We start from the raw sequence: 144,179 nt of genomic DNA, 5'->3' as shown, positions 1-144,179 counted from the left end.
ATTTGTTTTGAAGGGGAACACTTTCATTTAGAACTAGTCACACAATGTAAGAATTAATTACTAAAAATTTTTAAATGGAAGCACTCATATTGAGTAAAACAAAATCAAAACTAGTATCAATTCTACCTTCATGTGGTTTCAATGAAATGCCTTCATAAGTCATCGAGCACGTCCATTGCCCACCTTCCTGTCGTGGTCTTCTTCCTGCAGGGTCACAGGGTGGTATGCAGACTTTGGGAGGTTCCTGCAGGGAGCCCTGAGTGATGTGAGCTGTCTTGTTTCTCCACCCCCATCTAATTTATAGTCCTTCATTCCATTTTCAGCCTGTGTTGTGTTTTTAATGCAGCTGAGAGCAGGGACTGCGAATTTTTAAATGAAGGTCATTCCAAAATTATTTTTATCTCATTTTTTAAAATATTAACAAACTCCATCAATACTTTAAAAACCCATACCCTTTCATTGTTTGCATAATTTTCAAGTATGCTGAACTAATATGACAGCATTGCAGCTGTGCAGAAGGAAGGTGGTTAAAAATAGCTCTAGTGCTACATCTGCAAATAACAACCATTCGCTCATCACCTCCACGTCCAGCATGACAGCGCCAGGCCATCCGCATCATTTCAATGCCAGATGCCTTATGCGAGCGCATGCTCGTGCTGACTGAGGAATGGAGTCCCGGAGGAAAGGGAATCCCGCAGATGAGGGTGGGAATTGCACTGCGGGAAGATGAAAGGAGTGATTTCGTGCGGGGAAGGTGCCAGCGGGAAAGCAGAGATCGGTGCTTGGCAGAGACCAAAGACAAGACACGCAGAGATGGGGAAGAATTTCAACTACCGCAGGCAAGGTCTGACTGGGAAAAGGACGGCCAGAGCTTAGGTGCTGGGGTTTTGGTGCCTGTTCCCATGATAGATCCCCTCATGTGCCTCAGGCCTTAGACAACTTCGGGACGTAAAGCTCCCAGTTGAGGTGGCTCAGTGTCTCACAAGTCTGTGACAGGGGAGGGACATGAAATTGTCCGTCCCTAGGATGAGTCTGGCATCAAAAACCACCAGACCATCCTCCCTGTCTACAACAAGGGCTAACAGCCCTTGCTTGCTTCACAGCACTGTTAAGTAATTGAATTTTGTAGCAGATGTTCACACGCTAGCATCAAGAATGTTCACGTACAAGTAGAAACATATACAGATAACAGAATTGTGTTCTTTACATTGCTCGGATATTACACCCTTTTGATGGGCAAATTATTTGGCTTGAGTTTTGTTTTCATGTTTCCTGCCCTTGCTGCTCACAGTTCAGGGCATGCCAAAGCTACCACGCTGTTTAAAATACTAAAACTTTGAGAGCTGTATGCCTTATATCTGATAATCTAGCTAACAATCTAACAAGCAGATCATTAAAAAACCCTATTGTACTCATTTGTGTTAAGGAGATGGACATTGCAAGCAGAATTATTTGCATTTTTTATTTTGTCTGAGTTGAAAGTATCCCCCCTCCTCCTCTTAAAACGCCAGAGAAAAAAACACATATCATTGTCCAGATATCAGAGAGTAAGGGAAGTTAGCTTCTGGTCAAAACCTGCTTAAAAGATTTATGTCATCAAATACATAAAGACAGAGCTTGGGGCAAGAAAATGATGAGTTGTAGGAAAGGGTTGGTTGTAAGAAAGTGTTAACACATTTATTATAGCTCTAGGGAAAGGTGTATTTTACATTCTTATCAGACCAGCTGTTAAACTATAAAGGCACTAAATTTTGCATCTGGTTTTGAAAACCCAGACAGAGTCACATGATTGACGCAATACTGAGTTGATCAGATCTATTTTTTTAACTATAAAATGCTTTGTTACATTAGACATAAAACTGAAGAGTCTGGTCATTATGGCCTACGCACAAGAGTGGTATTTCGGCTTGTATTAATTTTGTTGTCAAAGATACAGCTGTTGTAGGAAATATTTTGAATTTTTAGTACCATCTGGTGTGCTGAAAGAAGAAGTGCTTTAAACTTTGGCATAAATCCATTTTCTAAGTGGGTAATATTGGTGCTTTGAGAAAGGGGCTGTCAGAGCAGGAGATGAGAGGAGCTGTTAATCGTTTTCATCGTTCCGTCGCACTACAAGCCCTACCCTACCTCGATTAAAACAAACATGTTTATGACTCTTGCAGGGTCCTCAGAATGGCTTGTCATTACTAAATACGTCTACATTACCAAACTTTTCTTTTTGCAGGGTTCGACATTTAGCTCTGCTGGGAAATGACAGGCTCGGGCATTGCGCAAGGTGGGGAGCGGAGGAAGCCAAGGCCTGAGGCTGAGGCAGTTATAGGAGCCCCCCTTGGGGGTGAGGACCTGCTTGATGGCCCCTCTGGAGTGCTTGTATCATCCACACCGCCGACGCAAGCAAAAATTTTACTGCTTCAGCCTGCTTTTGTTGTGCGGATGACTGATAGTGAGATCAACCTTCGTCATACAATTGGCTCAGAGAGAAATAACTGAGCTTCTGTAGGGATGTTAGATGAGTGTCTATAGTTTATATATAATTTCTCCTACCCAGGAGTCATTTCCTATCGTGGCTACTTGGGTTAGAGGAGAAGCAGCAACTCTGATGAAATACTGCACTTCCACATGGGAGTCCTGAGATCTTCTTTCCCGAAGTCTCCGGCATAACTATGAGCATTAAGAAAATCTAAAAACCAACGAAATTGAAGATGACAAAAATTGAGCAATTTGTTCCAGGGCAAAAAATGAGATGAAAAGTCCCACACGCAGTCACCAAAAGTCCTTTTGGAGGCAAAACACGGACCTGGGTACTTGGGTGCTTAAATCCGTAAAGTTGATGTTCCAAGTGTCTTTTCAGTATGGGAGATTTTGCAATTGCAGGCCATCAATGTTGCTCAAATCCTACAGAGTTTTGGGGAAAAGCTGCCATAAACCCATGGCGGCCAGGAACCATGTGTGTGGAGACTGTAGGTCCACTGTGGGCTGCACGTCCATCGGTCCTGGGGGATGCTCAGAAGCACTGAGTTACTGAGTTACAAGAGTTACTGAGAGCCAGCTGCTTTTCTGTCAAAAAAATCAATCTACATTTTTTTGAGAATTATGCAAAAAGTAATTTTTCCTTCTTTCCATAAACTAATGGATTTGTACAACATGACCTTGTTGCACCATTAATCTCGACAAATTGTTATATTATTTTTTCCTGAAATACTACTAAAACCTGTTAACATCATCTCTGGCTATTCCCCAAACAATTCTTTGTGCAGACAACTGGTTTCCTGAGAGACATCGACTTATATCCTGCCTCTCTGTGGGATACTTTCTCCTTCACCAGTACTGGGCTGTAAGTTAACTTTATTGAGTCTACGGGACTGAAGACCTTCAAAGCTTAATGGTGAACATATATTTTATTTTTTCCCTTCTATTCCCCTCCTTTACAAAGCCATATTTTGGGTACACGTCCTTCTTCTCATGCAAATCACTATGGCGGGGGCAGAGGAGATATTTTGAATACCGCTTTTAATATACATTAGAACGGGATGCTTTGCTCTCAGTGCTCAGTACAATTTAAAGTCTGTCCAAAATAGAGCTGTATCACTATGCCATAGGGTGGAAATCAAGTCCAGGATCTGAAAACAGGGCTGAGACTCATCGTAATTATCTCCCCTTGGAAAAGTACTTGGTTTTGCTCTGGCATTTTGTAGCAGCAGGAGACCATCCTGTGATGATATGCCCTTCCACCAACATTATCACTTAATTCCCTTCTTTTTGAAGGTTTTTATGGGGATTGGGTGCAGCTGTTTTTCATCAGTCCCTTCTTATTAGAGTTTCTAAGAATCCTGATTAATTTAGAGCCTGTTTCAGCTGCTGCTTAAGGAGATTGAACGTTTTGCCCTCACCCTTCTCAGCCTGCTTTCCCAATAGCTTTTAAAACATTATGTGCAGTATTATGAATTTCCGTTGTTTATGGGCAAATATATGCATAAATTTCTCTCTATTGGAGGCATTTGTCTTATTCTCAGGGGCTTAGTTGTTTCTTTCTTCCTCCCCATCTTTTAATTTCTTAAAATGTGTCTAATTTGTAGGATAGTACAAAAATGCGTGGGAGTAAATTTAAGCTCTGAGGACTCTGTTACATAGCCCAGTGCTGGAAGGGGTTGAGTAATGCTAAGCTCTGCCTGAAAGCAGGTCACTCAGTACCTCACAGGACTTCCCATGGTTATTCCTCAGTTGGCTGCCTGTGAGTTTTCAGGGATTTAGCATGAAACAGTTCTTAGGGAAAAGGGCGTCTCCTTTCCCAAAGAGTCATTTAGCTATCCTTTAAAGGATTTCAGACACCTTTTTGTGTAAGTTCCCTGCTGGACAGTTTTGATCTCCCTCTTCTTGGAGAGTACTGTGGTTCTGATTGTTGCTGCAGTCAAAACCAAGTCTGGGGGCTCCCGGTCACAGGGCTACCACCTCCCAGGGCTTGGGCTTGGGCACGTTCATGATATTCTCTTACTCTTGAAGCAAAGGGCAGAAGTGAGGGCAAAGCACAGGGAGAGACAGGTTGAAGAAGCGGAGAGCCACGAGGGAATGAGAGCATGGCTACATTGGGTGACTGCTGTGCTGCATCTGCACTTCTGGTAGCTTCCAAGCCTACACTGATAGACTCTGGGCAAACCAGAGGGTTTGTGAGGTTGAAAACATAGGTCCTGTGTTATGGGGTTAGAAGAGCAGATGATGGTGCCTTGAAGACCAAGCGGGCTGTATCCAAGTCAAAATGTAAAAGGAAAATCTTTGCAAATGTTGAAGGGAGGATCTTAGAAAGCTGGTTGCCTGCAACCAGGGACATAAATCCTAGATGATTCCTCTCTGTAGGCTATGAGGATTTCTAAAGCCTCTCTGCTTTAAATGTCAACTAGCTGTCCTAAAAAAAAAAAAAAAAGTAATTATTTTGTTGATTTCCTGCAGGTAATTATACAGATAAGGAAAGTTATTTCAGTCTGATGGACTTAAGACTTCTGGTTTGGTCCTGTTCTGGTTTCTTAACCTCATCCCTTACATATGTTTCAGCAAATGTGATTTCTTTTTTCCAGAAAGAGCCTCCTGATTGCTTAGCATGGTATGGCCTTGTTCTCAGCATCTTTTACAGATCAGACTGATGCCTCAGAGTTAGCCGTCCCATAAAGCCTTTTGAAGCATTCTGTCCAGACCTTAAGCTGATGGTCTGAGAGCTAGTCGGCTCCTGGATTGGCTGAATTTTCTATGAATCCAGGAGCAAGTTCACTTTTAAAATGCCTGAATAATTAATTCACCAATAAATTTCAAATGTTGTTTCCTTGTAATAAAGTAAACAATATTTCTGCTATTGTTTACTCTGCTTTTGGCCAATGGGAGTTTACAACAATGAACGTGAAGGCAGCACAAAACTGTTAGAGTTTGGATAAACAGCCTAACTATAAATGATGTGGTGTGATGGAGCCTATAGCCCTCAACCCAGTTGTCTTCTACTATATAAATGCTGTATATTGCATAACGCTTCTACCAGCTTATTGGAAAAAGGGTGAATTAAGGAGAGAACAGTTTTCTTCTTAGACTGTTGAAAAGGCTATGCGGAACCATTACAAGATTCTTATTTTATATACTGTTTATGGTTTCCTCAAGTGATCCATATAGTTAGTAATATCCTAGGTTTATACAGGGTACATAATCAGTCTTACACAACAAATGTGTTATACAGAGAATATACATTGCCTCTAAACTAGGGGATAGGATCATGGAGCTTCAGGTTCTGTAACCTTTCAGACCACATTTGGAGTTTGTAACTCTCAGTAACCTAATTTCAGCCTGCCTTTTCTCCCCAGACAGGAGTTTACCTCTTTTTTGAAGTGAATGCCCTAAACATCTCAGTGTTACTGCAATGCTTTCATTTTATCATTGGATTGCTCCTCCCACTTTCACATTCCTGTGGAGTTTCGCTAAAAGTTGTGGAAACTGAGTGATACTCAATTTAGTTACATTCCCAAACCCATCTCATCAAAATAGGTCAGAAATTTGCCAAAGCAAGCCTGATATTTTCCCTTTTCCAAAGGGAAAATATGACCCTTGAGGACATTAATGCATTTGTGGCTAGGATGTTCTAGGGAAAACTCTGAGGTAGGACTTTCTTTTCAGCAATAGAGTAGTTCAATGAAAAATCCATTTACATAGGGCGATTAATTTAAAAAAATCAGACCTATATTGCTATCACATCTATGCTGCACAATACTACCTTGTCTTATCTAATTTCATCCTCAGGTAGTGATTTGGTGCAAGGCGTCTGAAGTGATTCACAAAACTCACTTGCTTAGAAAATCCCCGTCTTCATTTTCATGAACAGTCTACAGAGCTGTGGTGGGGAACTGATGGTTTTCAGAAGTTGTTTACAATTCAGGTTTCCTTGTGAAGAAGGTACACTTCACAAACTAGCATCCACGAGCACATACTGATCTCAGCCAACTACCTTATTTTTGTTTCACTCATTTAGTTGTAGCGTCAGAAGTTCTTCATCCGTGCAGCAGAGTAAACCTCTTGAAGGGCCTCAGATGACGATGAGACCAATGAGGGAAGCCTGCAAGTGATAAAAAAGGCATAATAATAGTTCGTTTTATTGGTACAAAAAGAAAACCTTGAGGAGAGCCTGATGGTGAGCAAAGGGAAGAGAAGGGAAGCTTACTGAGCAAGGCAGAGGTTTTGATTGACTGATGTTTCGCTTCACTGAGCAAATGAATGTAGTTTTTAATAAAAGAATTAGTTATGTTTCTGATACTATCACTACCCGGTAATTTAGTCAAATCGTGTTAGTTAAAAGTTAATTCGCAGTTAATTGACTCTGCTGTTTGCAGCAGGAACATGGCTCAGTTGCAGTCAGGGCGCCCACAGAGAAACGGGGGCAGCAAAAGGGCCTGGCAGCAACCACGGCGAGGTTTGTACTTAGCTGCCATAACACGCTTTCTGCTCCTTACAGCCTTTTGCAGCTAAGGTTGTTGGATGATACTTAGAAGGCACAACAAACTTTATTTTTCTGTCCGAGTAGCTTTGCATTTTCTGCTGCTGAAAACAAAGAACATAGATGCAGGACTAATTTACTAACTGGATGTTTATCCTCCCTCCATTTTGTTTTACTTTGCTATCAAAACATATTTTGTTTCCACCAATCTAGAGAATTAAGCCATAGTAATCTAAGGCTATTTACCCTGAATGAAACTATTCACGCAGAGCTTTAATATGCTATAACTTATATAAATTGATTTCACACCTTTAGCTGATTGATTTATTTAACTTTCCTGAGTGACCCTGTGCAGGCAGCCCAAACTGTTTCATTAGTAAAATGAGGACTGCCCTTGAAGCTGTATCTCTTACAGCTACTCTCAGTCCCTACCCTGCCCTTTTTCACTACTCTGAAAATTTAGAAGCTTGCAAGGGGCCTGAGGCCAGCTTCGGCTCGCTGCTGTGGACTATACTTTAGACCCAGCCTTTCTTTCACCCCCATGGGAGCTTGGCTTCCACCTCTGCTCCTGCGACACCGTGTCCTCCCACCAAAGCAGATCTGCAGAGCCAGGCGTCCCAGCGCGGGGCACCAGGATGTCTTCTGACATTACCCACGCGTCTCCATTTTTCCTCTTTCCCTTTCTGACAAATTTTCTGCTTCTTTATGGTGTTAACGTTCATTTGGTATTTTTCCTGCAACCTTTTTCAACAAGGACTCTCTCAGATACATTTCCTACCAGCCAACATAGCGTAAATCAAAGGCCCTCATGTAGGAAATGCATGAGTGCCCCCTCTTGCCTGCTCTCAAGTAAAACAGCTCCATCACCTTTTCCATGGAGGGAGAGTAGAAGAAAGTCATTTTGCTTAATCAGTCCATCTGCATTTCTTTACAGACTGAAATGGAATAAAATAGAGACATTCGCAGCCTGATAAATGTAGATGTGTGCACACGCTTGGAGACTGAAAGGTTGGGCTGTTCTTTTTTTGGTGGGGAGAAGGGGAGGGTCAGAAGTACAGGCACACTTATTTTTGAAAGAGCATTCAGTTTTCTGCCTACTCCACATTCCTCATTGTTTTCTCTGCAGACAGAGAAATGCTTTTGGTACTGCTTTGATCAGAGAGATCATAGATAATAAAATATTCTCTTTTTTCTCAGCCCTGCTTGAACCTTGGGATTCACTTTTCCTTGAAACAGTATCTTCAAAATGGTTATGCCGTGATACGAAGAAGTCTGATTTCCTAGCTAGCCAGACCCATAAATATTAACATTCTTACAGTCCCTCTAGAATAAGTTAGGAAAAGAAAATATGCCTGTCCTTTTGAAACGTCCTCGGTGATGAGCATGGAAGTGGCAAATGGAGGCCACACAAAAGAACTAGCGGGAGGACGGATCCAGCTGCGGTTACCTTGACTGTGCTGTCATCTTCAGGATGCCTGCAGAGCTGGCAGGGCTGCCGTCAGGGTGGGTCTGGATGGAGAAGGCTGTGGGGTAGAATCCATTGGGAAGTGGATCCATGCAACGATCTGTATGTTCAGGGACAGGCCCCCTGCCAGGAAACCATCAGCTCCTCGTGGTTAGACGAACATGGAGGGCTTGAACATAAAAATCCTTATCTGTGGGTTTATGTATTTCCCCATAAAAGGCCCTGAAAGGTTTTCATATCTTAAATTGGAGGTCTGCAACACAGCCTGATTTTTTTTTTTTTTCTCTCCTTGCCTTGTTTTTGTTCTCCTGCACAGCTTTTCGTTTGCTGGCTGGAAAGTGACCCCTGGAGACAAAGTTAATCTTATTTCAGGAACTGTGCCCACAAAACAGGGAGATGACTGTTGAGTTCTGTGTAATATTAAAGAAAAACAAAACACAATGCAGCACTAAGGTCCGTGTGAAGGCAGCATTTGCGAGCAGCGCCATGCTGACAGTTTCAGAGAATAAAGGCTCTGATTTATCCGGGTAACACGCAAGCCAAGTGCTATGTTGTCCCCGCTAGCATGTCTAGATGTCAGGGCTGTGTCTCTACCATCTAATCAATGTGGCACTGTGCCTGGCCTAATTATCTCCATTTCTTTAATTAGGCCAGGCAGGACGCTATGCTGATGTGGCCAGCATGTCCCTGGAGGACATGGCATTGCTCCGCAAGGACCTGTCAGCTTGCTGGGGCTGGAGATCCCACCCCATGCCGGGTGGGACACAGTGGGTGTACTCGGGGTGTTTGTTCAATGTTCAGCCCTTGCCGAACCCCCAGAGCTGGTCAATGACAGAGGAGCCTGTGTGCTTTGCTCCTGCTGGAGTCCTCTCCTGGGGAAACAAATGATCCTGTAGCAATTGGTGGGCCCTGCTCTGCGGAAAGCACGTCTCAGGGCTTTGCCTTATTAATCTCCAAATAATTGACTCCTCGGTCGCGGTTTCTCTCTCCTGGGCGGATTCCACCGAGGAGAGAGTTCATGCCTCACTTGTATTATAATTGAGTTAAAAAGTCAGTCAGCCACGAAACACGAGTCCACCAGAAAGGGGGCTTGATGAGTCCCAGCGGCTGGGGAAGGGATGCCTCTCCCAGGCCTGCCAGCGCGTGGGGCGGGCTGACCCCCATCCTCCGCTTCGTCCGTGTTGCGTAAGCCACCGTGTGAGGAGATTCACTTATCTCTGATCTAGTCCGGTTTTTCATTCAAGCCCTTCAATGCTAACTTTTTTTTTTTAATTATTATTATTTTCTTTACAGCTTCGGGATATTTTTGCTTTCCTAGGATACCGTTCCCAGATGAGACTACACTGTATCGCCTCGGATCTCTGCCAGAAAGAATTACAGATGTTTCAAAGGAAATGTGCAGAAACCATGCGGCTGAAACAGAATAAATTATGCTTAAAATCAGGGAAATGTCCTAATAAGTGAGAAATGCACCAATTTCTCTGAGAGCTTTTTTTTCCCTGCCTCTACCACCTGTGTTTATTTTTGTTTTTTACTTTACTATGTGGTACAACAGCTGTTTCTTCCACATGAAAAGGTCTACAGTAAAGCCAAAGTTTTAAAGGATTGTTAGAATTTCTGAAATTTTCTAACTTCAGAGTACTTTGCTAAAATGTGCAGGTGTATTTCTTTGTCTGCACGACAAAAAAAAAAAAATGGTTCTGGGGTGGCTGTTTGAATTGCAAGCCCTCCCTGACAAAGTACATATCAAACATTTCACCCCATCACCAAGCAGAGCCCCAAGTGTTGGCAGAAGTGGTCCCAGCTTGAAGCAGTGGAGTGAAATGAGTCCCTGCACTCAGCTGGGTGCCGTGTCTCCTTTTCCATCTGCAACATACTGTATTCAGAGAGGAGCATTTCTAATTTTTTGTCTCCCCATAGCTATATCCCAAGTGAATCGGCAGACTTTTGGGGGCAGACGGTAAGTGGTGTGCCTTGGCTCCTGGCTTTCCAATGAGCTTTTCCCTTCCTTAGCAATGCCCGTTGCCTGCACATACAGGTACCCCAGCAATATAAAATGTTCCTGGTCTGCTAATTTTAGGCTATTCTTTTTTTACCTGCTCCCCCTTAGAAACACTCAGAAAAAAGCCCTACTCAAAAAGCCTGGCACAAATTCTCAGAAAACCTGGGCCAACAGAAGGTACCTGATTTTTACACCTTTCTTGCCAAACCACAGTTTTTAATCCAAAATCTGATGGGATCTTCACATAGTCAAGTCACCTGCTTCAACGCTTGCTCGTTCCCTTCAAGTTCTCCTGGAGAAAAGGCATTTCCACCAATTTCATGCAGGAAATATGTCTTAGGTTAACATTTATCTGAAGAGGCGGAAGGTATTTTTCTACACAGTTGTAGCGTTTGCTGGATTTTTCTTTTCTGTGTTTGGTTTCTTTAATTTACCATATGCTCATAGTATCTAACCATACCTGAAGCTCACTGTGTCTTCTGAACTTCCCTGGAGAACTGTGGTAGTCACAGTAATAACATTCATGAGATGAGATCATCTGGCCTGTTACAGAAGAAATATGTAATTCCACAGGAATTTTATTGTAATTTAGCGTGCATTTATGTCTGCTTATTTGAAAGTTTATCTGGATAATGAATTGTATCCCTTAGGCATTCCATAGTAGTTCTTATTTTAGTAATAGTATATCTTCAGTGCATTTCTAATACCAAAAAGTCCTTGTCAAGCAAAGCGACCAAAACTGAACGTAGTTTCCTGGGTGTAATTTTAGCCCAAAATTTGAATTCCTTTCTAGCTACGTATTTTAATTATGCAAATTAGGGACTCAAAAAAATTTTCCAGTGTTAATGGAAAGCACAACAGGTTTTCCCAATGCTGAAAAAGGCAAATCTCCTCAGCCTTTGCTCAGCTCCCAGACTTACTGTATTTCGATGCATCTTTGTCCTTAAAGCTCTGCCATACCGCGTCCATAGCATCATCTCTCACAAAACCAGGACCTCACTGTCCTGAGTTTGGTTTCTAAATATGTAGTTTGTTTTTTTGTAGTTCATGGGTAAGCTATAGCTACTCTATTGTACTGTGTGATCCCTGGTAGTCTGCTCTGTTTAGGAAGAGGTTGAACTTTCCGTGAGAAATCATGGAAGACTAATGCCTTTGAAACCACCATGAGAAATCACGGAAGACTAATGCCTTTGAAACCACTGAGTCAAAACAAATCATGAGCCTGTTCTCAGTGCTCCCAGTCTATAGCGTATCACCAACCAGTGTGCCCAGTTAGGGCTCTTACATCACCGAGATCCACATGTGCCCAATGTTATCCCGTGTCGCTTCACACACTGCAACCTATTGTCTCCCCGTATTGTCCCCCCACAGCAGCCGCAATCACGTCTTCCCTGGCTGTGCTGTCATGGCCACATGGATTGTTTTCCTTTGGACTCCAATAATAAGTCAATTAGAGCAGGATTAGCCCCTGGGAAATGAAACCAGTTACTCCCTCTCTCCCAGGATGAGGATCTTAAATGATCTGCCTGAACATTTTGATTACCTTCCTTTGTTTTTCCTGCAATCCAGTGAATCCCTTCTCTTCTAATTAGCCTGCCAGTAGGTAAGTATTAAATGTTTCTCTCATTAACTTGCTGCCAGATGAGTGCTTTGTAGCATCTTGTCAGGGTACAGCCAAAGTTGGCATCTGGTAGAAACCAACCCCTCCTGCCCCCAAGAAAACTCTGCCTGACTCCGTGCTGAGTTTCCACATGGGAACGGGCTCATTTTCCTCCCTGGCTGAAGCTCTCCTTTCACTCTGCAGGCAGTTGGGAAGAATCGTGGTGGAGTCCTTTTTTCTAAACACCAGCGTGCCAGTGTTTAGACAAGGGGACTACACTTCTGGTCACGGTTTTCATTTCCTGGATTAAGACAGGCAAAAAATGTGATTTGCCAATATAAATGAGTTTTGACCTTGTTCTGTGTTAAAAGGTAAGCAGATGCAAAATATCAGCCAGAATGCTGTGCCTAGATTTTAAAGGATCACCACCCAGTCCTTGCCATCCCATCCAACCCTTGCCCCTCCCATTGTCCAGGCTGCACTTGATGGCTGTTTTCCCAACGGAGCATCATTTGTGCAGGAAGGCCCTTGGGGTTATGGATTGCCCAATTGAAGTTTCCCACGAGCTTCCATCCACCCAGGAGCAGCAGCTGAGGCTGGGAGCAGCATCCACAAGAAAGGCATGGAAAGACCCAGGGAGCCACTCCAGCTGTGAGCACAGCTGTACAAGGTCTCCCTGCATCTCCTGAAGCCACACATTGGCTTTTCTGTGTCGTTTGGGACTTCTACACTCGCATTACACATGAGATGCAGGATGCAGGTTTTGCTGCAGGGCCACAACCACCAGTAAGCAAGAAGAGAAGGCAGAGCATGGCAGCAAAATCTGCTGGCAGATGAGTTTGTGAGGAGCTGTACGAAAAAACCTGGAAAGACCCTGGGCGCTTGCTGTGGACCCCTTTTAGGTCATTCCTCTGGGCCCTAGAAAATGCACATCTTGTTTCCAAACAAACCACTGTAATGGTAGTGCTATAAAAGCCTGGCTGTAATGTGGGCCTCGATTTATGCACAGAGCATAGCAGAAAGAGTTTTAGATCAAAAGAATCGCAGCATGGACTTTTGCAAGCAAGGCTGTTGAGAAAAGCTCTTGGTTCTCAAGTCTGGAAACGCAGCTTCTGCTTTTAGCTTTTCTACCTGCCGTCTGCTGCCGGCGAGGAGCCTGCAGATTTAGCCGAGTGCTCTGGGTGCTTTGCCTGGTACCTTGCCCTGGGTTACACACTCATGAATCTTCATCTTCTGAACACCAAAACGCGTCCTGTATTTTAAAGTCAATAAAGCAAATAGCCACTGACAGGGAATGAGAGGTTCGTGTCCAGGTGGAGCCAGTAAGAGAGACAAATGTAGATGTGCAGGCAGAAAAGAGCCAGGCGGTCGCCAAGCACCGCTTAATCGACTCTGACGATGGCTTTGTGCGTGGCGTTCTGCAGCACTAGTGCCCAGCACGGCTGTCCCCGACGAGGAGCTCACAACCGTCCAGGCTGGACTCGCCGTCCATCAGGCTCTTCTCGGCATCCTCCTCCTGGCAGCGGGGACGTGATTAACAGCCCGGCCAGGCTGGACCGGGGGCCTCTTGATAAATTCAGTGCTTTAGAACAAAGCCATCATTCTCCTGAGCAGTTGAATGTGCCGTAATGAACTGAAATAAGGCAGAATGTAAAGGCAGGGAGATACAGGCACTCTGCTGGAAAGCAAAGTCATTAAAAATAATGAGCAGTCTTTCACTTCCTTCTTTTTATTAACTTTCTGCAGAGGACAACCTGGCACTTTATTTTTAACACAGCCTCCACTTTACTAATATCCGTTAGACAGATGGCTAAAATTTTTCCACAACATGCCCCACGATATTTAGAAAAACAGTAAAAATAAAAAAAAAGCACAACTGAGACCCCTCTCCACAATCATTCTTCTCTATATTCCTCAGCCGATTATTTTTTCAATAACCTCTCTGAATTCAGCAGCTCCTGCCACGCTCTGTGGCAATCACATGAAAAGCGGCGCACAAAGGTGCCACGTCCAGCAGAGACTGAAGCATGTGTATACCAAGCATCAGTAACAATTAGTGGAAATTTGAATGAATGGAGTTTTGCAAGCTCTTCCTTGGGAAGGAGTTGTGTCCGGAGCCACCAGCAGAGTCCCAGCATCCTGATTCGGGCTGGGTAAATCAGTCCTGCCCTGCAGAGCAGGGGTGACACAGGTGACAGGACCTATCGAGCATTGCACAGCTGGGGCTGCTTTCGAAATGGCTGCTCAGGCACAGCCCCCCAGCCCTTAGAAAGGTCCGCTCACCAGAAACCAGGCTGTTAATTGCTCTAGCGGCTCTTCCTTCCCCTATAACCGCAGAAACCTTCAGGTCCTGCTCAGAACCAGAAGGTCTGATCCTGCCCCCAGTCCCTGGGTCAATGCCGCCCTCAGGCTCCTCTGGCCACACCAGCTGCCCAGGCTTGTGATGCAGTGATTGCCCTTTGTAGACACTGAGGTACCGAGTATGGTGAAGATTAAGCTTAGTTACAAGCAACGTTAAAATATGCCATTACTATAATCAGACATGTGGCTCAAATCATTGCCCCAGATCTTAAGAGCTGTCGAGTAGGATTTAGGCTTCTAATTTACACTCATAACTTGTCTTCGTTGCAGCTTTAAACGGAATTTTTTATTTATTACTGCGATTCCACCACCCGGGTCGGGGCCTCCTGGGCTTCTCAAACCCAAAGCAGCTCCCCAGACCCCCTTGGTTGAGATGGGTCCCTGCTGTCCCCCGAGCAGGGCTCTCAGTTTCTGCTGCTCCCCACCCTGCACTAACGCACAGCATCTCTGCACTTGGATCACACAAGCCGGCAACGAGGCCAGAAATGAAACTTTAAGAAGGGTATGAGATAAACTGACTGTAACACCAAAATAAATAAGTAGCGCATTCGCGTCAGGCTTGAGAAGGGGGTGGGAGGGGAGGGGGAGGAGACTGGCTGGAGATGGAGAGCAATATCGCAGAGCCCTGCACTACCTGCTGGCTACAGCCCAAAGTGCCGGGAAAGCCTCAGAGTTTTGGGTATGGTGGGCAAATGGAGCAATGAGCGACACGTTAGTGCTCTCCAGGTCTGCTCAGGCATTTCTGCAGCCCCAGCTGAATTTAGCATCAGCAGACTGCACCAGCCCTGCAGCCTTGGGGGCCCCAAAGACACCCAAAGAGCATCCTTTACAAGCACCTTCACAAGCACCTTCACAAGCGCTTGCAGAGTGATTTGGGGACTGCGGTATGATGGCCTAAGAAGTTTGTACAACTTGCACAGTCTTTGTGATTTCTCTGGTGCAAGTGTTCAGAGAAGTGACTGAAATACTGTGCCTGCCCTCGGACTTTGGCCTAAAAGCTGAAGTGGAGTAATTGATGGTAACGCTTATCCAGAGGATTTCAAATATTTTTTACGCCACTTTGACATGTCGTTTCCTCTGTACCTCACAAGCCCTGGGTTGTATCTCACATCAGTTAACTCATGATGAATCACTGGCTACTCTTAGTCTCCCTCTTCTGACACGTTTTTGAGCGGACTGTGATTTCTGCTCACTCAAAGCCCTTGCCGGCGCTCAGCAGGAGCAAACCATAACGCAGGAGGAAACAATTTCAAACCCATGGGCTGAGGATGCATCTGCCATGCGCCTTTCTCTGAGGTGCGTTCGAGGGGCTGCTCGGATGTCCCTGTGACTGGGAGGTCTGGTCTAAGCAACTCTCTGCCCAGGCCACATCCCTGACCCAGGACGCCTCGCACACACCTGTTGGCACCACCAGAAGGTGATGCCAGCTGGGAGTACACACTACTGCTTCCCAGTAGAGCAGCACACAGGAGATGCCAAGACCCGCATCCCCCTAACAACAGCCCACGACATTTCTCAACCTGCCCTGTGGACCCAGGGCATCTATTTGGTGTTTATAGTCCTTTTGATCTGTTGAACTAAACCCAGTCCCAAAGGAGACTGAGGTTGTTGGTGGTGGGAGCCTGCGGGACAGGGCTTTTACAGTCACAGCTCAGCTCCTCACAAACCCAAAGCATGTGCTGGATGAGGACAGCTCTCAAATACTGCTTTTCAGCCCCGCTTGTTTTCAATCCTTCTCCAAGATTAAATGCACTTATTCCTGCAGAAAAATTCCCATACTTGTCCCAATATTTTGTATAACCAAATCAAGTCTCCTCGGTGTTCTCCGACACGACTGCAGTGCAGCTCCCCATCCTTCATGTTGGACATGTTAGTCTGGATTTACACGGCTGTCACGACGACCTAGCACTGATTGCCTGATAAGAGAACAAATATTTAAGTCTGGGTTGGTTGCAAATATTTGCACTTGAGCTTGTGTTTCTTGGTTGTAACTGATAACATGCATGCTGTCGTTTCTGTCAAGGAAGGTCTGGGGACTTTTTCAGGTTACCTTCCAGTGGGATTTCTCTCCGAGTTTGCTATCCATACTCTGGTTGCTTTTACAGCAGAATGGACAAGACCATACGCAGTCAGTAGGTCTGCATTTCATACCAGATATTCAGTTTTCCATGTTAAATATTTTTAGAATTTCCTATTCATATCTGCATTTATGCATACAGCTGTCTGTAAAGATTATGTCTGTCCTGGTTGGGACTGAGTCAAATTTCCAAAAATCTTGAACTTTTCATGAACAGCAAGAAACAGCAGAGCCTTTGTTTCAGTCAGTTCACTACAGAAGGCCAAAGGAAATTCAATTAAGAGAAGAATATTCATTGTGCTTGCATATCACCGTATATTAGTCTTCTTCCTGCTGTTCTACAAATTGCTGTGGGCTATACTGGTATACAAGGTACACACCAGCTGAGGATTTGTTTCTGTAAATCCCTTTTGGGTTTGCACTCCAGCAGGGCCCGTGCCAGTGACTATCTCTGACAGCCCAGAAGAGATACGAACTGTAATTGATTGTGCCCCTGAGAGCTTTTCTTCCTGTTTGTCTGTGTGTGTGTGTGTGTGAGAGAGAGAGAGAGAAAGAGAGAGAGATCGTCTTTTATCTTTTGCCAAAAGTGGCTTTAATCCAGCACTGAGCTTTTCTTCTTCTTCATGCATGTTCCCAAATGCTGCAGCATTTTGTGTTCTTAGGGTGGGATCAGCAAAAGGCAGCTTTCAGAGAACATCTTGCTCCAGAAATTTCAGAAAGCAGCCTTTTTTCTTCAGAAGAGAGGCGAGGGAGGCGGCAGAAGTGATGACAGAGCTCAGTTTTGAAGACACGGAGGGAATGGCACTGCTTCATTGCGCCAGGCCCTCTGCTGTGCTGAAAGGCTCTGGCAACAAAGGTTCACCAGATCCTGCTGAGGCAGTCAGAAATGTCACAGCTTCTCCCCTTTCTGTCCCTGACCTTCCTTTCCTCTGCCAGAGGTCTCCGTCCTGGTATGGGGTGTTGTGGAGCAGAGGGGGCTGCATTTCACACCCAGCCTGCCAGCTGGTGAGGAGAAGGCTGGTCTCTTCACCAGGCTGCAAAGCACAGTGAAAGGATGTGAACCACTTTTCCCGCTGCTACATCTCCCACAGAAACCATGGGGTCTGGAGAGATGCTTCTCAGCCCATGCCTGCTCCCCTCCCCATCCCTCCCTGGTGCTTGGGGGCTGCAGTTGCATGTTGGCTTGCAAAGACGGCTCATATGCCCCCACCCCAGACTGTGGTTGTCCTCCACTTCTGCTCTAATTAGCAAATTTCCAGCTTGAGCAGACCTGTGCTGATAGAAACTGATATCAGGAATAACATCCACTGGAAGCAAACAGACTATGTAGCATGCTGTCCACGAGGGGGAAAGGAACAATGGTCAAAAAATATTTGTCCACATTTTTGGATCAAGCAGTGACACACAACTCAGGACATTCATGTCTTTTCCTGATTCTGGTCCAATCTTATGCTATAGTTGTCTTAAAAACTCATAAACTGAGTAACTACAAATCACACACTCTCTTAGTGCCTGTAAATTAGAATCATGGAATCACAGGACAGCCCAGGTTGGAAGGAACCTCGAAAGATCACGTTTCGGTCTTTCCCTTTTGTGGGAATGGGAGAGTAGATGAGATTATCATCTAGCATCCTGTCCAATTGCATCTTGAAAACCTCCAGTGACAGGGATTCTACCTTGTCCTGGAGAGGTTTTTCCAGTGAATGATTGTCCTCACTGTACAAAATTTCTTCCTTATGTGAAGATGAAACCTTTCCTGGTGCAAATCGTAGCTGTTGTCTCTTGTTGTGTCTGTGTGGCTCCTTGTGAAGAAAGAGCCTCCATCCTCTTTGTAGGTGCCCTTTAGGTCTTAAGAGAGAAGAGGTGGCAGGGGGGATGATGACAGATGGGCCTCATCTCGGTATTCTCTTCTTAAAGAAGAGACTTAACTCCTTCAGTCTTTCTGAGGACAGGTTCTACAGCCCTTTGATCATCTTTGTGGCTCTCCTTTGGACCCTGTCCAGTCTGTCTGCATCTTTTCTGAATTTTGGGGACCAGAACTGGATGCAGTACTCCAGGTGTGGCCTGATAAGCACTGAGTAGAGTGGGACGATCATGTCTCTATCTGCTAGTAATGCCCCTGTGGATGCAGCCCAGGCTCCATCACTGCTTGTTGTTCACCAGAACCCCCAGGCCCTTTTCAGCAAGGCTGCTCCCCAGCCACACAGATCCTAGCCTACACTGGACTCTTTGGTTACTTAGTCCCAGGTGCAGGACCCTGTACTTGTCTTTGCTAAACTTCATACTGTTCTTGCTAGCCCACTCTTTCAGACTGTACAGGGCTGCCTGTAAGATTGTTCTCCCTTTTGACATGTCCACCTCACCACCCAGTTTAGTGTCATCAGCAAACTTGATAAGCATGCTTTCAATCCCATCATCCAGACCACTTATGAAGAGGTTGAACAGGAGAATTAGGAGTTGTTTCCAATGTAAAGAAATATTTGGACTTTCATTTTATTCTGAGGCTAAAGAGACCATTTTGCCTCAGTGTCAGGAAGTTTATGGAGTAGATCCTCTTGGAAGCCATTTCCAAGGACATGAAAGATGGGAAAGTGCTTGGGAACAGCCAGAGTGAGTTTGCCAGAGGTGATGACCAATCTGATAGCCCTCTGAGATTAGGTGGCTGGCAGTTGGACAAGGGGAGAGCAGGACATATTGTTTACTTTGACTTCAGTAAGGCTTTCTACAGTATCCTTATAGCCAAACTGGTGAGACATGGTCAAGAGACTTGGACTATAGGATAGGTGGAAATTGGCTAGCTGGATGGTGACCAGCAAGACTAAGGATGGTGAGCAGCACAGCAAAGTCCATCTGGCATCTGGTTAATAGTGGTGTCCTCAGCGATCAACACGGAAGCTAATACAATTCAACATCTTTATTAAAAATATGGACAACAAGATGAGGTATACTCTCAGTGGTTTTGCAGATATCAAATTTCCTTATATTCAGCACTCATGAAAGCAGGTTTGGTGTACTTTGTTCAGTTTTGGTCCTCTCCAGTACAAGAAAGACACTGACGAAGTGGAGCAAGTGCAACGGAGGGCCACCAAGCTGGTCAGGGGCTGAAGCAAAAGGCATATAAGGAGATGCCGGGAGAGCTCGGCTTGTTCAGGCCAGGGAAGAAATGGCTTTGGGGAAACCGTATTGCTGTCTACAAAAATTTAATGGGGGTATAGAGAAGAAGAAATCATACTCTTTTTGGAAGTGCATAAGGGAGCAGACACAAATTGCAACACGGAAAATTCCAATTAGACAGTATGATATAATTTTTCCCCCCACTATGAGGGTGGTCCAACACTGGAAGAGGGTGCCCAGAGACTGTGGAATTTACATTGTTGGAGATGTTCAAAACTCAACTATACGAGGAGATCCTGAGCAACCTGATCTAGTTGGCCTTCTAGTTGGAAAGCCAACTAGGAATGGAGGGGCAAGGCTCTGCATTTTCTGTGACATTTTTCATTCATAACTTAATGATTTTTTCCCCCTCATAGCTGTATAGGGCCAAGAACCAGTCCTTCTGGGGCCTGACTAGGAAAACAGTCATCTGAAGATGTTTTCTCTTCTACTGTTACATTTTTGTTGCTTCTGCTAATGAAAAAAAACATGATTGCGTTAAATGCCCTGCAGAAGCCTAAATAAATTTTATGAGTCTTAAAACCTTTATCAACCAACCTTATTTTGTTAAAACTTCCGTGTTAAAATAGCTTGAAAAACAATACTAGGTGAGTCTGATGAGCTGCGTTTCATAAAACCATATTAACTGGCACGACTGATAGCATTCTACTGCAAAGAGAACTCTGTCGGTAACTGATGTTTTGACGAGGATTGATGGTCAGCCCAAAAGCCTGCTGTCAGACCACTGTATTTTATGCCTTTAAAATAACGGCACACAAATGAGCTTTCTAACAGGCCTCTGGAAACATAAGCCAAAACTTTCACAGTTGGGTGCCAAAGACTGCACATTTGAGTAATATCTGCAAAGGCATTGAATGGCAGATGCTTAAAATTAGGTCACGTTTATTTATATGTTGAACATGGGTTTAGGCATCTAGCCTCTATATGAAAATTATGCAAGCGTGAATAGCCCACTTCCAGACAAGCACGGTTGTGCTTCCGATCATTCGCTTTGCTTATATGTAAAAATCTTCTAGAAGTGGGTGTAGACAACAGGAACTCTTTCAGTGTGGCCCTGCCGGCAGGGGAGGGCAGGGTTTCCTCCCCTGCCAGGTGTCAAAAGCAACATCAGATAATAGCAGAGGTGTGGAACAATGTACAACACGAAGATACACCTGTGTGGGAGTTTGCCACAGAGCAGGTCTGGGATGGAGATTACATGGCATTTGAAGAAAGAGACACAGAGAGGGAGAGAGAGATGGAGAGAGGGAGAAGAACCCTTAAAATTAGAATTAAAGTGGGAAACTTACAAATCCCACCAAGTCCTTCTAAGCTACTGCTGCTGAGGACAAGGCTGTTCCTGAGTTCAAACCATCTCACCTGCTGCTGCCTACACCACCATCAAAATGTGCTTTTCCAACCGGCTACATCCCGTCTCCCAGGGTAGGAGCTGAACACTGCCACAGTAAAGCCAACTGAATCTATTATATATAGTATTAAAAAATCACAAGCGCATTGAAATCAGCCTGGCCAAAATCCATAGGGAAGCAATTCACAGCAAATGCCTTTGCGGTGCTGCGGGCAGGAAGTGAGATTTTTGAAGAGGATCTGAGTACGTGCCTCAGCAGGGCTGATTTTCCTGGGCGGGCTGCCGTGCTCGTGTGGGTGCACCTCTTCTGATAGCCAAACAAGCTCGTTCAGAACGAGCTGGGCGTCTCTGCACAGCCCTGCTTTATCACACAGGCTTTGCATTTAATGTCGGCTCCCGAATGCATAAGTCATTTTCAAGTGGTATTTCTGGCCAGAAATGGAACATCTTTAGACACCAAATTCATATGCAGATCGTCGGGAATTATATGTCTAAAGACCTTTGAAAATCTGGTTCTATGGCTTTCAAGTCACTGAAATGCGTGTGTAAGTCTTAGCCAGAGGACTAGTCTGATCTTGCCATCTATTGATAGAAACCCACAGCTACAGCTGGGAATGCATTTCCTTTACGACCTTCTTCAGGCACCTGAACGGCTGGAGTCATTCAGCCTGTGAAAATCAGCTCCTGCCTTCACTGAAACGAAGAGCTAGAGTTTAGAGAGCATTTCTATTGTCCTTAAAAGACAGGCTAAAAAAAAAGGGCTTTGTTTCCTTTATTGTTTCTAAAACAATAGGACCCAGGGAAGCAACTGTTTCTAATATTGGACAATACATTTTCCCCCAGAAGACCAGCAGTTTGTAGTGTGGGATGCCTGCTCCATCTCCAGCGCCCAGTTTGAGGACACCATTTCCAAAAGGCAAATTCTGCAGTTCAGCCCCCTTTCAGGTTTCTCAACTTGGTTGCTCAAGAAGGAAATAGCCCAAACTGATCATAGTTTTAAAATATTTAAAAAAAAAAACCCAACAACAACAAAAAAAAACAACCCAAGAAAAAAGTCTAATAAAGTATTTGGCGACTAAGGGGAGAGGAGATGATTTCCAGCCCTCCTGTGCTTCTGGAGCCTCAATTCTTCCTCACCATGTTTGTTCCCAGCCTTTTCTCTGGAGACCATGTACCTGCTCTACAACGGCCACCTTTCTTATGCCTACCGAGCCACTTTTTTCATGCTTAATTCAGAAAGGAAAGAATTTATGGACCATAAGACCTCACACAAAAAATCACAGAGGGAGGGAGGGGAAGCAGTCTGGCAAAGAGATGGATGAGAAGCAATAAAAGTGTTTTTCCTTCTCCTGCATCTAGGGAACTTGTGACTCCTAATGTGGGAGGACTGAAACTTGCTATGTAGTCCTGAAGTTAATTTAAAATATAATCAACAAAGTACTTAAAAGAATGAACGTCTGCCAAATGAGTAATCCATTAAAATATGCCCAAAGTATGTTATATAAGCAGAGTTTAATGCAATTGATGGTAAGAAAATATTTGGAGTCGCTAAGTCTGTATGTACCACAAATCAAAGTGTGGTGTAATTAGAATTATTTTGTCACCATCTTGTGGGACATTAGGGTAACATCTGGCATGCTCCTGATTGCAGCTTGTGGGTTCAATATGTGCTGAAGAAAATGGTTAGGAAGTGACTGCTCTAAATATTACGCTGGTGTCAGCGCACACGATACTGTAAAACGAGCATTTTAGAGCTCCTGCAGTTTTACTGCGCTGCTGAGCAAACTTTCCCGTTTGCGGGCCAAATATTTCTCCCAAAGGCTGTGTGCAGATTCTTATAAGAGTTGGCCCAACAAAGGGGGAAGAGAAGTCAGATTGCTAACATAAACAGTTATGTCTTCTCAGAGAATGTCCCTGTTTCAGCCATCTGATTTCAAATGGTTTCCCTAAGCCCTAATTTATTACTTCAAGTTCAGAAACTGCACTTAGGCTGAAGATGCTTGAGAAATACACTCCCTCTCTCCGTCGGCCCAGGCAGTTGGTGTCTGATGCAAACTTTTCCGGATAAATGTGAACCAGATGTTCCCCAGCCCTGACTCGTGAACTTCTGTCCCAGGTTTCTACCTTGAGCCAGTGCGAGTCAGTGGGAGAGCTGCCACCTCCACCAAAACACCCAGCACCCTCTTTCCAGGGCCACCCTGCAGCACCCAGCAAGGCAAAACAGGTTTGTAGCCAACAAACACATCCTGCTGTGAGCTTCTAAGCGAGGTGCCACAGCATCCCCGCTGTGCCAGCTCTGCCCACGGACGCCTCACAGCCAGCCCTCCGACTACTGCTGCGTTAGCCGAGGACGCCGTATCTGAGAGGTCCGCGATAGAAAGAAATCTGGAGTCAGATTGTATTTCCCAACTGTTAATAAAATTTCTCCTGGAATAAAAGTAGTGGAGCTGGCGCCACTTTGTGTTATTCAAAACCACAAATTTCCTCTCCCTCGCAATCTGCCAGGGTTACAGACTCTTTTGCAACTTCTTGAAAATTCAAGATGTTTTCCTCAATGAGCATCCCCCCCTCCTTCAAAATGCACACAGGGAAAATTAGTGATCCGGTTCAGCATTGCTGCTAATGAGGAGAGGGAAGGATGATACTGAAGCAGCACAACAGCCCCATGCTCGGGGACACATTAGCGAGTGTTTCATCCCTGCATCCTCCCTGCCTGGGGATGCTAAAGGTTTCTGCAGCTAAAGGAATTGTTGTTATGAACGCTGCTCCTGTCTTACTGTTTCCAATAGGCTGAAAGACAGGTGGCTGCTGAACTTCAGCAGGACAGGAGATCTCTCCTGAGCGGGACACAGCAGACAGCCCAGCGCCAAGCCTCAGAGGTGCCCTGCCATGGCGTGTGAGCCACGGCTGCACACGGGACACCCAGACTCCTTGGTGGCACCTAAGGGAAAAATAGGGCTCAGTTATGAGATTGACAGAAGGCATTCCTGGGGAAACCATCTACCCACATTGCCTCCAGATCATAGAATCACAGAATGGTTTAGAAGGGACCTTAAAGATCACCTAGTTCTAACCCCCTGCCCTGGGCAGGGATATCTCCCACTAGACCAGGCTGCTCAAAGCCCCAGCCAGCGTGGAGATGCTAAGGCATGAGCTCTGTGCTGACCACTGAAGTCCACACTGGAGGGAAGCAGCTCCCTCCTTCATGGCTCACGGACAAACCCTTTCCTGATGACAAAGGCCTGGCACACTGTCACTGGAGCAAGGACTGGGTCAGCCAGGTGAGAGTGGAAAACTAAATCACTTCCCAGCCGAACAAGCAGGGCTTTTATATATGCAAGGGAGATTCTTTGGGATGCTCTGTAATTCAGCAATTAGGGGCATCCTTTTTTGGGGAAGAAGATGCAGGTTTGAGACTATCATCTGCTAGTTGCAGTTATGTAGGGAGGACAGCCTGTCTCCTGCATGCCAAGAGATCATTTTGATTTTCTCATATCTAATATTCAGATAATTTTAGCTCATACTTGTCATGGCACTGATCACATCATTTAGCTTTGGCTCACATGGTAAAGGCAGTGTCAATTAACAGCACAAAGTACAACAAAATAGACCTTTAAGGCAAAACATGCCCTCAGCTTTGCATGAAATTTCTGCTTTCAGAGCAAGTGATTCTTGTGTAGCTATGTGTAGCTATGGGGAATTTAACTGGCAACATTTCTAGTAAGACAGAAATTTTGAACAGCAACTCCTGAGTGAAAAATAAACCCACAAGACTTACTGTGTTACACCATTTCTCCTGTATTCGTATCACTAATAGTATATTTTGAGGAATAACCACATGGTTTGTCCTGGACAAAATGCTAGAGGAAGACACATGGCCAGGAACAAACACCCAAAAAACCCCACAGCCTGAGGTCTCACAGCATGGGGAACTGGATCCCTGCACTAGATCCGTGCACCAGTGCGGAATTACATGCGTATTACTGGGATTCAGTGAAGGGCTAGAAATACAGCCTGCTACGGTGACTTGTGGGATCAGAGCCAGAAGTCTTTTATTGCACTGAACAGTGGTCACCCCAACTCACATACATTTTTTGTAATGTACCACATTACAGAAAAAAACCACAACCGAAACACTTTGCCAAGTTGCTTCTTATGCGTGTGCCAACTCCTGCCTTCTGACATGGAAAATGCCACAGGCTCGATGAGGAGTGCGTAAGGGGGAGGGGGGGTGGTGGTGGTGGTGGTGGTAGAAATATTTAAATACACGGTTGTTTGAATGTGTGTTTCCAGGGCAATAACATTAAAATATGCTACCTCACTTTTTTTCAACGAGTAAAGCAGAAAGAAAAAAACGTCGAAGAACTAATTTCTCCAAAAGAAGGTTGTTTCGGTTAGAAAAGTCAGGCTGATCCAAAAAGGTCTGACACAACGTTTGTGGTGCATGGAAGAAAACACACACAGAGAAAAAGGCACCGCACAGCATAGAATTGCCCGTAGATATATTTTTTATTAAAATTTCATGATTCTTACAGCTTATATATAATTTATTATGGCAATAACAACACAGCGCTGATAACGCTGGTGGGGGTTTTGTTTGATTATGGGCTAGGGAAGATTTTCAGGTAGCCCGAAGCTTGTTTCCATTTTAAAGATAAAGCCCTCCCCGTCCCTCTGCTCCGACAGGGCTGTAAGTCACTGCTGGAAACAGTTCGCTTCCTTCGCTGCTTTGAAAATATCCTGAACAGCGAATTTCACATGAAGCAATGCTGTCGACAGCTGGCCAGGCAAACACATTGCAGGAAGGTGCGCTCCCGATCCAGAGAAAAATCTCCCCGTTTCACGCCTGCCTACCTGCATTTGCCATAGAGCCCTCTCAAAATAATCCCTCTGAGTAAACATTTGGCAGTATAATGCCAAAAATATACCCCGCCACGTAAGAAAGAGCAGCAATAAATCTCTGATCCTGGCATCTGGTATGGAAGAGAGGACTCTAGAAGTAAAATAATCTTTTTTTTTTCTTTTTTTTTTTTCCTGTGCACTTTCGAGTACTGCCTTTATGTTAGCACACAGGTTGTGCCTTTTCCCTTTGAGGTAACAGCCACAAATTTACTCCCGTTTTTCCCTCTTCTCTCGGAAGTTGCAAGCAGGAATTTAGTTAAGGAACTGGGGACAGTGTCAATTTCCTGGCAACAGCAGTAATAAACCTGAGACAGAAAAGAATAATTGCGGGGCAAAAGAATTCTTAGCTAAATACCTTGTAAACCCTGATGAAAGGGGCTACTGGTGGCAGCGTTCTTTGCCCTGAGTTGCAGACCTTCCAGGGACACAAATACTAGCAGGGCTGCTGTTTTCTTTGCTGAGGTGTTAAATAAATATTTTTACAACAAGCCTCTTCTGCGAGACATTTTAAACACAAAGCATTAAGAAGAAACTTTCTGCCTCCTGATTTTACAAGCACAAATTTCGATTTGTTTTCTGTGCAACCACATTTTTAATTATTCCGGCTTCCAAAGGAAAATAATAAAAAAAAAAACCTCACTGAGAACGATGAACTGACCATGAATGTCACTGCCACGATCAATGAATGATGCCGGAGATGACCGAAGTGCAAAGAAGGATTTCACCCCACCAGGCGTAAATGTATGCTGCTGCTATGAATCACTCCTGCCTTTTGCGTATAGAAAATTCATGAGCTCTCCTTGAATGTTGCTTGCTTCTGTAAATCAGACTGCAAAATAAGACCATACAGTGATTTCAAAAAGAGTCTTTCAGTATTCATAAATGCGGGGTTTTGCTTTCCAAAACAAAACAGTAATGGTGTGCAAGACAGAAATAGCTTGTTTTATTTCAGGCACTTTGAGAGGGGGTAGTTCTCTACCGGTTACAGCGTGGGTTCTCCCTGTCGCATGCTTTGTTTAATTATACAAATAAGATTTGAAAAACATATGCGGACAAGAAAATTTTGTTGCAGGAACAGAGATAAAACACACACACAGATTAAAGAAGGAAACATTTGTTTATTAAGAAGGAAAAGGTTCTGGATGGCAGCAGAGTGAGACATGAGACAGATGAATGTATGCACAGCTGTTCATGCTTAAAGGCAGAATATAGACATAAATACAGTTAGATCTTTGCTCTGCTCTGCTGCTACAGTATTTTTATACAGCAGATTCAAAGGAATATCTGTCATAACTGAACACAAGGAGAAATTTATCAGAAACAGAGCACAGATTGCTTCTCTAAAGCCAGGATAAAGAAAGCCCAGAAAAGCCTCTCAAGCTATGGCATTGCAAAATAAACTCAATTGTGCAAAAGAAAATCACCTTCTGTGGATGAGAAGATTAAACGTCAGATACATCTCCAAGTCAGACAGTTTGTTCTTCTCTTTGAACAAAATGCAGATAATTTCCCCCTGCTGTCATCAGTTACTGCTCTGTCTGAAGGGAAGTCAGTACTGTGAAGCAGGAATGCACTTTAAGAAGCAATACCTTGCTTTTTCTATGATCTATTCAGCCTATTTCCAAAGCACACCAGAGAGATAGAGGCTGATGAGGCCCCCCCCGCCAGAGTTTTTTTTTAATGCATGGATACAACGAGACCACCTTGAAAAATCAGAGAGGCTCAGGAGAAGATGGCCAAGTACTACAGCAGAGCAACGCAGGCCTTACAAGGGATCGTGAGCTGGTCCAGAGGAGACAAATGCTTCCCCGGAGATGCCACTCTCCAGCCTGGAGGACATTATTTCATATCAGTTCTGCCAACCTGACCTCCAGTCCTGCTCTTGCCTGCATTGAGCGAGATACCATGTAACTGGTAAGTATAAAGGCATTTAAGTGCAGCCTTTGGCCTTTCCTGGTTCAATTTCTACAAAAGTACAAATATGGAAGTCCATTGTATTGTGAAAGTTAATTTTTGGAAAAGGTTCTGGTGGGCTTCTTTGGAGAGCAATTGGAAATCATTTTAAGTTTTAAATAAGCCCAAGATAGATTTAATGCCCATATGGGCATTAAATGAAATCTCCACTGTAACGTTTATAAATGAATGCTCATTTTAATCTTAATTTCCTATTTAAATATTCAATTATCTTGTGTCAAAACCATTTTGGTACTTAGTTTTCCTGTTCTCATTTTTTAAGTTAAGGTTAAAATGTTATGGTATATTTCTGTTCCACTTGTAATTCAAGTTCAGTTTTGATAGCCACACAACATCAATTTTCAGGAATCTATTTGTTTCTTTATGGAAACAATAAAAACCAACTCCTCACACTCCTCAGTAATCTTACTTAAAGCCCTGCAAGACATAGAAAGCACTTGCAAGATAGTAATATTTTATTCAGACTCTGAATTTCTCAGGGATCTCATCGTGTGTTACTACAATAAAGCTGCAAAGACATAAACCCCCTCCTTGTTACATGTAACTTTTATTTCAAATAGTCAACGCAACTGAGAAGTTACACTAAACATGTTACAGGTTACAGGAGTGGAAGGAAAACCCCAAAGCTTTCCCTCACCTTTTCGAGTATGTCTTGGATATTATAGCCTTTCAATTTGATAAGAAAAATACAAGACCATCCATCAGAAGCCTGCACAGACACGTATATACACTGAAGTCACACAGACACGACTCTTCCCATGCACGTGGGATTGGCTGACTGTACAACACACTTATGCGTGTCCTGGATCAAACTCCTGCATGTATTCTCCTCCTCTCTACAGGGAAAGTGGCACAGCAGACTATGCCAGGATGAATCCAGCCAGGATGGAGACCTGTTAGGGTTTCCAGCTCCTCTGCTACCTCCCAGATGTAACCTTTGGGGAAACAGAGGTAGAAGACACCTAGATGATGTCTTCATCAAGAGATGTCACAGGTACTGCCACATGGCAGTACGCCATTTCATAACATGCCAAGTGACATTCCATTAGGTAAAAGTGAGCAATAAGTTTTTTAAATCTAGTCCATCTTGGGGATTCCATATTCAGAGAAGCACTAAATGCGTGTGTGTGTGTGTGTGCATACACACAAGTAAATGCAGTTGTGTCACCTAATAATTGATGCTGTCATTGGTGGGATTGAAAATGTCCTAGAAGACATCTAATGGACTACTGTTACAATCATCTTTAACTACTACCGTTCCTTAATTATTATTTTTTTCTGTATGCTGAACAGGGCAGTTCAGCATTTCATTCCCTCAGCAGGGACCAAAGCTGGAGCACTGTGGGACTCCGACCGGCCGTGGGCAGCTCGGCCCACGCAGACCCACGAGGTGGAGCTCACAGCGCTCTCACAGAGCACCCTGCCATGCTGGTAGCCATCTCTGCTGCTCAGTGTGATGGAAATCTACAGCAACGTCAACTAAAGGAGATGGAAACATCATACTGCAAGTACAACCCATGATTCTCATTTTATTGCATGGACCTTCTAACACGTCAGCATCACCACGTCTCCAAATTCTTCTGAGCTGATCATCAGGGTCACGTTTTCCTTAAATTGCCCTCAGGATGAAACCTTAGTAAGTTGAAATGTGGTGATTGATTAAGCCCCTTTTCTTAACAGAAATCAAAATCCTGACACAAGGAATTCACAAAACACCAGAACGCACGAGTACTTTCTCCCTACACTAGGGCTGAAACTCCAAAGCAAGGATAAATGAAAGAAAAGATGCAAAAACCAGCAATGCAATACAGTGCCGTTTTATGCAGAAGTTGATGCTGGGCCACAGGGTTTGCTGTAATGATAGAAAATACGTTTTTACTGAAAAATCATTCCTGTTACCCAATAAAAACCTGTTGTGTCAAATATTGGGTTAAAAGTCACTTTTGTTTGGTAGTGGATTTTCAGAGTGATTCTGCGTCCGCAGAGCCGAGAACTTCCTAGCCCTTAACAGGAGTTTCGGGGCTGAAAAGAAAATGGTGCTCCTGGGGATGGAGGCGGAGTGCAGCTCCCCTTCTGCCAAAGCAATGGCTTAGGGACCACGCTATAAATAAATTGATCCGAGTTTAGCGCGAGGAGGAGGCAGATTGTTTCAGATTTCTACATTATTTCAGTGAATGATTTGCAGGGCAACCCCCCCCCCCCGGGAATGGTATAAGTGAACAGGGGGAGATGTCTGGAAAGAGCCCACAGACATGGAGTTTGTCCTTCTGAAGCAGGATTTGCTTCCATGGAAAATATTCCTATGACTACAACCTGCTTGTGTGGCAGTTATTCCAGTATAAGTCTGTGCATAAACCAGTTGAAATGTTTTTGCAACGTTTTGTACTAAGCATCCAACACCCAAAAAAAAAAAAGCAAAAGTACTCTGGTACCATTCACACAAGCATATTTATTATATAAATATTTTATAAATTACAAGATTTTAATTATAAATGTAAACATTTCTAGGAAAATAATGCTTTATGTTCTTATTAATGTTTACAACAAATATAAGGCACATAGTGCAAAAATACATTTCTGATGCAGAGATCACAAAATAATTACCTACATGTGTTATCTAAAAAGTAGCTGCTTACAGTTCTGTGGTACAGTGTTGTTTTTAATTAATACATATTGCTAATTCATGGCTAACTCTTTACGGGTAAAAATACGATATAGCTGCCATTTGATCTACCAATTGTACCGGCATGCAAAACAAATATTTGGTTTACAAAATGCATATTGTCAGAAAATTCATGTATAGTTACCTGGCACATAATGTATGTTATGCACGTAGAAAATTTTATTCTGAATACCTGAGAGCTGGCCCTGAAACACATTATCTTTATATGCGTATATATCTACAGTTCTGGACAGTAAAGTAATCAAAAACAACAAATCAAAGAGCTAGATCATTTTTTAAACCTCGTAACTCTTTCATACGCTTACTTTTCTGGAAGAAATTATTTTAACTAGCAGATGTTAGGACTGCATTTACAAACACGGAAAAATTAAACTGAGTCGAAGCTGGACACCAAAACCACCATGGGGCTTGATGCTGCCCCTGCCCAGGGTTTTCACTAAGGTTATTGAAAATTGTGTTGAGTTGGAGTATGAGGGACACATGCTACAGCCTTTACCAGTGTGCCATTGGCCAGTATAAAGGAGTATGGTGTGCATGGGAAGGGTTTAAGTAAATACATATTCACACAATCACATACAAGATGCTACGGTAAAGAGAGTACGCTGTTTTTACAGTATACTTGGATGAGAGGCAGGGATTTAAAAATCAGATTTCCAAGCAATTTGTTTCCTAATTTTCTTTTCCTGTAACCACAACACAATTAAGCCTAGATGTTTAACACGTGCTACAGAGACTACAGAGGTTAAACCACACTTCTCAGGATTACTGCTAGTATTTGAGCACCACAAAGAATATAAGGAAAGGGACGGGGAAAAAATGCTTCTGCTGACAAGAGAAATGCACAGATCTATAGAAACTATCTCAAGTATGTTGGTTATATACTTTTCTGCTGTAAGTTGCTGGCAGATAATTCCTAAAATGTTTCAGAAAATCGGAAGCATTTGAAATTCTAACCTGTCTTATCTATCTAGCAATAACTCTTTCCTTTCTACATTTTAGTAGAGTTGATCAAGAAAACCAGTACAGTATAAATTTTATTGAATACAGCATAAAGAATTGCACTGATTAGTTGCAGGTAAAGTATTACAATTACCGCACAATTTAGGGTGTTACCCACGGTAGTAACCTCAGTGCAATTTACTTGCTAATGTATACTGTACATTGAATGAATGCTTCTCCATTAAAACCTGAAGGTTTATGATTGTGATTTATGCACTCGGTGGCCCACAAACAGGTAATACATCCCTGAATAAACACTGAACAAAACAGGAATTCTTAGTAGTGAGCATTACAGTAACGAGCGTTACAGTAACGAGCATTACAGAGATGAAAGAATTAAAATATATATATATACACAGCACCTACAATTTACACCTAAACGGCAGATGTCCCTGCTTGGATGCTCTTACCACATCAGAGTTCTCACTGTATTTGAAGTTGGAGACCGATAATTGTGTTAGGAATACATTTTCCACAAAATCCTCCGCATCTTCCATATATTTTAGTACCGTCCTGGGAATCGGACAAAGAGAAGAGTCAATCAAGAAAGGCAATTGAAATCACAGCTGTACCAAAAGCTCCTTGAGGTCTGCACACAATAGACCTCTTGAAAAATTGTACCTACAAACACTAAATCAAGAGACAGCAAAAAATTAGCAATATGGGCACAGAGATCCTCTGTTGGTGTCTCTGTATACCTTCTCCTCCCTGCTTACCATCCAAGGTTGTCTTAAACTGTACAAGTTTACGGTTCTTGTTCAACTGGTCTTTTGGTTTCCCACATGAATCAAGTTGGAGGCAAACAAACTGTAAGGATCCTCTATAGTAGGGTATCTTTAATTAAAAGGGTGGTTTGGGGTGTTGTGTTTATTATTTTTTTCAAAGTTTTATTAGGTATCTTCAAAGCTTTTCATAAACCTGATTAATATAAAAATAGGCTCTTAAAATCTGTAAGGGAAGGGCAGGCAGGCAGGGTTGATCTGGATTAGATTCTGGGCAGTGTGATTAAACTCAGTTTTAACATTACATTTGGAAGAAGACTTAGATGGGTTAGAGACCTTGAACACTATTTTTGATTCACAGATAGCTTTCACAGGAGAGTCATCACTTGCATCTCTGGAGGCATAATATTCCAAGCCATAAGAGCAGGAAAAAGAAAACTACATTGACTTACGTGGGATTTGTGTATGTCAGCAGTTGCATAGTTGCCCTGAGCGATCCACCTCACTGTACTGGATAATCTCAGACCTGTACCAGCCAAATTAATGCTGAATTGCCCCTAACAAAACAAAACAAAACAAAACAAAACAAAACAAAACAAAACAAACAAAAAGGTAAAATACAGAGCTGATAAACGGTGTTCAAAACACTAAACCACTCTACATTTGCATATCTGCACATATCACTTAAGGTAGTGATGAGGCTTAGGCTGGATGGGGCTTTGAGCAGCCTGGTCTAGTGGGAGGTGTCCCTGCCCATGGCAGGGGGGTTGGAACAAGATGATCTTTAAGGTCCCTTCCAACCCAAACCATTCTATGATACTATGATATATCTAGACATAAAGTACTCAAAGGTGTGTACTTCACCTGGGTTACTTATGCTGCATTATACCCTTTTTTTTTGGACACTCAGGAGACATAGACACACCAACAAGTTGTTCTGCAGTAAGTAGCACCTGTGCATCTGTCTGCAGTCTGAATACAGAACTCACATCAGACAATTCCAATTATTTTAGCCTCCTTGCTACGTATTAAATTTTAATTTACAAAAAGTACGGATTTGCAACATGCAAGAATGAGGCTGGCTTTCTTGAAAGATTTTTTGTTTTTTAATTGCCTGAACTTTTGGGAAATAACATGGTCAGGACTGATCACTACCTGGAAATTACAAGCTCATCACTTCTTAGACATCTAATTCTCAAATTTTTGCAAGCATGCTGTTCAAGCATCATCATCTCATCATCTTCCCTTTCTTTTCAATATACTAAATAACATAGTTGAACACGAACATAAGTGGAGGTTAAAATAAATGAATTTGTGGCTAAATGGATTTTTTTTTCAATACAAACCACTCAAAACAGTTTACAGATTCTAAAATATTTGCTACGTAAGTGGTACTCTGAAAACTAGTTTTAAAACAGAGTTAGTTCATATGACAGTAAGAAATATTTTACAAGCAACCAACTGCGCTACCTTGGTAAACAAACTGAGGTACAAATAATGATTAATGGTCAGTTTAGGCAGCTCTACAATCAGAAAACTCCTGCAAACCTCCATACAATTCACTGAGGGCCTGAATTCCTGTATTCAGACCTAGTTAAAACATCCCAAAATGCTGAGATCAAAGCTTTAGCAAAGATAACATTTCTATTACATATGGTAGCTTCTGTATTTTATTGCTTAGTATCGTCATAGTCAGATATATGTATTTTATATATAGATTCGTACAGGCACATGTATGTGTGCATGTATAAAACTACACCATTCAGCCTTTATTCTTTTGATTCACTGAAATTTCTTCATAAAAATTGGGTCTTATATTGTTCAGTATGGCAGATTTGTTTTGAGAGCGCTTCTATGTACAGTTGCTGTGCTTATAGCCCTCTCATACTCAGGAGGTGCTAACATAAGCTCACATGGATAGAGGTAGGTTGTGCTTCAAGTGCCCCAAAAGTGGAAGATTTCCATTTAATGAATAAAGCATCTGGAGGAAATTAATCCAAATGGTGTGGAACACTTTCCACAATTAACAGGCCCAAAGTAACTTCATTCACAGTGACATCATTTTGCAAAAATAAGTGAAAAGTGCTATGTCCAATTATGATGACAGCTTAACAGCCGCCTGTCATGTCATGCAGCATACTCAAGGCCAGGATCAGATTTCAAGGACTGACAACTGGGGAATGGAGGCCTTTTTACTCCATTTAGTTAGTTTCAGTACAGACCTCATAGATGGAAACGCATTGGTGCAAAACCACATGAGCAGAATGACTTCCCAACGGAAGTGACAGATTGCAAATAGATGTGTATTGTACTAAGCCCAAAGAGTTTGCAGGTTGAAGGTATCCAATACTGTCATCAACTCCAACGGTTTTCTTGTCAGGGGTTAACTCTGCCTAACTCTGGTACTTCATTTGTACCTAAATTGTCTCCAGCTGCCCTTGAGTGCATCTACCCACATAGCCTGTCTTAAGTTTAAGCACATAGGATAGATGGACAACAGGGATTCACCTCCACACAAGTCCGAGCTAATTGATCTTAACTCCCTTTATAATCAGTGAAAAGAAATATGCCCGTCCAGACGATGGTTGGCCTCATCCTCAGGTGTCTAATAGAGTAAGATTAGCTGAACGGTTTTCTAGGGAATCTCATTTCTGCCAACAGACTCCAAAAGCAGCCTAGGTTGACCAGTTCAGACTAGGGTTACTTCTGCATTCGCAAGAAGGACACTGCAGTATGAGCAGATAGATCTGTAGAGTGAAAATATTGGGTCAGAGAGCCCAACGTCTGTACACAGCGCAGAGAGGGAGGTTTTACTTTGGACTAACTCTCATCCAGTCCCATAGACTGAATCCTCATTAGCAGTCAGAGTGCATTAAGATCCTTCTGCTGGAGCTCATTGTGTCAGTTGGTTTCATCTGTAAGGCATCCTGATCATGTCTTTCAAGACTGCTCTGTGATGTGAACCAACAAACAGTAAACTGGGACATTACAGAGATTAACTTTAAAAAGCACCATCCAGTCCAAACTAAAACACTCATGCAGACGCACCAGTGGACGTATAATTTTAAATTTTACTGCTAAAGAGGATTGATGTGAAGAGTCAGGAGAGAAACAGAAAAATTCTGCAGGATTAGCGAAAAGGAAAGCCACTGGAGGAGAACAAAAATTGAGAAAGGATTAGGGGAAACAAAGGATACATCACTTACAGAGAGAGGTAGAGAAAGACATTAAATACATAGAAAGTTACACATACATGGTGCCTAGAGGGAAAGTGTGGAGTAAACATTTGAAGGAGAAACCAGGGCCAGGGTGGAGGGGAACATGGTGGAACAGGAGGGAAAAGAGTAACAAAAACATATTTATTAATGTAGTACACAGACTAGACAAAATAGGAGATTGGTTTAGAACCTTACAGCTCTAAATCAGTCACAGAGATGGGTTTTTTCCCCCTCCTACATGCACTTTTCAAGGGGATAAGAAGTCATGAATACCTGTGGACATCTGGCAGCACTGTAGCAATCTCCAGCTGTAGCAAAGGGAACGGCTCTCCCAAGTATAGTCTGAGCAAAAAGAAAATCTGTGGCTAGAAAACAGAAAATTACTCAACATTGAAACTGCAGCATTAGAAGGCTGGGTGAAAACAGTGCGAAAGGCATTAACATGGGGTTTTTTGGTTTGTTGTGGGTGGGGTTTTTCTGTTTGTTGTTTGAGGGGCTTTTTTTTTGGGGGGGTGTTTTGGTTTTGTTGTGGGGATTTTGGTTTTTTTGTTTGTTTGTTTTTCTTTTTGTTTCGGTTTTTCTTTGTTGTTGGTTTTTTTTTTTTTTTCCGGTTGGTGGGTTGTTTTTTTTTTTTTACAAACTGCATTTTAAACAGTCCATTTTGGTTAATGCGACATCAAACCAACCTGTAAGCCCAGTCTCCTTTCTGAGATAGGGGAGGGTTAGGAGGAGGATGGACGTGCACTTGGATGCAGCTCCAGGTGAGCCGGTTGTGGGCCACCTTGCCACCTTCAGGCAGAGGCTTGAAAGTGCTGCAAGATTCCCTGTCCGTTTCCCATGTCTATTAAGGTCTGAGAAGAGACTGACTACAGCATAGGAAGACATTCCCTAGAAAAATACGCCAGGAACTAAAGGGAAATGGAATAATGTGAACAAAACCTTAGAAACTGAAGCTACTTTACATGTAAAATACGAATCTGCAAGATTCATGCCACTTGACCGCTTGGGACAAACTAACAAGGGAAGCAGTAGTGCTTTCTCCATATTTTTTTTTCTTTGAAATTCCTACTGAATTCCCAAAGGAAATAAAAATTTTGTTTTTCCAAAAATGGCATAATTGGATCTATAACTAGGTCAAATGATAATTTCATAATCACAATCAGTGCAATTTCAACAGAATGCTCACATTGGCTGAAACTGCCAAAATGCTTACTTTTAATTTGCATGGAGGCTACATCAAATCTTATTTTGCTAAAAACCGTGAAGCCAGCTGCAAGGTAATCATTTCGACAGGCACAGTCTTGCCTTCTGCTTCCATTGAAAGGACATTCGTATGGATTTTGCAACCTAGAGAATAGCAAAGATTTAGTTTTCCTTTTGGCATTTCTCCATAACAGCACCGTAGTGAAAAATAATTGCATTGTACTATGCTGCATAAACAATATTAAACAACAGTGACTGAACAAGAAGCTCAACTATTAATCTTGGCTCAACTGAAACACTAATTTCTACACCATTTCTACTAAATTCAAGACAGAAAATTTTTAAAATCATTTATTGCAATTAACACAATTTCAGACTGGAAGTATCCACATTTCTACATTTCTGTGTTCATATACCTGGATATTCAAAACAAAAAATCGAGGAAAAAAAATATCTACTCATCTGTTCTCACAAAACTAAGCATTATTTTATTCTTTTATTTTGGAATAAGTAAATGCACTTCATAAAGTTACAGAACTACTTTCATACCTGAATCCATATACTTCAGAAAAGTTGTCTGCTTCACCTTTTACCAATGTCAAATATTCTTTGGGATTCTCTAAATGCATGCCTGAGCAATAAATCTACAAGAGAAAATACAATCCTTTAGCAAAACCTTTATTAGAAAAGTATTATTTAATAAAAATATGTGCTGATAAAAAACTCATAAATATTAAGAGTACCTTTATCGCCCTTCCCTTAATGTTAAGTAGGTATTCACCATCCTTTCTAATCCCTTTTTTAATCTGGATATCTTTGCAGGTGGTAAAGATTTCACCTTCAAAAAGAATGATTAAATCATATTAATATTTCACAAATAGAGCTTAATTTTAGGACATAGCTTGCATAATTGTGCTCCAAATACAAATATATACATATATATATATAGTTTTTATATAAATAACCCGGGAAAACATTAAGTTCAGATGAAAACTGCAGCTGTCACTTACATTCTTCCTCGCGGCAGATCCTTCTGGCATCTGGTTTTAAACGTGTCAGGCACAAGTCACTGGATAAGCCATTTTCAGTCGTACATTCTACGATTCTCTCCTTTACCCCCACTCCGCAAGACACCGAGCACTGGACGTGGATGGCCGTCAAGAGTTAGTTTGGAAGGTAGTAAATAACTATGTCAGCAAATTAGTCTTGGCATTCGTTTGCATTTGAGGCAGCTAGCAAAAATCATCTTGCACATCTGTACTCACCGTGGTCCACTTCCCCACCCTCCACGTAGCTGCTTGTGAGCATCCTTTGATATTACATTTATAAATGTATGGGGACGGCTCTGCCGGGCATTCTCGGTACGCTACAGGTCGAAGGCCACGGGCGTGCTGATTCGGAACAGAGTGGACTCCAACACAGTATGCGATCCTTTGCCGGTGACCAAACCCACAGCTGGCCGAGCACTGAAAGAAAATCCCCAGGCACAGGCATTATTTCTAGTGAAACAACCTTTCTGCGGCGTTGCAGTTACAGATAAATCAGCTCTGATCTTCTCTTCGGCAAAATCCGACGTGTGCCACCACGGGGCTGGTTCATCGGCATGCAGAAGTGAAGGTCTACAATAGTTATGCGCGCAAGGAGATGGGAAGTCCCACGTTGCCCTCTTCTCAGAGCTCAGAGAGGGTCCAGAGCAGTCCCCTCCCAGCTGCAGTAGGCACACAGACACGCGCACGTAGGTAGCGCAGCTGCGCAAGGGAAACAAAGCGCTCACCCACCACCGCGCTGAAACTAAGGAAAACACTTTTCTTTACTTCAGTGAGATCAGCTTGCAGGAGAGTTTGCTAGGAACCAGCAAAGGAATCCTGCGGTGGGGGCGGCTGTCCTCTAGCTGGTGTTCATAGGTCCCGGGGGGGCTACCAGAAGGCTGACAACAGTCACTACAATAAACCACGGCTGATTGGAAGGTTCAGTGTGGGGAAAATTTAGACACCCATGTTCAGATGAAAATATAAGTTATTTCGTTTTGCTCTGCACACATAACGTAAGTTTTACAGCAGTATAAACTTCTTAAAAGTGAATTTACATAAAAGATGCGCGAGCAGTATAATTAGCTTACCTGTGACAGTTCTCCTGTAAGCACAACGTATTTAGAGGGACCTGTCCTGCAGGTTTTGGTTGATGGAGGCTTTGTTGCAGGATCGCAGAAGCTTTCAGCCACTTGGAGATGGTTTTCATCCACACACTTAACTTTCCGGTGTATTTCCTTTCTTCTGTATGATGCTGAGCACTGAGAGTGAGAAAAACAGTCACAGCTTTTATACTTTAACTAGCCATTTACAGAACAAAGTTATTTTCTGGTTGCCACACACCAGTAAAACCCAGACAGCAACACCTTTCATGACATCTGCTATCAGCGTCGGACTGAATTACTCACTGAATCAAAATCCTTTACTTCGTTTTCCAAGTTCAGGTACCTCTAATCAGCTGAAAAAACAATAGTGTATAATGACATGACACTGTAAGTGTTGGGTGAGTCAGAGAAGAAAAGGAAAACATCAGGCCAAAATGATAGGTTGAGTGCAAAAGCTCTTCTACTGAAAAGGGAAGAGCCAAAAAAGTAATTTCAGTGAAATTGGAAAGGAATAAGCTGGTCTTGAAAACAAAATAAAAGAAGTATGTACATGGTATTACACCGATAAAAGAAAAGAAAACAAAACTGCCTGTTAACAAAGCCAGGGGAAGCTTTGGGCAGCAGCATCTGCTGAGCCTGTGCCTTTGCTCTGAGCCTCCTCAGACCTCTCCCCATGGCAGGCCGGTGAGATGGAGAGTTGTTGCAGTTCTGCCAGGACAGGATGAGAACCTTGGTGCCACCAGAATCCAGAAAAGTGGAGGTACAAGCTAAGTAATACATGTCAACAGCACACCACAGCTGCGGGTGCCTTAACTAACCTGTTAGAACTTGCTGTGATAAAGAAGGAAGGCTCAAATACACAAACTCCGGTCTCAGCAGAGGCAATAATCAATAACACCAACTACTACAGACAGACCTGAACCTAATTTAATGCTAATTTGGACACAACAACAGCCAACTAGAAGACTCGTCAAGGTCTGATACACAGACCAAGCCCATTGTTCAAATTTTATTATTATGGACTCAAAGAGGCAACTTGAAGTGCAAATAACAGATGATGTATGGTAAAACAGCTCTGCTAGAGGAAACCTCTAACTTTATAAAGTCAGGTCTTGAGAACATCAAAAGGATGGAGACTGCACAAATTCCCTGGGCAGCGCATTCAACTGCCTTAATTGTCCTCATGGAGAAAAAGTTCTTAATAACATTCAGTTTTAACCTCTCTGGCTTGATCTTATGAAGAAAGGCTGAGGGATTTGGGTCTCTTCAGTTTGGAAAAAAAGACAGCTGAGGGGGGACCTTATCAACTCTTATAAATACTTAAAGGGTGGGTGTCAGGAGGATGGGGTCAGGCTCTTTGCAGTGGTGCCTGGCGACAGGACAAGAGGTAATGGGCACAAACTTGAGCATAGGAAGTTCCACCTAAACATGAGGAGGAACTTCTTTACTTTGAGGGTGGCAGAGCACTGGCACAGGCTGCCCAGAGAGGTGGTGGAGTCTCCAACTCTGGAGTCATTCAAAACCCGCCTGGACACGTTCCTGTGCAACCTGCTCTAGGTGACCCTGCTCTGGCAGGGGGTTGGACTAGATGATCTCCAGAGGTCCCTTCCAACCCTGTGTTTTTGTGACCTTGCTCCCGTTGTCTCTTGCCTTCCCACCATGCAACACTGCAGAGAGCCTGGCTCTGTCCTCTTGGTAACTTCTTTGCTGTGGACTTGCACCGGGGGGTGGAGTGTGGACACAGTTGGCTGCTGTGACTTACAGAAGCACCTGATCTTTTAACAGCATGGAGCAGCTCAAAATATTAGGAATGTAAGGAATAACCCAGTCATGAGGTCATGGGGACAGGCAGAAGAATCCTTTTCATTTTGCTTTATACAGTAGTGTTGTAGACGTTCTTCTCTTTAGCATGAAAATGCATAGTTGGTAGGAGAATGCCGGCTGCCGCTATCAGCCAGCCTCCCAGCTGCAAGCTGGAGAAATGCTGGATCTGGACATTTTTCCGCTGCACTGTGACTGATGAGGCGAGGAAATGACACACGAGCACTCAGAGCTGGGACAGCTGGGCAAAATACTGCAATTTCAGTAGAGAGCGTCCTGCACCGGGAGTGGAATACAGATGGATAAACGCTTGAACTACTGTTAATACTAGATGTACAGGGCTATATGTGAATCTGGTGAGAGAGGGGAACTGAACACAGGAATTCCAAGCAAACAGCAATATCCATGTGGAAGAAGTTATGAACTATCCGGAAGACGCAGTAAAACACAATGCATTTGTTGTGGAGACCTCTAAATACCCAGCTGGAGTATACAAATGTTTGACGGGAAAGGAAAATACACCCTCATTCTCTGAAAGTTTATATTTGTGCTAAAAGGACATTCTGAGCCACTTCCACTAATTCCTGATTTTAACAGCTTTGTATGAGAAGAGGACACTTGGAAGAAACATATATAGTCAGCTTTCTCTCAATATAGCTTCAGAGAGGAATACGTATGTCTGAACTGCTTGAATATAACCCAGGGTTTGCAGAGAACCAACAAATGAGGTATATATTAATAGTAGTCGCTTCTACAGCATTGTGTCCCTGAGATTTTGAGTCTTCATATTCAAAGTTTCGGGGCTTTGCCCTACGAAATTTGACAGTGCAGATTATTAAGATGAGACAACTGCACAAACTGTTTTTTTTTTAATGTTACAGTAAGAGACAGGCTCTTCCGTACACCATTTCAGGCATTATACATACATAATTTTTGTTTTTCTCTCTCCCTCTCTCTTTACATATGTTTGTATGTTTGCATACATGGATACAAAAGTTATTAAATTTTTAGCGTGTAGGAAATAGTCCTTACATCTTCTTTAAAAATGACAACTTTCTTCTGAAAGTATCTTTAGATTTTCTTAAAAATGAAAATGTATATTTGGTAGGAGGCTGCTGAGTTTTATTTTGCTTCTTATCTTTTCTGGAAAACCTGATACATAGATCTTCTTGAAAACGCTGTTTTCCAAAGGTTTTACCTCTGAGATTTCTACTTCCAGCTGACATTTCATTTGTATTTCCAGTCTTAAAATGTGATTTTTTTAAAGTGATATTTCGTAATGAGCTTTTATTAAACATTTTACGCACTATGTAAAGATCTTTGTATTCAAGTTACACAGTTCTATCAATAGGGACCTGCTCAGAGCTCCACCAGAGCTTTTCTCTACACCCGTAGACAAGCAAATCCTGTACAAGAGAGCAAACAAAGCCTTTGACATTTTTTTGTCACTCTCTTTAGTTTTGCAAGCTTGACACTCAAAATATCCAGTGTGGCCACTTGTCATTCTGCAACATAACAACTACTAGAAATGTGCCCAAATGTGGAAAAAAAAAAGAAAAAGGGTAAAAAGGGGGGAAAGGGAGGAAAGGGGGGGAAGAGGGGGGGAAGAGGGAGGGAAAAAGGCGGGGAAAAAGGCGGGGAAAAAGGCGGGAAGGAATACAGGAAGAAAGACAAAAGGGAAAAAAAGACAAAAGGGAAAAAAGGGAAAAAAGGGAAAAAAGGAAAAAAAGGAAAAAAGGAAAAAAGGAAAAAAAAGGAAAAAAGGAAAAAAAGGAAAAAAGGAAAAAAAGGAAAAAAAGGAAAAAAAAGGAAAAAAGGAAAAAAGGAAAAAAAGGAAAAAAAAGGAAAAAAAGGAAAAAAAGGAAAAAAAGGAAAAAAAGGAAAAAAAGGAAAAAAAGGAAAAAAAGGAAAAAAAGGAAAAAAAGGAAAAAAAGGAAAAAAAGGAAAAAAAGGAAAAAAAGGAAAAAAAAGGAAAAAAAAGGAAAAAAAGGAAAAAAAGGAAAAAAAAGGAAAAAAAGGAAAAAAAAGGAAAAAAAAGGAAAAAAAGGAAAAAAAGGAAAAAAAGGAAAAAAAAGGAAAAAAAGGAAAAAAAGGAAAAAAAGGAAAAAAAGGAAAAAAGGAAAAAAAGGAAAAAAAGGAAAAAAAGGAAAAAAAAGGAAAAAAAGGAAAAAAGGAAAAAAAGGAAAAAAAAGGAAAAAAAGGAAAAAAGGAAAAAAAGGAAAAAAAGGAAAAAAAGGAAAAAAAGGAAAAAAGGGAAAAAAGGGAAAAAAGGGAAAAAAGGGAAAAAAGGGAAAAAAAGGGAAAAAAGGGAAAAAAGGAAAAAAAAGAAGAAAAAAAGGAAAAAAGGAAAAAAAGGAAAAAAAGGAAAAAAAGGAAAAAAAGGAAAAAAAGGAAAAAAAAGGAAAAAAAAGGAAAAAAAGGAAAAAAAGGAAAAAAAAGGAAAAAAAAGGAAAAAAAGGAAAAAAAGGAAAAAAAGGAAAAAAGGAAAAAAGGAAAAAAAAGGAAAAAAAGGAAAAAAAGGAAAAAAAGGAAAAAAGGAAAAAAGGAAAAAAAGGAAAAAAAGGAAAAAAAGGAAAAAAAGGAAAAAAAAGGAAAAAAAGGAAAAAAAGGAAAAAAAGGAAAAAAAGGAAAAAAAGGAAAAAAAGGAAAACGTACGACATGACTCGGTTACTTCATACAAGTTGGAAGCCTTACTTACATCTTCCCATTCATCTGCCAACCAGCGGTACCGCGAGCAGGCAGGCAGCCAGCAATGCCTCTTGCTCGCGGGCCGGGTATCACGACTACACATGGCTTCGCTCACTTGACCCAGGCCCTTCAGCTGACAGTAGATGTCCCTTTGCTGAATCCCCACTCCACAGGACACAGAACACTGAAATTCATCAAAATGAATTATGTCAGTGTGAAATGAGACATTCCTAGAAGGTGGTACAGTTGCCATTATTACAAGTTCTTAGGATATTATTTAAAATATACTTCACAGCCCTTACCATACTAGCGTTTCATTGTATCTGAAGAGTTTTATGTTGAAAAATGTAAAACACCAATTAAAATCAAGATTTGTAATAAATATGAAAAATAAATGCATCCCAGTTACCTAGCCTGATCTTTCCGCTTACCTTAATTCACAGTAGGAACAACGACTACAGGCACAGGCAAAGCAAAAGTTTACATTTTTGCAAGATGAAACGGTTGAATTTCTAAGTTTAGGTTATTCCTTTATTAGAGATTGACAGTCTTATCTGTTGCTTTAAAATGTAAATATTAAAATAAAAAAAAAAAAAATCTCAGTATTCCGGGTTAGAAAAACATTGCAAATGGTGCAACGTGTTGGGGACACTTCTCTTTCTTTTGCAGGTAGAACTAAGGAACTTAAATCCTGATGAGCTTCAAAAGGTTCAAACCCTTCCTGCCACACGCCTCTGCTCCTCCTTCCTGGCCAAAGGTATTTCCCTACAACGCTAAGGCTGGCTGAGACAGACAGCCCCTTTTTAACCCAGGCAGAGCACCATTAGATCCCAAAGCCTACCTAAAAATCCTAAGCATAAAGTAGATATTGCTCAATCAAGTGTGGCGAGTGGCAATGTGTCTTTATCAATGTGGGGAATTATACTTTGAAAGAGTGAGCAAAATGCAAAATGTTGCCACGTGCTCAGTTACACACAATGTCACAACAAGGTGAGAGATCTTTTACAAGACCAAACCAGAGAAAAGACCGGTATTTGTGCCCAAAATCCCTTTTTCTTCTCCTTCCCTGACAAACCTGCGCTCACTTCAATATTCAGACTACGATAGCAACTACAGTGATACTACCGAGTCTCTCACCGAAGGTAAGAATTAAACTTCAAAATTTTACTGTTATTTTGAATTTACCAGATAAGTTGAGGAAAGTCCTAAGTACCTATCCAGTCCAAGGTTCAGATTACCAAATACTTTCTGTTTTCACACATATTTACTTTTAATTACTCTTAAAAGAAAGAAAAAAGGAAAATATAATGAACTACTTTCTGATTTGTGGATTTCATTGCGATGTGCGTAGAAAAAAACCTTCCTGACAATTATTTCCATCGAAGCATTTTGTCATGAATACAATCTTGTCTTGTACTCTCATCGAGAACATAATCAGAGCAGATTTGACATACCTCTTTCCATCTGCTGGTCTTCCAAGCAGGACATCTTCCAGCTCTACATATTTTGTAGGTCCGTGGTTTTTTCAAATGCCTGCAGTTTCCTTCCTCTATTTTAGCTTGAAAGCTATTAAAACAATGCACATCACGAAACTTCAAACCTTTTCCACAGGAGACAGAACACTGAAAAGAGAAGTGCATTTCATTACTTTACTAAAAATCTCAAAGTAATGAGAAAACCAGAAGAAGCTGTGGCCTCTCCCCAAAACGGACTCTACGATTATAGGAATAAGTTTCTGTATTAGGACACAGCATCTACTGTATGTATCTGAAATTTTTGTGTAAGCTCTCTCATACTGCGTGTTACTGACCAGACGCCAAACATCCCTCACGTGTTCTTCATTCATTGGCATCATCATTGGCAAATACCTGAGCTCAGCCATCCGTATCCATGCAGGAGACAGCTTGACATTACGATCTCAGAAGAACATGCTCTAGTAACATCCTGTTTCCAGTACGTATATTGCTATTTTAATGTAAGCATGATGCTTATCATAAGCATTAAAGAAAGGAAAAGGCAAAATCGTGGGTAGGCATGCTTCCAGGTATTAGGTTACGAAGTCCTGTTTGCTCTGGCACCTCCCTTCCATGAGCTTTGGGTATCTTGCTGCATGTGACCAAGAGGCAAGAGAAGAAGTATAAAGCAGACACTGTAGGTTATGGTGCACTCCCTGGAGGCATGGCCTTGCCTCGCTACCCTGTTATTCTGTTTTCTCCAGAAAGTTGCTATGATAGACACGACTGGCTCTAGGACTGACCGACCAACTGACCGACCGACCTCCAACGTAAAACCAACGGGGCTGCAGATACATTTTGTGAAACCCACCCTGGCAGTACGCGCTGGCCGTGATTGGGGTATGTCTGACAGATCGGTCTCTTTTGGAGAAATGGCTATTCTTCTGCAGAAAAGGCTATTCTTCTGCTATATTCTCGGACTGCCACGAGGCTTTCGTGAGGTTTGAATTTAATTCTTCAAAGCAGAGCTCTTCTATTCACCTGCGGAGCAGAGCTGCAGGTCCTAGGGAACTTTCAGTCAAATAAGGAACATCTGAAACACTTTCAAATTAGGTGGCTACTCAGCTGACTTAGCTTGGATCATGAGCATTCTGAATGTAAGCACTTAAGTATTATTACTATCTTACTCTTGTCATTAATCTTCCTATTTTATGTCATCCTATCAAAAAGTTTTGATCGATTGAGTTAATTACTTTTCTATATGGAAAAAGAACACGCTTAATTTGTTCTAAAGTTTCCTCTGTACTTTATTTTACACCTGGATAAACATTTCCTACAAAATCAGGTAGGGAATTAATACTCAAACCCAAATTTAATTTCTAAATGGACGTGGAAAAAGGATTTAAATACAGACTTTCTTCCAAAGCACCTAAGATACTTCTCTTTCTTTTCTCTTACATTGTCACCTATGTCACTGGCATGACACACTAATATAATCAAGCACTTTTAAAAAATATATCTTCTGTTTTCAGGAAATGAAATCCGGAACATCTATCTTTCAGAGCAAAACCTGGCAAGTATTTGCATGAGAACAACAGCTGGAGAAAAGTTTTTAAAATATAGAATAAGCAACTATAATACATTAACCTACTATGACAGAAACATTTTTCACAATAACTATACCTCATTAAACAGAATCTTGGCTGACTCACTTGTCCTCAAATACTAGAGGGATTCGTATGTGTCCTTAAGCATTTATACGTGTAATCTTACGAGTTTAATTGAAAGTGCCGATGTGCTTAAAATTAAATCTTTGCAGAATAAAGCAATACATTTATTTTATCACACAATACAATGGATAGCACGTTTCTCTTAAGCAGCTATAATTGTATTTGCAAAAAGATAAGGGTACTGATTTGGTCAAAACTTGCTTCTTATATGCCTGTTATGCAATTCCGGTAAATAAGAATGTTTGTTTCAAAATTTAATCCTTTTGCTCTCAGCAAAATCTTTAAATTTATCATTGAAAAGTACCATTCATGTAGTTTTACAATTTTTGTTTCATTAATTTAGAAAATACTTTAAGGTAGAAAAATTTCGGTAGAACCGAAATTACTTGAAAAGAAATTCTTTCTTTCCTTTTATCTATGAACAACGTAGGTCAGAAAACTTAAAACTCTGCAAACCATATAATTATAAAGGGCTTTCAGAAAACTCAGCTCTGAATTCAGAGGGTTTAATTACCAAAGCAGGCAAGATAACATTTATGCTTGAAAACTAATATGATCTTGATAATTGATTTTTCCCTCCCTTGAAGCTTTTTTAAGGAATTTCAACCATAAAATAAAACATAAAGGACCCCTGAACTCTGAAGAGTCTCTTCATTCTTCAGTAGTACGTAAGTGAAATGCATCACAGAGTTCCTTAACCTCCTCCTATGATGTGTTAGGAAAACACCACATGCTCCCCCTTCCTCAATGACTTTCACCTGTGAAGCATTAATTAGGCTCCAGAGGGCTGTCAGACAGAGTGAGCCCTTCTAGGGATGGTGGTCTAGGCGGAGAACTGCAACCACAGAAGGTGTCCTAAGAAGCCTTTGCTTCAGGAGATGAGGCTACCACTGCACAGAATAATTGCACTCTTTAATTTCCCATTGCCCTCAACATTAAGTATCAAGACAACACTTTTCCGTATACATACATATTTGTTTATACAGCTTATACCTTTTACTCAACAAAAATGAGATTTATTGTACAGGGCTAACAGCTGCTAACAGCAATAGAATAGGCAAAGAAGTCTTTTACCCTGCACCTCAGTCTTCTAAAGATCTTCTGATCTAGTGGAAGGTGACCCTGCCCATGGCAGGGGGGTTGGAACTAGATGATCTTTAAGGTCCCTGTCAATTCTAACCATTCTACGATAATATCTCTACCCTCTAGGTACAACATTATATGTTTACTTCTACACAAGTTAGAATTGGGTCTGGTTTTATTGTTGTTGGTTTGTTGTTATGGGGTTTTTTTATCTTTTCATTGGTCCAAACTCAACTGAGTTACATCTCTTTTGTATTTAAATGGCCTAATTTAATCTTTATAATTTGTGCTATTCTTTCTTCTAAAGAAAGAAATTGAAGATTTGTGTGTTAAGTTAGCCTATTATAATAGTAAGGTATTTTTAGTCATTAAAGAGCAATGCCGGCATAAAAAGATTATTTGCCATTCTCTTTCATAAAGACATTCTACTGAATTTTGTAATTAGAGTACAATTATACAGCAATTCGTTTTCAATCATATCGGATGGGAAGCTGAAGAGGGAGTTCAGAAAGGAAAATAGCAGTTTGGATGTTAAGAATAAGAGAGGCTTTATGAACGCTTATTTCAAATACTAATTAAACTAACTTTCATGCAAATACTGTTTAGCTTTGATAACTCAAGCCAGCTGAAACCTATTGTTATCTTAATGCTAAATGCAGAAACAGAAATGAAAGACACTTAAAAGCTGTAGGTAGAAATTATTTTCAATTATTGTAAAAATAGTTTTGCACTTAAAAATGAATTTAATTATAAAAAATATAATTTAAGTTTCCAGAAATGTAACTTTGGACAAGTCATCCATGTTTGTTTGTTGTTTGTTTGGGTTTTTTTTCCTATCTTGCTGTAAAAGACAATAACTTACAGAATGTTGCCAACTCAGACCAAGAAAACATCCACGTGTAACTTTTTCCAGGGAGTTTTTTCACAAAATGCTCATTTAATGAAATAGAGAAGATCCCCAAGTGGGACTCCCAAGTGGCTAAAGGCATCTAAATACAGCTTACAGGGAGATATCTTGCATTAATTTCTATCCCTGCCACTGGCGTTTTCCTTAGAGAGCTGCACATTGCACACGCCGACCCAAGACACCTGCCTGACCAGCTTCCTCTCAGCTTTGTATCATCAGTAAGAAGCGTCAAATTCTCATTTGTACAGGAGCGAAGCCTTGTTCTGTGCTCCGGAAGCCACTCGTATCCTTTTAGCGCATCTAGCCTATAGCACATTGCTATAAGGATGAATTTTGCCCTTCGTAAGCCTGTGTTCCTTCTTGGAGCTCCTAATGCATTATTACACGGCTACCTGTGGAATATACTGCGCTTAACTCTCTTGCTGCTTGACCTCCTTCCATTCAAACTTGAACATGGTCAAGAGCAACGTAAGCCTGTGTTCTTCTTGGAGCTCCTAGCGCATTATTACACGCTACGTGTGGAATATACTGCACTTAACTCTCTTCGCTGCTCGACCTCCTTCCATTCAAACTTGAATGTGGTCAAGAACAACATGATCGTTATGGCTCAATATGTCCGTAATGTGGCTTCACCTGTATGACATTCCACCCAATTGGAGGCTTATGGAGAGTACATTTTCCATATATTTTCTGCAGATTGCATATGTAGGAAAAAAAAAATAAAATCCCAAATCTTTAAATCTCAAAAGAAATACGAACTTTTCTTTAAAAAAAAGCAAGTTGAAAAAACCCATCCTGTAACCATTTTACACAGAAATTCTAGCACTTGTCTCAACATTGGCTAAAGTAATATTTCCCATATGTCACGTTCTTTTAAAAACATAAAACTACAGCTAAAAAGCTGGACTTGATTACTATTGTTCAAAGTCATTCCATAACCCTGGTAACTAGGATTCATCTGTTTGGGTTTTTTTCATAGTAATAAAATTCTGTGAGGATCGGCCTGACAGAACTCCTGGTGCTTTCTGTGGCACAGACGGACTCTCCGACAGGCATGCCATCATCAGTTCCTACCAAATTAAGGCTTTTTCTGCAGCTGGCAGGCAGTTTCACTAAAAGCTTCTGGATTCTTTTGCTATTGTTATTACTTCACTGAAGAGTTGAAGACCTTGGATTATTTGGTGGATTTTTTTTCTAAATTTTCTTTTCTTTCAAGGGAGTGTTTTGTGTAGCTTAGCTGGTAGCTCAGTGGACTTCTGGTTACTGAAAAACAGCCCAGTAAATGTAAAGCATATAGCAGTTTCTTTTTGTACTCATATTAGCAATAAAGGGACTGAAATATAAATGACTCACTGAAAGTAGTACTGTATACTGGTTTTGGCTGGGATAGAGTTAATTTTCTTCATAGTAGCTAGTATGGTGCAAAGATTTGGATTTGTGACTAAAACAGTGTTGATAACACACGGATATTTTATTTACTTTTGAACGGTGCTTACACGGCATCAAGGCCTTTTCTGTTCCCCACGCTGCCCTGCCAGCGAGTAGGCTGGGGGTGCACATGAGGCTTTGAGGGGACACAGCTGGGACAGCTGACCCAAGGGATGTCCCAGACCATATGAGATTGTGTTCAGCAACCAAAGCTGGGGGTAGGAGGAGGAAGGGTGATGGCATTTGTCTTCCCAAGTAACCGTTACGTGTTATAGAGCCCTGCTTTCCTGGAGATGGATAAACACCTGCCTGTTGATGGGACATAGTGAATGAATTCCTTATTTTGCTTTCCTTCTTGGTGCAGCTTTTGCTTTAGTATTAAAATGGCTTTATCTTAACGCCACAAGTTTTCTCACTTTTGTCCTTCCGATTCTCTCCCCCATCCCACCGGGGTGGAGCGAGCGAGTGGCTGCGTGGGGCTTAACTGCCTCCCAGCGTTAAGCCACAACACTAGTGCTGAAAAAGGATAAAATGTATTACAAATGTTTGTTGGTTTTTGTTTGGTTGGTTTTTTGTCAGGCACTTCTGCAACTGGAAGACCAGTTTATAAAAATGATATATTTATATAATGGTTCAGAGTAACAAACCTACAGGGTTAAGCGCAGTAGTTACTTGAATTGTCTGACAACTTTGGTTAGCACAAAAGTCTGTTTGGGCTCTTTGAAAACTATGCTAGAAGTAGACTAGGACCACAATTGCACAAGACACTAGTAAAATATTACTTTGAGCATCACTTAGTTGAGGCTTTGTAATTAGGCCCTACTGAATTTTTTGATTCAGAGTCAGTAATTCTTCACTAAAAGAAGTACAAACACTTGTGCCATTAGCTCAAGCACTCAGAAAGGACCACGGTTACAAAAGACCAAACATGCCATCACTCCTGAGAAAAAGTGGACCGAATTCCAAGGGGTATGTGTATGATTTACTGTTACATCTAAGTTACACCTATGTTAACTACAGAAGTTACACTGAAGATATTTTTAAGTCACGTCATTGAGTATAGCTTCATTTCAAAAGGTCAGTGTTATATCACAGTCCTCTGGTGTTCAGAAAATGTCTTGATTTGATTAAGTCCCCTTGTAGCTGCAGTCTGAGTGTGCTTTGACACATTTCTAAATACGCTTTCGCAGCCACAGCAACGGAAGGGAGGAAGGCTGGGCTAAGAAGGACTCAAAGACTTCATCCAGCCCACCATGCTGTCCAGAGTTCGGATCAGCTTACACCTGGACCATTCCTGACAGCAGTTTGTCAGTCTTGTCTTCAACGACAGGGATGCTACAACCTCCCTTGCCTGCATTTTTCCACTGCATAGCCATCCTTACAGTTAGAAAAAGCATCTTAGGAGTTAACTAGTCTCTCTTACTGTTAAATAAGACGGTTATTTCTCATTCTACCCGTAGCAGACTCGGAAAAACTCACCTCTATATAATCACTGATTATGTGTTGGAAGAATACCTCATTCAGTCCATTCTTCTATAGACTTGGTCTTGAAAAAACACAGCTACCCCAGCCTTTTCTCATTCCTCACTTTGTCCAAGCCTCTTACCATTCATGTGGCTGTCCTCTGAGCACTCCAACTGTCTGCATGTTTTTTACAAGGAGGTATCCAAGACTGTATGCTGTGTATCAACCGAAGCACTAGAGTGAAAATACACCATGACAAAAAGCACATACCCAACAAGCACATACCCAGTATTATTATTCTTTGTTTAAGTTAAGTTCTTTGCGGCCTTCCCACTTTGTGGAGTTCTAGATGACATTTGGAAGATAAAATCTAGAGTGAAAACTACTTGCTGCAGTATTATTTGCAATCATACTGCGTCACGGGATCTTTGATGGAAATTAATAGTAAATGTACTTCTTTCCTGTAAGAGTGAACTGTATTCACACTAGGTCTGCAATGCTACGCCCTGATCCAAACACCAGCTAGATGACATTCCTACCACACTATTTGACTGGACCTCTAAGCTAAGTAACTTTTTTTTTTCTTTTTTAAATCAAGCAAGCCTGTATTTCTAATGGCCAAATGCACAGCCAGCTGAGCCCAGCAAGTTCCAGCAGGTCCCTTTCTCTCGAGCTGATGAATGACTGATGAGTGATGTCTACTTGTAGAATACTCCAAGTAGCCTCCACTGTACATTCCTCCCTGTCTGTTGCCTATGCATGAGGAAACATAGCATCTCTTGAATCTGTTTGACCTCTTGCGTATCAAAACGTGAAAGCTGAGAAACCATCACTCCTGTGGTTCAGTAAGACGCAACACAAACACCAGCCCGAAAACACTTTGCAAAGTTCAGTCCACAGCACAGCTTTGGCTCCCATGACACTGACAGATGGTCCTCCGAGGTCAGTGACACTTGTCTGCAGAAGTCCAACTCTACGGACGATGCTACAGAGGAATTTTAGACAATATTTAAAGTTGCCACCTCATGGTCTGAATTTTTTTGTCCTGTGCAGCTGGCAGCAGCCTTAACGAGGGAGACCTCTCAGCAAAACAGCCATCTGCCTGGATGGCAGGTGAACTGTCATACTGTCTGCAGCTGTTGGAAAAATCAAAACCAGAACTCTTGAAATTCCATTTAATGATCATCTGCAGAATTTCATTTATTCATTCGAGTTAGATCTGTGAATAAGTCTTTTAATTTTGCCTCTAATATCTCAAAGCATGATCTATTACCTCAAGCTACTGATCAGACTTTACATATTATATAGCTATTCCTGCATTTTCTACTTTTATTTTTGAAACATTTAAGTCTTACTACTCTTCATTTTAAGAAGCAAATTAATTTGCAATTTACAAGAGACACGATTTTGTTTCTAGACAAAGCTCTATCCTTTTTCTTTCAAAAGAAAGGTGTTGTCTCATTGTTTGGAGGTGAATCCAGTACTCTGCTGCTATAGAGTGAAAAGTCCTGATGCCAGCTAAAAAAGCTTTAGGGAGACTAAGAACAGATAAGTAAAACAAAAGCCTGTTATAAAGGTTCAGTGTAAAGCCTAAAAAATATTAATCACATAATTCAGAAAGGAAAATCTGGGCTCAAGCAATATTCAAGTCCAAGTTTCCTAACAAGGAATCAAATTTGACGCAAATTTTGGACAAGAATGGCATAAAGGAAAGAGACTACCATCTTCTCATTTTCCTTAAGAGTATAATTCAAGGCATTGAAGACCAATTATGTTGTATTCCGTGTTGTGGCAAAGCCATTTCACACACATTATGGAGATATTAGCGTGGGTGTTGATGGAAGGTTGCGCGGCAGAGTGGAAGAGGAGGAAAATAAACAAGATGAACAGAACAGTGGCAAAAATAAAAGAAAGACCACGAAAAGAGGGAAATTCCTCACAGAAAATTAATATCATACTTTACTGAAATCAAACATGAACAGTTGAGTCCAAGTCCTATTCAGAATTAGTTGTCATGACCTGTTCCTCAAATACTACTCTCTTTCAGGTTTTGGCTTCCCGGAGGAAGTGCTCACTATCAAACACAGCAGCAACCTAACAGAGAACCATCTCCCCGTGGCAGATGTGCTAACGCTGCTACATGACAGCATTGGTGAGGTGTAATAACAAGCCTTCCACTAGCTGAAGATATTTTGTGCTTCTGTTAATGTCTGCTTGATATTTTTGAAAATTTTAAAATAATAATCACCATGAGTTGATGATTAATATGTCCTTCAACAGTAATGACGTATCACATTTGGCATCTCATTTAACACTTCCTTTATGGGTTCCAATTCATCTCTCAACTAGAGTAAAAATTGAATTGTATAGTTGTTCTTCCTGCCTTACTTGCTCTTGATTTGAATCTGTCGCATCTGGTTACCACCTGAGAATCAGGACAACAATAGGTATTCCTGCCTCCTTTCAGCAGCCATTTGGCAGGTTCTGCTACCTCACATGCAGGTCCCAAGTGCCACTGAAGGGTCTGCACGTACCTCTGTTAAGAGCTTCATCATCAGCCCTCGTTCAAGCCAACATTATCACTGTAATTAATGACAGTATATATTAAAACAATGAGAAATATGATTGGATTATTAATTGCCGGGAGGGAGGGAAGAGATAAACTACATTGCTCAGCCAGCATTCCTGCAACAGCGTATATCTGGTACGGGTACCTAACTTTTATCATCTTTCAGTTGAATGATACATACACCAGACAGACGGCTGAGGCAAATCCCAATTAAAAATACAGAACAGTGGTAAATTAAAAAAAAAAAAAAACAAAACAAAAACAACAAACCAAACCAAAACCCCAACAAAACCCCAACAGACAATTCTGCCTTACCTCTCCTTCTGAAATCAGTGGCAAACAGGAACAGAGCTAGACCCTCACTAGGTCCTTCTGAAAATCTTAATCTACAAGTATAAATTTGTGTCAAATTTATAAGCCTGAACAGCAATCCTGCTCTTTGCATTCGATACCTCCTAGAAAGTATTTGGTATAGGCACTTTCATCATTACACCGTTACAGACGTCAAATTGCTGACTTGGCCAGAGTTCAGCAAGTCTCAGCTTTCTTTATTGCACAGTCACGTAACAGCAGTAACACCTTTCAGCAATAACTGAAGGCAGCAGCACTGGAGAGAAACAGTGCGTAAAGTGCAAGCATCAAGAAAGAAAGGCATCAGAAATGGAGATAGGAGACTACAGGGAAATCCAGCGTGAGCTAAAGACATGCAGGGTTTTTTCCTCATTTCCAATAAATGGATAGATTTCTAGACACGTTTTCCAAAAGGAGAACGACAGATGTATCCAGCAGCTGTGTTCACAAACCTCCACAAAAAATAAGCAGCAACCCAAAGCGAATCCACTGTTGTTTCCAACACCCAGGCACAATTTAACAGACTGCTTCACAGGGAGGACGGTCTCCTGTCCCTTGTGAAGCTCAGGAAAACTGAACAAATGCACAGGAATGACATAATCTGCATTCTCACTGAAAAGTAACAATCACCCCTTGAGAGTGACATTTTATTCATAAGTCTTCTCAATAAAAGTGGCATATTTTTAACATGATGGAGGATCTCTGGTGCAGAAGCTACATTTGCACAGGAAAAAGCATATGTTTACATACTTTTCACAATTTAAAACTTCAGTTTATGCATTCTTCTTTTTTAATCTTCAGAGATAGGGTCCTTTCAATTAACCAGTTACAAAAGTAACTAGAGATAATGCAGTCTTACAATGTTAGACCAATTAGTTTTAGCTGAGTTTGCAAAAAAACTAAACAAGAGCCAAAGAAACACTATATCGCAGCAACTGCAGTCTCTGATTTATCATTTTTAATCATGTTAGCAGCAGCAAAACAGGTGCTGAGATCTTAAAGGAATAACAAATACATGAGCTACGTGTGTCCGTCTGCTCTATAAAAAGCATCTCTTCACTTTTTTCATTTGATTAAAAACTAAGATTTTGTATTTGAACTTTAAAGAAAACTGGAAATACAAAGCAATATATATACTGGAACGGTACGGTATTGTCAGAAATTTTTTCAAACTTTTTAGAAGTATACAAAAATATAATTCTATGGCACCTAACTAAGCATCAGCTAAAGAATTAAGAAAAACAACACAAATTATTTTAAATATTAATTGGTCACAAAAATATGTTTACATTTTAGATAAGTAATACAACTTTTTACCTACCTTCACATGTTGAATTCCAGCTTATTTTCGACCTAAGCCACTCTTCTGTGTATTTTCAATTTACTTACAGATCAATCTTTCCAACATCACAGTCACGTGCATGAACGTGAGCACGCACGCAAGCTTCTGAAGGACTGATTCAGCAGGAAATCTAAATCCCTGCTCTCACTGAAGTGAAAGGGCCATAGATAGATGCATGCTAGAACATATACTCATCAATATAGCGGTCTGTCTTAGTGGAATCACCAGTCTTCCACAATCAGCAGTTTTCAAAGCACTAGGAACTTCCATAATAAAGACCTAGGGAATATTTTGTTCATTTCCTAACCCGTGCCAGATAACTGAAATATTTGTGTATTAACCTTCATAAATGTTATGAAATGCTAACACTTTAATATATGTTTAATACATTTTAAATTTGGGTCTCAAAGCCACTTTGAACCAGTATTTATGAGTTGTGACTGGGGTTTTCAAAACTGCCATGTGTATACAGGCAGCTTAGAATGATTTTCACATGGATCTGACCACCCAGAACCCTTCAGCTTTTCTGATAGTTCTAAGTCTGCAAAAGAAGAAATAAATACATCAGTAGCTTCACATTCCTTTCATTCTCATTAAATGGCTATAAATATTTAGGAATGGTATTAAGGACCACCTGCTTTTTTTCCCCTTCCATGATTTTTTTTTTTTGCTTTAACTCCTGTTCCTCTCCTGTCTTACTTCTAAATTCTGGATCTGAAACTTCTGCAAACCTCCTCATGCAAAGTTGTTTTAGGAATGTGAAAAATTATATTATGTCTTTGAGGTTAAGAGTTGAGCATTATGTTATGATCCAGAGTTTTCTACAGTTTTTGTCATTAAGTGGGAACAGGTCTGGGCTGTAAAATTACAGCTCCAGCAAAAGGTTCAACAGCTGGTATCTTCAAGCTTTATCATCAAAGATCACGTGCCAACTGCCTATTCCAGTCCAGTTGTTCAATGGCATCAATTACTGCTTATATCAGTGCCAACGTTTTCATATTTCTTTTTTCTGCTCAAGTATAAGAGCTCCCCCCATGAAAACAACGTCACTAAAATATCATATGAAGTTCACTGCAATGCAAAGGTTACTCAATGGTAAAATCCCCTCACTTTCAGTGGTGAGTTCCCATCCCCCTCCCCTCCTTTTTAAAGGCTTTAAACATTAGCATTCTTTAATAAAGGACACATTAAATATAAACACAAAGCCACACAACATGCATAAAAAAGAAGGGTTAAAATGCAACTGTATTTCACAGACAAGTCACAGTCATTAAATTAAATTATCACACGTACATTATAACTTATTTATTATTTCAAGCTATACAGGCAACATAGCACCAAAATGGAGAAACTTCCTCTAACCTTGATGAACAGTACACAAATATTTGTTTTTGAATTTTGGAAACAAGTATTTTCTTTCATTTTTATCAGAATTATCCTAAATGAAATCCACTATCCCGAGTCTGGTTTATGACATTATTTGGGTAGTGACATCTGTTATCAGTTATCTCTGAAAAGGCACCCCCCATTTCCAAAGTTTGAAAAAAAATGAATAGCACATGCTAACATTAAGATTTCAGCCAGTGGGATATTAAATAAATGTGCTGTTTTGGTAATGAGGTATTCTGAAGTTCGACATTAGGCAGCAGCAGAAGTAGAGGTAAAAGACTGAAGCTGGTTTTGAAAACCAAGTTCACCGATTCTGAATTCCCTTTTAATATAAAAGATTATCTTTAAAGATATAAATACTTTTTACACATTAGAAAAAGAGAATGAAGGCACTTATCATACATAGCAAGATTTTTTGCATGTAAATGAAAACAAATAAATATTTCACTTATGCAAGTTTGGGCTGCTTCTGCTCCTGCAGAAGTCAATGGGATGCCTGGCAGTAACAACACTGGAAGGGGACTGGGATGTCAATTTTTAAAAAATAAGTTTATATTCATTCAAAGTAACAATAGATTTCTTCCACAAGTGCAAAGACAGAATTACACCAAAATTATTCTGGAGCAACTAAAAAGAGAAACGAAGAACTAGAAAAAGAGCCACTTTAAAGAATATTACATTATGTGTCTGAAGAGCAGTAAGGAATAGAAGTAAGATTAATTTCTGACACTTAAAGGTAACTTAGAAGATGGGCTGATCCACCTTTTTTATGCCTATATCCTCTGAAATCACAAGGAATACTTCTGAAATTACATAAAAAACCTAAAAGTGAGGAAAACAAAAAAAAAGAAAAAATATATTTATTTTATCAACACTTCAGACAAACAAAATATAATTATCTCCTGTAAGGCTCAGATCTTGCCTGTATCATTGAGCATAAAGGCAACTCAGCACAACCAGGTTTACACTGTTCCCAAAGAACTCAGAAAAACTAACATTTTGTGGGACTTCTTTTTTAATATAATTTGAACAGTTAGTGAAACATTTGCCTGTGATACTCAATGTCTTGAGTAACAACCAAGTAAAACTGACATAACTAGTTTGTTGGCAGCGTTTTGTTCTTTTCATAGCGTTAGAACAACATAAAAGCACTTTGCACAAGTACTATTCTTGGGAAGTTGTGTCTGTCCACTTTTAATCTAAGGTCCCTTTAATTACAGAAAGTATCTGTAAAAAATTTGAAGTAATTAAGAAAATAATTCTACATTTATTATCTGACTTCACAACTGGTATGTGGTAAAATTTTAGGATGAACTCTTCATAAGTCTTAACTTTGAAAAGAACTGGACGTATCGTATCTCAACTCACAATATAAACGTGAACTAAAAGAGCATGAAGACAAACATGCTGAGAAAACAAACGTAAGAAGACAAAGTGCTAATGACTGCACTACAATTAACTCACGCTAGAGAGTATAAATCCTCTTCCATTAGTACTCAAATAAAATTCCAAATGCAGATGTTTTCAAGAAAATGTAACAGCAAATAAAAACCTCAAGGTGGACCTCAGCTTTGCTATGCCCTGAACCGTAACTGGTAGAGCTTAGCAACAAAGCTGTACGATGACTATATGTGAAACTGTTCAGATGGGGAAACTAGAACACCTCAAAAAGACTGATTATTTGAGGATGGTACACAGCAAAGGCATAACTGTTCGCTTTTGTGGCAATATTTGTTACCTTCAAGTTCCAGCAGCTTCCTGTGCTGCATCTGCTCGGATCAGACGTGCACGCAATAAGCTACCTGGTTCCAAATGTGCCGTGAGGATTTACTTAATAATAGACTACCACAACGACCTTTAGGTAACACTCAGTTACAACAGGGATTGAGTAATCCAGTTATGTATTCTTTCTAAAGCAATGAGAAAGGATGAGAAGCAAGCATGTATTTCAAGTTGTGACATACCTCATTAAAACATCTCTGATAAAATTTAGGTTGCTACCCTCTCTCATACAAGAATGAAAGCTCTAATGAAATGTAAAGCTTTCAAGGTAACATTAACTGCTACCACCAACTGCCTAAGCAGGAGCCTTGCTGTTTGGCTACCCATCTCTCCAAGGGGTTTGGCAAGCACTGAAAAACTATGGGGAGCCAAAAATAAAACCAAACTCCTAAATATATCAAAATTCTTGTCATTCAAAAATGCGAACAAACTTTCCTCACTATGTGAAGCTGGAAGGTAATGTCTTCTCATATATGAATAGTCTATTTTATTCCTCCAGTGTAATTCCTCCTCACACTCCGTAAAACTTTGAAGAAAATATATAAAATGAAAGGTACACAGCACAGTAAAAGCATGTATGTATCAGGAATTTTAAGAAATTTACACTTGTTTTCTATTGAGCAGCAACAACCTAGGAGGCACAGAAAAAAAGACTGTAAAGGAAGATACCACCATTTAACCAAGAGACAAATAGCAAAATCTTAAAAGAAACTGAGATAAAAGGGGAAAGTAGCCAAATGCAATCCTTGAAGTGAAGACACCATAAAAAACTCTCCATTAAGGAAAGCATAATAGATGAGTAACAGAATTATCACCTCTTGAACAGCAAAAGGAAGATTAAAACAAAACGTTATGTTCACATTGCGTAGGGGAGACCTTATCACCATGTTCCAGTATTTAAAGGGTGGCTACAAAGAAGATGGTGACTCCCTTTCTAAAAGGAGGTATGTGGAAAAGACAAGGGGTGATGAGTGCAAGTTACTCCTGGGGAGATCCGATCGGACGCAAGAGGAAAATTTTTCACAATGAGAACAATCAGCTGCTGGAATAATCCCACCGGGGAAGGGGTGGATTCCGCAACACTGGACACTGTTAAGATTCAGGTGGACAGGGTGCTGGGCCATCTTGTCTAGACCGTGCTTTTGCCAAGAAAGGTTAGACCAGACGATCCTTGAGGTCCCTTCCAACCTAGTATTCTATGATTCTACAATTACACATTTTGCTCAGGTACCAGGCCAGGGCTTTGGCACTGGAAATCTTCTAACATCCTACTCTGTATCAAATTATTTCCCAGCCAAGTACTGCTAAAAATAATATTTTATTCCCTATTATAGCTACTTTACATCAGTGCTATACATGAAAGTTTTGCAAGATTGTATATGTATCTGCACTATGTATCTGAAGATTTGTTGTAGCTAAACATAACCATTGATCCAACTAACAGCTGATTTGATTATATTCCCACTTAACTTTTTGTCAGGTAACAGACAATTGTTTGGCTAAGAATACTAAAGTATGTGGATGTGGGAAATGATGTTCAAAAGAAAAAAGCTTGGTATTGAAAGTAACAAAGTAGCATTCTCGAACTCAATTGAGATAGATTATTCTACACCTCTTCTAGCACAAAATTGTTAATCCTTGTCATCATGGTTCAGCTTCAAAACCTTACGGTATCTTGGTGAATTTGTAATACTCTCTGTTTTCAAGCTTTAAGTAAAAAAGAACTTATTATCATTAGGTTCAGAAAACTTGAACCGCTCTGAATGCAAATTAATACAATAAACCGGAAATCTTATGGCATGAACTAAACACAAAAACCCAATAATGTACTGTGGAAAGAAGGGTTATAATAAAAATCTATACTAGAACAAAGTACTCTTAGCCAGCTGTCAGAATGCAATGGAATTTTTCTTGACATTATATAATGTGACATATGGTTTCCATACTTTTTAGCTTGTAATTTATTCATTCTTTCATGAAGTTTTGGATCATTGCCTCAATCCCTTCGACAATGAAACTAGAGTAATCTAAAAGAAAAATATCCAAGATACGTGGGCCAAATTTACTGCTGGTGCAGCTCCATTAAAATAAGCAACTATATTTACCTTGACTATTATTTAACTTATACATACATTATAAATATGTATATATCAAAATATATACATCCGTACTATAAGTTTTGTATATCGAAAAAGAGGTAGTGTACTCAGATACATGACAATTAGGCAATGAAATCTTGAAATAAAATGTTCAAAATTTTGAAACACTTAAATATTATACAAACATTCCTAAATTCATCAACCTCATTTACATTAAGAATTGACACCAGGTAAAGCAATTGCTCAGAAATTCCCTTCCTTCTAGTCACCCTCTCCTTGTATAACGTTTGTGCCACGCATGCCAAAAGTAAAAGATGGCAGAATCTATTATGGCAGATTACACTACATGTGGGAAGTCGTGTATTTCAGTTTCTACTTAAGTTTTGACATTGGAATCTCACTAGGGGATATAAAAGGGTAATGCATTGCTCTTCAGACACATAAATATCACTCAATGCTTTTATCAAAAATTTAAATAGCGTTTTATCTGGTTCTTGCTGTCTTTATAGAGAAGGAAGTAAGTGTAGATGTGACATGCTTGATCACTCCAGCCCCCAGAGAGTGTCCAGTCATTAACAGTCCCCTATATTAGAGCATACTGTATGCCAGAAAGGTATGAGATAGGCAGAGCCATGATCTATTGCCAAAGTATCACATCAACATCACTCATCAACCACCCATAGGTGAAGGCTAAACGAAGCTGTTTGTGCTAGGCTACAACGCTGTTTCTGTCACTAAAGCTTTTCCTGCTCTTTCATAATAGTCATCCTCAATGAATAAGCTTTGTTCTGTTTAAACAGCAACAAAAATTAACTGAAATTTGTATGTTGGCACCATTCAAACTAGCTGAATTACTAAAAAGTGACAGCATATTTAATATGTGAGCCTGCTTTTATTTCCTTAATCTGCAACGCTTGTTTCTGCACAGCGCCATGTGACAGTGTGACGAAATTAAAAGTATTACTGAATAACCACAGAGCCTGCAATCATATATAAAACAGAGGCCACAAGCTCTCTGGTAACTAGATGCCATTTTAAACTTAAGGTTTTGAAAGATTAAAATGGCTTTATATGTCAGCGGAGATATAAACCAAGCAGAAAATCTTTGCAAAACTAAGCCATATGTAACATTTACAACACATCGCAATAGCTTACAGGTAACCTGTTAGTGCAGGACAAACTGCATCGCTCAGGGAATGAACAGGCTGTGAATAACTTTCGATCTAAAAGGAAAACAAATATTAAGTTCAAAGGCAACTGTGTGCTGAATGCCCTGCTTGTCTTCTAAGTACCTGAAGTACATTCATTAATTAAGCATTAACAGGTTACCACTAATTATTTGGCTAATGGCTAAATAAGATACTCTGGTGCTTGTTAAACACAAACCCAAAACTCTGCTTTGCACAGTGGAAGAAAGAGATAACTGTGGTAAATTATTCATTCAAACTTTCATTTTAAGGTCTATTTGCAATAAACTAGAACATATAAACACTAATAAATCATTTAAAATTGAAATTTGACAATATTTAAAAAAATATTTCCACGTTAACTCAAAGAACCAAATTGCATCGTTTTAGTAATTAAAAAAAATAATAATAAAAAAAAAGGACTGTTGTCCTATCCCATCTCCCAGGGATGTTAATGACAAGTTTTTAACTGATTTTGATGGAACCAGAACTGGATCCAACCTCCTTTGATTGCCATTATTATTCTCCTTAGAATTGAGCACAATAATAAATATTGTTGTCAAATTCACAGCTTGGGAAATATAACGTACTCTATATTGTAGAGCTTGCAAGGATTACTTCAGGAGGATGTTAATAATTTGCTAGTGGCAATTTTAAAGATTAATGCTGATTATTGTAGGCATTTTTACACATTAATAGACAGTGACATGTAGACAATAACATATTATAGTTACATACATAATTATACATAGACAGTTTTAATTAGTCACTGTTTTAAAACCACAAATATAAATTTTTATACACAAATGTACATGTAATATGGAGTAAAATGTTTGACGACAGTGTAATATACATGTGTGTGAGTTATTTTATACTTAAATATACTATTAGAAAAAAAGTTATGTGCTAAAAAGCTTTTTTTCTTTTTACAAATATAAATATGTAGATAATACTACAGTATAAATTACAGCATATACTTTTAAATTTAAAAACAGATCAAATAATCCTTCAAAATAGAACAACCTATTAGGTATCGCTATCAGCTATGATGATTTCTGGTAATTTTCAAAATATTCCCTATGATGTTTTACAGAGCATGATATTGTTCCCACTGAAGTAAATGGCTGTTTCCCATTTAATTCAATGACTGAAGGAACAATTGCTTAATAAAACTACTTAGACTATATTTCACATGCATTATTATTTCACTGTTATCAAATAAAATAATATAATTTTTAAAAGGCAAGGAGAAATAGAGCGACAGAAAGAACAAGCAAGCAGAAAATATTAGTGAATGCTATCGTACCGATTTCCACGGTCCCCGATGCCATGAAACATCACCAGGGCAAGAATGCACATTACATTGTGCCATATTAGGTGGCTTGTCTAGAATTTCACAGTTTTGATCACCCAACATTTGGCCAGTAGGAAGCTGACAAATCACTAGTCTTGTCTTTATTCCGTCTCCACAAGTTTGAGTACACTGAAATACAGAATTTTATATGCAGATTTTTGTTGAGAGTCATGACATACCATTAAACCAAAAATATACAGCAATAATCAGTACATTTTATTATTTACTGTTTTTATAATAATAATAATATACTATTATTTATTATTATAAAAATATTTTTATTATTATATTTATTATTTACATCTATTTTCATATTCCCTGGGCACTCAATTAAAGAACAAGGATTTACAGTCTAATCTCATATAATGAAAAAACAATTCTCTCACGAAAACATTTACCAAACAGGATTTTTATAGTTTATCACAAAAAGTCTCCGTTACAAAGGATCTACTCTATCAAGGAGAAGTAACCATTTGTAAGAATAAATATGCATACATATCTCTCTTTGACAGGGGAAAAAGGTGGAAATTGGTCCTAAACCAAGTTTTTCCTGACAAAAAAGAGGAAACTCAGACACTGGGCACAATTTCTCATAGTCTAACATATACAGACTAAGTGTAAAATACTTAAAGGATGTGTTTTCTGGGTTTCAGTTTTCCTGTAATCCTGCAATACCAGACAAAAATACTAACTCTCATTTCTAATGAGCTATTAAAATCTACCTGATCAAAAATTAGCATGTTGCAATAGTTTACAGCTCTTTTACTGTATTTTAGAGGATTCTAAATTAGACAAAATCTGCAGCATCTGCATTAACTGGATCCCAAGCCTGCAGCTATGGACAGAAAAAACATGATGCTCAGACTGGCCTTTAGAACTGAACAGCTAGATCTGGCCAAAATGAGGGGGAAAGAAAAATGGAAGAAGTCACTCAAACAATTTTTCTTCTTTTCATAACTCCAGATATTGACGTATCAAGAACAAGAAGAGTGGGCGGGAACCACAAGAGGTTAGATTAGAATGAATGCCAAACTAACCAGCTGTAAGTCCTGTCGTGTCTGAGCAAGAATGGGTGGTCAAGATATGACATTACATGGCATGGAGAAGCCCTTCTTTGTCCAGTAATGTATAAAGTTTCATCAACACATTCTAACCTAGGCACACCTTTTAGATGCATGATCCTGTCTTTGTATTTCTAATTAGTAACTACAAGCCAATAGACAATACTACTTGCTGTTATTCTAGTCAGTATCTATGAAATTTGATGTAACGAAGTTTCTTTATAGCTTCTTGTGCTCAATTATGTTGTACATCCTTAGCCTCACACAATACTTACTTCTTTTAGATGTATATTTACACTACAGTTCTGGATTTCACCAAAGAACAAGGTTTATCTAAACAGGTGAAACATATTCCGTTTAAATAATTTAAAAATTGGTGTTCAGTTCCATTCACAGTCAAATAGTTACTATTTCTAAGCTTATGTGGTGAATAATGTTTCCTTTTGAAAGTGAAATGATCTTACTTCTCCCCAGTTCCCATAGTTCCATCGTGGGCAGGGTCCAGAATCACAGTGTCTTGACTCTGGAGGTTTTGTTGCCTCATCACAATAACTAGCACTTCTTCCTTCCTCATCTTGACATACTACAACTCGACGGTGAAATCCACCTGCACAAGTACTAGAGCACTGCCAAAACATGTAAACATATGTATAACCATTGCATAATCAGGAAAATGTAAAATATGTTGGTTAAAACAACTTAAATTTATGATTTTTTAATGTTAACTTTCAAAACTGAAATTTTAAAATAAAAATTACTACTATGTATAAGTATTTTAAAATTGAAAATGCATAAAAAATACATTTTAAAATTTATTATTCATAATAATGGTATTTTTTGAAAAAAAAACATTTTCTTCTCTTTTGACCAAATCTGTACAGCAATAATATTTCTAGAAATGTTAACACACATGAGAGAAAAAAAATAATATATTAAAAAAATTTTTCTTACTGCTCCCCAGGGTCCAGTTCTCCATTGATATCCTCCCACAGAGGGACGGTTCCACTGGTTTATATTGTCTTGTGGATGGTGTATTGGAAGGTAACCTATTTCTGGAAAATGGCTCGGGTGGTCGTGTGTTTTCGGAATATGATGATAAACTGGTGGACATGGTGGCATGTTACATTCTTGTTCTTTGGAAGGTCGGCCTTCAGGATCACAGTAATTCTCGTTGATTTGTTGATGATAGTTGACACAGATAACTTGTCTTGTTACTATTCCACTATCACACGTAACTGTGCACTGACCAAAAATTAACCCAACATTTGTGACAGAACATTGATAATTAATAACCAAAGACATTTATATTTACTTTTGACAATAAGAAACGTACACTTTGTTTTTTCAAGGGATGCAATTTCAACGACACTTGCACAGAATAAGAAGTCACAATTTCTAACCAGACACTTTGGTCAATAATCTAAATAAACACATTTAAAAAAATTAATTCAATTAATACTCACGGGGGACCAATTTCCAACTTGCCACTCTCCACATGGGCTAAAGCAGCTTGAAATTTCAGCTGGTCGCGGTAAATGAGCACAGAAAGATTCATCTGCTATTCCTCCATGAGCATCTCTACAACTCACATAGCGAGCACGATCACCCTTCCCACAGGATGCAGAGCACTGTCAGAGAACAATCCAAGCTCATCGCACTTTAGGAGACCAAAATAAGATCATGCAAGCATCTAAAATACTAAAGTAGCTTAGTACCAGCTTGACTTCAGATTTAAACACTGAGAGCCAGATTTCCATCTCACACTGATAGAGCCATGCATTCAGGAAGAAAAGTGAAATATTCATGGACAGATTAGGCCTTAAGAATTCCCATTGGCTTGGAACTGAACTGCATGGCCGTAACCACTTTTTATAGTGCTGATTTTACAATTATGTAAAATTAGACTTTTAAAGACCCAGACTGTTTAATATTGCTATTCACTTAAAAGATTTGAATAATATTTTAGAATGAAAGATGTTCTCCATACTCAGAAACTGATCAATTATTTTTTAAAAAAAAAAACACTTCCTTCCACACCCTCAATCATACGAAAACTATTTTGCTCAGAAGCCCAGCTCCTAGAATCCTGGGTTTTTTCCCCCCCTTATTTTCCCTGGCTAGATTCAAAGCACACAGAATTTGCTGGGAGCGTCTCTCTCCTTCTTAAGAAACAGATTCTTATAAAAACAGTCAGAATTCCTTTAAAATTTATCCCAAGCAGATTTCAGTCTGAAAAATATATTAATGCAAGCTTTATGGAAAAATAGGTGAAGGAATGAAGGACTGTTTTGCAAGATGTGACCGCTATTACAGTACGTACTGGGGTCCATGATCCATATCTCCATTGGGTCACCTTCCCCACATGAACTAGGGGAAGCGACGTAGTCCATAATTTTGTATTTTCTGGACAAGAGGGCAATTCACATTCCTGTGGGGGTGAGAAAAAGAATGCTTTCAAAATATGCATTTGGAATAGCCAAATGTAAAGCAAATGGCTCCCACAGACAAAGATGCTACCATTACAATAAGCCAGCACTAAGTAACAAGTAAATACCATCTTCTAACTTTTCCCTACCATTATTCAAAGGCTTTTCTTTAAATTGTTTTGTTTCAAATAGAGAGGCAAAGAAAATTTACTTGATGTTAAAGCAGTATTAGTAATAACTAATAATATTTGCGCTCTGAGAAAGAACGGTGTTGGGCAACTTGCTGGAGACAAGGGGCATAGACATTATGGTGTCCTGTTTCACAGCCACGTGCAGTACAGAACTGAGTGAGGACAGTGGCTGTGCCGTCCCGTCCTTTACACCTTCAGCTACTGAGAACACAAAACTGCCCAGTTTCAGTCAACAGCCAAAGAGGCACCAAGATTCAAAATACAAAGCATACTCAGTGTTTTCACATCTAAGTGGAGATAAATTTACACCAATTACTTGGCCTTCATATTTTGAAATCTTATTCGAGAAGCCATCAGAGGGGTGGTAACTTGTGACTGGTTTATTCTGGACCACAGAATCCTTTTTTTTCCATCCTCTTCTCCTTGAGACAAGGAGCAGAGTATCTCCTCAAGGAGTTATGTGGTTACCAGCTTAGCTGGATATAAATGAGATGTATCGATCTGCTGGCCAGATCAGCATATTAATACATAGCACCTAAGACACCAATTGCTTTTAGTTAAAGGTAAACCCACTGACTGTATTGAAAACATTTCTCCTCAAAAATGATAGATTTAAACCAAGGGAAGTGATGAAGTAAGTAAACTGAGACAAGAAGAAAAGGTAAAAAAACGTATTAATACCATATTGGATCATAACTCATGGCTACACGGTTTTGAATTAGTATTATTCCAACAACTGAAGTTTCCTTCAAGTAACCATATTGTTCTTTTAAGAACTATACACAAGCAGAATTTTAGAGAACACCAAGCCAGTTAGGTGCTATTATTAAGCATCATGGCAAGCAGTCTCCTTATAATATTCCACATGTTGGAGCTTCCCTCCTCTCCCCTCCAAATAATCAAAGGCCTTTGGACCCCTTCAATCATATACTAAATTTTCAAATCTCCAATCTCCAAAGTGCTCGTATTTTACTTAATTCTCTAAGCCGAATTTGAAGTTCAGGAAAAAAGCAGATAGTTTTAGTATTTTTTTTCTCATTTTAGAACTCATTTTTCCTGAAATTTCCTTCAAAGATTCAGTAGGCAACACTTATATTTAGATGCTTTTAACTAAAAAGTACAATTAACTGGAAGGTATTTTTAAACTTACTTGGTTGTCTCTAGGACGAGTAGCAGCATTACATTCCCTGTCGTCATCCAAAATAACTCTGTAAGTCCCAGTAACACATTTGACTGCACGCATCTGGTATCCGCGTCCACACGTTACGGTACACTGTTAAAGTCAATAATTTCACACACTTGAAATAGTGCTTTTTATAACCAAATTTAATTTTAAATTACATTTTCTATTTTAAAACTCTTTCTAGAATGAACAGGAATGACTACTGGGATGCTGTTAACTTTCTTCGTGGCAGACCATATGGTGCTCAAACAGTCTCCATAACACACCAATATTTTGGCTATAGCTGAACAGTCCTTGTGCACATTCATGTGTTAAAGCATCTTTGATATTAAGGCCCAGGGTCAATGACTATTTTAGGCATTTAACTTATATGCATGTGTTCCTAAATTACAGGTTAGATAGTCAACAGGAGCAAACAAAAACGTGAATCAATTCAACTGAAGTAACTGCTTAAGATCCAATTAAAATGTTTAAAAGCTATTGTTTTGTGATCACTCATAGTCTGAAGTAGACAATAAGAAGCCAGGAATCCTTATGTACTCACTGATCCCCAAGGCCCTACTTGCCAAGATGCACATTCATGAAGCTCACACGGTGTTATTGATTCTGGTCTATCATTTGGATTACAGAAATCATCTCTCAGTTGTTCATCCTTAAGTTGGCACCATACTTGACGATGCTTCATTCCTTTGCCACACGTCACAGGACACTGTAAAATTATTAGAGTCAACAGTTTGTAAAGACATGAATCTGCATTAATGGCTTCACTTTCTTTTAGTCATCTGTTGGATTTTAAAGATCACATAAATAAAAAAAATATTCCGTGAATGTAAGTAGTCCAACAAAACTAGTTCTTTTATGAACTCTCTATTTCCTGTAAACACCAACCCAAATGCTAATACAAAGAAATCACTATTAAGTTTCTAAAGCTACAAAAATATGAGAACGATGTACAGATCATTTATTTCCATTATAATAAAGAATACTTATTTAAAATATGAGTGCACACATCACAGCTTTCACAGGAAAATGTTTAAGCTATGCATGATTCTTTTATACCCATATAATCTACAATAAAATGGATATAATTATTTTCTTCAGTTGGCTGGATGGTCCTCATTGCTTCATAAAAAAGGAAGGTATGCATGTTACTATAGGTAAGTTTACTTCAAGTAGCTTTACTACCTCCTTTTAATGTAACAAAATTTCAGAGAAAAATAAATTCTAGGTGTATTTTTCAGGAGTTCTCGTGCCATCTGTACATCTGGGATGTGTATCAGCCAAACCCTAGGACTTCAGAATTTTTATTATCATGTGCCCTGTAACAGCCAGAACAAAATAACCAAACACTTAAAGCAGCTTATTTTAACATCCATAACCAGGACCAAAGGCGTCTTAAGTTTCACATGGTTCATTACCTCGCTCCACTCACTAACAGACCAGCTTGGACATAAGAATTCATTGCAACTCTGTGTTACAACTCTTGGAAGTTCCTGGCATTCTCTGTCAGGGAGATGACGACCCAAATTGTTCATACAAAAAGCTTCTCTTGTTCTGACACCTCTTTCACAGCTCCTGGAACACTGCGGTGCATAGACAATATTATGAAACAGGAAACGCAACATGATAAAACCACATCAAAATAAATTATCAGTCTTAAAAGTGAAAGACATTAATGATTGTGTTACACAAATGTATCCTACATTTAATCCACAGACTGCTAATATGTTCACATGAGATAAATTTGGCACTTTGCTTAGTAGTTCCAAGATAAAACTCTTTAATGAAGATTAAAGCTGAAATTATACTTATTCCTTTTCTCCAAAATACTCTCAGAACTAAATTATTAAGACTGTAAATAAAATCCACACCTTTAACCACCAGATCTTCTCTGCTGACTTCCAAAACCACACTGCAAAAAATTTATCTACAGTTTCTTACAAAAACATGAGGATGTTGCTGAAATATAAAGATTGGTATCAGCTCCTCCTGCAATTCTGCATTTGTCAAACATTACTTTCTTTTAGACGCTTCACCAAAAAAAAATTGATATAGAAATAAAACTTTGATATGAATGCTAACCAGAACTATAATGGTACAATTATAAGGTTTTGAATTTGTACCTCTGACCATTCTGTGTAGTGCCAACTTGTTAACATACAGTCACCGTGGCAGGGCTCTCTGGTCGGTGGCTTCTGCTGGTGAGCGCAGTACTTATCATCCACCGGAGCACTGAGTCCTTTCGAAATAGAGTACTTCATGCAGTGGATCTCTATAGACCGATACCCTGGGCCACACTTGGACGTGCAGTCACTTTTGCCAACGTTGTGCCACCTACAAGGATAAACTATAAGTGAATAAAGCACCCAGAGAATGTACCAGGAATTGCCATGTAAGTATAGATATGCATTTTACAAAGCAGATAAAACTGTAAAATATATCTCAGGACTGGAATTTTCAAAGCAATATATAAGAATTTGATTCATAGGCTTAAAAACATTTTTTTAAATTTAAGGAATCTTTTGCCTTAATCTCCTAGGTGACTTTGAAAAACGTAAGCTATAATTCTAACTGTTCACCATCTGAACACTTCAATGTGGGCTTTCTAGGAGTGCAAAAACTCAAGTCTGTTTCAAATTAGTTCCAGTTGTGGGTACAATTCTGGTGAAATATGTATTCTGCCCAGCAACACAAGTTTTTGTGGCAGGATAGAACAGATTCACAATCCTAACAAAAGAATTTATATTTTACCAATAAAAATTAGATAAGTACACTAGTTCTTACTTAGATTCAGAGGTGTAAACCTAATGTATAAACACATCATACCAACAGATTTGAGGAAAGGAGGGAGAGATGGGAGGGATGAGGGAGGTAGAAAGAGGTGGAGGGATGGTTAAAACAACGTGAATTATTTTGTTTCAATCTCTATCAACAACAATACGTAAGACCACAATAGCTCTATCAGTTAGGAACCTCTTTTTACCTTAATTCACATTCTGTATTACACTCCTCAAAGACATCTGGCACGGTGGGTATATGTTCACATCTTTGATCAGACACTACCACATGATCGCTTTTTCGTATGCATGTCATTCTTCTTCTTCGAATACCTTCAAAAGTAACCCAAAAAAGCAAATAAAGGTCTAAAATAAGAGTGCCTTTTTACACTAATGGATTCCGTTCAACATTAAGGAATTCAACTGAGATACTCCATTAACACTAATCTTTGTATACAGCAGATGCTGTACAAACATGCTGTTTTGTGCGGCTGACTACATTCCAGGGGGAGAACAACCTTGTCCCAGTCACCCCTGCCATCTCCCAGCTGTACTACAGTGGTCTCATGAGGATGTCAACTTCCAGAAAACTGTAAAAGTGCAGCAGTCCATTTATACATCAGGCTATGCATACATGACGTCTGTCCTTTGCTAACTTGCAAATTTTCAAAACACCATGTTAACTTAGAGGTTGTGATCCTTTTCTTTAAGGAAGCACCCAAGCATGTCTACAGCCTGACACAAAAACAAAAGAAACTCAACACCACATATCTACAGGCATTTCTAGTACCTGCTAATAGGAGCATCTATCAAAAATCTCTGTACATACACTTTATATATACACTTCATACATATTGCGTTTTCATTTTTACACTGGAATGGCCTATAGAATAACAGTTAAGAATTTGTAAAAAATATCTTTAAATAGCTTCACCCTACATAGCAGATAACCAAAAAAAGACAAATAAATATATACGAAAGATCCTAGAGAAATCAGTGACCACCTGGAAACAGGATAACAGAAGCCTAATACACAGTAGTAGATATACAACACTGCTTTCTAAGGATGCATTAGACTTGATTCAACTTTTTTTTTTTTTTAATAAAACACTCCTATGGCTACAAAAGAAATGAACACAAATGTAGTTTTCAATGTAGAATTGCACTGCATAAATATTAAAAATAGCAAACCAAATTAGAAGTCATTCTGCCCTTAAAGGCTCTGTGCACCTAAAGTTTACTGGGAGTGCTGAGTTTCTTCCTTAGAAGTAGGGGTGAAAAATCTGAAAATCTGAGTACTTAAGACTAGTCCCTTCCTAAGTGCCATAAGGTCTTTAGTTCTGGTGACAAAGGAATTCACAGTACCTCGGCACATCCTGCTGCAGTCTTGCCAGGGTCCGTAAGGATCCCACGTAAAGAGATCACTTCTCTCTTCTATTGGGATATTGAATGAATAACGCACATCAGGGTTGTACAAATTCCCTACACACAAAACCTTAATTGAGATAAAATGACAGCTGTTTTTCAGTGAATTTGAACATAATTTTATGAACATATGATCATGTAGCAAATTTTCAAACTTATGAAAAAAGTAAACATGCACCTGTAAGATTAGCTCTTCTTCGATTCTATCAGTGCTGTTAATTCGTTCTATCGTATTGTTTGAACCACTGTACTCAAAAATGGCTCCTTGTATATTGATTTCTCTTTTTGACATGCTTACAACAAAATTTCCATTCAAGATAAAATTTCCATGAATATCAGATAAAGCTATAAGTAAAATAAAATATTGGAAATAAAGCACGTATTTAATTAAAAGGTTCTATCAATAAAAACTCTTAATAATATATCTTCTCACCAACACTTATCTTTATTTTAGTCCACGTGTAATACTTTGAAGTTGTATCAAACAGTTTCTAACGCATTAATTCAATGCTAACCATCAGTAACTTTCACCAGAGCAGTTGTCATGGATTTTCTCTGCATTAACAACACAACTTTAATAATATTTGTTCTGCTGAAGGGTTGACTGCAGTCATCACTTCTAAATTTGGTTAGGTTCGGCTACTGTAGAAGGAAACAATAATTATCTGTATTTCTGGCCTGTTCTACGGCCCACATTCTTGTATTTGCTAGAGCTACTTTTAGCGAAGTGGCTTTTAAAAGTAGATTTCAAAGTAAGAATAAATTAAATTATTAAGCATTTGTAATAATAATTTAATATAATGAACAACTTACAACATAAAGATGAATAACAAGTTAAAAATTAAATTTAAAAATAGAGTAAAATTTTTAGTAAAGGCATGCTACTCAGGCATTACTACATTTAAAACGGTAGCAAGTGTCAGGGAACGAGGATTGTTTCTGTGTCCTGCAAAATGCATGTGCAACAACAGGGCAAGAGATGTCAAGAAAAACCTTTTGAAAACTCTGAAGTTTGATGAGTAGGATGGTAACGGAAGCAGAGGCAGAATGAAAATATGCCCCAATATTCTCTCAGGCACATAAGTACTGTTAATTAGAACAACAAAGATTTTGGGGACAACACGCTTATGAATTCTTCGTTCCTCTCACACACTTGCAAATCTACCAAAATGTGATCTTTATACTCAGACATGACAGAAACAGAGAAATGTGAGACAACTGATAAGTTTGCTCAAGGTCAGACTGCTTCGTTTATAAACAAAGTGTATGCTTCCAAGATTTAAAACCACAAATACCTGCATTATTCCTGAGTTCACTTCTGGAGTTTTAATTAACATTGCCACAACAAAGTCAAAAACTGACAAAATGATGCGATGTGCTGTAATTCCTAGTCTCTGACAAACGAACACACACATTTAACAATTAGAAACCTAAAAACACCTCACTCATTTTTCTGAAAACTACTGTCTACAGAGAGACTCAGACAAATGACGATACAATATAATTAGATATTTGCTTTAAAGACTTTATCAGACTTCTGACAATATATGCCTAGAGCAGACCTCTGGCAAGAGCAGAAAAACTATCCATCAATGTTATACACAGGAGGCTTTTACCAAGGTAGTTGTCATCTTCTGGTTTCCCTGAGTAGCTGTGCTGCCGAATATCAATATTTGTTGCTCCTTTGGGAATATGTACTACAACATTGTAACCTGCAATGTAATTATTCACGTTTAGTTATATACAAAAATAGTCAAATACTAATAAATATGACCATAGGATTAACTAGTTTTATTCACAAAATCCTACAGTGCACCAGTGACAACCACTGCTGAATGCCCTCCTCATGTTTTAAGAAGGGAATATGAATATCTTCGTGCGTACTAAATTTCTCTGTTTTGTTTTTTAATCACTTGAACCGAACTTCTGTTTTCTTAAGTCATTAAAATTCATTCCTGTGTTCAGAAATGTGAATTCAATTCTTTACCAATAACATGAGTTCAATGTACTCACAAAAGTCTCTACGGAACAGCACTGCTCTAGAAAGCAGTCAAGGACATCAAGTGGGACTCAAGAAACATTGTAGCTCCTCAAAATTTAACCACAAAATTTTCATGCAAGTGTGAATAAGTTACTTAACATAAAATATCTCCATTCCCTGTTTTTATACAATTGGGTTAGCTTTTCTCTGTCTCACAAGAGTATTGCATGACAGCACTCTAAAGAACAAGTCCTAAATACTCAAGTATTGCAGTGTTGCAGGCCATACACATAGGTAGATACATCAGATAAACTAGCCATGCTTGATCCATGTTCTGCTACTAAAAATGTTACCCTAGTGTATGCCCTTCAAAAAAAAATGTTTCACAAATGAGTCACGGTGTCCTGTAATACCTCCAACTACTGTTATGGCAGCCTTGTTGTAAGGGAACAAAATCAGGTGCATCAAGATGCACTTTTTAGAACTGTCAAGCTGCACATAAGCATAATTTAAAAATTAAAAAAAGCTGTTTCTCACAGATCCTAATCACAAATTCAAAAGGATTCTCATGTCTAAGAAAATATGAGTATGGAAAACATTGGAAACAAATAATAAACACAAACATGCAATCTGAAGCACTAATATAATTTTTGCTAACTTTTCCACTTATTGTGCCGTGTTTCATAGTGTTGCTGCAATTAAACTTTGCTTAGTTGAATCACCTCAGTGGGTAAAAATTTAAATGGCAATATCCTTTTCAATTTCATAATTCATTAACTTCCCAGTGCTTTTAATCTATTAAAACTATGCCATGCACTTAAAGGAACAATTAATCTAACCACGGGTCCATCCCATTTACCAGCTGAGGGCAGCACTGCAATTGCAAATTGACAGGCTGGACGCTCTGGATAAATCACAGCGTTTGGTCAATCTTCCAACACATTGGGAAGAAAACCAAAGCACACTCAAAAAAGCCCCTCATCTCACACGCTGAAGACCTTGTATTAGTAGAATGACAGAAGACAAAATATGGGAGGAAACTATAAAAAAAAAGCACATAGCATGCTGTCAAGGATACACAGGAGAATAGATCACGTACTAAGGCACCCAGAATGACCATTTTCCAGGAAATCCTCAGATACTCTAATTTGATGCAATTATAGTAGGCAACATAATAATTATGTGTACATAATGAGATTACCGTTTCCTAAATCGGGAGGCTAAGTAAATTAGTATTTCGTTGTAATGAATTCTGGATGATTGTTTCACTACTGTTCAAACACTTAATGACAACATTTTAGCTGTATGAATACAAGCACGTACAACAGGCTGCTGTTGTCCAATTCCAAATTCTGCCTCAGTAAAATGCCTAGTGTCAGTGTGGAAGGGGACCAGGTGAAGTTAAAAGATCAAGTGCACAGACTTCGGCATACTTTTCTTGTTATCCTAACTCAGAACTTTTTGGAAAAGAACATTGCCTCAGACCATGTTTTCACCCGTTACCCTAGGGATGTCATAGACCTCCCACGGACACCGAAGTTTCAGTGATCAGCCAGCTACAACCTCTTGTTTGCTTTGCTGCACTCCTACTTCAGCACACCTGAGTGACAATCCCAAATGTTTAGCATACTGTCCATTAGTATAATTCAGTATCATCTTTTATATGCTGTAATTCCAAGAATTCAAACACAACTTAAAAGATTCAACTAGGTATAAAACCAAAATAATAAACAAACCTTTTCCTCCTCCCAAAACATGGGCTGTGTTTTTTCCTTCAACTTCACAGTTAGAAGCAAGTAAGTCTGTGACAATGCAAAGCTGACAAATTTGTTTAAACAGCAGTTCCAGTGTAACGGTCATTTGTATCAAATGTATTTGACACAGGATTCATGTGCTACCTATAAGCAAATAGGTCTTTCATAGTGGTGGAAAACTAAAACGCTGTCAGTCCTTTACTCAGAATTATCAAAAAAAATACATTCTTTCCCTTCAGTGTTTTGACCACATGTTCAGAAATCCAGTCTCATGGGTGACTGTGTCTTCTTCCAGCTTCTCATGACAGACACAAGAAAAGTCACGTGCATTTGTATGGGAAGGGTAGCTGTACGCCACCTTTAAGTTTTTTGGTACTTTTGCTTGGCACAAGCCCTCTGCCAGGAAAAAAAAATAAATCCAGGATACTGGACATACTTTCCCCTTCGACCAGCGATTCCTTTGTTCTATGAAGATCCCATTTGGCAACTCTCCAGGTATCATTTTCACTTCGCTTGTGATCTCTTTCAACCAGTGAAGCAGCATGAAGGAGCCTTTAGGAATCTGATATTAACCTGGAGACTTCCATCCCTATGTTACGTGCTCTAACTACTTAGCTACACTGCTATACACATAAAATAATCTTCTCCGTACTTCCCAGAAAGGACTTCATATAGAAAAACTATCAGTAGCTCTATTAGAGAAACTAAATTAATAAAATAGAAATTACCAGGGTTATTCAGAAGTTTCTCATTCGCTACATGCCCGTATTCTCTGGAAAGAGAAGGCTCAGGTTTCCCAGGCTATCTTTTGCACTACAGGGAAAAAGGAACCTCATCAGCTGCTCACACCACAGACTTCTTGCTATCTCTTTACACAACCAACAGGAGATGTTGGATTAAGTCCTTCAGCTGCATAGTTTCAGACGAGAGAATGCAGAGTGCAGAGCAGGAAGCATTCTTCTTTTTAAAGTACTTTTACCCTGATCGTATCTTTTATTTGTGCCTTTTGATTTTACATTAGAGCAGATTGATTTTTTTCCCCTTGAACGGGTTAGTGTGTAACAATGTTTGCCATTGCATCCTTCAGAGGGCACATGTGATTGAAAATCAGAGATACTTTTGTTGACAGAGGTCCTAAAGAACATACACTGCAATCCCACTTCCTCAAATGTAAAACATAATTTCTAAGATTTAAAAAAAAAATAATCAAAAAAATCAAACAAACATACCATAACGAGCACTGTTGAAAGTCCCTGCAAGAGTCTTACATGAAGAATTATCACCACCACAGATTCCACATTTGTCTCTCCTTGCCTTGGAATTCAAAACGTGATCACAGCCTGCTTGCTACAAAAAAATGCAATAGCCCTCTGTCACTCAGCCCAATGGAAAACTGAAAACAAACAATCTAAGCTTCCCAATCCCCCCAAATTTTCTTATTCTACTATAAATATACACACACATATACGGTCTTCCTTGGCAATTCATGAAAAGCCTTTTATGTTTTGGGTGCTGTGATGTAAAGGCAAAACAGAATAGTGCTGTTGTACTAAGAACATACAATCCAAATGCACTTAATATGTCAAGAACTGCGTAAGAATACATAACAGTATGTAAGATTTTGTATTAAAAAAAATCAACATAGTGTAGAAATTTTAAGTTATATTTACATTAAAAAGTCTTGGAATCCTAAAAGCAGTATATATGTGTACATGGTCATCAACTCTTTTAAAGTCTGTCATTACTGCAAAAGAAGCAAAGGAATACATGTAGACTATGCTGGTTAAACTAGCATAAGCACAATTTTTGTTTATGTATCTTTATGTAAACTTCCTTTTTAAAAAAAAAATTATGATAAACAGGACAATTCTCTGGCATTTCCTATTTCCTCTTGATTCAACACTATAAAAAAGGTTACATTTTCTCCTCATCCTGAATTTACTCAGTTTCACTGCAATCAGCAAAACAACCTGGGCTTGACAAAAGTCATGAATTGTTACAACATAGCACCTTGCTTCTCCCAACAAAATCTTGTGGCACTTCCATAATTGCTATTAAGCAAAGAATGTTGAAATGATCCCTTTCAAGGGTCAGTTCCTCCTGACTTTGCAATGAAATACTAAATATGTAATCTATCTACCCTTAGATTTTCTTTTTTTTTTTTTACTTGTTTGATAGCAGGAATATGACGGCAATAAACACACAGCATGCGTCTTTCCTCCCTTTATGCCAGTTTCTCTCTGTTCACTTGGACAATATTAACTCTCTCACATATGAGGCTTTAACGAGGGAAGACTGTGTGTCTTCAGATTCCACTATATGTTCTTCACTTAATTGCCTCCATTTCCAGATGTTTAATTCGGTAGGGATTAAAATTAACTTAAGTAAAGTTCAAAACATCTTGCTTTAGATATTTTCAGGAATGGTTATTTGGATGAATATTAAATATCTACTTTACAATTTGTTAAAATTTGTTTTAATAATTAATAAGTTTAAATACCCTGCATAAGCCTTGAACACAAAGGTCATTGGTTTCTGCTCCACAGGGAGTACCATCAGCAACTCTGTCCTTCAGCTGATAGTAGGAAGTTGTTCCAGAAACTCGGCAAAAAAGTTTACAGCGATCTTTCATAGAAACTGGAAAGAAAATCCAACAGGTTTCTTGTCTGTTTTAAAACTTTAATTAAAGTAACATTTTTATTTCATTAATTGAAAAAAATTATAATTACTTACTACCACTGTATTTTGGAAGCCAGCGAACAGCAGATGTAAGACCGTTGATATTAAAGTGTTTGCCATCAAATTCAGAGCACTGTTGCTCCCGGAAATCTTTTTTGCCTTTTGGACATGAATCGGTATTACATGACCGAAATTTCATCCTGCGGCCAACACAGTACTTTCCTCCATTTCTCGGTCTAACAAAAATAGGTAAATGTAAAACACATTCAGTTTCTAAAATTGTTGGTTTCCATGAAAAGCATCTTGAGTCACTGATCTAAAGGGGAAAGTCTCACACAGCATTCAGTCATCTGTTAATGACTTTCCCCCACACACTCTTATCTTCTATCACACTGTGTGTACGTGTATGCTTACGTGAAGAAAGTAGAAAGTCCATGTGAAATACTACTGCTGAGGTAGCTGGTAATCAAGCTACTGATGTTTATTAATGTCTATTACATTTTTATTTCTCTTACAGTCATAATTATTTTGCCCGTGAAAAAGCATTATTAACTTCAATGCTTCTATGAATTTAGATGAGATTACAGCCCTATTTTTACAGAAGCAACAGCTCCCTCAGCAATTTTAAATTATTATTTTACAGAGTGACAAAGAAAGAAAGAGTTAGGAGACGACACAGTCTTTTCTATAGTTTTAGTTTCGGTTTAGGGATCAAAAGAACAAAATGGGGAGAATGGTGGAAAACACCCCGTTTACTGTAAACTTTAAAATATATTTCCTAGCTGTTATAAACCCTGCTACACAATAATTCAGTACTAGTAGGTTCTTAGGGAGGAAAAAAAGAATAAATCAATGGCATATTGATACTATCAGATACTACAGACTGACAGAGCCATATCTAATGGGAATCTAGTCTAATGCCTCTTACTCATCAGAGAAAATAAAATAACCTGGGGTCATTTGATTGAGGTTCATTTATCCCACTGATAATATCAAGATGACATGACTTCCTAGATAAACCCTGAAACTACCCAAGCAGCAGCTATGGCTCTGCTTCTGGAGAAGTTAAGGGTAAAGTTCTCATTGACTTTTATTACGGAGAATGAAACCCACACTGAATTATTCAATCAATGGAAGTTTCTCATTATAAAGGTAAGTTGTAAATGACTCTGCTGTAACCAGTGTTCCTTCTGGGTGTTACTGGTGGTGATTTTGTGAAAAAGCCTTAAATCAAAGCAAATCAAGTGTTTCACTAAAAAGATTACCGGGGAGTACATCTATTTCTTATCGCAGCTTTTACTCCAAAGAAAGCACCTCAATGTTTAAAGAAACCCTCAGCATTAAAGAAACCCTCAGCATTGAGAGTAAAGCTAGAAAAAAAGACCCTGCCAAAATAAGTCTTCAGAAACGTCTATAAATATGAATTATATAATTGAGAGACAAGAGTAATCTAGAAGTTCTAAAGACTTTTTTCAAACATGGCTGAAACAAGCATTTTTTTATTGGTGCTTCAAACTAATTTGTGCAACCCACAATGCCTTCATTTTGTTTTGAACCGATCCATTGTGTCATAATATCTTCATTATGCACTAATGAAAAACACAATAAAAAAACATACTCTGGTCTATTACACAGCCTTGTGGTGCTCTTGATTCCACCTCCACAAGTTCTTGAACATGAGCTATAAGGTCCCCATGGTCCCCATTCTCCATCTACAGGACGCGTCTCCATTTCTCTGCTCACACAAATTCCATGGCGGCAATGCTGCAGAGTCAACAAACAAAATAAAATTTGTAACTCAAGCAAAAGGTTACTGTATATTTTAGGCACAGAAAGAACAAAATTTAAGAGCTCAATGCTCTTAATCCGGGTCTGGACTTTTTCTAAAATGTTCAAATTCCTCTAAGATATCTTACCCAGAAGTCATATTTTCAGAAATGCTGTCTGGAGTTCTTTGCTGCCTATGAAAGCTACTGGATGCTGAATACATCTTTAGGACTAGTCACTTTATTCAAATGCCTATATAAGAATCTCAGAATCCTGATCTTGGATTCCTGATATGTTTTCATGTACACACTTCAAAAATAGATTTACGGTCAGCTTGTATGTATGAGATTCTTCCAGTTTAATTTGGAAATTCATGCTGGTACAAAAAGTGAAAAGCTATGATAACAGACCATCAAGAAATTTAGGGTGTTTTGAGCATCCCAAAAGCAAAAAAGCTAGTGGGATTGTTTTGGAAAAGCACGCAAATTTTCAAGCATTTCAGACCTTGTTTATGGTAAAGCAAGATGATTCTATAGATTTGTGCTCAAACTCAGACTTCCACACCTATAACAATAGCTGTAAAATATTTTATACTTTTATTTATTTATATTTTACAATAATTTTATATTTATTACTAAGTTAACAAATTTGCTATTTCCATTATTATTTTAAAAATATTTAAAGAAATAATAATTCTTAGAGCAAGATAGTACATTGCAATGTCTATTGTGTTACTTCAGATTTTACTCCTGCTGAAGAACCACCTATTTTCAAATAAAATTTACATAAAGGTGCAGTTTTCATTTCATCTGCTGGGATTTACACTATTAAGAAGACAAAGATTGCAAGAATATTCTGTTGCGGTCATGTCAGTTAGGAGACTTCACCACCCCATATCTGTAAACTGTTATTATTTATAGAAAGCTGCAATTACTAGCTATTTTTTTCAGACGAATCAAGAGATCAGTATCTTGCTTCTAAGCATTTACAGTCTAAGTCCCTGACTCTGCAAATATTTATCCACTTCACTGGTTACTCAAAAAAGTACATGACTAAAAAGTCTAAATGAGAATCTTATGATTGGTGCATGTGTGACTTTTTCCAAAGAACCTGCAGGAATTACCAGCACTAATCCTATTGATGACTTATGGCAGTTGGAATTCTAATTCACTTGTACGCTTTAGAAAATACCAAGTGGTATATTTGATCACAACATAGTGGAACAGTTTGAATATTAAAATAGAATATTTACAAGATACTATAATGTCAGCACCATGCCTCCTGCTGACTTATATGTGGATAAGATGTCCTCAACTTTGTCCTTGACTCCAAAGACCTTCTGAAGCATCAAAGACTGCCCACAACCGGAGACAAAACACTGGGCAGGATGGACTACATGGGGTCAGTGCTCATACACAATGGAGAGAATTCTCTATTTTAGATGACTGTTTGCAGACTCAGGATTAGACTGATCATTAGGTTGTCAGGAGGGATCCCCCTAGTCGTATTGACAGGGAGTGGCATATTCCATCCTTCCTTGTAGTACATACGTGGATCAGTCACTAGAATCATCAGAACAGATTATATCAACTCAACTGCTTGTAATTTCTGCAGTTTACGCTTTGCCACCTCACTCCCTGTGACACAAAACAGTTTTGAATTACCTTAAAGTCTAGCAGGGTTTTGGTAACTAAAGCCTCTGGCACATAAAACAATTTAAGAACCTCTGACACACAGAACATAAAATTATTCCAGGATTCCATCCCTCTTTAAAATTAATTTAAATGTTGCATAGAATTTCTCAAGTTACTGTGTTACAAATTTATTGTAGGAACCATCAACTAACATAAATTTTGCTGAACACACTGGAATGATGTGTCCAATCTTTCTGAATACGCCTGAATGACATAAAACTCAAACGTTGTTCAGCAGTTTTATCACTGCATAAAATAATTCCCAGAAGCAATTTTTTCCTAATTAGTATATGCTTTTTTTATATTGATACTTATGCTCATATGTTAACAATCATTTTGCTCTCAAAATAGGAATTTGTCACAGAATCAGATTCTCCTGAGTTCTGCCTTAGTTCCTAATCCAACTTGGCGATAAAATTGCCTGCCTGTATAATTCTTCATCACACCGGCTCTTGCACATGGGACATCTTTTAAGGCCTGAATGCCGCCTTCTAATAATACGACATTCAAGGTGATTTTCAAGCTGAAAGCAAACACAGAACAAAAGCTAGATCTGTCTTGTCATACAATCATTTAAATGATCCGGCAAATTGGCCGATCATCACTTGCTTGATGCTAAGACTAATGCTTTAACTTAACACCAGAAAGACACCATTATTTCACTGCATATCTGCATATGATTTTCATACTGCAGTGCTTACTGATACTTTTTATTACTTTTTCCAAGATGCCCTTAGGGTACCTTTGTACCCAAACTTTCTAGTACCTAGCAATAAAAGATGCTACACTACCTATAAGTCTAAGGTAAGTATCAGGAAACACGACCTTGCCTTTCCAAGAGCTGTAATCAGCATCTTAGGAAATAATTTTTATTACTATAGGCTGAAGATTCTAAATCCCAGATTCTAATTCCCAAAATTAATACTGCATCCAAATATGGCCAGCGACCTAGAGTTCAGGTTCTTCTTCCACCTACAAAAACATTTACAATAACTTGAAGGGAGATTTCAGGAAAAGACAGAGTTGTAAAATGAAATTTTATACCCACAACAGCATTATTTTGATCCATAAAAATGCAAAGCACATGTTCACATCTGGGATTTTAATAGCTTATTCAACAAACTTTTCTCAGCTATTACTCTGCTGCATTCCTACAGAAGCAACATGATGAAGTCACAGTAGAAAACTCCGGCACCAGACGCATTCCAGATGTTCCTCTGTGCTTGCTTGAATCATTTCTGTGTATCATAGTATTCTCAGTGAAGCGCTTTCATAAACTTAAATGTAATCACTAACAATTTTCTCCCCCCCTACATTTGTCATGGAAAATATAACGTATGCATCATGTAAAGGGGATACCACTTGTAATTCCAAACATACTGACTACAGCAAGTGGCACCTCTGCTCTAGCCAAGGTCAACAGTTGGTTTTCTGTCAAAAAGGCAGAAATTCTGACCCAAATCCACTTGTAATTATTATATCTTCAGAGCTGAGAGGGAGGGTTAATGGTTCAACTTTGGGATCAATGAACCTATGGGTACCCAGATTTGTATTTATTAATCACCCGCTTGTAGTAAGTGGTTTGACTGTTGCCTATGGATTAAATTATGATTTCATAAACTGATTTCAGGTACTTCCAACTTATAGCTTATCGAACTTGCTAAATTTGCAGGAAAGCAATTTTTAAAAGAATTATTAAAGCATTAATTTTCAGGCTATTCTGAATTTCAACTGAATCAAGGAGAGTGACAGATATACCCAGAACAGGACGAGAGCTCTTCTGAAATCAAGTACTTCATACACAGCCTGGTATGACTCACAGCAGGAAAAGGACACCTTTTCACTCTTACTGCCTATCTTTTCCAGGCTATTCCCAGAGATACACATGGTTTTCAAAGATCTTGGGGCAAAGACTGAAACACTGATACTCCGTGTATGAGGACACAGTTTCATGTGTTAAGAGCCCTGTGCAGCCTTGCAGAAAAGGAGGCTCAGGAAAAACTATTAATCTGTTTCCAGACACCAACATGTTTCCACAGATGTTGCTGGTAGCTGCTGGTGCTTCTAAAAGGAAAGATGACAACTGAACACTGAAGACAAGTATGAGGAGAAAATTAAAAGGACAAAGCATTGCAGAAGTGGACATGATGGTCTGTATTTTGCCTTCAAAATATCCAGTTTCATTGTTCTGGTTTCTTTTTACCTTATAAAATATGATTTCTTCGCTCCTGATATCCAGACAGGGCCCTGAGAATGACTATAAGCCAGTAAATAGAACGGGAAGGGAAAGTTGTAGTGGACTGAATGCAGGAAAAGAAAATGGGCATAGCTGGTACCACCAAACAGATAAACACTAAACGCAGTGCTGCGGCACAAGACCAGTTCACTACACGGCATCTGGCCTCTAGGTGAGGTCTGAGCATAAATTGTCTCAAAGTAGATTCCAATCACACAGAGCTGGGAAAGGAGTCTGAATCTTAGAAGTTACATAGATTCATCACATAACCTCGTGAGCAGGGAGTGAAAAGAATACCCACTCAGATGAATGCCAAAGTCCACAAACCCCAGAGCTGTTGTTTCTGGCTGTATTTATCTCTACGGGATGTTCCCATTCATTCCCTTGAATGAATGTACTGCTACAGACCTCTCTGCCTTGTCTGCTGCAAGTGGATGTAAGGAAAGGTTTTGCTGCACATTGGACCTATGTCTGCTCTCCGGCTTCTTCCTATAATACACCAGCCAAGGAAGCACATTGCTCAAAGAACCAAGATGAGAAGTGGAGACAAGAGCATATAATAACCATGAAAATAGAGCGGTTAGTAAAATGAGTATACAAGACAGAAGACATGGAGCTTGGAGAAATGTCTAACTGAAGTTGTAACTACAGCATCTCAGGTCTCTATCTCTGTAGCATGGATTCTCAGACGAGCCTATATTTATTACTCAGATGACATTAATTATTGACAAAATTCACAATATTTTAATAATTTTTTCAACATTTTCAATTTTTTCTTGCAAAAAACCCTACATAATTTCTCCCTTGAAATATTCTTACAGAAAACTTTTAATTTGTTTGAAAATCACATCTCATCAGAAAAGTATTTTATAAAAATCCCAGTTTATAGCAAAAATTCTTGGTTTGAGCCCTTAAATACACTTTACTCTGTTTTTACAGTTCAAAAGATTTTCTGCTGCTTCCAGATGGTTAACATATCCCCCTATCACCCAACTGTGAATTTTTTATACTTACTTTACACATACTAAATTATTCTTGCAGATTAACTGTCTTCATGTATTGCATTCATGAGGTAGTCAAGCAATGCAATGGTTTTTAAAAGAGATCAATACATGGGTAGTAACCTACAACTGAAGAACAGCAAACATACCTCAGAATCAGAGACTGTTACTTCTTGTACTGATCAAAGCAATCCTTTCTTGGTTTGCATCCACATACTCAGTTGTCCCTGTATCCCTCTCCTTATGTGGCTATAAAGGGACTAGGATGAAATCTTAATTCATTTGATGGCTATTCTAGATATTTTTAGAGACGCTAGGTCAATATTCAATATATATCTAGAGTGAATAGAAGTAATAAATACTTCTCTCGCACACACACGAGGCACATACTCTCCAATAAAACTTATTTGTATCATGTGGATTCCTTCTTGCGGTTAAATAGCTTTTTCCAGACTTCCGTGACATTTGTTTTTTCAGTGGTGTTTAAGTAGCAAACTGCCACAATGCAGAACACTGGGACAGCTCTGGGACATGGAAAAGCCTGGGTCAGAGTCACACAGCTACCTCCTACCTATCCTTTCTAATGTCCAAGGAATTAATGGAATATGGGCATATTTGTATACTGCTCAGGAATCCAGGAAGGATCAGAGTGCAACCCTTCTGACCGTCTCAAAAAATCATAATAATAAAAAAAGACACTTTGTTGGGTATTTTTGTTGTTCCTTTCAGAGCAAAAAAAGACTTGTTCTGAGAACATCACTCCTACAAGATAGATTGCTTCACCAGCTATTCTTCTTTGGACGTGGTTTTTTTGGCTCAGATGTGCATCACCAACTCCAACAGACTATTTGCCATTACTGGAATATCGTGTAGACTACACCGCTAAAAACTGCATAACTTCATTGTACAGAAGCCATGATTCTGACCCAGATGTAAGCTGGAGATGGACACGCGTGAGGAGAGTTTATATATCAGTTGGCTTGTAACTAATTTGTTTACACATAATGGTGTAGATATTTTTTTTCCATAATACTACTACCTTACTAGTCCTTTTAATTAGGTCCTCCACAAAATGGATTTAAGTATTTTCTGCGAATGAGATCAACCACACTGTGAGAACTAGTATTCTGTAAATTTAGAATTATGAACAAATCCAGGAAATCGAGGGATTCTACCTACTAACATTATTTTGTGGGGGTTTTGTTTTGTTTTATTTTTAAAATCTGAGATGTGCCAAAACCTTAATCCTCTTCAAACGAATTTCTTTTTTGGAATTTCAAAAAGAAAGGATAAAAAACCTCAAAACTTCCCATGCTCAAGGTGAGGAGAAATCTTTTGTACTATCCCAGAGTACAAATGCAAGCAAATTCCTCATTACAGAAACCTTTGAATACAGTAATCTCAAAAAAAAGAAGAAAGAAAAAAGAAGAAAGAAAAAAGAAGAAAGAAAAAAGAAGAAAGAAAAAAGAAGAAAAAGAAAAAAGAAGAAAGAAAAAAGAAGAAAGAAAAAAGAAGAAAGAAAAAAGAAGAAAAAAGAAAAAAGAAGAAAGAAAAAAGAAGAAAAAAGAAAAAAGAAAAGAAAGCAACTGAAAACATAATCCAGACAGATAACACCAAGAGCCTGCTGGTCTGCAGAAATTTCAATTACAAGAAAACCTAAGAGGAAGCGGGGCAAAAAGTTCTACTCCAAGATGTTCACATTTGCTACGCATCCATCAACTTAACTCCTACCAGGAATGTGATGGCAACAAGAATTATGACAGTTAAGAGAAGGAAACCAGCCCAATTAAAGCATTCCGGTTTCTGTCCTAATGGAAAATAACTCCCTCATACATCTTGTATAAGTGTCCTCGGGTATCTTGGTCCTCAATGCAGCATATAAATACTTTCTGTATTGTGATTTATTGTTTTTAATTTGCAATTTGTACATATAGTTTATACCACAGCAACAAAAATTACAACTGTGTATAAGAAATTCATTGTGGCATCCAGTGAGCAAGCTACCTCTGCCTAATCATACGGGACAGTTGTTAATTCTGAAGATAATCCCATGGTAACCTTGATTACAGAGATGAGACATGAAAAAGCACTAACCATTTAATATTTTTCATGCCGTTGTGTCTCATTACACAATAAAAATAACATTTTAATAAAAAAATTATATTCTGGTTATATCATATAATTGTATTTCGGAAGACAATCCAGGAATGTATAGCTTTGTATTTAATAATCTCTCAGGAAAAAGCCCCACCAGAAACACTTTGAAGCAATGACTAATATACTCCTATGGTGTGTAGAAATTCACCACTGCAAAACAAGTGTTTACATATGGCATGTCTAGGTATATTTACTATCATTTTGTCCCTGAAGTACCAATTAGGCCAAAGAATTTAAAGGCTGTATCCTCTGCTTCAGGGAAGGTCTGTCTGATGTTAGAAGAGCTGGCAGAAGCTTAAACTTCCCATGGATCTTTGTGAAGCCAAATAAGCAAACAAAAAAGCACCTGAAGCGATGAGACACAACGTGAATATCAATGGAACGAGAAACTGTTCTCAGACACAGCAGAATTGCTACCTATAAGGCTACTGTCAGACCTAAGCACTCGGAATGTATTAGAAGAGGAGGTGAAGAGAAATTTTCAGATACTTCAGCAAGCAAATAAATTTTCTTATTTCCAGCAAGCAAATAAAATTCATTTTTGCAGGTAACTCTACGACGAACAAAGTGCCCTTTGATCTGCTCAAAGAAATTTAACTAGACAGAAAATTGAAGCAAAAGTGAAAGTTTTCTATATCAGTAATATTAATTCTAGATAATTAATAACCCTATAGAATTAATACAGGACATGTTCCAATTCTCAAGAAAATATTTCCTTTATTCTCTAAGAGACACCGAAATGTTAGACTGCATTTTCCCGTTAATATTTTAAGAATATGCTACCCATACCTACTAATATTATATATGTTAGGAAGCCACTGAGCTCTACAGGTGTGTGCGTCATGAGACGTACAAAACATAGCTCTCTTTCAAAATGCATGCCTGCCGATAGATTGCATATGGCAAGAAGATTAGGAAGTGCAGGCACTCAGGAAAAAGCTGTTTGCTCATTCACTTGAGAGTCTCTGATATTATTAGATTTATATCTTCTTGTATTTTGGGGAAGGAAAGACACAAGGACTGTTAGAGCAGTCCATAGAGCAAGATCCATTAATAAGACACATGGCCTGAAAAAAAGCTAAAGATTACGAAAAAAAGTTGATACAAAATTTACAAATGCCATAAATTATTCTTTCCTGTATTCATCACACCAATAATGCTGCAAATGCCAAATATAAATTTATTTAGGTTGCCAACAAATATTAATTACAATTACTAGTCGCCATGTGTTATTCCCATTAACACGAACAGAAACTTGCTGACTGAGCTAGAAAGGAGCTGCCCCTTAGACAGGAAGAGATGACAATTTGTCAGATTAATTGCTGTTCTTTTTTACATCTTTCAGAGGTAATGAATGTAATTAGCTCCTCACTTCCTAGAGAAAACTGGTTTCACTGCTGTAATTGCATAAAATAGGTTTTTGTATTCTTATATAAAAGAAATCCTCTGATGTTGGCAAATTAGAGTCAAGTCAATTGAATTACAGATTACACATGAAGCTTATATAAAAGACGAACTTCCTTTCTGATCAGTGACTGACTGAAACATGGGTTAAAGATTACAACACCAGCTGCATGCATAGGATTTAATCAAGCAAAGCTTCCACCACAGCCTTCAAATAACTTTTCCTAATCTTGCAAGAAGGAAAGAAACCATTTGAGACAATTTACCCACTAAATTGTTATCTATTAAGACAGTATTTTCAAATTCCTCACTACTACTGTCCTATCAAATACAGAAAAAGAAAAAAAAAACAACCATCTGTAAAGAGTAAAAGTTATTGGGGGAAATTTAGGAATAACTGAGTGAAGTGTAGCAGTCTATTATACATAGAAATTAGACCAGATATTTCTTAATCATCTTTGAACCTATAAAACTATTCAAAAGGTAAAAAATTAACATTGCTCCCACACTCCCTGAAGCTGCCAAAGCACACTACTATTAAAAGCAGCTCAACGTAATAAACCAGCCATATTTAAGATAATCACTGTCATATCTGAGCATGTAAAAAATCTCTTAAATATTTATTCTCACAATCCCCTGACAGGTAAGAAAATAATTCTATTTGCTGGCAGTGAACTGAGACACAGAGAAGCCAAAGACTAGATCAGCAAAGAACTCAAACACCTAATTTCTCTTCACTTCCCAAACTACATACAAATCCAAACCTAAAACCCTCAAATCTTCACTGGTAACTCTGGATTCAACTAGCCTCCACCACTACTTTTGCTTCTATCAAGGTTCTGTAAGTGCCTTGACTATATCTGCTAATTAGATACTCACAACCCTTACGGACAGCCCAAGACAGGTTATATCCTCAGAGGATACAGATCTGCACTCAAAAACAACCTGCTGGATGAGGAAGTGAGCTGCACTATCATGACCCAAATACTCTTTACCAAATAAACCGATGAGCAGGGTATAGGAAGTCCAGCTTCCATTTCTTCCTTTTTAGGTGTCAGAGAATTCAATCCATACCTCATACAGCCAGGCAGAGTTTTATGCGTTAGAGTGTGAGAAAAGAGCACAACAATCCCAAGCAACACTACAGGCTTGGGGAAGAGTGGCTGGAAAGCTGCCCAGCAGAAAAGAACCTGGGGGTGCTGGCGGACGGCCAGCTTAACAGGAGCCAGCAGTGTGCCCAGGTGGCCAAGAAGGCCAACAGCATTCTGGCTTGTATCAGGAACAGCGTGGCCAGCAGGAGCAGGGAAGTGATGGTGCCTCTGTACTCGGCACTGGTGAGGCCTCACCTCGAGTGCTGTGTTCAGTTCTGGGCCCCTCTGTACAAGAGGGACATTGAAGTCCTGGAGCGTGTCCAGAGGAGAGCTACCAGGTGGTGAGGGGTCTGGAGACCAAGTCATATGAGGAGAGGCTGAGGGAGCTGGGCATGTTTAGCTTGGAGAAGAGGAGGCTGAGGGGAGACCTCATTGCCCTCTACAACTACCTGAAAGGAGGTTGGAGAGAGGTGGGTGTTGGCCTCTTCTCCCAAGTGAATAATGACAGGACCAAAGGAAATTGTCTGAAGTTGCGGCAGGGGAGGTTCACATTAGATATGAGGAAGAATTACTTTACTGAAAGAGTGGTCAGGCACTGGAACAGCCTGCTCAGGGAGGTGGTTGAGTCACCATCCCTAGAGGTATTTAAGAAACATCTAGATGTGGCACTTCGGGGCATGCTCTAGTGGCAGAGATTGTAGGTGGTCTGGTTGGACTCGATGATCTCAAAGGTCCTTTCCAACCATGAAGATTCTATGATTCTATGATGATTCTATGATTTTAGCACTGAGCAGATTCAATATCCTGAATTATGTTACAACAGGGAAGACTGTATCTGAGTGCAAGGTATGTGTGATTAAGGCACTTACTGGAGTAAGTGAAGAGGTACCGATCCATGCTTTCATATTTTGTCTGAAGATGTGCAAATGTCTAATGAAACCAGGATTCTAATCCAAAGACTCCCTCTTTCCAAAAAAATGTACTCCTGTATTTATGTCACTCATAGGTAATTCATTCTTGTTCAGTGAAACAGCCTCAATAAGACAAACTGGGGGAAATACACTTTTGGGATGCCTTGTTGCCAGGAAATTCAACTTTGGAGCACTACTGATGAGGAAAAACCCCAACTTGTTACAAATTATCTGAATTCTTCAAACAGAGGGAAATACAGCCACTTTCCCCTGAGGTCTTCCACCTATTCGGCATTTGTAAATTTTTGTAATTATTCTGAACAGACAACCTATGTTATTTACATCACAACATTACAGGACTAAGAGAAACTGCAGGTAAAGTCAGGTAGATACTGTTCATGGAATCAGTATGCTGCAGGCGCAGTACTACCACACAGCAAGCACTGATCTTTCTTGCCTACATCCATAATTTTACATATGCAAGTACCGAGAGACAAACAAAGACTTACCATTCCCACTCCACAAACCGTTCCATCAGCCAAAGGCATGTGCTGAGTACGGCAACCCTTGTGAACACCTTCTGTGCTTGTGCACCATAAGCGTTTGCATTGTTTCTGAAAAGAAAACAAGATTACTTTCGTTGTACCAGTAACACCATTTTAGACATCAGTGGGGTTATTTGGATTGTTTTCTCATACTATGCGGGCTTAGTGTTTGCTATTAGTACTACCATTTTTCACAGATAAAATCCCATAAAAACAAAATGGATTTTGTTTAAGGCCAGGCAGGAACGTGGAATATTTGAAACTGATCCCATTAGAAGTAATGATAAATTCATCTTCTAACTCAGTAGAAAATTTAATAAAGAAGTATGTAAGAGGTTACAGTTGATACCATGCAGCACAGTTTTGAGTATAATCCCCAAATAAAGACCCTAACTGGAATTCTTAAAAATTACACTGGCTAGAAAATTAAGAAGAAAGCCTCCTTTTCAAATTCTTAAAAGACTCTTAATGGACAAATAACATTTATGGATTACAAAACTTACAAAGCAGTCTTCAGTAATACCATATTCAGGTCTTTGAATCCCCTTTACTTCTCTATAATGTTCCCATAAAGCCTGACTCCTCCTAAACAACATCCCACCTCACCAAAAGTGCCATTTAATTCAGTTTGAACCTGATCTTAAATTCTCCCCTTTAAAAAGCTCCAACAAGCCATGCAATACTAGTAGAGGTATTTGACAAGTTGGTCCAAAATCTAACCTATATAACATCTTGACAGTAACGAATGAAGTTATAATGTTATATTTGTAATTATTTTATATTGCACTAGCCACATTAAGTTTTCAAAATACAACTTAAGTTTCAATATTAATCTACTTAAGTTTTCTTTCCAGATCCCAATTTTGCTTTAAAGATATTTTTGATAAAGTATACAAAATGTACACTCTAACAGGCATCAAAATATTTTTGACTCTTTGACAAAGTAGAGGGTATCTATACTTTGGACCAAATATTTAGAACAAATATTTGAATTAATATATTAACTTTCAAGTTATACATTTTTAAAAAGCACTAGAAGAAGCAGACAAGAAAGACCTGTTCATGTAAGACAGGGTCTATAATGTGAGAACACTTGTAGAAAGTATTGGTATAATTCCCTTTCAGTATTTGCAGGAAGCCTTAATTTATGCAGCTTTAGATCTTTTAAAGAAATTGTAATCACATTTGCAGATGTGCAAATCAAAGTGCATTCATCCTACTTTTTAATTCTACATAATTCTAGCATATGGAGCTGCAATGCTCTCCACTGAACTCTAGCCCCTTCAACAGAACAGAACCTGAACTTTGACATATTTCAGGACAAAATTCTTCCCAAACCAGAAGTCCTAAGATTTAATTTCTAAACCTATCTTTCACTAAGTTTTTAGTATAAATTGAGCATGACTCTGTGTTGTTCACTCACCAAATATGGGCACACTTGTGACCCAAGACCAAACATAAGTTCGCACTGCTTGTTGACATCATACATTGACCCGGGCAGCTGAGAGGAAAGATCGTATATTCTTCCACTAGGTTTGTCTAGGAGACATTCACCATAACCAGTACTGTTGTAAAAACAGGAACAAAATGGAAGAAATTGCTCTTAAATCATTGGAAGCCTACTCACACAACATTTACACATACATATCTCAGTGGAGTTATGGGTTTGCATGCCTACCTGCCTATGTAACGAATTTAATTAATTAAAATTAATAAAATAAACCAGGTCACTTGATTTTCCGTTAGTGGATTTTGCATTATATCCACCAAAAAGAGCTTCTCTTGTGTTTTTTTTTCTTTCTGGCTGTCATTTCTCATTTTCACATACTTACAGAAAAAAAAAAAAAGATGGTACTGCCTAAATTATATCTACCACTTATTTTTTAAATATAAACTTCGGAAAATAAAATGTGTCTATTCTGACCTAGTAAAATCATACTAAAAATACTTTCAATAACCAACAGCGCTATATTTGGGAAAAAAAGAAAAGAACAGAAAAAGTATTCTTAGCTTTATATGTTGAGTGCAACTTTAACAAAGTCATGAATCATCCAAAGAGTTAGAGACGCGTATTTTTCTGGAGGACTGAGACCCTACCAGTCAGTGGTTAAACCTAAGAACAACACAAAACTAGTATTTAAGCAATACCTTTAAAATACTTCTCAGAAAGACATGACATTGGGGAAAAAAAAAACCAAAAAAAAAAAACCAAAAAAAAACCCAAACCAAACCTACAGCATTACATTGATACTTACTCAAGAAATTCAGTGATATATTTTTGACTGCATTTTGACCAGGTCCATGGACTTGTATGGTAATTTAAAGTTGGAGCCATCACATGGTATTGATGTTTAATTCCAGCTTCTTTACATTTAAAACTGTCATCATGAGGCACATTAAATCTAAAAAGCAAAACAGACAAACTCCAAAACAAGTTCAGCAATAATTAATCGAAACTCTGTTGTAGCAGCAAATGCTTGACTTTTGAGTTTGAAAATGCTTTAAAATTCAATGGAACTCACTTAATATGATTATCAGACATTATGGCAATAGGCAAACGCCTATGTAAGGCCACACAACGCCTTGTAAGGCAAAATGCCTTACAAAATTCTCTCCTTATCCAAAATGCTCCTAATTATATCATGCTGGGCACAGTAAGAATTTTACAATTACACAGTTCTTTAGCTCACCAGAAAAACTCCAGCGTTTTGGGAGTATGCCACTTTAAATGAACAACCCATCTCCTGAGCTGAATATAGAGGCCATCACTAGACTGTCCATAACATATTACCCCAATATTCACATCATAAGTCTTACTATTTAGTAACAAAACCAAACTACCAAGCACATCAACATCATATTTATGCAACTAACACACCGTCTTATTTTATATCTCAGTTTAAGTACCACGACAAATGGCATGTATCTAAATGAAAATCAACAAGCTAGCTACTGAGCTCTGTAACGCCATCGTTACCTACACTGTGGCATGCCTCATGGAGCTAGAGTATAGCACCTTTCTGCCATCACTGATGAGGTATGCTTCATAAAATAAAATGCTGTCATCTCCTCTTATTTTTCTGTGTAAAGTATTTCTCTTTGTGTTACTCTACTGTATTCTGAAAGGATCAAACACAAGGAAGAATATTTCTGCGTTATATTAACAATTGTCTTTTCTTAAAGGTAAATTCCTATCATGGCTAGAATGCAATTGGAGTTAACAGGACTACGTGGCACGTCTAAGATACCTGTCCCAGTGTCCCAACAGTTCATATGACAAAAGGACAGAATACAGCTATATGGCCAGTATCTCCCATAATTCAGGATACCAACCAGCCAGGTTATAAAATTCACAATTTCTCTACCTCTAAGTTGTGGGAAGAGCTGGCTCACCGCAAAGGGCAAAAATAAAGATTCTTCTAGAAGGATGCAGCAGACTGCGCCCTCTTAGAAAAGTAGAGCCCATCACAGGAAACTGGTCATATTTAAAAGTAAATTAAAAAAATTTACCTGCTGGGAAATAGGTACTTACACATGTCCAAGCTCATGCGCTATAGTAAAAGCAGCACTCAATCCATTTTCTTCGCTTATAGAACAGCTGCGTAGAGGGTCACACATTGTACCTAGCTCTGCTAAACCTGCAAAATTGAATCCTTATATAAAAGCTTAACAGAATAAATTTTCATGTAGGAATGACTCTATAAACGAATACTATGGCACCCAAGTTGAAAGTCATGCCTCAACTAAGCCACAAATTTACATAAAACAACCAACCACGTGGCACCAAAGTACATCCCAAGGCAGAACAGCATTGAGAAGTTGATTTTTTTTTCGTCTGTGTGATTTAAACTTTGCATCTGTTTTCTGATTTATTCCTAATTGATTTTTCTCCCTACAGTGAAATTCTCTTAGAGATTTTCTGTTATAAAATCATACTGATGAAAAAAAAAACAACTCACCAAGAGTATCACACTTCTCTCTAGCTCTGCAGATATCTTCCCTTGAAGGAAAAGATTTATTTAAAATTATTACAGCAAATCAAAGAACATTTTTAAAGTATTTGACTATTGCTATATTAATTACAACAATTGCAAATCTGATTCTCAATTTTTAATCTTACAGACCATTCAAACAATTTGCATTCCAGTGAAAGAGGTAATTTAAATTTGCCAGACTAAGCTCACAGTATTATTTTCCATCTAGCTTGCAAAGAATAAAAATTCAAATACTATGTTACTTCTCTACAATGCAGAAGGTAGATCAAGCACAAAATGCTGCTGGAAAACATGCAGATTGCAGTACACTTGAAACTATCTTATGTAGTGGACCATCTGCCAAAATAACAACTTAAAATTCAGGACAAATATCAAACAGTTTGAAGTGCTGGAGTGTGTCCAACTTGAACGCTGGGGGGAAAAAATAATGAAAAAAAACAGTAAAAGAGAGAATTAATTTCAGTGAATGAACATCAGAACATTCACTGAGGTGATCGGTGTACAGGAAGAATATATACTAACATTTAAATGTTTTCCATTAGTAGGATTTTGGTAGTTCTAATTACACCTGGGCTACCAGGCCCTGATTGTCACTCCATCCTTCAGCTGAATCCATTATGTACAACACCCCGTCCCTGTCACATGTATGTACAATGGCTAAAGGCTTAATTTCCTTATAACAATATCAGGTCTAAGTTATTTCCATCATCTTTAATGAAAGGTTCATGAGATGCTTAGCTATCAACATAGCACTATTACAGTAATTGCTCATGTATTGATAACCAGTGGTTTGGGAAGTGAAAGATAGCCTTTATTCACTTCAATTATCTATGAACAATATCAGTGGAATGGTTAAAAAATTATGATGTAAAAAAGAAACTGAAGCATTTGTCTCACCTAGCAGAGTAATTACGGCTATTTCAGATACTGTACCTAGTGATAAGAACAGCAGTATCATGATGGGAAGGGTGAGCATCATCCAAAGTGTTTTGTGCTTGCTGCCACAAGCAAAAGTTACGAAGAGTGGTCGCTGCATTAAAAGTGATAGCTGGTCCTTCCTAAGCAAGAAATGGCAAAAAAAAAACAAAAAAAAGAAAAGGATTTTAATATTCATGCACTTGCACTTATTACTTTGTCATTCATGCCCCTGATCTGCAAAACAATGACTGTGCATGGAAAGGAAATCAGCAAGACTCCACATAAGTTCACTCACACAGATTTGTTTGTAGGATCAGGTCTTAATTTAGCTACAAGTCATCGGTCATGAGAACCCATTATTTTAGTCCATGTATGTGAGCGTGCATCACATGTTAAATATTAAAAAAACAGTGTGACGAGATATTTATGATAAATAAATATGAAAACATGCATTTGAAAAGTGTATACTTCTTACAATCTTAAAATATTACAGCTGTTAAGGCTGAAAACCCTCCATCAAAACCCTCTATAAAAGCTGTCATTTCCCTCTCATGTTTCCATGCATATAACCATACTTTAGGTAGTTATGCCATAAGCTTTCACATAGTATCTGATTTATGTCCATTTAGGTCAACAGGAGGAGCTAATACGGGAAATACAGGCATTAAATAAAGGCTCTGCAGTTAACCTCACATTTGACATTTAGTCTCCTATCTTAAAAAACAAATTTATAGTTAAAGAAGATATTTTATATTTAAGAGTAAAATATTTTAAACTTTGGAATTACAATGCAAATTCATGTATTTTTTTTTCTTCTATTAGAAAGAAATCTTTTTAGTATTTATTTTTCCTACCTGTTCATTATGAATTACAATTAATTTTACAATAACTATATTTATAAGATTTCCAATGCTTGAATCTTTATAGATTGCTGCAACCTAAAGAGAAAAAAATCAGAAGATTAGATTATTAAACTCCTCTGACAAACCATTTCTCTTTTTGTCATGTGAACAAGATATCAAAGAAAAACAAGCTGCTACACAACAGACGTCTCATGCATCTATCTGTACCTTTATACCCAAGGATATGGTGACAAACCCAAAATAGCTGAGCAATTTTTAAACTAAGATGCTACCTCAAAATAGCTCATATTTACTATACACATGAAGATCAGAACACAGACACATGCTGTTTTCCAATACTAATCTCCACATAAAAAGTAACTATCCTAAAAAGGTCTTAAATGGAAAAAATGCAGTTTCTAATATCCAAATAGTTATAATTTTATATTCATTTCCAAACACTTAGACACCATGTTGAAATGTTAGCATAAAAAGTATACTTACTATACAGTGTAAAAACTGTAGTTTATCGATAAAATACCAAAGAAAGAACAAAAGTAATGTCACTGCAACTGTCATAGACATAAGCTGGTTTATGTGGATAATTTATAGAATCAATACCTAAAGTATTAGAGGGGTTTACAAAGCAAGTCTGAACCAATAAGCTTTTGCCCTTGCTTTTAATGGAAGCTGGACCGAGTTATAAACCTGTATGGAAAATATATATGACACATACAAAGGTTTCTTCCCTCATTCATAAAATTCATATTTACATACCCAACAGGCGCTTTTACATAGAATCTTGCACCCAGATAGTAAAAATCATGAGTCAATTCCATACACCAAAGTGAACCAGTTTGAAAGTCATTCTTCAGACAGCCCACCCATATAAGTTCTACAATTTGGCTTAAAGCAGTTGTTGAATGACAGCCTTATCTAAACAAGAGCTACTACCAAACACAGAAGTACTGGCTATCCTCCCTTCCGGCATATGCTAAGGCTGCAAGGCTACAAAAGTTACAGGATCAAGAAACTGATCCAACTGCAAAAAAATATTTTTTTTTTTCTTTTCTTGTATCATGTTATATTGATCAACATGATCTCATTCCTGATGGAGGCTCTCCAACACAGGTGCTGACAGAGGGAAAAGTGCAGAAAACCAGACACCTTTCAAAAGTAGCCTACACTTGAACTGGCTCAAACTGCTTGTGAAACCACAGCCTTACTGTGTATGAATCCAATGTACCTGAGATGGAGTAATTCTGCTAAAAGTTGGAATTGACAGAGCACTGGCTCCCACTGACTCATACCCTCCTTTTCTCTGAACTGGAGAGAGCACAATGCACAGCGTTGTCCTTCATTCTTTTGGGGATACACAAGCTGGAAATAGAGGATTCGATAAGGGTAGGGAAGCAGCCTGAGTTCTGGAATCCATATGGAGAACACATTTCAGAGCAGCACAACTATTGTCTGCTTCCTACCAGATGGACTCCATTCTTGGTTAGTAACCAACAAATGTCCAATTATTCCAAGGTGGCAATAAGGAGCACCTCTCAAGCACTCACCAAAGATTTCAATTAGGCATAGACGCATTCAGAATATCTTTATCAAAGAACAGGTGCCTGTAAAGGCTCAAGCACTAAATGTGAATGGAATAAACTACCATTTTACTACTATCAAAACCACTTTTAAGTTACCACGAATAATCAAGCTCATAATGTGTTCTTAAACATAGCTTGAGATCCACTTAGATAAACCTAGAGAGGATATTTCTGGATATTTATCCTCCTCATGAAATATCACAAAAAGTCAAGGTATGCTCCTGAATGTTGTCTGAGATTAACATAACAGAATTATCACGTTCATCTCAGCTCATGTCACTAACAGCAAGTTAGCTGTCTAAATTCCTTCAACAGTTGATGGAGGAGGAGAAAGGATGAACTGTTGTGTAGACATGCCTATCTGAAGATACATATTTAAATATATGCATTTTCATACAAGACAGTAAGGTAAGTTATTTCATTTCTTCATCCCCTTACTATAGAGAGAGATGAGATCTCTAATTTTCAGATGTATGAGGTTAGGAGAGCTTAATTCCAGACCAACTATTTCAGGTTTTATTTCTCTTCAGCAAAGAAGAAACAGAAGACAGCTTCATATGGCATTCCAACATCATGTCAGAGAGGAATGTGAAATGAGATCTGCGAGGAACTTTGGCTTATGACGCGAAGACATTTGTCCCAAGGACTGACTCTCCTACCACTTAAGCTGATGTAAAAGTGACTTATAACAGAGAATTTCTCACAGCATAAACCTATATGAGAAGATGACACACATATAGCATTAACAAAAAGATCTTTTATGGAACAGGTAACAAAGCCAGACTGTTTCATGTGTATATCATAATGCTGAAACAGGCACTGCTATAGAAATACAGTAAACAGAATCCTAGAAAGGTTTGGGTTGGAAGGGACCCTTAAAGATAATCCAGTCCAACCCCCCCTGGCCACAGGCAGGGGCATCTTTCAGTAGATCGAGTTGCTCAAAGTCCCATCCAACCTGACCTTCAACTCTTCCAAGGATGGGGCACATCCACAACTTATCTGGACAACCTGTTCCACTGCATTAGCACCATCATAATAAAAAAAAACCTTCTTCCTTATACCCAATCTACACCTCCCCTATTTCAATTTAAAACTGTTACCCCTTGTCCTGTCAACTGCAGGCCTTAGTAAAAAGTCTCTCTCAATCTTCCAAGTCCTCTATATATATATTGAAAGACTGCAATAAGGTCTCCCAGAACCTTCTCTTCTCCAGGATGAACAACACCAATTGTCTCAGCCTTTCCTCACAGGAGATGTGTTCCGTTCCTCTGATCGTTTTTGAGGCCCTCCTCTAGACCCACTCTAACAGGTCCACATCTTTCTTGTACTAAGGGCCCCAGAGCTGAACGCAGTACCCCAGGTGGGGTTTCACCAGAGGGGAGTAGAAGGGGAGAATCACCTCCCTTAACCTGCTAGCTATGCTTCTTTTAATGCAGCCCAGGATACCACTGGCTTTATAGGCTGCAAGTGCACATTGCCAGCTCTTGTCCAATTCTTCATTCACCACTATCCCCAAGTCCTTCTCCACAGGGTTGCTCTCAATCCATTCATCTCCCAGTCTGTATCAATACTGGGGATCATCCCAACCCAGCTACAAGACCTTGGCCCTTTGGAACTTTGTGAGGTTCACATGGGCCCATTCCTCAAGCCTGTCAAAGTTCCTCTGGGTTGCATCCCCTTCCTCGAGCAACTCAACTGAATCACTAAGCTTGGTGTCATCTGCAAACTTATTGAGGGTGCACTCAATCTATGTCACAGATGAGCATATTAAATAGTATCCCAATACTATTTAATATCTCAATAAGCACATTAAATCCCAATAAGGACCCTTGAGGGACACCTTGAGGGACTGGTTTCCACTTGGACATTGAGCCATTGACTACAACTCTTTGGATGTGGCCATCCAGACAATTCCTCATCCATCAAACCCATATCTCTCCAATTTAGCAGCCAGAATGTTATGCGGGACCGCACCAAAGGCCTTACGGAAGTCAAGGTAGATGATATCCGTAACTCTTCCCCTGTCCACTGATGAAGTCACTCCACCATAGAAGGCCACTAGATTAGCCTGAGATACCTTTTTATTAACTTGGAAATTAGTCTAGTTAATGTCTCGTTTTGGAACGGGAAGCTCTGAAATTCAGGGAACAGCTGCAGTTCACTGGATGTCAAGCAAGGAGCGTGCTGGTCATCTGAGGTAGTGACTTGACACAGTGGACAAAAAACAGTACAGGATTTGTACAGTTCTACAAGGGTATATATCAGTTAGAATAGGCAAAGAGATTGAGAACTAGATGTGAGGTTAACTAGATTCTGCTAACACCAAATAATACCACGAGTGCCTAAACTGCAACTATCAGCCTTCTGTGCAACATCACCCCTCAGTTTCTTAAAGGCCTCCTGTACCCCAGTATGTGAGAGGAAGATATTTCTGATCCTGTGTGATTAGAATGATCTCGGCAAGGGGTCCAAGCTGGAGCATTCTTGGGATTAAAACTTAGCATTTCTTGTTCTTGTTTATAGTTATTACTGTAGTTGATGGATGTTCCCTTAATAGTCTGTTGAAAAAAAAATCTGTTAGTGTCTTGCAAATGCTGTCTGTTGAAGTTATCTGCTAACAAAATCTGAAAACATAGAAGAGGGAAAGAAACCAACACACAACCAGAGTCAGGTGTCCTCCTTCCTGCCTGTTGACACAATGTCCATTTAAAATATTTGAGCAAAAGTATTTCTTCAAGACCCCATACAAGTTACTCATACTCAGAGGAGAGGCATTAGACTGAGTATGAGAGAAGAATATCCCATTGCACACCTGAAAAGAATCTGTTGCAGGACCTTCAACACCATATTCATGCACCATCTGAATTAGCTATTGGCTGTCTCTGCCTGGAGAATAGCTGAGGCCTGAAATCCTGTCACTTCGATGCCTGAGGCCAGCCATTCTTGCCAGAATCTGAAAGCATACTTTCTCTCATACTGGAGACAGGCAAGCTCCTGGTAAACGTAAAAGTAACACTGCTCTCATTAACCCTACATTTGAGTCAAAGTATGGATCCTTTGTCTCATGGCACTTTCATAACCTCTAAATGTTTAGTTATTACCTCTGCTTTCAAAAGATCAAAAAGCAAGACTCTGTGCTGATAAAGGGATGCCCTTACCAGTGAGGTAAGGTATATTCTGCAGCCTGAACACATGTGCAAAGAGAAAAACCCTTAAAAATCACAAACCAAACTTGAAGATTTACCTAGGGAACTGTGCAGGCTAAAATCATCAACTGAGACTTGAAATGATAGATCAATGCAGTGAATTATCAAAGATCTGGAATATGAGATTCTTACTTTTAGTGAAAAAACTGAAGGGATAAGTACTCCCTGCTCTTGTATTCTAAGGATACCTCTTTTAGTGCTCTTTTATTGGAAGCATTCATGAAAAAGGATGACAAAATGGGGTAGGAATTTGATAGAATGCACCATTTCTTTATAATTTCCAGATCTACTTGCTTTACAGTGATCTATATCTAGGCTTCACAAAATTACGAGGTAGTAGCCAAGACAATGGGAAGTTAGTTTCAAGAGATTTTTCAGACTCTTAAAACCTGCATCCACACCACAGAACAGTTCAGACCAATGAAGAAAGGGAAAAAAATAAATATATAAATGAAGCTGGTTACCTTTCAGTGGAAGCTAGTTACCCTTTGAGAATTCTCATTAAATTCTCAAAGAATTTAATTAAATTAAAGAATTAATCTCAAAGAATTTCATTAAATTCTTAAAGAATTCTCAAAGATTAGGTCAGATCTTGTCAACACCATAGCAGTGGCTGAAAGCTGACTAGAAGCAACTCAGTCACAACAAAGTTTAGCTTCTCTTGATATCCCTGTTGTAACTCCGTTAAACTGCTACTGTGAATTGTGGTAAAGTGCCCCATTTTGAAAATGGGCTAGCAAACATGCAAGTATATCTAGAGGCTAATATATCCAAATTGAATTGGACTTCTTCAGCTCTTTTTTTTTTTCTAAATGTTGTATCAGAAGATCTCTTTTCCTTTCCTCTTCTCTATTACATATAACCATGATACCAGGAGAACACAAACTTTCATATCTCTTGAAAGAAACACGGTATCAGTTCTTAGATCACGTGTCTTTTTCAGGCTCGAACAATCTCTTATTTATCACTGTAGTGCTGAAAGGATGAAAGATATCTAGGATCTGGGAGATTTCTCCTTCACCTCTTCCATTGTCATATCCTGATTCTGTCATATATTTTGTAAGACCCCAGAATTGCCTGAAGTCATGAGAAAACAGTTTCATCACAGAATTTACTGCTTCACTGAGAGAATAAGAAAGAGCTGTGCTATTTCTGCTAGTGTTAATCCTATTCTGTTCCATCCATACTTCTGTACAAATCTGTGCTTTCCCTGGTTGAACCTAATGCCAGCAGAGAATTCTCAAGTAAATTTGCACAAGTGTACCTACACACCTCAGTTACCTTTTTTTTTCCCCTCCTTATGAGTTTTAGGTCATCTTCTGTCCCCTCATCCAAGTCCTCTCCAATCTACCATCCCCCAAGTTAACCAAGTAGAGGTTCCAGATGACTCCCTGTTGTGTTTTAGTGAAGGCAAAAAGAAAGAATACATCCCTTTTAAAGGCTCACTCACCCTGCCAGGAATGCCTCTGCTCTGTCTTATCTCTAACACAGAACTGAGACAGTTGCAGAGACATCCCTTTAATACTGCAATAACTCAGTAAATGGTAACTTACGTCATCATCACCTACAGTCTTTTGAAATATGCACCGAAGCTATAATCTGATCACATCAAATGACATCACATACAGCTCAGATGTCAAACCATCCTTCCTTTCAGTTTCTGATCTTCACAAAGCACAACCATAGTGAGGCTTTTCTACCCATTAGAAGCTACTGAGAGAAAGATGTATGAGTGTTGCTTGGCAAAATGCCCCCTTCTTATACATGAGACGAGTCACAGGTAGCTCAGAGCAAGGCCTTTATCTAATTAAAAAGTGGGGACTGACCTTGAATCCTGTACTATGGGAGGAGAAAGTCAGAGAAAAGTACTAGTCTAATCATTAAATACCTACTTAACAATCACAACTGCCACCACCTAAGTAACAATAGTAAATAGCACTAACAGCAGCGAAGTGTAAAGATGGGCAAGTATGTTCCTGCCTACGTACTGCAAGATTTCCACCTCTGCATTAGCTGGTGGACCTCGAGATGTATGGTCAAGAGGTATGAGGCATTATGACATTTAGTGTACAGGCACCCTGAAGCTGGAATACAAGGACAGTCACAATTTAAAAAGTAATAGGGGTTTTTATACCCATATAGATATCCATATGTCAAGATAAACAGAAAGTCTAGCTCAGAGAATTCTGTATAAACAACACATCGAAAATAATTATTTCCAGTTATGTATATTTATCAGTGTATAATCAAATACCCATTTGTATTTCAACCATGCTATAAAGTGCACAAGATCATGTGGTTTTATATATAGAGAAGAAGAAACATGATAAGGTATAGAGCTTAGGCAAGAAACAAATTCCTTTGTGCTGGCTCTCTAGATTTCACAGAATGAGAGATAAAAAGCACTAAACATTCCTGCAGTGTTAGTAGTAATACAGTGATCTGAGTGTAAAAAGGGTAAAATACAAGCTTAGTAGTCTAAGTAGCAGATGCAAGGAACAATATACTCATCACTAAATTTTGAATTTATTGCCTTTCAGATGCCAGTCATACAAATGAGATGATTAACCTACAAATTCTTCAAGTCTACTCCCTAATTTTAAATGATGACTACATGGCAGGACCAGTAATGTCAAATATTCTTATATGCTCGTATGCGTATATGTTTTCCCAGAGTGTTATGGAAAGATGAACTGTCAACAGTTGTATGGTATAAACTGCAAAGAAAGTATAAAAACATTCTTTAAATGAATCCCATATATATTAGGACAAAATTGTTTGGCTGTTTTTTAATGATGGGGGCAGCACACTGGTGCATGGGATCTTTCCACATAGAAAATATTTCACGGTCAATGCTGATGATTATCTGTCAGAATGGCAAAAAAGAAAAAAGTATAAATAAGACTAAAACTAGAAACACTTTTTGCTGTTAAGACCTGCTACTCATTGCCTTACATTTTACATCTCAGTAAATTACAGTAGTCACAAAACATTACTAAAACAACAATAACTATTTCAAGGTACTTCCATGGCAGCTTGATTTGCACAGATCTGAAAAACTACACAAAGCAATGGAGAGTCAAAGCCATTTATGTGCAGTCCAAGTTAGGAAGATGAAAATTAAAAATACCAGCTTTTCACTCATAATGGTACTATTTTACCATTATATAATGCCATTCTATGATTCCACAATCTTACTGCAAGTTAAGTGATCTAAATTGATGCTGTCTCAATCCCCTCCTTGAATGCATGGCTGCCCCTCTCCCATGTTCCAACTCTAGCACTCACATGACGAGGCAGTCAGCCAAGTTCCCCATCTGAGCCAGACAACACAGCCCTACCACAGGTGGTTTTACATGTCAAGTTTTCCTTTCAGAAAGGCAAGATTACAGATGTCTTGCTGCATGCAGACTAAGAATAGACCAAGAAGGTTTTTTTACTAGCAAAGTAACTATATAAGCAGTGTATTTCTTAAAATTATGTCAGAAAATGAGGACAGTACCTCAAAATGTATCACGAACTCAGATTTGATGAGGTTTTGGTGTTTTTACAGTAAAGTCCAGTGTCTTTATGAATTATTTCAACTGCTAAGACCCAGTCTTTTTGTTACGGACTTCAAACTGTCACAACATAATGTGCCTAAGATGGAGTCCTCCAGCTACTAAAACTGTTAAGGCAGCACCTACTGCCTGCTCTGCTGATGCCACGCTTGGAGGAACAAGAAAGAACATTGCAAGTTAAGCAATCACAGATTTCTTTATTGTTTTATTTATCATTTCACATTAAATAATTCCACTCTGTCGTATTTCAATACAAAAATTTTGGTAAAGTCCTACGGCAAAGGTATTCCTTGTACTTTGAAATACACATTTCAATCAGAACTAGTATTTCCAAGACCTAGTGTAAATACTGTGAATACTCATCTTGCTAAGATTTATGCAATTTTAAAGAAATGAGAAAATGCATTCCAGTTCCAGTTCAATGGGATTACTTGCATGCTGAGCGTTAAGCCTTTTCAGGTTGAATTGGATGAGTGACAAGACACTTAAAACCCCCAAAATATTTAGCAGTATATTTCAGTTCTTATTTTCCACTCATAAAACAGTATCCTATAGCAGCAAGTTTACTTTGGTGACTTTGTTGATGCTTTAAAAAAAAAAAAAAAGAGGGAAGAAAAGAAAAGGAAAATGGGCCAGGATTTCAAAGGTTCTTCTGGGAGCTAGATGTCTAAGTTTCATTAAAATTTAATGGGATTTATATGCTTTAACTTCTTAGGTTTCTTTAAAATCCAAGCCAAAACTGAATATCCTTAAAAGTTTCAAAATTATTGTAAGAGTAGAGTATAATGATTGATTCATTTAAAATGCCAGCAACCTGACAGTTTTCTCTAATAGGAGAAGTTGCTTGACCAGACACAAGTACCAGTTAAATCTAATAATCAAAAGTATCTGTATAATGGCAGAAAGGATAAAATTTAATAGTTTCATTTCTTCCCTTTATGGGTAATGAAATAAGACTAATAATGGTTCTATTTCAAACACTAATAGGCTAAAGCCTTCTGCAAGGCCTTTGACATGGTCCCCCACAACATCCTTCTCTCTAAGTTGGAGAGATACAGATTTGATGGGTGGGCTGTTTGGTGGATAAGGAACTGGCTGGATGGTCGCATGGCTTGATGTCCAGATGGAAAGGGGTGACAAGTGGTGTCCCTCAGGGATCCGTACTGGGACCGGCGCTGTTCAACATCTTCACCAATGACAGACAGTGGTATCAAGTGCACCCTCAGCAAGTTTGCTGATGACACCAAGCTGAGTGGTGTGGTCAACAGGCCAGAGGGATGGGATGTCATCCAGAGGGACCTGGACAAGCTAGAGAGGTGGGCCTGAGCAAACCTTATGAAGTTCAACAAGGCCAAGTGCAAGGTCCTACACTGGGGTCAGGACAATCCTCATTATCAATACAGGCTGGGGGATGATGTGATAGAGAGCAGCCCTGTGGAAAAGGACTTGGGGGTACTTGTGGATGAAAAGCTGGACATGAGCCAACAATGTGTGCTTGCAGCCCTGAAGGCCAATTGCATCCTGGGCTGCATCAAAAGAACCGTGGCCAGCAGATCCAGAGAGGTGATTCTCCCCCTCTACTCTGCTCTCATGAGACCCCACCTGGAGTACTGTGTCCAGCTCTGGAGCCCTCAGCACAAGAAGGACATAGACCTGTTGGAGCAGGTCCAGAGGAGGGCCATGAAGATGATCCACAGGCTGGAGCACCTCTCCTATGAAGACAGGCTGAGAAAGCTGGGGTTGTTCAGCCTGGAAAAGAGAAGACTCCAGGGAGACCTTATAGCGGGCTTCCAGCACCTGAAGGGGGCCTGTAAGAAAGCTGGGGAGGGGCTGTTTGCAAAGGCATGTAGCGATAGGACGAGGGGCAGTGCTTTTAAAATAGAGCAGGGTAGGTTTAGATTAGACATTAGGATGAAGTTCTTTACAATGAGGGTGGTGAGACACTGGAACAGGTTGCCCAGAGAGGTGGTGGAGGCCCCATCCCTGGAGACATTCAAGGCCAGGCTTGATGAGGCTCTGAGCAACCTGATCTAGTTGAAAATGTCCCTGCTTACTGCAGGGGGGTTGGACTAGATGACCTTTAAAGGTCCCTTCCAACCCAACACATTCTATGATTCTATGGGTCAAGAAATGCTCCACCTGCATACTGATGAATTCTAATACAGATTACATAGCAAAGAGTGGTAGTCAGTTGTTTTTCTATTCTTCACATTTATTACTAGCTTACTGAAAAATAACTATTATGGGGAAGAAGAAGGAAGAGAAGAGAGACTGAAAACTGTATCTTCACATGCATTATTTGCCAGAGCAAAATATATGCTAGTAGAGGGTTGGGCCAGATGACTTCCAAAGGTCCCTTACAACTTAAATTATTCTGTGATTCTATGATACCATTGAAATGCTTCAAGGAGAAGGGATATGAGCTGGGATATATATTGTTGGGGAGGAAATTAACTGGACTGTGAAGAAAATATTTCAGAATTAAGATCTGATTTTTTTTTAAACTGCATTTATAAAAACCAAACATTTCTAAAAATAAAGTCTTAACAAACTTTTGTTTCAAGATTACCTTCAGAACTAGCAGATGTACATGTGGAATAACAGCTGCCAGAAGATGCCAGCTATACATCTTACTGAATACCACAGTAGATGAAGATATTAAATTCACATTAAAGATGTAGCGTTGCATGCCATTACCTCAAAGCCACCAATAACTGCGCTAAGTCCCAGTTTTACAGTATAGATAGGTAAGCGCAAGAATAAAATCACAAGCTTTTTAGAAAAGAACTGGTATTTCGTGGAGACGTGGAGACCAGCTTCAGTGCAGGTAAGGCCTCACTGGGGAAGGGGATCGCGGCGGATAAGGCCGGCAAAGGGCTCTTTTGAGGGCTCTTTCGAGGGCTCTTGTAGCCAGGAAAGGCGGCTAGCTCGTGCCGAAACCGGCAGCTCGGGGGCGGGCTGCTGACGCAGCAGGAGCGGAGTCAGTGTCACACGCGGCAGCTCTAAACGGGTGGTCGCGGAGCGCAGCGGCCGGCCGCTGCGCACCCAGCAGGCGGGTAGCCTACGTGGGTCACCCAGGGCGGCACCGCAGTGTGAGCGAACGAACAAGGAGCAGCATTTCGTACGGTGGGTCACTGGAAGCCTTGAGTCTAAGGTAAGCAGAAGCTGGGCAACCACAAGCAGAGGAACATCGGCGTGCAAGGGCACCGGCTCAGGGCGCGAGGGAAGCGAACAGCAGAGATCCTCCATCTCCCGGCACGAGAAAAGAACATGGCCGCAAAACAGTCAAAAGCTTCTGCGAGGAAGAACGTGGGAACTCAGACTGAGCTCCTCTGCAAGCATGTGGCTGTGCAGGTCTCGGGCTGTAATGAATGCCTGAGTCTGGCACTGCTCCCACAGGGTTCCAGAGACACTGTGTGCATACGGTGCGATCAAGTAAATGATCTGCTCAGGAAGGTGGTTGAACTGAAGGAAGAGGTAGAAAGGTTAAGAAGTATTAGGAACTGTGAAAACGAAATAGATTGGTGGAGCCATACCCTGAGGCAAAGGCAGCAGGAAGAGGCTCTATCAGAAGTGGATGACCCACTTCCCTCCTGTCACCAGGCAGGAGAGGACTCAAGGGATAAGGGGGAGTGGAGTCAGATCCCTCCTCGGAGAGGTAAGCGAAACCTCTCACGGCCCCCCTCACCATCCCAACTGCCCTTACGTAATAGGTATGAGGCTCTGGAAATTGAGGACCAGGCGATTGAGGATGGAGAAGCTGATCCATCCAGTGAAATGCACAGTGCTCATCACTCACCCCCACGCCTCAGGACGTCCTCAACAAAGAAAGAAAGAAGGGTTATTGTAGTAGGTGACTCCCTTCTGAGAGGAGCAGAGGGTCCTGTCTGTAGACCGGACCCATCCCACAGGGAAGTCAGCTGCCTCCCTGGGGCCAGAATTAAGGACATATGGAGGAAACTCCCTTCCCTGGTCCAGTCATCAGATTACTATCCGCTACTGATATTTCAGGTAGGCAGTGACGAAGTAGGTACCAGAAGTCTGAGGGCAATGAAGAATGACTTTAGGGCCCTGGGACGGCTGGTTAAGGGATCCGGAGCACAAATAGTGTTCTCCTCTATCCCACCATTTGCAGGGGTAGACGAGGGGATAAATAGGAGGAGCCAGCAAATTAACTCCTGGCTCCGCGACTGGTGCGTCCGGCAGGACTTTGGCTTTTTTGAACATGGGCTGATCTACAGGAAACCAGGCATGCTGGCATCAGGCGGGGGAAGCCTAACCCGAAGGGGAAGAAAGAGACTGGGACAAGAATTAGCAGGGCTTATCCATAAGGCTTTAAACTAGGTTTGATGGGGGATGGGGACGAAACCAGCGTCACAAAAGTGGTGCCTGGGAGCAACATAGCAGTGCTCATGGGTATAAGTGATAGCAAGGTCTTGCAGCCTGTCCCAGCGATGGTGGGGGATAGTGAATTGTGTGGCAGCATAGACACAAGGAGTAGTGATAATTTAGTAACTACAGTAGTGTCCGAGAATGATCAGGTGCAAATCAGGGCCTGTCCCCCCAAGAAAGTGGTAGGACAATTAACCCAACTGAAGTGCATCTACACTAATGCACGCAGCATGGGGAATAAGCAGGACGAGCTGGAGGCCATCGTGCAGCAGGGAAACTATGATGTGGTTGCCATCACAGAAACGTGGTGGGACGACACACACAAGTGGAGTGCTGTAATTGATGGCTACCAGCTTTTCAGAAGAGATAGGCAAGGGAAGAGAGGTGGTGGGGTGGCCCTCTATGTTAGGGGCGGTTTTGAATGTCTAGAACTCAACAGTGTGAATGACAGTGTTGAGTGTGTATGGATAAAAATCAAGGGGAAGGCCAACAAGGCAGATATCATGATAGGAGTTTGTTATAGACCCCCTAATCAGGATGTAGAAACCGATGAAGTATTCTATAAGCGGCTGGCAGAGGTCTCGCGATCATCTGCCCTTGTTCTTGTGGGGGATTTCAACTTCCCGGATGTCCGCTGGGAATACTACACAGCAGAGAGGGAACAGTCCCGGAGGTTCCTGGAGTGTGTGGAAGACAACTTCCTAACACAGCTGGTGAAGGAACCTACTAGGGGAAGTGCCCTACTGGACCTACTGTTTGTTAACAGAGAAGGTCTTGTGGGGGATGTAAAGGTTGGAGGTCGTCTTGGGCAGAGTGACGATGAAATGATAGAGTTTTCAATTCTTGGTGAAGGGAGGCGGGGAGCCAGCAAAACTGCCACCTTGGATTTCCGAAGGGCAGACTTTAGCCTGTTTAGGAGCATGGTTGAGAGTGTCCCTTGGGAGGCAGTTTTGAAGAGCAAAGGTGCCCAGGAAAGCTGGTCATACTTCAAGCAGGTGCTCTTAGAAGCACAGGAGAAGGCCATCCCCATGTCCTGAAAGACGAGCTGACGGGGAAGAAGGCCAGCCTGGCTAAATAGAGAGCTTTGGCTGGACCTCAGGAAAAAAAGGAAGGCTTACATTCTCTGGAAAAGGGGCTTAGCAACTCATGAGGATTATCAAGATATAACAAAGCTATGCAGGGGGAAGATTAGAAGGGCCAAAGCTCAATCAGAACTCAGCTTGGCCACTGCAGTTAAAGATAACAAGAAGAGATTTTTCCAGTATATCAACAGAAAAAGGAAAACTAGGGAAAATATAGGTCCACTGATGAATGAGACGGGTGCCCTAGTGGTGGAAGACACAGAGAAGGCAGAGTTACTGAATGCCTTCTTTTCTTCGGTCTTCACTGATAAAGCCGTCCCTCACACATCCCATACCCTGGAGGCAAGGGGGAAGGTCTGGAGAGAGGAAGATTTTCCCTTAGTTGAGGAGGACCGGGTCAGAGACCACTTGGCCAAGCTGGACATTCATAAATCCATGGGCCCTGACGGGATGCACCCGCGAGTGCTGAGAGAGCTGGCAGATGTTATCGCTAGACCACTCTCCATCGTCTTTGAAAAGTCATGGGGAACAGGAGAGGTGCCTGAGGACTGGAGGAAGGCTAACATCACTCCAGTCTTCAAAAAAGGCAAGAAGGAGGACCCAGGGAACTACAGGCCGGTTAGTCTCACCTCTGTCCCTGGGAAGGTAATGGAGCGACTCATTCTGGATGTCGGCTCCAAACACATAGAGGAACAGGAAGTTATTGGAAGTGGTCAGCATGGATTTACCAAGGGCAAATCATGCCTGACCAATCTGATAGCTTTCTATGATGTTGTAACGGGTTGGCTGGATGAGGGGAGAGCCGTAGATGTCATCTACCTTGACCTTAGCAAGGCTTTTGACACTGTCTCCCATAACATCCTCATTAGGAAGCTGAGGAAGTATGGGCTAGACGAGGTGACAGTGAGGTGGATCGAGAGCTGGCTGAGTGACAGAACTCAGAGGGTTGTGATCAGCGGCACAGAGTCCAGTTGGAGGCCTGTAACGAGTGGTGTCCCTCAGGGGTCAATACTTGGACCAATTTTGTTCAATATATTCATTAATGACCTAGATGAGGGGACAGAGTGTATCCTCAGCAAGTTTGCTGATGATACCAAGCTGGGAGGGGTGGCCGACACTCCAGAGGGCCGTGCTGCCATCCAGCATGACCTGGACAGGCTGGAGAGCTGGGCAGAGAAGAACCTAATGAGGTTCAACAAAAGCAAGTGTAGGGTCCTGCACCTGGGAAGGAAGAATGCCAAACACCAGTATAGGTTAGGGGCGGACATGCTGGGAAGCAGCTCTGAGGAGAAGGACCTGGGGGTCCTGGTAGACAGCAAATTATCCATGAGCCAGCAGTGTGCCCTTGTCGCCAAGAAAGCCAATGGCATCCTGGGCTGCATAGGGAAGACTGTGGCCAGTAGGTCGAGGGAGGTCATTCTCCCCCTCTACTCTGCACTGGTGAGGCCACAACTGGAGTACTGTGTCCAGTTTTGGGCTCCCCAGTTCAAGAGGGACAGGGAACTACTGGAGCGAGTCCAGCGAAGGGCAACCAAGATGATTATGGGACTGGAGCACCTCCCTTATGAGGAAAGGCTGGAAGAGCTGGGACTCTTTAGCCTGGAGAAGAGAAGGTTGAGGGGGGACCTGATTAATGTTTACAAGTATCTAAAGGGTGGGTTTAAGGAGGATGGTGACAGACTCTTTTCAATGGTTCCCAGCGACAGGACAAGGGGCAATGGGCACAAGCTAGAACATAGGAAGTTCCGTTCAAATACACGGAAAAACTTTACAGTGAGGGTGACAGAGCACTGGAACAGGCTGCCCAGGGAGGTTGTGGAGTCCCCTTCTCTGGAGATTTTTAAGACCCGCCTGGATGCAGCCCTGAGGGATGTGCTCTAGGCAATCCTGCTCTAGCAGGGGAGTTGGACTAGATGATCTCTAGAGGTCCCTTCCAACTCTGAAGATTCCGTGATTTTTTCACTCATACATGTATATGTTAAATGCTAAATGTTATAAACAGTTCATCTAGACTCTCTTTAGCAGCAATTATACACTGCATATCCCATTTACCTAGTAGAAGTCCCATTATGCAAGTAAAAATACACAAGAAACATTGCACTGTAAGGAACAGTGGCTGAATGTACAACATCTCCTGATGCAGGAACAATGTTCTTAAAAAAAGAACATCAGGAATTAAATTAGCTATAATTACAACAGGGCCTCATGAAAATTATACAATAAATGTTCCATTTCATCTTACTGTAAAATTTTGTGAAGAACAGCTTCCATTTTAAAAATAATGTTTTGACCACTTCATTTTGGTTCTTAGTACAGCTCTATATTAAAAAAGTAACTTTATAAAAATGGCTTGTTTGGGATCAGTTTTTTCTAAAAGGATTCCAAGTTGAGTCTGCACTATAAGTTAAAGAAAAAAAAAAATCCATCTTTCAATACTGACTATTTTTTTTTTGGTAATAAGTGAACTTTGAGACCTTCATACCACTGCCTGTAGAAAAATTCAGAAGACTCTATCAAGTTAATAGCCTGCTATGCTAGCCTCTCTTAAAATTCCATTATTTTTCTTATAAACCAATTAGAGAAAATGCCATCATCTAAATCTAGGTGCCTACATCTATGACATCTTAGTAGAGGTGACAGCACCTCTACTGCCATCAGCTGGAGATAGACATTAGAGTGACCAGAACTCAGTTCAGTCGCCTAACTGCACGTTATCTAGTGTCACTTCAAATGCTATAGGTTATCAGGCACCTACACAGAACTAGCAGATACGACACATGATCTACAGGAGACTTGCACACCTTTCTGAAGCAGCAGCTGAGGCCAAGTCAGATGTCCTATGGCATCTTAAATGGCACTGGATGCTTCTATGAAGCAAATTGATTGATCCCAGTGGAAACTAGAGAGCTATTCTGTTCATCCAAAAGTAGATGTCTATAACTGGTCAAGTGAATAGCTCTGTTATTTAAAGCAGATATCTCCATAGATACCAACATGCAGGTGCCTTAATTTGCAAGCCCGAAGTTAGATGGAGCTTCATATAAATTAAGCTTCTTGAATAGATGGTAGGACAGAAATCTAGAAAAAATTACTATACAGAATATTTTAGCATGCCTTTCCCTAAAAAGTGTTTCAACAAATGTCATGGTAAACCTTTTGATTTTACAGAGCTTATTGTACTAGATCCTAAATCAATACAAGAAGTGACTTTTTGTTCAATAAAAAATTCACCACAGAAAGAGCTCAACTAAATGATGCCAACTCAAAGTCTGACCCGTATTAATTTGAAATTACTTGAAAAACTAGGATTACAACAACCAAGCATTTTTTCAGAATGCCTTTTAACCTCTGTCTGCTGTAATTAATCCATATGTTTTAACTCACTGAAGCTTAAGAATTCTCCTAATGCAACAGCAAATCAGGAAACAGGTCACAGCATTTCACCTACACACCTTACTGCAGTAAACTGAAGAGATCCATATTCTGAAGTTTTGACCCTAGGTTTTTTTTGTTTATGTGATCTCTTTCAACATTCTGTGTCAAATTCAATCAAACCAGAAGACAGGGAAGTTGCAGAAGAGAAAACAACAGAAAAGAAATAACTGAAAATGCTAATAGTTATGAACTTAAGTTTACTTACTATTGACATCAGTGTTAGTACGTAGTGCTGTAAATTCTGCCCATGGTGACGAACCATTTTGGTGTCAGCTGTAACCATCACTTCTACATATCTTGGATAGGAAAGAAAACGTTTTTTCCTGGAATGTGGATTGCCACCATCCTCTACAGACAGGTTATTTAAAGCGTACTCTAAATTGAGAGACTTCTGTAACACATTGCTCTCTTCATTTAAGCTGCTGAAGGTTGGATGTAGTAAAGTGCTCTTCTTCAACTCTTTTTCTGTAAAGTAAAAGAAGATTTACTGTTGAATGCAGTTCCTAAATTTAAAGCGAGAAATGGGCAAAAAGCAAAATGGGCAATATAGACAAAGTGAACTTACATTTATGATCTTATTTCCAAGATAACCAGTGCAAGAATTACAAAAGATACATTAACCATGCAAGGCTGTAACAGGAACATCAAATTAGACATCATTTACATTATCATACAGTTCTAGCTTATATGGATTCACTGTTAAAGTTTACTTAAGAGATAGCAGTATTTCACAGTTCCTAGAATGCAGCAAACAGGCAGGAAGGAGATAAGCACTACAGCTTAAGTAATACAACAAAGGAAGCAAGTTAGTTAAACAAAATACCTTTTTTTTTTCCTTTGTTACACACCGTGACATGCCTTTGACACTAACAGAACCAGTCAAAGCAAACCATAACACAGACCAGGCCCATGTCCTCAAATTCCTATTGACTTTTTCATTTATATAACCTTATATTTATATAAGCATGGAGTTTACTTCATAAGCAAGTACACATCAAAAGCCTTCGGTGACTTCCTTGACAGCTTTGTTAATATTCATTATGTAAGATCAAGTTCTGAAGGGAATATAAAACCTACTCAGATAACTCCAAACTAAATACTGTAATACTTCCAATTATGCTGGATAGTCCAGCCACCAGAGGCTTCTGATGCCCAATGCATAAAATCCATGCATTGATCAGGGAGTGAGCTTAGCTACAGCCCACATAAAAATACTTAACTGAGAAGTATATCTGAATTCTCAGTGAATTCTCCAGAATTAGACACTTTCAGCCCCCTCAGAACAAACCTCCATTGTCTTCCTGGAAGCTAGATTTCCTCTCACGAAGTCGCTGCCAAAGGATATGTCTCCTAATCCTTTTATTCCAATGACTTAGTGACTACAGCACTGACTCAAGAATTCAGAGATCCCAACTCTGTCACCCTCGACATGGGAGGATTTAAATCTATGCATTCCATATTTCAAGGGAAGACCCTCATTCATAAACTTTAAGCTACTTTTGACAGGTCAATAATCTGTCCTCTTTAAAGTTAGGGCACAATACAGCCAGAAAACAGTAGAGGGACAACAGCAAGCACTTTAAAGTTTGATGAGTAATTATCTAAAAGTCAGTCACAAGATATAGCTATAGTAATTGCAAAAGCTATTAGCACTAACAATAATGAGGGGAGAATTTGGGGAATGGCTTTGAAAAGCAACTTTGTGAACACCTATGTATATTAGATAGGTTCAGACTGAATGAGTTTGATGACTGAAGAGAACTGGCTGAAGCAATCTCATATACACATCATCTTTACTAGGTCACAGAAGGTGTCTGAGATTTCAGAGTACTGGTAAAATGGGAAACAGCATCTATATTTAAAGTGGGAGTTTAAAGATGACCTGAATTTATGGACCAGCCAAGATAAATTCAATACCAGAACAAATCAATTTTTTTTTTCATAAACACCAGAAATCAACAAGTGGATGAGTAATAGCTATCGTATGTATCAAAAACATTTCATGGCAAACTCAGATGAGCTTCCCTGGATGAAGGAAACAGAATTTATGGATAAGAGGAAATGCAGCAGATGTCCTATCCTGACTTGAGTAAAGCTTGTACCAGGGTTTCCAATTAATTTTTCATCAGCAAGTTAGTTTAGAAGAAACCAGCACAAAGTGAGGAAAAGATGAGTTAGACCATTTTAGAAGTAATTATCATGGTCCAATTTCAAACTAAAAAGTACTGAATGCTATGCCTCTCCATATCCTCTGTCAAGATTCACTTACTAGAGAAACTCTCATGGTCACTATATTGCTAGATATACTCTGTTCCTCTTCAAAGGGAAGACGTGAATAACCAGGCAAGACTAGCATTAAAACGAAACAAATCTCTTTAAAAGGGCAGAAACATAACAACACAAGGTTTCTCTCCATGAAAATTTCTGCAACTTCACTCCTGGAAAAATGACTAATCTCTAGCACACAATCTTTTGCAGTTGTTCCAATAAATGAAAAGGGGGAGAGTGACCAAGTTCTTAATGCTTGGAGCCTTTTTCTCACATTACGTTGCTAATATTAATAGAATTGTCGTATGCAACATAGAAAAAAAGAAAAACACAAAAAACCCAAACAACAAACTGAAAGACCTCTACTTTGGTTCAGTACATATTATTCATCATTAAAAAAAGAATCAGGAATAACAACACTTGCTTGATTTTCCAACAAAGTACTAACTCCTTGTTCTGCAGTGACAATCAACGAATAGACAGCATCAGCTTCCTAAAATAGAGCTAAATAAAAGAAACACCTTTCACTAGAATTTGTTGAATGCAAGGTGATCATAATGGTCGCTTTCTGGCCTTAGTATCTACAGAAAAGCAGAATTCTCAACATATTTTTTCTGAATATAAAATATGCTTTAAGAATTTTCCAAAATTAAAAACACTAGCCACCCAAGGTTCACCATTATTTTTGCAATTTATGTTTTCAAATATCTGGACAGATATTCCTTAAGAAAATAAAGTAGAAATTTTATTATTTTCCTTTTCTTCAGATAGTCTTATTTATGCACTCAGCCTTGCCTAAACACTCCTGAAGTGCAAGTACACTCAAAATGCATAAAATGCAGTTTTCAATCTCATGAAAGGTGTATAAACTTAATTAGACAGGATATTTCTAAATGCCAAGCTGAACCAAATATAAGCTGCTTTATCCTATTGTGAATCTCCACCCATTTGTGTTTTCTTTGAAGCCAAATAAATGGCCCCCCTATGCTTCTATCAAAAGCAAGAGAAAAGCATTTATTACATCACTAAATTTATTTTTTTTTAAGCCATGTTTCCAACACAATGAAAAATGTTTTTAAGTGGCACTAGTATAATAGCAAAGGTTAAGAAGTGCATCACTCGGGCATGATCTTCAAAGGCTTCTGCATCATTTTATCCCAAAGCAGATGGTATCTCAGTGTTTAGAATGAGTTTTCAGACACCTACAACTTCAAATAAATCCTTTTTAATCCCGCTCTTCTGTCTAGCTTTTGTACTTTGATGGTAGCTGCAGGTGCCTTTCTCTAATACTGTTTTCCAATTACAAAGATGCATGCATAAATATGAAAAACAACTACTGAAAGTTTTCAGCCCCACTAAAAAACGTATTAGTTTAAAGCACGGTGCTTTAAAAAAAAAAAAAAGATAAATGACTGCCAAGCCTATGTGAAAGAAATGTGTAGGTTCTAAGGGAACAATCTGAAGATAAATATTATTTACAAAAATTAAATCTTGCCTTTTTTTTTAAATACATCTGACATTTGAAAAAGTCACATTGAAATTTAAAGTATGACTATACCTGAAACTTCACAAGGTTTATGGGATTTCTGATACTTTTTTTTAAGTTCTTCATGCCTGTATATAAGATGTGGTTTGTTATGCTCATCTTCATGTTCACCTCCATCCGCTTTCATCAGAGGTTCTAAAAAATATTCACCATCATGTGCTTTAAAGGTGCCCATCTGAAAGTAAGAGAAGTAATTGATTTATTTTCCACTAAAAATACTGATATAAAAATAATTTTGATTGAAATAATAAACTATTTATGATAATATTCTGAAATTAATGGAAGAAAATTTACACGTGAGACAGAGGAAACTTCAGGGGAAGCTGGAGATGGAAGCTTGAAGGTAAGGCAAAGAGAAATTTGCTTTCAGAGACCTGTCTCACCAGAATAACTCATAACAGACTAGCCTGCATATTAACAATGCATCATAGGTAATCACTATATAGTTAATGAAACAAAGGAGGTCACAAAAGTAGAGTATTTAGCAAGCCAAGGAGGAGCAGCTGGGAACTGTGGAGTAGAGGCCATCAAGTAATTCAGGATTTGTGTTATCCAAATTCTAGACTGATTTTTTGCCTTGTCCTTTACATAATTCATAACATTTTTTTTCTAAAACTGCATTTTGCCTATAGATTAGAAATAGTGTTAACCTGATATTCCTTTTAAAGACTTTGAAACAAGTTCCAGGAATTCAAAGTTGACAGTTTCATTAATGAGTTTTTCTCCTTGATTTTTTCCCCCCCTCTATAGCAGACACACATGGATAACTATGTAATGGGAACCAAAGGAACTTGATTACTAACAAAAGCACTGGCACATATATAAAGAAAATGAACACAAATTAAGATCCTTTCCCCAGCCTCACCCCTGTCTCATAATCCCTTCAATTATGAAATCCTAAAATGGAATCTCTTCTTTCTTTCTGCACTTCTGACCAAATTCATAGTTTCCTATAGCTTAAGTACCTTATTTCAGGAGACTATGAGGAGAAAAAAACATGTAAGAATTTAATCAAATTATTTTCAGACTTCTTGGCAACTTCCTCACTTCAGCCAATTAAGCACCTAGAGCAAGCAGGTGTGCTGCATCCTGTTAGCTCTTTTGCCATATTAGTGAGGTATGTTGACCAACAAAAGAATCGTGATAATCTACACAGTTTAAGAGATTAAGTATTCATGTCAACCTTGAAACTCAGGGTTACAGAGAGTGGCAGAGCAAGATATACAAGAAGTGAGAACAGTTTTTTCAAGCAGCCTACAAGGAGCCTTTTAAAATCTGCTGCAGACTACCTTAGTGTCCAGGGTATTGTACTGGAATGATAATATCCCCTTGAATTTTGGATCCTTCTAGCAGTTATCAGTTTTCTATGTTTAAAGTCTGTTAGGCTTCAGGCATGTGTCAGATTCTCTGTAACCTTGCCTGAAACATGGCGTACAAATCATCCAGTTATTGTAAACCCACTGTGGTTGGATCCTCTGCCTCACCTTTGTTGCAGAATGAAAAGACTCAGCTAAATAGTATTTTCTTTTGAAGACTGTTTAAATTTAACTCGCAGAAACACGTTTTCCCCCCCTCGGTTTCATTTAAATTCTTTGTAAGTGGTCTTCATGCTGGATCCTTTCTATGTGCGGTTCAGCCTTCTCACATCCAGTGTTTCCAGGGCATGTGGTTTGTAGAGGACAGCAGATGGAGTGCACTGGGAATGCTATGTGCCTCCCTGGGAAGGGCCTCATGGAAACAGATATGCCACAGCTTGTCAGCTAGTCCTAAGTAGGTGCAACCTTCTGGGCAAAGTGACAGGGACAGGCAAGAAGAACCTGCACTCGTGGCCAAAGCAGCAAGAACTGATGCTAAGATTCATGTTGATGTTGGTTTGTTGGTTTGTTTTTTTTTTAGTATTAAAGTCCCAATTACCAAAACAAGATAAATTTCACCCCATACTATTTGTGAACACTAACATTCTAATTAATTCTTTTCTCCTGACATATCATAAACCCTATTTCTAGATAAGGGACATTTTAAATATCTTATTTCAGATTTAAGCAAAAAACTTCACTACTACTGCTTTATTCCACACGTATATTTTATTTCCCTTCTACTCCTAATACCTACAGCAGATATTCTGTATTTGTTTCTTCAATGGCTTTTCCAGCTAACAGACTTCCAGGTCTTACAAATACGTGGTTTCAGCTACAACAAACATGCCAATTATAAGAATAATAGCACAGAAGTAATAAGGAAAGAGTTTGTGCTATATTTTAAACCAAATCAATCTTCTGGAATATCAGACTTCCACTAGAAAACAAGAACTACAACAATAAGGCTTTATTTTTCTACCAAAAAAGAAAATCATCACTAAGATACAAGCTTTTGATCACTTTGAAAATTCCACTCAGCCTCCTGACCCCATACTTAGATAACCAATTGCTACCAGAGGAAAAATCCTATCTAGGAATTCAAAACCGTATTTATGCACCATTATCCTATGCAGTGTATCGGAAAGAGTCATCAGGACACATCATGACTGATCCAAGTCAATCCAGGACTGCTGATTCTACGAAAGAGGTATTCCTGCCTTGCACCTCCTCTAGGCATGCACTCCCACACTCCTTTGTTTACACACTAGCAATGGAAATAGTGTACACTGTATACTAATTCCTCTGTGCAGTTAAAAAAAAAAATTAAGAAAATCTATGCCTCCTACCAAAGGAAGATATTTTAAAGGTATTTTTAAACTGAAATAAAACAGAGAACCATTTTTCCTGGCAAAAAAGCAACTTCATATCAGTGAGAGTTTACTGTAAAACCAGATTATCAAGCAACTCAGAACGGTGCTCCAAAGCCTGCACATCAATCTGAGGCTAACAATGAAGACACAATATAAAATGCCTGGCAACATCTCTGGCTCAACTGTCATTACTCTGTAGTCTGAATATCCCAATCAGAACCAATACATGTATCTTAGCTGAAACACAGAATACTGTGCTGAAAAAAAAGACACAGTGAAGTTATCTAGGGAGGGAAAAAAACCAAAACAAAACAAAATGCAGGCAATTCTGCCTCTTTTAAAAGATACTCAGAAGTAGCAGTAACTGTGCTCATCTTAACAGCAAACGATTAGAGAAATTGCCTATAAAGCAAAAGAGTGAAATCTCCTTCATTATATCCAAGAAAATACAAAACACACCATAAACTTATAGCCTAAAGTTAGGCTAGAAAGCTGAAGGGCATGTATCCTATACTATGTTTCATTACCTCAGAATTATTCTTAGCTTTTTGTTTTAAATCAAAAGATTAATACAAGAAGGCACAATAGTGTCCTTAAGACTGGAGATTCCACTTTTCCAGATACTTGGGGTAACTATTTTAGAAAAACAGAGGTCGGCTTCCTCTCACTTGCTCACTCTCTGGCCCACTGGCTCTTGCACAATATCCCAGCAACAACTGTCCATTTAGATATGGAAGAAATCACTGATCAAAAATATATATTGCAGCAAACTTTCGTTCTTTCCTTAATGAATTCTCTCCTCTTTAACAATGTATAGATAAACAATTACTACCACTGACTAGTTTGGAACATCTCCCCCCAGTAGTCTATGATAAATTTATTGCACCTTCCCTATCCAAGTTGAAAAGAACGCATCGTACTGTATGTGAGAAAAACCAAAGGATGAGAGATGAAAACAGTGCTCTATCTTTAGAAGGGTGTATGATGATATTTGTCATTCAAACCCCAAGCAGACGTTGAGCTTGAAGCCACCAATTCCAAACCTTTAAATTCTCTAAGAAGACTAAAGCTGGATTTTCATTAGCTACATATATGGTTATCTCCTCATTTTCCTAACACATAGGTCTACAAAATTCAGTGACCAGCTACACTGTCTGTTTTATAGTCCTTCATTCATGAAAGTGATACTTAATCTGGTGACAGACTCTGCTTACACAAATGGAGCTATTACAGTGAGTGAGGCACACACGTAGAAGGTCTGAGAGATCCAAACGAGAAATACTTTTGGTAAAACCAAATAAACCCAAGTCACTTAGATGTACAGAGGCAGGTTGCTGAAACAGGAGCCCAAGCATTTGCAGGAAATGAAATCAGAAATGAACTGGATTTATTTATCATCTACAGATGCCTCTCAAATCATATAACAAGAAATCTGCCCGAAACATTCTATTTCTGTTCTCAGATAAAGAGGTAAAAGTATATTTAAAAGATCTCTTCAGTAGAAGTGCAGTACAAAATTGAAAACAGCCTCTTGCACATCATAAAGAAGTGGTGCAAAGAGGGAGTGCTACACAGGACTATGCATATGCATAGATTCGAGGAAATTTATGAGAAAACCCACATGAGAAAGAATTTATTTTTTGGATTTAAAATACTCTGGATGAGTTAGACACGTTATATTAAATCAAGGTTCAATGGATCGACACAGCTACTCACTATATATGGTATGTCTTAGTGGTTTAAAGTGGCTTAAAACCGCATAGTCTTAATCAATGTATTTGCTCTATTCCAAGAGTAGTAGAAATAAATATTGCAGAATTTATGGTTAAAGTATGTACCATGCCCACATACAAATTACATCCTTGTGTATAATGACAACTTCGTAGAACACATGGAAAACATAAGGGATATATAGCAGGTTTCAGAAATGTGGAATTAATCTTAGTATGTCCAACAGCAAAATTGGAAAGATTTCAGAAAAATGCTAAAAGAACAACTGAAGTTCTGGAAACCATGACTCTAAACTGGCAGACTCCCTCCTAGGTGCTCCACTCCTGTACTCAAGTATTTTTCATGCCCTCACGGTACGGCTTCTTAACTCAAATGCAAAAACCTGCAAGTAGTTTACAGCAAGGGTACTTTCATAGCCAAAGTAAATTACAAAATCCCTTTAATATTATTCTTTTTCCTCCTCTGCTCCCTCCCCCTTGTGTTAATTCAAAGCTCTTCTGAATCATGTGAGAAGCCCTTCACCCTTTTCTCCCTGCTCCACTGTTACAATGTTTTCTAATTTAAGACTTAAGCATAGCTTATTTAGTTCATTGAACAAAAAAGTATTAGAGGTTATCTGATCATGGTACAATGACAACATATGGGAAAAAAAAATTTCTACCAGAAGATAGTTCAGAAAGAAACACAACAAGAGGTAGTGGTTGCAAGCTAATGTATTAAAACTAGAGCTAATATAGTAGAAATGTGAAAATATTAGACAGGTAGACATAGTGCTTAAAGATACAGTTTAGTGCTGGTTTTTGTCAGAGTTAGGTTGATGGTTGGGCTAGATGATATGAAAGGTCCCTTCCAACCTAGGCAATTCTACGATTCTAGTAACAAAATACTAAATAATATACCACCTAAGCAACAGAAAAGAAATATCCAGCAATGAACAAGTGTTTTCTAGTGGAACACCTTTTCAGAAGTGACTGAAAGAAACATTATATTTGAAGTTCTTAAAGAGAAATAGAATAAAATGCTAAAAGCTTATTATAGGAAAAAAAATAAACCTTTCATCATAAGTTTGACTGTGATTTAACTACATCTCCTTACAAATTCTGTGATGTTAAGATTTCATGAGCAGATAGTAATCAGATCTTTAGCATACTTAATCACACCTTGAACAGAACTGATGAGGCACCCACCCATGCTCCGAAGCGTCCCAGTCTGAAAAGGCACCTAATCATTTGTTAAATAAAATGATGTCATTCCAGATTGGAATTTAAATTCCATGTAAAGTCCTAAAGGGATCTTACCTATTTGTGTGTTTATCACACCTGATCTAACCATGCTGATAACTGTAGCACTGGATCCAGTATCCTTACTGCCAAGTTACTTTCACTCAGGAACACAAACAAAAGGTATTTCCATTTTGCGTAATGCATAGGGGAAAGAATATTCTTGCAGAAAGGGTAAATCCTGGATGTACCCTGAACACCACTTTTTTAGGCTATTCTAGGCAAGAAAGTCTGGCTGAAGCCTGGTAATAATGGTGTTCCAGGAGTTTCTAAATAGAATTTGTAACAACAGACCAGGTAAATAGCAGAGAACTTGAGAGAATGCTACAATAACAATCTCAAAGACAGCTGGGAAAAGCAGGGATCACAGCAATTAACAAGATTCATTGAAGTGGAAGGAAGAGAGAGGGATGATTTATTTTTACCTTATATACAATTCACAGTGAGCAAGCTAGAAGAGTCAATTAAAAAATTATGCATAAAAGCTTTTGTCATAGATATATACACGGAGATCTCATTATGGAAAAGCAGGTATTTGGCAATACCTGTTGAAACTGGTGAAATGAAATTAAGGGGTTTTTTTTGGGGTGGTGTCTTTGGTTTTTTTTAGGGGTTTTGTTTTTAACACATAAATAACCATCAAGCTAAGTATTCCCACAGAACACAGACCTAGGGGATCTATATGCTTAACACTGGAGGAAACGGAGGAAACTCCGTCATATAATCTTGTCTGTCTCAGTAAACGTCAAGCAAATGTACATTTGCAACTTATCTCCGTTTAAAGAGAACTTCCTAGCTTTGATGTTTTTAAGTACATGCAGAATCACCTTCTTCCTCTCACTGGGAGATAAGCAGCTCCAAAAAGACCTTTCAACCCCATGTATGCCATCAGGCAGTTATCGCTCAAGCACACGCAAAGCACGGCTAGATTTTTCACCTGTTATAGTCAACCACACAGTAAGTTACCTTGAGTACTTTTGTCAATACGCGCATACCCAGAAGGTATAATCTGTTCTCAGTGTCTGACTTTGCTACTGCAATCTTGCCATTTTCTACATCAAGGTACGTCTGAAACAGAAAGACAACTGAGACTACTGCAGATATGTTATCTCATGTGGGAAGCCTATCTATTCCCCAAGAGTACAAAGTTTCCCCAAGATCCATGCTGGCTAACTGTTGACTGCCACCTGGGGCTGGAAGCATTAATTTAAGACACACACACACACACACACACAAAAAGCCATTCTGCACACAATTTCAGTAATTTAGCTCACCTAGTGACAGCAAAGGGCCATATGTTGTGTGCTCTCCCCTCCCCTGACACCTCTATGTCACTTGTGATCGTGCACAGTACCTTCTGTGTACTTCTTGAAAGTTTAAGGAACATGTGCAGGCATACATATATATACACACACATACATATATGTGTATATATATACACACATATATATGTATATGTGTGTGTATATGTATATATATACACATATATGTATATTGTGTATGTGTATATATATATAAAAAAAAATAAGAGTAAATCCAGCCTCCTGTGGCTGCCCACAGCTTTCCAGCAAATTCACCTGTGTCACACAAACCCAAAATGATGAAAGAGATTGTGGAATCTCCTATAAAGGCAGTACTTAAGAACAGACTGCGACCATCAGAACAATTTATCTGGCAAATAGAACATGCTCAAATAGCTGCCAGGGAAGCAGGCTACCAGACACAGGATGCAGGCAAAAGGCAGGCCAGCAGTGGCTGAGCATCCTTGATGTAAAACGTGAAACAGACTGGGACATGCCTACGTAAAGGACAAATCTTGCAGAATTACTGGTGAAAAGGTAGATACATACTCAGATCATACTGCTTCCGATAAGACATTTTCTGTGACAGACCTCAACTGCACAATTTGTGACCCTATGTATTTTCTCACTTTACAATTGCAATTACCACTTGTATTTGCTGATCTCTGCTGGTCCATGTGTAAAAGCATAGCATGTGTGGAGATATTTTCAGGAAAAGCAGAGATGTAGAAACTTGGGGATAATGCACTGGGGATGTTTCAGGATGTTTTGTAACAGCTCCAGAGGGGACCTAAGCTGTCTTACTATTTTATAACTAAGTATGTGATGAATAGTGATTTTGCCAAGGCAGGCAGAAATTGACTCTGGGATACAGGATCATATTCGAGTATTATGGTCCACCCTCAGGTGTATGTGAAAAAGACACCTAGTGTATACAAAGCTAAAAAGACATGAGACCGCAATAGTAAGAGATTTGTACCGTTCATCCTGCGACCAGCAGACCAAGACTGGGAAGACTTCAGGCAACCGCAGTCATTAAAACAGACTGTTGAAAAATGCTAGATCAAGTGTCACAGAAGTGAAAATATTTGAAATTCGGTCCTGCTTGTGAGAACACATATTAGGAAAAAACTAACAGGAAAACAAATCAAAGTGAGATAAAAAATTGTAAGTGAAATTAAGTGAAGAGCAAAAGAATAAATAATCAGAGAAGAAAGCAACAAAAAGAGAAAGATCAAATGAAAAATTCAAATGAAGTAATCAAGTACAAAAATCTTTATCTAGATCTTTTCAATGTAGAGAATGTAGAGTTTGGTCTACTTCCTGATCCTTTTTGTTCTGTTTAGCTACAAAAATAACAGCCAAAAAAAAAAAGAACATTTTATCTTTTACTTGCCAAGTCAGTCCTTGTACTTGAAACCATTTTGTGCCAGTGAGATAGCACAAATGCACAGGGTGATAACGGAAGCACTGAAATTTTTGACTGTTTTATTGCAGAGATTCAGGGCTAGAGACTCACCTTGCGCACCTACATGACAAGTGAAACCAGAGCTATTAAGTGGAAGTCATCACGTCAGCCAGTCAGCAGCTATGAGACGTAGTTTGTCCAGATAAGAATTGATTGTCTTTAATTGACATTTTAATATGATCTTTTCCTAGCTTATGATGGAATCTCTACAAGATAAAAATATATAAAAACTAGTATGTGCCTTAAAGATGCTCATAGGTTTACAAATGTGACCTGAATACTGAAAACTATCTGGCTTTCGGGTTTAGAAAGTAACTTTTTTTTTTTTTAAGTGACAGACTATAAGTTAAAGCATTAAGTTATGTGAAGGTAAGCATACCTTGCACTTACAAGTGTTGAAGCTTTCCTTGGAAAACCAATGTAGTTTAACTCATTGAAGGTATTAGTACTAAGCAGCACAAGACTGGGCAGCAAATATCTGGAGTCTGTTACCTGCATTAGATCTCCACAAGAAATCAGATTCTGGCTATACTAGCACTAGCTTCTAGCAAGTTTTTTTGGGGTGGGTTTTTCTTTTTTTGTTTGTTTGGGGTTTTTTTTGTTGGGTTTTTGTTTTTTTTTGTTGTTTTTTTTTTTTTTAAACAAAACAATTAAAAATTACATTTCATTGAACTAAATTTCAGGACTGCCTACTTTTTTCTGAAAAAGAACCACTGCACTCATCCATAGTAGCAGACTGAATTGTTTTCAAAATCTCTCAGAAAGGTGATTCGCTGACCCGTACTCGTAAAAAAATAAATACAACCTCTTGTACTGAGGAAATTCTGAAGCTCCACACTTAGGTTCATATTCCTGACATTCTCCAGATAAAAGTAAGCTTGATGTGCGAGTAAAGCAGTGTTACCAGTCTCTTCCTTGAGCTCCCAAGGACAGAATTCATCACACAGACCTTGCTTCACTCCAGAAGCAAATCCATGCAAGAACAGATTTATGCATACTTTCCTACTCCTAACTTTTGCTAGTCAGTGAGCATGTGAAATTGCTCTATGCACCAGAGACTGTACACCCAAAAAGATGCATGTTTCCTCCTTTCTTACCTTTTCCTCTCTCACAGTAGGGCCACACAAACCACCTTTGGCACTTTGGCATTCCCCCAGCTCACAAAACCTGATTTTAACTATCCTCAGCATCGGTCATCACATTCCTGACCTCCATGAAAGAACAGCAGGCTTCTCAAAGGACTAAACAAACTGTTTTTATAGCAGTCATTCAGGATTAAAACAAATAAAAACAAAGCTCTGTTCTTCAGATAGGGGCCTGGTAGGAATTGAAGGCTTGATCTAGTTATAAATGGTGATAGCTCCCTCATTTTTAGGTACTTTATTCCCTGGTATTTGCTTGTATTTGTCAATTAACTTGTAAGCCCAATGTTCTCAAAATTGAATTTTTTTTTTTTTTTTTTTTACTTCTGTTTTGCTCTCCAGATAATGTTTGAGAGGTCTCTAGCCTACATGCATCCAGGGACATCCTCAGCAGATCTTGTTTCCCATGTTTGTAGGAAGCTCTAATTGACCAATGCAGTAAGAGAAAAAAAAAAATATAGAACTTAAGAAAATAGAGTGAAATAAAGTGTGAAATTTCCAAAATTACTCTAAAGATGCAAGAAATATGCCTGTATGTGATCAGATGTTCAACTAGGTACCCAGGCCATCACTCCAAATGACCTTCTGCCTTTGACGGCATCCCAAGCTTCCCTAATTACACACTCCCTCCTCGCAATTACTACAGACTCCCCGCTGACCTTCTAACCTCCCTTTGCCATTTGCATCCCTGAACCCAGGGCATGCTCTGAAATGTAACACAACAAAACTGCATACAGGGTGTCAGGAGCCATTAAGCAATGCTCCATGGGTACTCGGGGTTGTACACGTTCTTGGCACACTTGGAAAAAGGCTTCACTGAGGGTGAAGAGAGAAGCAGAGCTTGAGGGGGAGAACACACTCAACTTCATAATGCAAAAGAGAAAAGAAGGCACTTGGGAAGCAGGAGTGAAGCTGTGAATGAAGGCAGCACAGAGCTTGGGGATAGATGCCTACAGGATAAAGTGAACCCAAGTACCAGGTTTAACTTCAGATCACTCAGGCATATCCTCAGAGCAGTTTTTAAAATTCCATTGTTAAATTTCCTGTACCTTTTTATCCACAACCTTGTTTCCTCACTAGCTTTTACAGCATTGGTCTACGGCAACTACCTGATATTTGCAAAGCTGGCAGGTAAAATTACGCCTAATAGTTCAAAGCAATCTCTTCTATTTTAATTTCCATACACCAGGTTCAGCATTGAAGAAAATGGATCCTACAAAGAGAAGGGATTTTACTGCCTGCAGGTAAGACGGGTACAAACCTTTTAGCAGGGCCTGTTGCGATAGGACAAAGGGTAACGGCTTTAAACTAAAAGAGGGTAGATTCAGACTAGATAGAAGGAAGAAATTTTTTATGATGACAGTGGTGAGACCCTGGAACAGGTTGCCCAGAGAGGTGGCAGATGCCCCATCCCTGGAAACATTCAAGGTCAGGTTGGAGGATGCTCTGAGCAATCTCATCTAGTTAATTATGTCCCTGCTCGTTGCAGGGGGGTTGGACTAGATGATCTTTTAAGGTCCCTTCCAGCCCAAACTATTCTATGATTAAAATATATATAATACAGGGCTACCAAGTCACTAGTCTAGACTCTACTGTCTCACTCACAATAAGTAGTATCCTACCACAGCAGCAGTCACACTTAAATCTTTGCATGTATTCATGAAGCACGGTCCTATTCAATAGAAGAGCAATAACTGACTAGCTTCTTTTTGTGAGTACATTTGTTGAAGGCACAAAGCAATGGAATTTTAAAAAGCTTCCCCACCTGGAAGAACATTCAGAGAGGACAAGATCTCCCTCCTTTCACATCCATTCTTCTCTGGACTCCAAAAACGTTGTCTCCCCTGGCAGTCACATGAAGAGTCTAACACTTTAGACCCACAAGGATGAGGAAGAACATTAAGACTGAAGGCTCTGAGTCAGGTTGGAGGATACTATGTGTGGATATAGGCAACCAGCTGGCTATGACCTCCTCTTCATCCCCACACAATCCCTCCCTGAGGTACTTATAGGCATGTCCCACAAAAAGTGCACCAGCACCCATGCAAGGCCCTGGTTCCTCTTCCGAAAACCTCACCAGCTTCATTAGTGAAGGGGAAAGCAGCCATAATGCTGCCTACACTACATACCCTCTGCAAGGCTGTGTCTGCCTGGGAGTGAAATGAGCAGTGAGAGAAGGTCCTGAGAACACCATAACAGCAAAAGCAAGGCTTTTGCTGGTAGCTCAAACCAGGTGCTCTGTAAGCCAGGCAATGACAGAGGACACAGAGTCCTGCTGGAAGCTGCAGTGAAAGTTCACAAGGCTCATCTAGAAGAGGCAAAGGCTGAGTTTAAAGGCACTCAGGGATTTCCAAGCAGAAGTATACATGATGCAGATCATAAAAGTAGAGACACAGAGAGAGACACAAGAGAAGTGAGACAGTCAAATTTTGACAAAGAAGAGAGTCATGTGCTGAGGAGTTTGAGAACTGCTAAATAATAGGTAGTTGAGAAAACTTGTAAGTGCAGTAAGTGCACGTTTTTCAGAAAAAATTATTTTCAGTGCATGTTGTCCCTTCAAGTAATGAAATTGATGTTTTGCAGGGACAGAATTAAAACAGGCAAAAAAAGTTATGAAAAGAGAAGCTTTTAAGACTTCTCATGTGTATGGGTATGACACTATTCTCAACACCCTGGTACATGAGCATCTACTACATCTACAACATGAAACATGAGGAAAAAAACGAAAAGAGGTATTTGTGATTCCTCCTCTTTCCTACTCCCTCTGTGAGTTAGGAATGCAACATATTGGGGGGGTTGGTACAAGTTTGAGTTGGGTTTTTTTATAATGCAGACAAGAACCAATGACAGACATTTCTAGAGCAAGATATATTGGCAAAACTTCCATTAATATAGAATTACTGGTTTTGAATGCTTGCTTCTCCAGTGATTTCCAAGGACTAGCCCAAGCCTACAGGCCTTGGCCCGAAGACAAGGTGACATATAGCCACATATCCAAGAATAAGCACTAGACAACAGAGGCATCTCTCTCAAGTACCAATTATTTCTGACCTTCTTTTCCATCATGTGTATCACCTTCTTTTAATACACATTACACCCTCCTGCATGCATCCAGCCATCTCCATTCTATCTCCTATGGGCTACTAGAAAGAAACTAGAATACGAAACTGGATTTTTTCATTCCCCAAAATTAAAAGTGCACCTTGCACCTTTACCTTCCTGAGTAACTGCAAAAAACATGGAACAACTTCAACGTAAATTCACAGTAGTATTTACAATACTTTACAATACTTACATCATATTTTTACAATGCGCATGTCACACATACTTGTCCTCAGGAATTCAAAGAACCATGACATGGTAAGGCACTAGATATCAATCTTCTTGTCTCTAGACACAAAACTATAAGATGTAGCAACACAGTACAACTGTTTTGATAGACAGTTGTGTGATGCTGTTTCTTCATTATTACTTTGGAAGACATATGGAATGCTATCAAGGAATAAGTAAAGAATGTATGGCAATGGAGTTTTGATTTGTTTGCTCAATTCAGTTCTTAAAAAGCATTTTATAGACACAGTCCCACTAAAGTTAGTAGGAAGCTTCCCACTCACTTTCAACAGAAACGTGATTAGAGAGCACTGCTGCACACCTACTAGAACATGACACACCTCTACAGCATTGCTGAAAGCAGAGGAAGAAAAATATCAACACTAGTTCTTCTCTCATCAAGTACCATTATTCCTCACTCACAACCATACAGTATATCTATAAAGCTACAAACACATAACTGATGCCAACTATCAGCATCATTTTGTCAAAACAAAAGCTTACTGTGTTTCTGAGGAATGTTTTTTCCTCCATTATAATGCTCTTGGTGTCAAGAGTTACATCAACCAATTCTACTACAGGCCAGCAATAGATCCTTTGAAAGCAGCATTTGTATATCCCGCCAAAAAAGTATCATCATGACTGCAAACTGCCGATGCCAAGACTTTTCATGACCAACTACTTGGAACGATGCCCGAGAACTTCCAGCTCAGCTCTGCGGCAAAGGCACCCCACTACATTTCTTTCGGGAAGGAGAAGAACATGAATGGAGACAGGGGGAAGTAACCCGCATGCTTACCAAGCCACCGCAGATGCTGAAGACGGCCGTGTGCATCTCCTGGGCATTGACATGCCCGCGGTAGAAGCAGTGGCGCAGATCGGGGGAGGACGGCTTCTGCGGGGCCCCTGCGTGCACCACGGTGTACTGAGCGGCCAGGAAACCCGCGTCGGCGCTCAGGTTGAGCTGGAAGAACTGCCCGTAGGCGCTGAGCTGGTAATGCCTCCGGAAAGCCGTGGGCTCCAGCGGTGCCTCCGAGCTCCTTTTCCTCCTGCTGAAGTGACGCGTGGGAGGGAAAACTTCTCCGAACTCGTTCACTCGGACAGGTGTGACGATCTCGTAGGAGGAGAGCTGCTTCACCCACGTCTCTGCGGCGGAAAGCGAGAAGCTCAGCCTGACCCCGGCAGCACGGAGGCGACCTCCGCTCGCAGCCACACGGCTCCTGCCACCGCACCCCTTGCCCTCGCCAGGGGGCTAGTGACAGGAGCGGGGCCGGGGGGAGGTGGGGTTGGGGACCTGCCTGCGGCGCGACCGGCAACACCCCGCTCCGGCCCCGCCACCGCCGAGCACCGACGGCCGCCCCGCTGTCCCCCAAACCCCGCCGTGAGGAAACGCTCCCGCCTGCCCGCCCGCGGCCGGGGGAACGGCGGCGGCTGCCCCGTAGGGCACGGCCAGGACCCACCGCCTTTGTTGCCGCGTGTTTACCTTGTCCCGGGTGGAAGCGGACTCCCCACGCGTGGGCGACGAGCAGGGAGAGGGGGCACAGCAGACCCGCCAGCCACCTCGCCACCCGCATGGCTCGCTCCGCGGCGGCCGTGTCCCCGGCGCCCCCGGGCCGCCGCCTCAGCGGCCGCCGGCCGCCTGGGCCGGCCCCGCACCCCGCGGCTCCTCCATGGCTCCCCGCGACCCCGCCTCGCCGTCCCGCCGCCTCCGCACTCCCCTCACGGGGTGGAAGCCGCCCCGCGACCGCGCCGCGTCTCCTCCCAGCCCCTCGCCTCCGCTCCCCACAGCTCCCTCGCCGCCGCCCGGGGGTGGGCGAGGGCGGCCCTTCCCGTCCGTCCCTTCCTTCCTCCGCCTTCCCTCGCCCCGGCCCCCGCCGCCGGCGAGAAGGCGCGGAGATGCCCAGCTGCCCTCAGGCGGGGGCCATCCACGCACCCCCACTTCAAAGCGGGGCCCGGGGCCCGGCCCGCCCCCCGGGGCAGGAGCTGCCCAATGGCGGCGGCAGCCCCCTTCCCCCCGCCTCCCCCTCAGGCACCGCCCGCCCGGGCCGGGCCCTCAGCACCCCCGAGGCGGGCTGGGGCGGCCCGGCGACCCGTCCCACCGCTTGCTGCCCCCTCAGCCGGTGCAGCTGGTGTTAGGGCCCGAGAGAGGTGTCATTTAAGGGGAAAAAAAGGACTTAGGGGTGCTGGTGGAGCAGAAGCTCAAGATGAGCCTGCAATGGGCACTCGCAGCCCAGAAAGCCAACCGCATCCTGGGCTGCATCAAAAGAAGGATGGGCAGCAGGGCGAGGGAGGTGATTCTCCCCCTCTACTCCGCTCTCGTGAGACCCCACTTGGAGTACTATGTCCAGCTTTGGAGTCCTCAGGACAGGAAGGACACAGAACTATTGGAGCAAGTCCAGAGGAGGGCCAAGAAGATGATCCGAGGGCTGGAGCACCTCCCCTCTGAGGACAGGCTGAGAGAGTTGGGGTTGTTCAGCCTGGAGAAGGGAAGGCTCCAGGGAGACCTTATCGCAGCCTTCCATTATCTGAAGGGGCCCACAAGAAAGATGGGGAGGACTTTTTACCAGGGCATGTGGGGTAGGGGTAGGGGTAGGACAAGGGGTAGTGGCTTCAAACTGGAAGAGAGTAGATTTAGATTAGATATCAGGGAGAAGTTCTTTACTGTGAGGGTGCTGAGGCACTGGAACAAGTTGCCCAGGGAAGCTGTGGATGCCCCATCCCTGGAAGTGTTCAAGGCCAGGCTGGATGGGGCTTTGAGCAGCCTGGTCTAGTGGGAGGGGTCCCTGCCCATGGCAGGGGGGGTGGAACTGGATGATCTTCAAGGTCCCTTCCAACCCAAACCATTCTATGATTCTATGACTTCTGAGAAGCTGGGCAATGTCAAATTCACCCTGAGAAGGACCAAGGCAGCCCAGGGTGTGCCCTCAGTCAGAGTGTCACCTCCAGGCACCTCATCAACCACCTCCCTCTGCATGTTGGCTTCGAAGAACAGAGATCCCAAGGCAGAGCCTGACACCATGGTGTCCCCAGACAGGACTTGTTTTCATACCGGCTCCCCCCTGCTTACTCTGTCCAGGCAAAGTCTTCATAAACCTGCTTGTACCAGCACTCGGGGAGCCCTCTACCCTTCACATGGAGCAGGGATTATCAGGCCTCACTGAAAAGCCATTGTTTGGGGGCCATACTCTGGCAATTGGTGTATGAGTGCAATGGTTCCTTTTCAGGAAAAGGAGGCAGTTCTGAAATTTGTTTTAATTAAATGTAGTTTTGAGTTGTTTGGTCCTCAAATCTCGTTTTCATAGCTGTGATTAAACCTACATCTTTGGGGGCTGGGGGGCAGTAATCTAGCTTTGAACTAGAAATTCCCCAAGTTGGAGAGTCCATTTAGTTGATGACTAATCAGTGTTGAAGGTAGGGGAACCACTTTTAGCGTCGTCCATCTACGTGAAAATATCTACAATGTAGATGCCTATGGTGAGCCAGGTTTCTAAGCTGGATGGGTTCTAGTCAATGCAGGCAGAGACATCTGTCTATTCAGCCACCAATGCTCTCCAGAAAACATGCAATGTACATACAACTTTTTTTTAAATATTCCTTTTGTCTTCTCTTTATTAAGCACTTTGTCTCCATCTTTTCTTGCCTTCTTCAGCAAAAACTAAGTCAGATACAGGGTTTAACCAGAGCTGTGTATAATCTCGGCAGGTACTGTGTTCAGTGCATTTGTTCATCGGTGCGCTGGTGGCCAAGACAGCGTGAACAACTTCAGAGGCGATAACCTGGTTATTGCACGGCTGGAGGTGTCAATGCACAGGTGGAACTGAGCTCATCCAGCCTCTTCCCCTGTTCTTACTGGGGTACAAGACCAAGTCAATAACCAGTCTGTCAAAGGCAAAATGGTCTCAAGGGTGGCCTTTGAGCTTGAAGTGTCTTTTGTGTCTCAAGGCTGTTTTGTGATCTGACTCATCTGCTATTTTAGGAATCTCGTAAGGTAGAAAATGGAGTTGAAGGACACATTTTCTTCACCTGAAATGAGGGAATGCACTGATCAGGCTTTGAATGAAGGTGAGTAGTACCAGAAGAACCTTCACTGCGAGAGCAAAGTTAGATGTCCCCTGTCAGAGTCCAGGACTGTAGAAGGGATGTCTGGATTTGTCCAAAGTATATTGGTATATCTAACCAGCAGAATCTTGAGAATATTGAGTCTTGTTGGGAATACTGAGTTGTCTTCTTGAATAGTCTGAAGATGGCAGCTCTCAGATGCATATTAAACGGTTTTCTCTACATGGGTCCCTGATAAGCACTGCTATATGTCAAGAAACATATATTTGAAATCTGAAGACTTCTGCAAAGTGAGAACAAACAGAAAGCCCATGTCTCCAAATACCATGAGTGTCAAAGTTATCCAACAAATGAAGTGAGACTTCCAAGCTATTTCTTTTAAACTACTTACACTGGAGAAGACTGATCATGAGAGGTAAACAAAACTCCAGCTCTGAGCATTGGGTGGTGAGAAAGAACAGGAGATGAGTGGAGAGATCTCCATCCTCACCGACACAGAAGCATGAAGATTATTTTAGTATGTTGGGGTGTTCTGTTACAGAAAGCTAACACATGGGGTTCTCACATAGTAGTAGAGCAAAGTTGAAGGATGAGTGCTTCAGTTTTAATGACTGTTGTGAGAAGCATGAATAATGGAAACAAATCAAATTTAGAGGAGCAATTGTTGCTCATGCCTTTGCACGTCTCCAGCAAATGCGAAGTTGCCACATTTTTTGAATCTCGCTTACTGAAATAGCAGTCAGAGCACAGCAAGTTATCTCCTTCCTTAGTGAACTTAAACCGTCATCAATGGTGAAGTAAATCGGCATTATTTCATTAAGTATAACCAAATACCCACCGAGTAAGATATGATGTTTCACTTGTTTGTGATTTACAAAATTATTTTTCTAAAACTGAGCAGAAGCATTAAGCATCAGGGAAGACAGAGTTTAATGTTCTCAATTCAGGCACAAAGCCTCATTGTAGCCTGCTTCAAAGCAAATATAAGCAGATGATTCAAATTTTTTAACAATTTATGCATGCATTTACGTATCTATTTCCAGTATTTTAGAAAGGCAATGTTTACTTCAAAATGTGAATATTTTAAAAACAATACGATTACTTTTCTGAAATCACATTTTAATGTGCTTAACTTTCCCTGTATTCTCCATTAGAACAGAACACCAGCTCTTCTAAAGACCTTCTATACCTTCTATAGTTCCTTCTGTAGTAAACACTGAAGGTCCATCTCTGTCTAAAGATTGACTGTTTAGAGCAATTTAAAATTGGCAACATTTATTTACATTGCCAGTGTTGTTCCAATAGCTCCTGGCAGTGCCACAGGACTATTGCTCAAAAAACAACTGAACCAATTTTTTTGCGTGGTTTTTTTTTCAAACTTTCGTCCTTAACAAAAAGTCAACTTCCAAAGGTGAATCTGGTGATTGAGGCAATGTCAGGCATTCAAATCCAACACCTTTATATATTTAGCAAACACCAGGCTTTCAGAAACCACTGGAGCTCTACAGGTACTGGTCACAAGTCTGATTTTCAAATGCAAGATGAATTAGCTGTGCAGGAGCAAAGGAGAAATAAGAAGGGTTTTTTAGGCAGTTCTACTAGTATTCACATTACCTGAATGGCTTTGGGCAATAAGCTGCGGTCATCCAACCTGACCTCTACCCATATGGCATCAGTTTGAATCTTGTGAGGAGTAAATATAACCCTGTATATCAAAGGAAGGGGTGTATTTCTGTTGTGAAGAAATATAAGTACATCAAAATATTCAGAAAGCATGGAAATAGTATGTTTGCTTCAACTTTAAGGGTAGAGAGATGGAGGCAGGCACAAGGATGAAACCAAGTTGGAGAATTATGGAAGCTGTTTAAAGGAGCAGAACTGTAAAAATACGTAATGAAATATTAAAAATAAAAATTCAAATGAGGAGTTGAGCACTGGAATAAGGAGTCAGGGAGGTTGTGCAGTCTCCAATCTTGTAGATACTCAAAACTCAACTGGACAGGGAAACCACGAGCAACCTGAACTAACTTTGAAGTTAGCCCCGCTTTGAGCAGGAGGTTCGCCTAGGTGACCTCCAGAGGTTCCTTCCAGCCCAGATTATTTTGTGACTCTATGAAACAAAGGAAAAAGGGGGGTGGAAATCAGGAGAAAATAGTCTTAGGCTACAAAGAAACAGAAAAGGAAGAAAGGACAAGCAACTGCGAATATTAGATAAGATTTTTCAAGACAAGAAGTTATAGACTGGGAAAGTTCCAGCTAAGGCAGTGGAACTATGCCGGTTTACATCTGCAAATGCAGTCCTCAGCAATTTTATGTATTCTGACTTCATTAAATCTGCACTGATGTTAACGCTTGCTATTGAACAGTTGCCTTTAAAATGCCTCCTACATTAGTGAAATAAATCCATCTATTTACATTGTTTATTCTTTTCACTTATCTCTTTCAGCGGATATGTTTGGAATGAAGCATGTTGTGCCAATTACTCTGCAAGTGAATGAAAGACAAGGATATTCTGTGCTCACTGAAACCACTTGCCTTCCTCGGGGTTTCGCTAGGATTGCATGGACAAACCGGATTGCAATTATGTCATCATTATTCAAATATTTGTATTGTACACTTAATATGCTGCAGTAGATAAGGCTCACCAGATAAAAGCGTAGGATTTGTAAAAATGTGCATTAAGTAGTTAATGAATTTCTTCCTTAGGTCCAGTACAACCTACCACAGACTAGCTATTAAATCCTTTAACTTGTTTTTGCCTCCATTTTATTGAAGTGGTCTTTTGTAAGTGGTTTTGACTGAAAATCACAAAGTGGAAAATGGTAGCAGCTGTTCGGAAAAGGCAAAGGCAACATTTGAGTAAGTGAAATTATAAAAAGACTTATGAACAAATTTTATTTGGAAATGGAGACTATATGAATTATATATTTTACTTCCTTATTATTATATATTGTCACTTTCCTTTCTTGTGGAATCCAATTTAAATCAATCCTTCAGGCTCTTTACTTACTGTTCTTGTCAGGACGCTAAACCCATTGCACAAGTCTGCCCAGTTTGCCGTCACTTCTGTTATTCATCACTTTATCTGATGCTTATCCTGAGGCATCCTGGAGGTTTTATTTATACCATATATATATATATATACACACACCACGGAGCCACCTGACCCCTGGCACCATTGATCAAGGCTAGTGTTGTCTGGAGTGGGTTGGCCTTGCCCAGATGCTGAGCCTTGAAGCGAGCCTGGCTCAATGCCTGTCCCATGGCCCTTGCCATCTGCACCCCGCCATGCCTCCTGCACAGCTCCGTTTGCAGTCGGCGGCTGAAGCTGGGGCTGTTGGAGGGACAGGGGCTGCAGGTGAATCGGTGTGTGGGGGGAGAGCTGGGCTGTTCCTGGATGCCACTGCAGGCAGCTTTGCCTTTTCTTGTGAGCCTCAGGGCCAGCATCGTCATCCATCAAAACGCTATCAAAGACTGCCTTTCAGCAAGGACTTTGGACATACTCCAAATGACTTAAAGTCCACGTCGGTCCAACGCTGTTCTCCCCATCCTCCACCCCGCTCTCTGCTCCTTAGCCTTACCCCACACCATCCTGCCTGGTCCTCAGCTTCCTTTCCACAGTGTCTGTCCACCCACCAGCCCAGCTGCAGCTCCAGGGTCTGGGAGGGGAGAGGAAGATCTAGCCATGAGACCCCCACAGTACACAAGGACAGCATATATGTTGCAATGAAATACAAATGTATTGTCACCAACATGAGTGAAATAGAGGCTAAATGACCATAGGGTCCAAATAAAGGGCATTTGAAATTAAATTATCACCAGTCAAATATGAATTTTTAAAAAAAACACCACCCTACCCTGGATAGCACAGTTCTAATGTCTTCTCAGTCTTGAGAGCAGGATGGGAAGGTCTGTGAGCATTGGAGTAGTGCGTAAAGATGGGTGAAGGTGTGAGGACAGCAGGGATGCTGCTGGAGATGTTCTGGGGTGAGCTGGGAAGCTACCCCTGGCATGGTCTCATCGACCCTCGCTGGGTGGAGCTGGAGTGGACTGTCCCCTCAGCCAGCCTGATCACTCCAGCGGGAGCCCAGGAGCCGGTTAGTGTGTGTGCAGTGTGGGTACTGAGGAGACCAGGGCATGGGGGGGCAATTCAGGGTAACCTTGTAGGTCATTCTGTGAACCCACAGAATTTAAAGGCAGTGAAGTCAAGGAAATTTTACAGAAACCATTAGAAATCTGTAGGCATTTTGAACTATATTGTAAGTGGATTCACAGTTTGATATAAAAATATTTTTCATTCTTAGGCAGATTCAAAAGTTCTTCTGGAAAAAAGCATTGGTTTTTTTTCCTACAGTATGTATACATTTACACTATAATAGTTGTTTGACAATGGTGACTTACTCTAAGGTTAATGTCTGCACATTTACTCTTCCCTTAATCAAAGGTAACTGAAAGTTCATTACTTTTATATTACTTAACATGAAGTCTTTTTCCAAGTTTTATCCTGTGAAGTATAGGCTTACATAGAGACTGAATGGTACTGTGTACCACACCATGTAATTGGAGCTTGCTTCCCGTAGCTTTTTTTGAGATCCTGAATTATTTTCAATATGAAATATTTTGCAGTATTTTCTATGAAATACTAACTTACTGGCAAAAGGCAGTGTTATTTGCAAACAACTAAATATATGCCAGGCAGTCATAGCTGCTAATTTAAGAAGCTCGTGATTGATTAAATGATTTATTTGTGTTATAAGTGAAGACAAGCGCTTTAATATCCTTACAAACTCCCCAGGAAGGAAAGCAAAGAGGTGTATGCCAGCTACAAGGTATCACACCCAGCGGTGTGCAAGCACCGCGGCTGTACCAGGGCTCGGTGTCCCAGGACAGAACCTGGCAGACTGCTCTGTGCTTTCCGCTGACCCTGGGGCAGGAATCCCGCTCTGAACTTCACCCCGTCTTTGTGCTCCATCAGCAGAGTGCACTTGTGGTATCAGCTGGGGGAATTTCAGCTTTCAAGGGGAGGCAAGTGTAGGTCACAGCACAAGAAAAGAAGAGCGCACGAGAAAAAAAAAAAGCTTCTAACCTGACATGTGCAAGTGATACAAATCATTCAGAAAAATAACAATTACTGTACTGTGAAGACAAAGGCATGTGCACTCACTCTGCCAAAAAAGCAAGCTTTTTTTTTTTTTTAAAGTCACAAGCACACTGCAGCTGTTACGTTGGCTGGAGAGAAAGTATTCCCTACAGTAAAGAGACATAGGGCCCAATTCATCTCTCATATCAACCCTGTTAGTTATGCCAGGGATAATTTGGCTCACATAACACTCTCCTAGCTACCAGCCTTTTCCAGAGTTTGAGGGCAGTACCCTAAAACTAGTCCACAAGAGAATATAAATCTAACATTCCAAGAAACAAACAGCAGTCATAAAATATGAGCATTGAATTCTTAATAGTAAGTGAAATGGCTCCTAATTGTGCTAACTCAAATCTGTGTTTACCCGGTGGTATCCTGTGCCCCTTAGAAATGCTAGCCCTAGGAGGAAGTAAACTCCCCAAAACCAGAAATTTGTATTAAATTATATGTCCGTATGAGTGAACTGCACAAAGACTAGAAGGATCCAGAAGCATCCCAACCTCATTCACTGTGCTAGGTGCGGCTCTATAGCGTGATAAAAAAGATTACTTAGAGCACAACACCAGCGTCATGAGACATCTTCATATCCCAGTGTTGTGTTTCAGAGGAGGTGTGAGTTTGTTTTGCAGTAATTTCACTGTTCTGACATTATAGTCACATTATGCAAACGCAGGAACATCAAAAATTCGTGGATCTTTGTAGTGCCTCACTAGGCAAGATATTCCCATTCATTATTAGAATACCATTCATATATCAGAGTTCATAACTCTGACTATGCAATTGCCGAAGATAAAAGGAGAGGAAATTGGTATAGCACTAACAGACTATTCCTGGAGAGAGTATGTGCTTCATGTCTTGCAAGGAATTTCTAGGAAAAGAGTTGTCAGCTCTCTGCCAGCTGACAGTCACTGAATTAGCACACCAGAAGCTACCGTCTTCGTTCTTTTTTTTCAAATACTCGATTTTTTTAATCTTCATTCATAGGCTACTTTTCCCAGCTGGGAGACTCACAAGAAAAATACCAAACTGATCACCAAGACAGAGGGTGGATGAGGGCTTCCGTGGCAAAGCAATACAAAGCTGTATGTGAAGTACTGTGTTGATTGTATGTATAAGGTCAACATCCAAAATTATGGGTGAGAGAACCTTGAGCTTCTTTTTTTTCAGTGTTTTTTTCTGTGATAAATCATATATTATTTTGACATTTTTTTGAATCCTGTTTATATAATTCTAAGTAACTTACCAAAATTAATTAATTTGTTGTATTTTCAATCTGCTTTGGAATACGTTATTCTGTAAGGCTTGGAAAAGTTATACTTTTGTCTTTATTAAATCTCGAAGATTACCTCCTGATAGGCAGATTGTACATGCTGACTTTCCAGAAAGTAGTGATGCCCTACCTGGACTAATTGATTACATCTTCAAGGAGACGACAGCAAAATTTTTATTTTGATAAATAAATCCCAATTCACCAGATGATTTCGGCTGAATTTAGGTTTAGATTTACAAAACTAATGAAGGAAGAGAGTTGTTTTACCCCAGCCAGAAGTCACTGAATTAATCCAGGAGAAAACCCATGTTTAATCCTATTTCTTCCAAAGGAGATTTGATCTCGTGTTTCCATTAGCTGTTCAGTAGAGTAAGCTGAGGATGCTTGTTACCCATTTTCTTGATGATGTTCCACTATATATTACATACTTTCCATTTCCCTAGTGGAAAATTTGTTACAGTATAGCAGTTAGATCTGCTTTCTGTCGCATGGTTTCATATCTCATTAAGGCAGCAACAGCAAATAAACTCAAGGATCTCACATCATTCTTGTTGAGGTCTCTAAGCCGGGGTTACTGGGCAGAACTTCTTGCCTTATGACTGGAGTAATCTCCTCTGCTTTACTTTTGTCAGCTTGAAAGAAATGGCATCAAAGTGGAAGCTTTTCCAGTTTTCCTTTTGTGTTCTCTAGTCAGGAACTTTGGGGAAAATTTTAGATTAGGTCCGAACAAAGGAATTAAAATAAAAATTTGTGTCAGCCACTGAATGAAAAGGTAATGACCTCATATAGCACCAAGCAGGACCCAAAATATTTGCCGTGACTATTTATGTTCCTGAACAAATTTGAAGATAAGACTGCTGAATGGACAGGTCACCAACTGTACTAAATTTGTAAATTGTGGGATTTTGTTATAGAAGTACAAGGATGGTTCCCTCAGTGTTTAAAAAAAACTGATTTAATACAAGCTTACAATATTTTCCTGAGATGCTACTGTTCCACTTAATATAGGACTTATAAAATCAATTCCAGCAAGTGAGAGGTACAAACCCGGGGCATCTGGCTAAAACCAGCATTCAGAGAGACTGTTCGGCTTTCTGTAACCTGGGACACAAACTTTAATGTTACTAGCAAAATCCAAATAACTATTATTGACAATCCTAAGACGTTCCTGCCAAGCAACGGGTATTGGGTTGTAGACCCTGTTTGCTGAGCCCTGAAGCAAAATTGTCAGGTCATTTAATTTAAGACCTTGGAGAGTCACAAAATGGACAATATTTGAATAAGAGTACTTTGAATAAAAGTGCTTTGAATTTGAGCCAATAAGACACTTTCATTCCCTCTTTTTTCTTCCTAAGACTAGTTCCCTCCTCTTTTAAACATTTTCATTTCCAAAATCAGAGAAATCTTAAGCTTCTGCATTCAATAATGCATTTGTTACTAAAGAATGAGAAACCCTAAGAAGTTCCACTGTAATTTTAACGTTACTCTCCCACACATGCATAACGATAAGCTCTTTCATGACACTTTGAGACAATAATGAGCACTCTTATTCTATACTTAATAAAATTGTAAGACCGCGTCCTACTCAGAGAATTACCTAGAGGCCTGAAAGGGACTTCAGTGGCATCCAGTCTGCTGACGGGGAAATGTGCTTTGCTCACACGCATGCTTCCTCCTGCAAACTGCTGCATGGAACTATGGATACGTGTACATAGCAAGTTACCTGGAAATTAGCCATTCTTTAAGACTGGCCACATCAAATCTGTGCTTGCAGGGAGAAATTACATGTGGCTCTGTCACGTTTCTCTTCGGGCAAGAAGAGTAGTTACAGTAATTTCTGACTGGCTGCCTGTTTCTGTTTCTAGATCACACGGAGGGTCTACATTCTATTTTATACATAATGAGATTTTATTATTACAGATGTTATGCCATCCTCCATGGCTTGGCATCTTATTGCCAATTAACCCTATACAAAATAAGTACAAATTGAGTAAAAAAAAAGGGAAAGGTCTAAAGTAAATTCAGGGTTTAGTTTTGGTAGGGAACCAAACTAAATTATGAGTAAGGAAAGCACAATTCTTAAAACCTGAGTCATCGGATTCTGAATTTTTTAATTCATAACTGCAAT

General features: G+C 39.9%; 1 protein-coding gene across 5 annotated transcripts; it reads right to left on the bottom strand.

The window, feature by feature from the left end:
• Positions 1-30,293: 30,293 nt before the first annotated feature.
• Positions 30,294-133,524, bottom strand: ADAMTS20 (ADAM metallopeptidase with thrombospondin type 1 motif 20). Of its 5 annotated transcripts, none has more exons than XR_008463624.1 (39): positions 133,066-133,524; positions 132,382-132,728; positions 118,615-118,777; positions 114,994-115,253; positions 97,522-97,605; positions 96,683-96,807; positions 95,714-95,754; positions 95,287-95,392; positions 94,010-94,156; positions 93,178-93,319; positions 91,719-91,823; positions 80,567-80,712; positions 79,003-79,184; positions 78,770-78,906; positions 77,499-77,616; positions 74,151-74,246; positions 72,713-72,879; positions 72,475-72,604; positions 71,316-71,442; positions 70,456-70,666; positions 69,751-69,915; positions 68,877-69,041; positions 68,300-68,422; positions 66,853-66,960; positions 65,996-66,160; positions 65,484-65,774; positions 64,997-65,158; positions 63,424-63,600; positions 44,787-44,954; positions 43,343-43,516; positions 38,809-38,979; positions 37,955-38,155; positions 37,700-37,829; positions 37,433-37,527; positions 37,239-37,333; positions 36,700-36,833; positions 35,760-35,828; positions 32,721-32,825; positions 30,294-32,059 (listed from the first exon to the last, which is right to left on the bottom strand). XR_008463624.1 is itself a non-coding variant. In XM_054184441.1 (39 exons), the coding sequence occupies exons 1-39, from the start codon at positions 133,154-133,156 to the stop codon at positions 31,970-31,972; spliced, it is 5,736 nt and encodes a 1,911-aa protein (XP_054040416.1). In that variant the 5' UTR covers positions 133,157-133,524; the 3' UTR covers positions 30,294-31,969. The 5 variants fall into 5 exon arrangements, 4 of the variants coding, with proteins under 4 accessions (XP_054040416.1, XP_054040422.1, XP_054040432.1 ...); XM_054184441.1 differs by having other exon boundaries at positions 35,760-35,851; XM_054184447.1 differs by lacking the exon at positions 72,713-72,879 and having other exon boundaries at positions 35,760-35,851; positions 72,475-72,543; positions 74,097-74,246.
• Between the last annotated feature and the right edge of the window lie 10,655 nt (positions 133,525-144,179).

The sequence above is a fragment of the Rissa tridactyla genome, chromosome 1 (assembly GCF_028500815.1).
Source record: "Rissa tridactyla isolate bRisTri1 chromosome 1, bRisTri1.patW.cur.20221130, whole genome shotgun sequence".
Taxonomy (NCBI): domain Eukaryota; kingdom Metazoa; phylum Chordata; class Aves; order Charadriiformes; family Laridae; genus Rissa; species Rissa tridactyla.
The sequence above is the reverse complement of the archived record's forward strand: the minus strand, read 5'-3'. Positions and strand labels throughout refer to the sequence as shown.

Excerpts from the sequence above, each read along its gene's own strand:
- ADAMTS20 (XM_054184441.1), bottom strand. The coding sequence starts at position 133,156 with ATGCGGGTGGCGAGGTGGCTGGCGGGTCTGCTGTGCCCCCTCTCCCTG. Across the intron at positions 118,778-132,381 it reads TCAGCATCTGCGGTGGCTTG|ATGGGCACCTTTAAAGCACA; the intron begins GTAAGCATGCGG and ends TCTTACTTTCAG. Across the intron at positions 78,907-79,002 it reads GCTTCCAAAATACAGTGGTA|TTTCTATGAAAGATCGCTGT; the intron begins GTAAGTAATTAT and ends TTTTCTTTCCAG.